Source organism: Chenopodium quinoa, unplaced genomic scaffold (assembly GCF_001683475.1).
Source record: "Chenopodium quinoa cultivar QQ74 unplaced genomic scaffold, ASM168347v1, whole genome shotgun sequence".
NCBI classification, from domain to species: Eukaryota; Viridiplantae; Streptophyta; class Magnoliopsida; order Caryophyllales; family Amaranthaceae; genus Chenopodium; species Chenopodium quinoa.
Window position 1 is genome coordinate 478163 of NW_018745687.1, and position 144179 is coordinate 622341.

General features: G+C 36.9%; 3 protein-coding genes, 1 long non-coding RNA gene and 1 pseudogene across 5 annotated transcripts; 2 read left to right on the top strand and 3 right to left on the bottom strand.

Moving 5' to 3' along the window:
- Positions 1-7921: 7921 nt before the first annotated feature.
- On the top strand, positions 7922-10963 carry LOC110718341. The gene is made up of 3 exons (XM_021897173.1): positions 7922-8531; positions 8651-9941; positions 10018-10963. Exons 1-3 carry the CDS (start codon positions 7922-7924, stop codon positions 10961-10963), a joined length of 2847 nt encoding a protein of 948 aa, XP_021752865.1.
- A 7799-nt stretch (positions 10964-18762) lies between these two features.
- LOC110718344 lies at positions 18763-20535 on the bottom strand. Of its 2 annotated transcripts, none has more exons than XR_002510895.1 (2): positions 20099-20535; positions 18763-19285 (listed from the first exon to the last, which is right to left on the bottom strand). It is a non-coding gene; the product is annotated as an uncharacterized LOC110718344 (long non-coding RNA). The 2 variants fall into 2 exon arrangements; XR_002510894.1 differs by lacking the exon at positions 20099-20535 and adding an exon at positions 19375-19732.
- Positions 20536-33524: 12989 nt separating this feature from the next.
- Positions 33525-34325, bottom strand: LOC110718342. The gene has a single exon (XM_021897174.1). The coding sequence runs from the start codon at positions 34323-34325 to the stop codon at positions 33525-33527; it is 801 nt and encodes a 266-aa protein (XP_021752866.1).
- Positions 34326-39715: 5390 nt separating this feature from the next.
- On the top strand, positions 39716-59030 carry LOC110718343 (annotated as a pseudogene).
- An 18292-nt stretch (positions 59031-77322) lies between these two features.
- On the bottom strand, positions 77323-92398 carry LOC110718345 (galactan beta-1,4-galactosyltransferase GALS3-like). Its single transcript, XM_021897175.1, has 2 exons — positions 90989-92398; positions 77323-79115 (listed from the first exon to the last, which is right to left on the bottom strand). Exons 1-2 carry the CDS (start codon positions 92059-92061, stop codon positions 78773-78775), a joined length of 1416 nt encoding a protein of 471 aa, XP_021752867.1. The 5' UTR covers positions 92062-92398; the 3' UTR covers positions 77323-78772.
- Between the last annotated feature and the right edge of the window lie 51781 nt (positions 92399-144179).

Below are 144179 nucleotides of genomic sequence, written 5' to 3' on the forward strand. Positions count from 1 at the left end.
GGACTCACCTTTACAGATAGCGATTTACCTCCTAATCACTATCATAATGAACCACTGCATATTACTCTTCGACATGGTGCAAGTTATATTAATCACATTTTGGTTGACACCGGATCTGATGTTAATCTTTGTTCCCAAGAATATTTGTACGAGATAGGGTACAACGATTTACATATCACTTACCGCTCCATTCTTCTCAGAGGTTTTGACCAATTACCCAGGGAAGTGACGGGCTCTATAGTCTTACCTTTGGTACATGAGAATGCTCTGTTCTGCATAGAGTTTATGGTAGTCTATTTTCGACTCTCATGCAACTTGTTACTAGGGAGACCATGGTTGCACGGGTGTAAAGCAGTCTCATCTAGCTTACATCAAAAATTAAGAATGAGAGCGTTGTGGGGCATCATCACTATATGTGGTGACTATAGCAGGGGAGCCTATGAAGGAGAAAGCTCGTCACAGTATGATGGTTGGATAAACACCATAAGCACAGCAGGTTATGGCATAGAAAATAATGAAGCTGTTGAAGTAATAAGGCGTCCACCCTTTGCAAAAAGAACAGTATATTTTCCTATTCCGGAGAATGAACAGGACAAGCCAAATTGGATGCCTAATAAGGCAAAGGCCGATGATATCCGAAGAAGGTTTAATTGGCTTTACGATCAAGATATAGCAGTTCCTTGTGAGGGGGTTGAAACATCTGCAAATAAAGTGGTATCTCTTCGAGAAATCATGGAATCCTACATCTTCCTCGACAACATCGACCTTTTTACAACGGAATCGTGCACAGTAGTATGTAAAGCATGGGCATAATGGATCTTGGACAAAGAAGATAACCCTTTCTATGTTGCTAAACGGAAAGCTGCTTGGGAGAAGTGACTTTTGACCGGGGAAATAGATGCATGGTAGTGTCATTTTCATTAAATAATTATTTTTGTAAAAGTTTTTTTTTTTGTTGCGAACTACGAGCGACTTGATTCCTAAAAAAGAAATGAAAAATTAAAAAAAAAAATGAAAAAAAATCTTGTAACAGGGTACGCAGGCAGCTCGCTTTGAGTGCAGTCGCAAAAATTTAAAAGTTGGCTTCCTTATTGTGTCGAACTACGATAGGCCTGATTTCCTTAATCACATTACACTCAGCACATTTCCGCACTCAGGAATACGTAGGCAGCCTTCGGGCCCGGCCACTATCAGTTTGTTATTGCTATAGGATTCACTTATTTATTTATTGATTTATTTATTTATTTTGCTTTCTTTCATCATGAGGTGGAAAATAGACGAAAAAGAACATTAATTCATATTTACATAGTTATATAACCATAACAGTAAATAACAGTAATACAGAAGTCAAAAAGGCCCTAACTGAATCTCAGGAGACGGTGGAGCTTCGAACACCTCTATTTGACCTCAAGTAAACCCTTGGCAATGATCAACCATAAGGCAGACTCCTCGAAGCATGTCTTGAGGGGAATGTCGAATACTAACTTCCCAACCACGAGAGCGCATTAGGAGTAGTATGTCGCATAACTTTTGCTCGGTATTTGTTGGGTAGACATCAAGCCTAGACAGAGATGAGATGAAGCGGTTAACGTCCATCACTACTTCTAATTGTTTCACCTCTAGAGAGCGAGCCTTTTGCAATCCATTTTGAAGTAAACAAAGCGAGAAAAAGGAAAATCTAGGTCCTCTAAGCCTTGAACCAAAACCAAACTTCCAAACATGCCCGAGCTCTCGCAATATATACCCACCTCTACGTCCATCTCAGCCATCCGATAAGGCTGCTAGAGATAGAGTATGAGGATCTTCTTGTGACCAAGGAGTAGTCGACAATGCCTTAGTTAATCTATCTATTATTATGAAGAGACTCCTTTGACCTATTGACCATAAAGTCTGAGGGAGACGAGACACGTAACGCCTATGACGCGGAGGTAGTTTTTGAAGAAAATTCTCCTTAGATTCTCGATAGTTTGAAGGACCACCCATCATCATTGTTAAGTGATTGTAGGTTATGAAGTCTGATACACCCAACCAGGGATGATTAACTGAGCTTTGGGGTGGGCCTCTCCCTTGGCGCGAGGAAGTCCCAGAATAAATACTGCGAGGGGTATTGTAAGCCGATATGGAGAGAATTATGCCCTGCGAGAATACAAGACCTTGTTACATCTGTGTTTTCAGAGACCTCCTTGCCAATCGACAATTAGATATGAGTAAGACCAAACAAGTAGGAATATGGGTTTTGTGTAATAGGGAGATATTATGTAATATTTGACTCGTATAGTACCCACGAGCATCCCAAAACAGTAACCTGAGAGATGAGTACATAGGAAGATTAAAAGGGAAATGTGATGGCAGGTTCGGACTCTCTACGAGTTGGCTAGAGAATGGGAGGTTTTGTTGGCTTATAGTAGCTATGATAGGGTAAAACGAGTCTTCGGAGAAACGTAGAAATAGAGACATAGCTAGAACCATTGTATCTGCCACAAATAAGGAAAGTGACTCTGGAGAGTTATTTATCTCGAGTACCTGAGGTGGACCAGTCACTAGTGCAAGTTTCACTTTAGGAACTGAAGGTGGGATAGCTGTAGAATTTTGATCATAAGGGAGAAAGAGGTTTTCCCTAGAAAATTGAGATGGATGATCTTCTGGCCATATTAAACTAAGAATCTCGTTGCGTTCTCTTTCTCGTAACTCTTGGAGGGAGGAGCGCGAAGTGTCAGAGAAGAAGTGAATTAAATCTCTAACACGTGAGGCATTAGGATCCATAACTTAAATTTAAGCAAAGTAAGCAAAATCTCAAAAGAAAACACTTGAGATTTTAGAGAGAGAAGAAGTTTGGGTGAATAATCCTTGTTCAAGTTTTAGTTTTTTTATAAGCCAATAACCAATGGTGTGTTCAACACGCAAGGAATCTTCGTAGTAGGGTCCAATATTTTTTATTTTATTTTATTTTTGGAAAAAAAACTTTTTTTTTAGAAAAAGGGGTGTTCATTTTTCTTAAAAAAAAATATTTTATTTACTTTTTTTTAGCTTGTTGAAGAAGTTTTTTTTTTTTTTTTTTTTTTTTTTTTTTTTTTTTTTTTTTTTTGTAATGTTCCCTTTCTACCTAGGAAATCCACCTGGACCTGCATAGGATCTAGGCTTGTCCGGCAAACCTCTTTTCACAGTTTACAATCCGATTCAGTAGCCTTCTCACCGGGTCATTCGACACCAAGGGAAATTCATTCTCCACCACCAAGCGAAATGTCCGAGATTCCTGGCCATGAAAGTTCGCTAAACCCTGATCCATCCAATGATCTTCGAGGAATGATGCAAGCTATGCTTGATCGTCAAGATACTATGGAACAAAAAATACAGATTTTGTTAAGACAGAGTGCAAGTGCTCCTCTTCCTCACCATGATTCAGAGGTAGCTTCACCATTGCTTTTGGATGATGGAAATGGTGATAGAGAAGCTCCTACCAAAATTGAGGAAGATATTCTCAGGCTCAAGGAAGTACTAAAGGGTATGACCAAAGCAGAACCTTGGTTAGATATTCATGGTCTCACCTTATTTCCGAAAGCACGACTGCCACCTGGGTTTAAGATGCCCAATCTCACGAGATTTGATGGTACAGGAAGTCCCACCAATTTCTTAAAATTATACGTAGGGGCTATGAGTCCTTGGGGTGTTGATGAACCTTTAATGGCACAATTGTTTCAGCAATATTTAGATGGGGCTGCCGCTCATTGGTTTCTTAATCTGGAAAATTCAAAGAAAACTTCGTGGGCCGATATTGTGCGAGAATTTTCTAGCCAATACAAATATAATGAAGAGATCGATGTGACAAGGAGGGATTTGGAGACAACTGCACAAAATCCTAATGAGACGTTTTCCGCCTTCATTACTAGATGGAGAAACAAGGCTGAAAAGATGGTGAATAGGCCGAACGAGGAAGAACAATTACAAATGATAGTGAAGAATCTTCTTCCCGTCTATCAAGGAAGAATGGCTTTCCAGTATTTTCCGTCATTTAAAGCCCTCATATCAACAGGAACTTTGGTAGAGGATGCAATAAAAAAGGGAGATATCAAAAAGGATGAAGGGAGCAGCAGTAACACCTCTTACAATCCTAAGTTTGGGGGGAATAGGAAAACCAATAACAACGAATCAATACCCTCAAAACCAACAAACTTGATACACAATATCGGTGCCGCACCAGCATTCCAACTCAGGCCGCAGATGAATTTTTCTCCTTTGAACACGACCTATGCCCAAGATTTCTCCAAACTAAAAAAGGCCAACCTTGTTCAACCTTTAAACCCAAGGCCACCCCCAAGAAACCCTCCTCCCAGTTACAACCCAAACCAACACTGTGAATTCCATCAAGGGCCTGGGCATGACATTGAAAATTGCACAGCATTCAAGCACCGTATTCAAGATCTAGTAGATGGAAAAAGGCTTTCAGTTGGGGCACCCTATGATAAATTTAAAAATACACAACCAAGCATCACTAATAATCCTCTCCCCAATCATAAGCCTCCTGTCTCTATAAACACCATATCCACTACCAATAACCAGATTGATCCAACATTACTAATGGTTCAAAATAACCCTCAAATGTATGAGATGCCATTATCCGGAAATTATGTGTGTGTTGTGTATGATCACTCCACTCAGCAAAAGGTCAAGCTTGTGCCATGCAAAGGTTTGGATGTCATCTTCAATAGAGATTTGTTCTCCAATGTCTGCGCCACTATAGGATATGATGGGGCATTTTGCCTAATAGATGATGAAGAGGATGCTCTCTCGTTGTTGTCAATGGCTGAGAAAAATGTTGGGGCACACCTTAGTACCCATAGTAATTTCCAATGTCCGATCTATCTTGATGATCTTAGTGATGATGAAGATCTACATGTGGCTCATTTGACTCGTGCAGGTCGTCATTTTAAACCTTCATATCTTGAAGATGAGAATCCTTTGGAAGCCCTGAGAAGGAAAGAAAAAGACAGGGAATTAGTAGAGGTGAATAAGGAAGAAGATGATGCTATTAAGCGCATGAAGGAGGTTAATGCAAATGTTTCTATATGGAAGTTACTGACTCATTCTCAACCTCATTGGGCCGCTGTTCTGAGACATCTCAATGAGGTTTCAATTGATGCATCCATAACACCAAATCAAATAGTAGGACTTATTCAGGGAGCCAACCGCACTTTAATGTTTACCGACGATGATCTCCCAAAAAGTGTCAACCATAACAACTCTTTGCACATAACTGTGAAATGTCATGGGTGGACAATACCCCGGGTACTTATTGACAATGGTTCTGCCATCAACGTATGTCCTTATCGAGTTATGACAAAGCTCGGTTATCAAAAAGAAGATTTGACACCTTCAAGACAGGTTGTTAGGGCTTACGACAATGCCAAAAGGGACGTTTTGGGGTCAATTGAGTTACTTTTGGAATATGGACCAGTGGTTAGAAATGTTGAATTTGTGGTAATTGATATTGAAGCGTGCTTTAACCTTTTGCTCGGTAGACCTTGGCTTCATGAGAATAGGGCGGTAGCCTCTACCTTACACCAAAAGGTGAAGTTGCTCACAGATCATGGTGCAGTGACACTTGTGGGTAATCCAGAAGTTATGAATGTTTCTACTGTTGGAAAATCAGTGCTCCATTTAGATGAAGAAGAGGGTAGTCGATTAGACGGATTCACTATTTATAATATTGGATTTGATTCAAGAAACGGAGGAAGATCCAAAAGAGGACTTAGAGGAAGACGAAGAAACTAAGGAAGATCCGAAAGAAGAAACTGAGGAAGATCCAGAAGAAGAGCTTCAAGAAAATAACAATGATTCTGAAATTAATCCCCAAGGAGCTAGAGATGGAACAAACTGGTCCAATGAAGATGGGGTAGAAGAGGAGCCTAAAACTCCAAAAGATAGCGATCCTTGTTTTAGAGGAGAATCTTGGACAAGTAATTCCTTTAAACATGATGAGGGATCTCGGAAGAGGTCTAGGGCCGAGGATTTTTATTTGGATTTTGATGTCCTGTGTTATAGAAGGTTGGTATACTTGGAGGAGTTGATTCTTTTCCCTAACTACAGGCATGTAGATCGTTATCTTAATCTTCCTCAGTTTGAGAAGTTCAATGGGTTGGGAGATCCTATTCTCCATTTATACAACTTTGTGAACACATTATACCCTTTGAATGTTCCAAATGAACATTTTCCTATGTTGTTTAATAGAAGTCTGGGTGAACCCGCGTTATCCTGGTATTATACCTCAGGGGTAACAAGTAAAGGCTCTTGGGGAGAAATAGCTCAAGCATTCAGTGACTGGGCATTTAAATTTCGACAGACTGACACCGAAAAACTGAAGCTAGTGAATATGGAGCAAAGTGACCGGGAATCATTTTCACATCTCTTTTCAAGATGTTCTTACATTCGGGCTCGACTTCGTTTTCCCATAACTGATAGGGAGTTTATGTTGATATTTCTAAGAAAGTTAAATGATTTTTATTATCAACATATGGTCTCCATCAAATACGCCGATCTCTCGCACATGGAGAGACACGGTTACGAAATTGATGCCTATCGACTACAGGAAAGAAGGCCTAAGGTGCACCCTCAAGGTGAAAGAGCTAACAGGAGGATATTCACTCGAATCGACGAACCATTGAGTGTGGTGTACGATCGTTTGAGCAAAAAGGGTATTCTTCGGGCAAAAAGCTATGTGTATTCGTTACCACCACATGGGACCGATATGAGACAATATTGCAGTTATTGTCACCTGTATGGGCATAGAACCGATACTTGTTACGACCTTAAATGCGCAATCCAGGATCTTATTGATCGTGGGATCATCACTCTGGCCCATCCTCAGTCTAGCGTACCAGAGACAAGCATGGCACAGCCACGAGCCTCTCAAGCTGATTTGTTCCTTCAACTACTCGAAGAAGGTCGTATCAAGCCACTACCTCGTCGAGCAGGAGCTGATCCTGTTGGACCAAATCTCAACAAATATTGTCACTACCATCAGTTACATGGCCATGATACTAACAAATTTCATGCCCTCCGTTGGTGTATAAAGCGCACAACTGGAATTTCCTGCCCGAATCAAGAAAGTTTCCATAAATTCCCTTTCTCTTTGAACACACAAAGATGATCCCACTCTATTGATTGCTCGTCACTACTTGGGCTACGAGAAAGACTGTTGAAAACCTTAAAGCCTAAGGAATCTATACATGGGAAAGGAAGCATCTACAACGACATGGTGACCTCTATCTTACCCTCCATCAAGAAGGATGAATAAAAGGGGTAGTATGAGCACTGTAAACCAAGCATTTTTTTTCTCCTCCTTATGTTTTCTTTTGGTACAAAGAACTACGTACAGCTTGATCCCCTAAAGCACTATTTCATGATCATACACAAAATTGTACTTGCACGCACATTGTTATTGGGGTACGTAGGCAACTCTGATCGAGTGCAGCTGTTTCAAAAAAAAAAAAACCTTCTTCTTCCGTTTTGAACTACGACGGGTCTGATTCTCCAAAAAAAAAAGAGAGAAAAAAAAATGTGAAAATACAAAAAAATCTATCTGGAGATACGTAGGCAGCCTTATGGCGCGACTCGAAATAATTAAAAAGTTTTTTTTTTTGGGAATGAACACCCCACTAACTTATCTAACTTCATAGACGTCCTTAAATTTTTACCAAAATCCTTTTTTTTTGTCGCATGCATTTTTGCATTTATCGTTTACTTTTTTTTAATTATTTTCAAAAAAAAGGAGGAAATCCTAATCTTTAGTATGTAATGTTTAGGTATCCTTTGCCAACCCATGACCAACTAAACTCGAAAATCTACTCAACCCTCGGATTCCATTCAAGAAATCCAAGATCCAATACCCCAAACACTTACTAGAGGACTTCAATTGATGTTGAAAATGGGTTATGTTCCAGGAGCTGGTTTAGGACGAAACGGTGAAGGCATGAGGCACCCAATCCTAATAATCGATAAGCGAAATTGTCATGGTTTGGGCTTTGATGAGAACATGGGTTCTAAGGTTATGAAAAAGAAGTCTCTCACTTTGAATGGGCAATTTGTGTTGCAAAATGACACTGAGCCATTTTATGAGTTTCTTGAACCTTGGTATGACTTGGATAAAGAGAAAATTCTCCCTAGGTTAGAAATTTTCTTTGCAGAAGCAAGGAATGAAGAATTTACTAAGAAATGGTTTGATAAGAAACCAGTATCTAAGAAAGATTTTGATTGGGTTGACCATCTAAAGCAAAGAGTTCTAAGAGGCTTGTTTTCATCAATTTTTGATTATGAAGTCCGATTAGATCCCATTACGCTTATTACTCCAATAAAAACAGAAGTTGGAAACAATATCCGATCCGAAAATCGAGAAAAATTCCCTTTTTTCCCTAAACTATATACTTTTCAATCCTCTATCTCTGACGGTTATGAAACCGATAGCTCATCATCTAGCCAATCATTTATCCATACACCGCCTGATATCCCATATCATGAAGATATCGATAAAATCACTTGTAAACATATTTGCGTACAAGAAATTGATCTTGATCATGAAGCATTTTCTAATAATGAACTTTTCAATGAACCTAAATCATGTGTGACACCCATGGAAGGTCTATAACTGTAAACATAGGTACAGATAATGATGTAAAAGAAGTCAAGATAGGATCCACCCTTTCCCTCGATGAACAAAATGCATTTGTTATTTTACTTAAAAAATATGTGGATGTCTTTGCATGGTCTTATGCTGATATGCCTGGTGTCGATCGTAGCATTGCTGAACATCGTATACCACTCTATCCCGATAGCAAGCCAAAGCAACAAAAGCTTCGTAGAATGAAACTGGAAGTTAGTCTCAAAGTTAAGGAGGAAATTCAAAAGCAGCTTGAAGCCAACTTCATTAAACCAATTAAGCATCCGGAATGGCTAGCGAATGTGGTGGTAGTACCCAAAAAAGATGGAAGGGTCAGAGTGTGCATTGATTTTAGGGATTTAAATTCAGCATCACCAAAAGACTATTTTCCTTTACCCCACATTGATGTTCTGGTTCATAACACTACTGGACATGCCATGTTCTCATTCATGGACGGATTCTCGGGATATAATCAGGTGCTTATGTCAGAAGAGGACATGTCCAAAACTTCTTTTATTACCCCATGGGGAACCTTTTGTTATAGAGCAATGCCCTTTGGATTAAAGAATGCCGGGGCAACCTATCAACGGGCTGCAACGACGATTTTGCATGACCTCATCCACGATATTGTGGAGGTTTATGTTGATGACATGATTGTCAAAAGTCATGATCGTGAAACGCACCTTGATGCTTTAAAATCATTCTTCGATAGAATTAGGAAATACAATCTGAGATTGAATCCTCAGAAATGTGTATTTGGAGTAACTTCGGGAAAAATTCTAGGCTTCGTTGTAAGTCAAGACGGAATTAAGGTTGATTCTGACAAGGTAAAGGCCATACAAGAGCTTCCTCCGCCAAGGACGGAAAAGGAGATTCGGGGATTTCTTGGTAGAATTCAATATATTAGTAGGTTCATATCGCAATTGACAACCCGGTGTGAACCTATATTTATGTTACTTAAGAAAAATGTTCCTACAAAATGGAATGACGAATGTCAAGCCTCATTTGATTCAATGAAAAAATACCTCTCCAATCCTCCAGTTTTAATGTTGTCGAAACCAGGGCAGCCCTTGATATTATATCTTACTATTACGGAAACAGCCATGGGAGCTCTTTTGGCACAATACCAAGAGGGTACAAGGAAGGAAATAGCTATCTACTACCTCAGTAAAAAGTTCCTTGAGTATGAAACTAGATACTCTCCTTTAGAAAGAGCTTGCATTGCCCTTATTTACGAGACAAAGAAGCTTCGACATTATTTGCAAGCACATACTACTTATCTGGTTTCGAGGTTAGATCCAATCAAGTACATTTTTGAGAAGCCAATCTTGAGTGAAATAATAGCAAGGTGGCATGCGATATGTCAGAATTGTTATTCAGTGCGTGAATCAAAAGTCTGTCAAAGGGAGGGCTATATCTGAAGCTTTGGCTGATGGACCTATATCGGGTGATGAATTTGATGATGATTTTCCAGATGAACATATTTTCTGTCTTAGTACGTCACAATGGACGATGTATTTCGACGGAGCCTCAAATAGAAGGGGAAATGGTGCAGGGGTGTTTTTGATCGATCCTTATGGAGTACATATTCCTTTTGCTGTGAAGCTTAGTTTCCCAACGACGAATAACATGGCTGAAAATGAAGCCTGCATCTATGGAATCAAAGCGGCATTAGCAGCTGGTGCAAAAAATCTCACAGTATACGATGATTCTTATCTCATAATTTCCCAGACTATTGGAGCTTGGAAAGTTCGAGACGAAAGGTTGCAAATGTACACGGAGTATCTTCAAAAATTTATCCCATTCTTTGAAGAAATAGAATTCAAACATCTCCCTCGCGAACAAAACAGTTTCACCGATGCTTTGGCAAATCTGGCGGTAAATTTAACTTGGGACGATGATGTGAAGGTACAATCGGTAACAATTGTAGAAAAAGAAATTCCAGTGGTTAATTTTAAACCAACAATTGCTTTATTAACCCAAGAAGATGATAAGGATACTTGGTATACTGACGTTAAAAAGTATTTAATCAATGGAGAATATCCTGAAGGAAGTCACAAGAAGGATCAATTGGCTATTCGAAGGCTAGCTTCTCATTTCACAATGTTAAAAGGTTTGTTGTATCATAAGATTTTTGATGGAAATTTGCAATTATGCATCGATGGGGAGCTGACACAAAGGATCATGGAAGAGGTACATGGGGGAGAATGTGGGCCTCACATGAATGGACGAATGCTTGCTCGGAAGATTCTGCGAGCAGGGTATTATTGGACCACTTTGGAAAGTGATTGCATCCATTTCGTACGAACATGAAAAAGATGTCAGCTATTTGTAAACCTTAATCATATGCCGCCAGTTAGCCTGAATAATTTTACTTCTCCATGGCCTTTTTCCAGCTGGGGCATCACTAGTAGAATAAACGTGATGGGAAGCCCCAATAGGCAAGCGGTTTTAAAAATCCTCTTGCCATTCACCCTTTTTTTTTTTTAAACCTGTAATATGAAATGGCAAGCGGTTTTGGCGCGAACCGCTTGCCAATATATATAATGACAAGCGGTTTGGGGTTGAATCGCTTGCCATTACATATTTGGCAAGCGGTTCAACCCCAAACCGCTTGCCAATTAAAAAAAAACCCTAAAAGCGCTTACCCCTCCTCTTTTATTTCTCCTCCTCTTCCTTACCCCGGGCTGCTCTCTCTCTCTCTCCTCTTTCATTTCGCCCCTTTCTTCTTTCATTTCGGCTGCTCTCTTCTATTCTCGTTTTCCCTCTCTCTCCTCTTCCCTCTAACTCGCCCTTTCTACTTTTATTTTCTCTTTTCTTTGTTCTTTCTCATCTCATCAAATTTGAACATAGTTGGGTATTTTCGAGCTAATTTCGAGTATAATTTCAACCAAATTTCGAACAATTTTGAACAATGAGAGCAAATTCGTGCATGCATCTGGGTGTATAAGTTTTTTAGGTCAAATTCGACCATGAAAACTCTAGATCTAGAGTTTTTATGGTCGAATTTGACCTTTAAAACCATAATTTGAAGCCAAAATCGGGTTAGATTGATGGTCTTTTTAATTTTTATTTCGATTTTAGTTTTATTTTTGATTTTAATTTTAATTTGATTCGTGGTGGGTGGTGGTCGTGGGTGGAGGTCGTGGTGGGTGGGGGTCTGGTTTAGGTTAGGATCGTGGGTGGGTTGGGGTCTGGTTTGGGTTAGGGTCGTGGGTGGGTGGTGGTCGTGGGTGGAGGTCGTGGGTGGGTGGGGGTCTGGTTTGGGTTAGGGTCGTGGGTGGGTGGGGGTCAGGTTTGGGTTAGGGTCGTGGGTGGGTAGTGGTCGTGGGTGGAGGTCGTAGTGGGTGGGGGTCTGGTTTCAGTTTTTAGCTTTAAAATTTTGTTGTTTATAATTTAAGATCTGAATATTTTTTTTTTTTTTACACAAAAGATCTGAAATTAAGTTACTTATTGTTGTTTATTTTTTCAATATATAATGTTTGTATTTCAATTTAACCACCACGGGTTAAGGTGGTTGGTGGTGGCGACTGGTGGCGCGTGCGGCTAGAGGTGCCCGCGGCTAGTGGTATGTGCACGGCTGGTGAACAAGAGCAGCTAGCGTCAGTTGTAATATGCTTTAATTTTTTTTTTATGAAAATGTAATATTACAACAATTAATTAATAAAAATATTAATGTTTTTTCATATATTATGTTTGTGTTTCAATTTAATTGGAAATACTGAAAAAAAAAAAAAAAAAATTTATACCCATAATGGGCAGCGGTTTGGCGCCAAAACCGCTGCCCTTTCACTACAAATGGCAAGCGGTTCAGAACCGCTTGCCATTTAAAAGGCTAATGGAAAGCCCCCTAATGGCATGCGGTTCAAAACCGCTTCCCATTAGGGGGTTTGAACCGCTTCCCATCACGTTTATTCTACTAGTGGGCATAGATATCATTGGGCAAATACATCCGAAAGCTTCGAACGGGCATCAATATATATTGGTTGCTGTCGATTATTTTTCGAAATGGGTGGAGGCATCATCATATTCGAAACTAGGGGAAAAACAAGTTTCAAAATTTGTAATCAATAACATTATATGTCGGTATGGGGTACCTTTTGAAATTATTTCCGACCATGGTTCGCAATTTGAAGGCCATCTCAAAGAAACCCTTGAGAAATACAAAACCAGACATCACCAATCATCACCATATCGTCCTCAAACCAATGGAGTTGTTGAAGCAGCTAACAAAACCATCAAGACAATAATCGCCAAGATGACAGATATGGCTCGAGAATGGCCCGATAAACTTCCCTACGCACTTTGGGGATACAGAATTTCCATTCGAACACCAACTGGGACTACTCCATATTCTTTGGTATATGGAATGGATCCACTTCTTCCAATCAAAACGGAGATTCAATCGCTTCGCGTAATGAATGAAAGCGAGATATCTGAAGAACAATGGTTTAAAGAACGATATGATGAACTTTCTTTGGCAAGTGAACGAAGGTTACAAGCCCTTCACAACATTCAAGTTTATCAAAGACGCATTGCCGAAACAAATTCAGGAATTAAAATAGAAATCCTCCCCAGTGGAGTCGCCAAAAACTGTAGGGAATAATTTCAAGCCTTTAAAATCCCACTAGCTTGAACCCCACTGTGATCATACACTAAAATATGGTGGCGTCCAAAAGGGAAGAAGATAGAGCAAAAGAGTCGCCAACAAGTTTTTAAGGAACTTGTAAACCGTTCATAGGATGAAGGTTACACCCCTTAACGATCCAAGAGACCGCCAACTCCATAAGGTCATGAACCAAATAAGGGTTCGGGGATGATGGTACAAATCCAACCTAAAAGAGATTGAACCTGCCCTAATAATAGGCCTCTACTTTATTCTGCTCGTATTCATGTGCGCTTTCTAACTAACATACAATCAATAGGTTTAACCCTAAACCTGTTTAATCTATGTTGGTTGAATTTAATACACAAATAAACTATTATTGGCGATCACTTGAATTACAATCACAATTAACCCTAAACAAGATTATTAAATATCTTATTAAGCGTGATTGCAAGTACCAATTCCCTTTAACCTGCATAAAGGTGATCAAGCAATAACAATATAAAATAATATACATATCAAGCAACATAATAAATAATCATAATCATAATCATAATATTAGGGAGAATATAGGAGGCATCATACTTTTAATCATACTTAATATTAAAAATACCCTAGACATGATACTAGGAATCAAAAATAACAATCTAAGCATGATATCTACATTATAAAATCAATTAAACCATCAAAGTACTTACTTGGATGCCTCGTACCTCTTTCTAATTACAAAATACACACGTTAGTAACTTCAAGGAAAATAATAAATCAAAGCAATTAAATTAAATAATTGAAGTAGAGATTTGGGACCAAACCCTCAGAAATTAAAACCTCTCACGCCTAAGGCGAAGGCAACTTTGAATATGGCTAGGTGTATCTAGATCTTGTGAATGCGGAATTTTGTGTGAAAAAGCAAGGTTTAGAAAAGAATGCTAAAAGATTAATGTTATTGAAAATTGATGAATGAATGATGAAGATGAAGAGAGTTGATGAATAATTTTGTAAATAGATTGTTGATGAATGATGATTGTAGATGGTGAAGATAGATGGTGAATTCGTTAAAACTTAAGAATAAAAGAAGTGGTGAATGATAGATGATAATCCGTGCCTCAAAACGGAGTTTTTGATACGATATTTATAGAGAAAATCAGCCAAAAAAGATAATTTATAACAACAGAGTCTGAAGATCGCAAAACCAACTTGGCGCCAGCCCTGGCTCATTGGCGCCAGGACCAGTGGCTAGTGCCAGGCGCCAATGGCTGGCGTCTGGCGCCAATCCTGGTTCCAGGTGCCAAGGCTTGGGGTTGGACGCCAAACCGGCTTTTAACACGTTTTCGTAAATCTGATAATTTTACCGTACTGGAAGATAAAATAATATAATTTCAGTCGAAAATGCTATTTGATCTAATTAAAACTCTAAAGAATCCTAATTGAATTAAGAATGATAAGAACCTTCTAAAATGTTCTAGAAGACCAAAACCATTCCTAATTACATTAGGAATGATAAATCATATTAAGCCCTCCCCTAGATCATTGGGCCGTACTTAAAACTCAAACCAGGCCCAGTTTGGTAAATTGGCCATAAATTCCTCAATATTCATTGGGCTTATACTATATCGTTGGAAAGGTCTTTGCAAGCCCCATCCAACTACACCACTATTGGACCCATATCATGGACCAACCAAACTTGATTGGCTGTTTTCTTAAAATAAAGTTTTCAAAAACAGAGAGAAGAGAAAAGAAAAGAAAAGAAATAAAACTTTCCGCAACACTAAACCTTTCCACACTTTCGTTTCATTCGATTATGATTCGACGTGAAAGACACTCATCCTTGGGTTTGGTTTTGAGGAGACACAAATGGGTGTCTACAGAAGCCCCCACTTTGACTAAGTTTGGAGAAACGCAAGTTTCAAAAACGAAAGTCAAAGTATCGATAGGGACGGAGAATGATTCAGAACGTTCTGCGATCCTAAATCAATCTTATAACGCCGATACCTGCAAAACTTAGCATTAGTTAAACAGATAAAAGAGTTAAGAAACGCGTATCTTGCACCGTCGAGCACACGTCTCTGAAAGTAACTGATTGTTGTTGTACTGTTGTTTTGATGACCTCCTTCAAGCTAGAGAATGCCATCCCGCTTGAAAACCGCTACGCCTTGTAACTGCTTCCAAATTAGAAGATTGCTTCGCCTGAAACTATCCTCCTCCGCAATGATAATATTCCACATCCAAGGGAATACCATCGAAGATTATTTTTCTTGAAACAATCCTCAGTTTTTTGTGACAACTCTCCACAATCTAGGGAACGCCATCTTGCTGTTTGTTTTGACGATCTTCCACAATCTAAGGAACGCCGTCGATCATTGTTGCCACATCTTGAGCCTTTTCTTGAATCATAGTGACAACCTTTCCAATCATAGCAAAAGTCTTCGAAGACCGCCCATCTCGTGCTATCTTCTCAAATCTTTGGTGACAACTTCCACAATCTTAGCGAATGCCGTCGAAGACCGCCCATCTCGTGCTATCTTCTCAAATCTTTGGTGACAACTTCCACAATCTTAGCGAATGCCGTCGAAGACCGCCCATCTCGTGCTATCTTCTCAAATCTTTGGTGACAGCTTCCACAATCTTAGCGAATGCCGTCGAAGACCGCCCATCTCGTGCTATCTTCTCAAATCTTTGGTGACAACTTCCACAATCTTAACGAATGCCGTCGAAGATAACTTTACTTGAAGTCATCCTCAATGTTGCGATAATATTCCAAAGAAAATTACCGAAGACCAACACTTGTCGATCTTTAAAGCTCGCTCGAACTTTGCTTCCGCTATGCCTGTACGTCGGCGCTTTCGTTGCTTTGAACCTATACGTCGGTGCCTTTTCTGCTTTTGAGCCAATGCCTAGGTGCTTTAAGCTAAGTGAGACGATCTTTCATCAGGTCGATCACTTATTGCAATTGTAATCAAACTGACTACTTAATCATGTCAAATCGCTTATAGGGGCTAACTGGCGTACCAGGGAACCCAAAAAAATATATTGCAAAAGGCTAGCACAACCCCAACAGGTGGCTGGCTGCTTTGGCGTCGCTGAAAATCAATCAGCGCCAAACATATGGCATTAGCGCCAGGCGCTGGAATTGGCGTCTGGCGCCAAGCACAAAAAGTGACGCCAATGCCTAGGGACTGGCGCCAGCACATATTCCCCTTTAAATTCAATTTTCCGTTTTATTTCTTGCTCTGTTCGTCGCGGACGCTGCGATAGGGTCTTCCCTGTTCTGCTGCACCTGTATTTATTTTGACTATAGAACTTTGCTAATTTCTTTAATCATCTTAGGGTTGACCTAAGGTTTAGCGTTGATTGACTCAACTCATTGACTTGACACGACTCAAGGTATAAACTTGATTCATGTGGTTGACTGACTCGAGGTTGACTCGACTCAAAGTGAAATGACACGTGTGACTCAAATTAAAGTGATATGGCACGACATGAATCAATGTGTACATGACTCGTGTGTGCATTGTAATGTGATCGTGCGACTCGAAAATGCAAAAAAGCAAAAATTTTCCGTCAATTGTGTTGAGGGTACCGACTTTCTCCCGAAAAAGAAAGACGCGAAGAAAGAATTGAAGTTTTCGAATGTATGTTGAATGAGCTTAGTCAAATGTTTTTTGATACTATCTCTCAAGGTTCAAGGATTAATTCATCCTAGGCTATCTCAACTGTTGACTCCATGATGAAAGCATTTGGGTAACTTAGGCACGGAGGCTAAGCACTTCATACTTCGTGATGTAATGACAATTGTGATTGATAAGTGATTTTGATATGATAAGGCATGCTTCAGCGTTGTGTTAAGATTTCATGACAAAGGGTTCCTAAGGGAAGCATATTTGGTCATGTATGTGTGCAGTGTGTGATAGTGACACTAAAGCTAGGCCGCAAGAGCTAAGTATGTGGGAAAATATTATTGTTAGAAGAGCCAAATAATGGTGACTCTTAGGCTAGGTAAGCTAATAATGTACGGATCAAGCCCCCAAGTCTAGCTCTAAGTGAATAGGGATGAGCATAGGGAATTCCTTGATATTATCATGGTGTAAGTGTGTGAATGTGAATATGAATGCATGTTTATTATGGCTGCACCTCGATGTGAGGTTGCCTACGTATCCATTAGGAATTAGGCCGAACGTAGCTCTAGCCAAACCTCGCACAAGTGTGTGTATACCTCAAAAAGGTCTTTTAAGGGTTGTAACGTGGTTAGGCTAAAGGCTGAAGAAGAAGGGGATAAAGGCTCAAGACCCTAGATAAGCCCCCAAGGTGTGCAACTTCGCTTTTGAATCTTTGTATTTTCATGCTTGAGTTTCTACTCTTTTTTAGCTCTCTTTGCTTTAGCATTTATTTTACTTTTATAAGTGTGGACAATCCCGATCATGCGGTCTATCACTCACTCGGCATTCATGTTTCTCAGGCACGGTACCGAGCACTCGATAAGAGACGCAATCTGAGACGTGTTCTTATCGAAGATATTTTCATATCAAAGACATTGGAACACTTCCCCTTTTGTACACTTATTTTCGTTTTTTTTTTATTATTGCTTATTTTTTGCTATTGTTTTCTTTTGAATTTGCTAAAGCTTTCTTTAGAATTGCATAAGTTGCACACTATCCCATCCCAAGGTAAATGTAGGTTGAAAAAAGAAAGGTCTATCGTTAGACGAGGCTCAAAGTGGTTTATGAAGAAAGGATTTGTAAATTAGCAAGGCGAAAGGAGATAAGTTGCTACAAGGGGTGCCTCAAATCATTGGTATACCTTGTGCTTAATTCGACATGATGTTTTTTTTTTGAAGGCAATATTAATGCAATGATCATATGCAAGAAAATAAATGCCCTTTTTATTAAAAGAAAAAGGAAAAATCTACAAAATGAATCTAAAGGAAAAGAAAAGGTGCCTATGCTAGACTTATTGGGGAAAGCAAAGATGAAAAAGAAATAGAAAAAGAGGGCATGAAATCTTGTCATTGAAGCTCGCCTCTTGTCTTGTGTTGTTTCCTTTATCATCACTCGCTCTTCTTGTTAACTGGAGGCATGAGAAGCTTGTTATTATCAATCAAATGTTGGATAGCCTCCTTTAGCTTCCAACAACTCTCAGTAGTATGACCCCTACCTTGATGGTACTTACAGTGTTCGTCTGGATTCCAACTAGGCAATCTCTTTTAAGGTGCGGGATCTTGAATAGGTCCAATTAGGGTTGTACACCGGTCCAAAACCGTACCGGACCTGGACCGGACCTGTTAGGACCGGGACCTAAATCAGCCAATTCTGAGGACCGGGGACCGGACCTGATTCAGCAGGTCCGGGTCAGGTCCAGACCTGAGCAATCAGGTCCGGGTCAGGTCCAGACCTGAACAGACCTGTTTTGTGTGTTTTTTTTTTTTGTTTTTTTTAAAGAAAATAAATAACCTGTTGGACCTGATTATAGACCTGTTTACATAAAATCTGAAAATATCAATGACAAAAACTACATAAAATCTATAAGTCTCAAATATAACAAATAATTCATTAAATTACATAAATTCTCTAAGTCTCAAATACTAGAAATACATAAATTATCCAAAGACAACTTGAATTTTGGCGAGTTGCTTTCCCTTTGATTGCGTGATTCACACTAATGAGTCAACGAAAACAACTTCATCGTCTCCATCATTAGATACATCATGTTGCACCTCTAAATAAAAAAACATTATAGAATATATTAATGAATGATAACAATGAAATAATAAATTTGGTGTAACAAAATTACAAGTACATAAAATTAATACTACCTTTCTCCATTTCTTGTAACTCTTTCAAATTTTCTTCCATATCCTCTTACTTTTTCTGTTCCATATATATTCCCGCCCCGCTTTTAACTTCTTATCTGGAAGCAAAGTAGATTGCAATTCTTCCATATCCTTTTCAGAAAGTGGCTGTGACATTTCTTGAGAAAAAGCAGCAGATCTTTTTGATTGAGAGCTCTCCATCTTCAATATAATTATACACAATCTTCAATATAATTATACACAATATAAGTAATTTTTAAGTAACAATTATAAACATATAACATTTTATAAAAAAATGTGAGAACAACTTACATTGCAAGAGTAAGAATCCGTGGTTCTTATTGATCCTAAACATATAAAACGATAGAATTCAATTACAATTCAAATAGAATTCACAAAATAAACAGAATACATACAAATATACAATACACCAGCAAGGCAGCAAATTCTACAATATGAACTAAATTCGAAAGAAACAGATTTTAAACATATTTATCAATCTACTTTAAACAGATTTATCAATCTTTTCTGATTTATCAATCTACTCCCAACAAATTCACAGAATAAACAGATTTTAAACACACAAATTGAAGGAAACCAAAATTCAACATGCATTCGAAACAAATGAACTAAAATAATTAAAAAACAGTTACTTAAAATAAATAAAAAACCTCAAAAAAAATCATGAATTCAAAAAAATGAACTAAAAAACAGAACTTGCAAACATCAAACAATTATAATAAGCAATTGAAATACAAAATACCCAATTCAAATATAATTAGATTTAATTTTTTTTTTTTTAAAAAGAACTTACAGGATACCAAAATTCAACATGCATTCGAAACAAATGAACTAAAATAATTCAAAAACAGTTACTTAAAATAAATAAAAAAAACCTCAAAAAAAAATCATGAATTCGAAAAAAAATTAACTAAAAATCAGAACTTACAAACATGCAAACAATCATTATAAGCAATTGAAATACAAAATACCCAATTCAAATATAATTAGATTTAATTAAAAAAAAAGAACTTACAGTGAGATGCAGATGCAGGGTGTAGTCGTCTACTCGTCACTACAGGATGTACAGCGTGTAGTCGCTGCTGGTCTGGATGTCTGGTGGGCAGTGGCGACTTCCGACTTGTGTCTGGGCGCCTGTGCGGTGGTCAGGAGGGAGTGGGTGTTGCTGTGTGTGCTTGTCGGCTGAGAGAGAGAGAGAGAGTGAGTGAGGAGTGAGTTAGGGTTAGTGTGTTAACAAAAATGAAACTGACTTCTTTTGAAATTTGGGAATTTTTTTTTTATATAAAAAACGCATTTTTAACAGGTTTCAGGTCCAGACCTGAAAACCCCGAGTTTGGACCTGATCCGGACCGGGACCGGAAACCTTGATTTTCAAGGACCGGGACTGGACCTTAATCTACAGGTCCGGGTTAGGTCCGGTCCCAACAGGTCCGGGTCAGGTCGGTTTTCAGGTCCGGTACTGTTCATGTACACCCCTAGGTCCAATGGGAGTGATGAGTCCTTTGGCATGGAGTCGATCGAAGGCAGTATCGTAACTCATCCCAATGGGGGTGAAGTCTTTCCTTAGTTGCTTCTTAGATCCTTGGTTATCTATGGCTAAAACTTCACTAAGATCAAAGATACTAACATTGTTACTAGAGTGGGCGCTTTCGGAAGAAGAAGGATTGTCGTTCTTCTTTCCTTTACAGCCACCATGGTTACTATTACCAGTAGCTTTTTGCTTTGCAAGGTCATCTTTGATTTCTATTCGATGTCATAAACGGCCTTGAAAGTATTCAAATTGTGTTGATATTTTAGGTGCTTCGAATACTTTTCTTGGAGATTCTTGATAAACATCCTCACAGATTCTTTTTCGATGGGGACCTCAATCATCTTAGCGGAAGTTTCCCTCCATTTATTAAAGAAAGAAGTAAAGCCTTCATTTTCTTTTTGTCTTAGCATCTCAAGTTGTCTATGATCGGTTTCAACTTGGATATTGCACTTGTACCTATCAACGAACGCGTTTACTATCGATTCCCAGGTAGAGGTTTTCTCCTTGTCAAGGGAGAAGAACCATTGTTGGAAAACGGTTTCAAGAGATAGTGGGAACAGAGAGGGGAAAACCTTCTTATCGATACCCTTAATGGTCATTATAGTTTCAAAAGCTCTTAGATGGAAGTAAGGGTTATTTGTTGCCTTGAATTTAGGGATGTCAGTGGCGTTGAACTTATGCGGAAGAAGTTCCTTGTCCAGCGAGACCCCTTGCGAGCTCATGCCCAGAAATTTATAGTCACTAGATAGCTTGCTTAGACTCTCTTGCATGAGATACATCCGTTGTTGCTTCACGGGATCATCAACCTTAAGTGTGAGGAGCTTCAGTGTTTCAGTCATGGTAACCAATTGGTTCCTGAGCTCATTGACTTCTTCTTGAGTTGCCATTATCTTCTTAGCCTTCCTCTTTTGACGAATCAGTTTATCAAAAAGCTAGACTTGAATAAAGAGGTTGTCCTTGATTAATCGCCCTTCTCTCCTCAACCAAGTACTGTGGAAAAGGAATTTGGGGATACTTATTGTTAATTATTTGACTCAAACTTTATTCAACATGCAATGGATGGAGGAGGTGAAGAAAGATCGGAATAGAATGTGAAAGAAGATTTAGATGGAGGGATATGAAGAATTAGGGATAGAATGTACCCCTTGACTCAAATGACGGAAAAGACCGACTTATGCATGAACCTAAGACATGGCCATGGTGATGTGTACTCAAAGTGTGTGCTAAGACTAGTGAGTGTAAATAGTGCGTTAAGACTTGTATCATGACCATGTGGCTAGACTATGTGACCAAGACTCGATTAATGACTTGACAAGGTGTTGTTGACAGCAAAAATTAACCGAATTAATTAGTAAACTGGTTAATTAGACCCTAGGTGATGACTCGACAAATAATCCGAACTGTCGGCTAAGCGACAGGACTGGCGTCACAATATGGTGATTGGCGCCAGACATTTTAGTAAATGTCTGGCGCTACACACCATACAGTGGCGCTACAACTCAAATTTTGGCACCAATGTTGGAGCCTCGGTCTGGGACTGTTTTCGGAATTATTAGTCAACTTGGGTATGCCTAAAGTCGTACTAGGTCGATTCCGATTAAAAGAAGAAAAAACTTTTATTGAATCAAATTAATTAATTAATTAATTAATTAGGCAAAGTTCTTTAAGTCATTAATTATAATCTCAACACAAATCAACAAACGGTTAGGAGGAGCATAAAATATATATGCACAACAAATAATGCACAATTAGGCAAGTAAGCACAACAAGATGCAATGAGTTCGCAACCTAACCATGGCTCTAGTTCTCTAAAGTTCGGGATATGGTTTAGTCAAATAGAGTCCATGGTTAATTGTCCAAATGCACTGCGTAGAAGCCTAACCGTGAAGGGTTAACGCGTGTGGATAGAACACCGCAAGTTTTTAGAAAAAACTCACTTCCATGGTTTGGTGAATTCAACATCTCAGATGTACCCTTTGTTGCCAGGAGCGTTCAATCGGGTAGATAGAGCATGAATTCCCAGAGGGTTATGTCCATATGTAGAACACATATGGGTTTCAGAAAAGTGAGAAAAAATTCAATTAGGAAGCAGGATCGAGCAAACAATAAGAAAAAGCGGTCGAAATTAGAACGCATATTTTTGGCTCGGTATTGGGGGAAATTGGCGCCAGCAAACAGAGACTGGCGCCAACTTTTAACTGTAGCGCCTGGCGCCAATACTGGCGTCTGGCGCTACGGCTAAAAGTTTGGCGCCAAGCTCTGGCCCCTGACGCTACTTCCCACATGCCTCAGCAGCTTTCTGTGCTCAATAAAATCATCCAGTTTCGCGCGGTGTTATTTCAGTCCTAGTTGTGAAAGACATTTCTCCAATTTCCTACGTGTAAAATCCTATGTTTTTTACTCATTACGGATGGTCTTTCCAATGAGAACCTTTTTATGCATATGACAATAATGTTAATCAAAATTACGCACATGAAACACTTAGAACTTTTCGAGTCTCATCCACTCATTCTAGATCATTGCCGAAACAAATTCAGGAATTAAAATAGAAATCCTCCCCAGTGGAGTCGCCAAAAACTGTAGGGAATAATTTCAAGCCTTTAAAATCCCACTAGCTTGAACCCCACTGTGATCATACACTAAAGTATGGTGGCGTCCAAAAGGGAAGAAGATAGAGCAAAAGAGTCGCCAACAAGTTTTTAAGGAACTTGTAAACCGTTCATAGGATGAAGGTTACACCCCTTAACGATCCAAGAGACCGCCAACTCCATAAGGTCATGAACCAAATAAGGGTTCGGGGATGATGGTACAAATCCAACCTAAAAGAGATTGAACCTGCCCTAATAATAGGCCTCTACTTTATTCTGCTCGTATTCATGTGCGCTTTCTAACTAACATACAATCAATAGGTTTAACCCTAAACCTGTTTAATCTATGTTGGTTGAATTTAATACACAAATAAACTATTATTGGCGATCACTTGAATTATAATCACAATTAACCCTAAACAAGATTATTAAATATCTTATTAAGCGTGATTGCAAGTACCAATTCCCTTTAACCTGCATAAAGGTGATCAAGCAATAACAATATAAAATAATATACATATCAAGCAACATAATAAATAATCATAATCATAATCATAATATTAGGGAGAATATAGGAGGCATCATACTTTTAATCATACTTAATATTAAAAATACCCTAGACATGATACTAGGAATCAAAAATAACAATCTAAGCATGATATCTACATTATAAAATCAATTAAACCATCAAAGTACTTACTTGGATGCCTCGTACCTCTTTCTAATTACAAAATACACACGTTAGTAATTCAAGGAAAATAATAAATCAAAGCAATTAAATTAAATAATTGAAGTAGAGATTTGGGACCAAACCCTCAGAAATTAAAACCTTTCACGCCTAAGGCGAAGGCAACTTTGAATATTGCTAGGTGTATCTAGATCTTGTGAATGCGGAATTTTGTGTGAAAAAGCAAGGTTTAGAAAAGAATGCTAAAAGATTAATGTTATTGAAAATTGATGAATGAATGATGAAGATGAAGAGAGTTGATGAATAATTTTGTAAATAGATTGTTGATGAATGATGATTGTAGATGGTGAAGATAGATGGTGAATTCGTTAAAACTTAAGAATAAAAGAAGTGGTGAATGATAGATGATAATCCGTGCCTCAAAACGGAGTTTTTGATACGATATTTATAGAGAAAATCAACCAAAAAAGATAATTTATAACAACAGAGTCTGAAGATCGCAAAACCAACTTGGCGCCAGGACCAGTGGCTAGCGCCATGCGCCAATGGCTGGCGTCTGGCGCCAAGGCTTGGGGTTGGACGCCAAACCGACTTTTAACACGTTTTCGAAAATCTGATAATTTTACCGTACTGGAAGATAAAATAATATAATTTCAGTCGAAAATGCTATTTGATCTAATTAAAACTCTAAAGAATCCTAATTGAATTAAGAATGATAAGAAACTTCTAGAATGTTCTAGAAGACCAAAGCCATTCCTAATTACATTAGGAATGATAAATCATATTAGGCCCTCCCCTAGATCATTGGGCCGTACTTAAAACTCAAACCAGGCCTAGTTTAGTAAATTGGCCATAAATTCCTCAATATTCATTGGGCTTATAATATATCGTTGGAAAGGTCTTTGCAAGCCCCATCCAACTACACCACTATTGGACCCATATCATGGACCAACCAAACTGGATTGGCTGTTTTCTTAAAATAAAGTTTTCAAAAACAGAGAGAAGAGAAAAGAAAAGAAAAGAAATAAAACTTTCCGCAACACTAAACCTTTCCACACTTTCGTTTCATTCGATTATGATTCGACGTGAAAGGCACTCATCACTGGGTTTGGTTTTGGGGAGACACAAATGGGTGTCTACATGGCCTCATTTCCAAACATGAGGTTAAGATTAATTATTTAGTTGTATAAGGTTGTAACAATTATCCATCTCCATAAAAATAAACTTACATTCCATTATAAATACCCGAAGGATTAATTGACAATCAGAAATAAGAGTCCACTAAAAACCAGGTACCACACTTTGTTCAGAGACGTGTGGACATATCATCAAGCTCTTTTGCTCAGAGACACGTGGGTATATCAATCAAAGCTCTTTGTTCGGAGGCGCGTGAACATATCCTAAAAAAATAGCTTTTTGTTCAAAGACGAGTGAACATCGAAACAGCAAGATGGCGTTCCATAGATTGTGGAAAGTTTTTAAAAAGCAACTGAAGGTGATTTGAGGGGAAGTTATCTTCGATAGTATTCCCTTGGACGTGGTGTATTATCAAAGCGGAAGAGGATTGTTTCAAGCGAAGCAATCTTCGATGGTATTCCCTTGGACGTGGAATATTATCAAAGCGGAGGAGGATCGTTTCAAGCGAAGCAATCTTCTATATTGGAAGCAGTTACAAGCGTAGCGGTTATCAAGCGGGATGGCGTTCTCTTGGCAGCAGGTCATCAAAACAACAGTAAAGCATCAGTAACTCAGTTACCTTCAGAGACGTATGCTCGACGGTGCAAGACACGCGTTTCTTAACTCTTTTATCTGTTTGACTAACGCTAGTTTTTAGGTATCGGCGTTACAAGAGTGACTTAGAATCGCAGAACGTTCTGAATCATTCTCCGTCCCTATCGATACTTTAACTTTTGTTTTCGAAACTTGCGTTTCTCCAAACTCAGTCAAAGTGGGGGCTTCTATAGACACCCATTTGTGTCTCCCCAAAACTAAACCCAGTGATGAGTACCTTTCAAGTCAAATCATAATCGACTGAAGTGAAAGTGTGGAAAGTTTAGTGTTGCGGATAGTTTTAATTTCTTTTCTCTTATCTCTGTTTTTGAAAACTTATTTGAAGAAAACAGCCAATCCACTTTGGTTGGTCCATTATATGGGTCCAATATAGTGTAGTTGGATGAGGCTTGACAAGAGCTTTCCAACGATATATTATAAGCCAAATTCAGATGAATATTGAGGAACTTATGGCCAAATTACTGAACTAGGTCATGTTTGAGCCTTATCTGCGGCCCAATGATCTAGAGGAGGGCCTAATATAGATTTATCATTCCTAATGCAATTAGGAATGGTTTTAAAATTCTAGATTCTTTTAGAAGGTTCTTTTCATTCCTAATTCAATTAGCATTAATAAATTGACTTTTGTTGACTTTTTAGAGTTTTAATTAAAATCAAAGAACATTTTTTGAGGAAAATACGATTTTATCTTCCTGTACGGCAATTTTTATCAGATTTTAAGAAAACGCTTGAATTTCTGAATCAGCGCCAAACGCCAGCTGTAGCGCCTGGCGCTAGCATTGGCGCCTGGCGCTAATGTTGGCGTCTGGCGCCAATAGCCAGCGTTGGCGCTAATTCAATTTTATCTGCGCCAAAACTCTGTTTTGATATTTTATCTTTTGGCTGATTTTCTTTATAAATAACGTCGTAAAAACTCCGTTTTCATTCATCAACATTCATCAATTTTTCATCAGTTTTCATCCACAATCACCGACAATCATCAATTCTCATCAATTCTTATTCTTTCTAATTTTTACCAATTCTCATCAAGATTCTCTTGATTACTCTCTCTCTCTGTCTTTTCTAAACTAGCTTCTCTCAAATACAAAATTCCGCATTCATTAGATCTAGAAACACCTAGCCATATTCGAAGTTGCCTTCGCCCTAGACGTGAAAGGTTTAATTGTTGTGGGTTTGGTCCCAAATCTCTCTTTCAATTATTTAATTTAATTGTTAATTTGTTTATTATTTTCCTTGAAGTTACTAACGTGTGTATTTTGTCATTAGAAAGAGGTACGAGGCATCAAAGTAAGTGCTTTAATGGTTTTTATTGATATTATGATGTTATTATGATATTCCTAGTATCATGTCTAGGGTAATTTTAATATCAAGTACGATTGTTACGATGCTTCCTATGTTCTTTCTAATATTTATTCATGTTAGTATCGTTTTAGGGTTAAAGCTTTTGATTTTTTTATTGCTTAGTGACATGCTAGGGTTTGTTATTAATCTTGTTAGTATCATGCCTAGGATCTTGCTATTATTTTGCTTTAACATGGTTATTATGATGATTATTTTTTATGATTTTGATGATTATTATGTTGCTTGATTTTTTTTTATTGCTTGATCATACCTTTTTATGCATGTTTAAAGGGAATTTGTACTTGTAATCACGGTTAATAAGATAATTAATAATCTTGTTTAGGGTTAATTCGATTACAATTCAAGTGATCGCCAATAATAGTTTTATTTGTGCATTAATATTAAACCAACATAGATAAACAGGTTTAGGGTTAATCCTATTGATTGCATGTTAGTTAGAAAGCGCACATGAATACGATCAGAATAAAGTAGAGGCCTATTATTAGGGCAGGTTCAATCTCTTTTAGGTTGGATTTGTACCTTCATTCCCGAACCCTATTTGGTTCAAGATCTTATGGAGTTGACGATCGCTTGGATTGTTAAGGGGTGTAACCTTCACCTCATGAACGGTTTACAAGTTCCTTAAAAAACTTGTTGGCGACTCTTTTGCTCTATCTTCTTTCCCTTTGGACGCCACCGTACTTTAGTGTATGATCACAGTGGGGTTCAAGCTAGGAGGTTAACGCTTGAAATATTCCCTACAACTGTAAAGGAATTTCTCCAGATGTGATTACCCATAAGTTGAACGTAGACCCAACACACACACCAGTGAAGCAGAAAGAAGAAAGTTTGCACCAGAAAGAAATAAAGTTATCAATGAAGAGGTCTAGAACTTACTGAAGACAGGAAACATTAGAGAAGTAAAGTACCCAGAATGGCTTGCTAACGTGGTAGTGGTCAAAAAGAAGAACGGGAAGTGGAGGATATGCATCGACTTCACAAATATCAACAAGGCCTGCCCAAAAGATCCATTCCCGTTGCCTCATATTGATGCCATGGTAGATGCAACAGCATGGCACGAGCTACTCTCTTTCATGGACGCTTACAGTGGTTATAATCGAATCCTCATGAACAAGGACGACCAGGAGAAAACAGCTTTCATTACAAGCCAAGGGATCTACTGCTACAAGGTAATGTCTTTCGAACTAAAGAACGCATGAGCAACATACTAGAGATTGGTAAACAAGATGTTTGTAGAACAAATTGGAAGCACAATGGAAGTCTACATAGACGACATGGTGGTGAAATCCAAGAAGGTAGTTGAGATGTCAAGGATCTTAAATAAGCCTTTCCCATCTTAAAGCAGTACGACATGAAATTAAACCCCAAAGTGCACATTAGGCGAACACGTCCTTTTCTGCTTCTAGAAATTATGAAATTTGTTGACGAAGTTCTGGACTCAACTCTGATCCTATTCTTACTTTCTGGTCTGGATGATTTGGGTTCAGCTGGACCTCTGTTTTCTTATTCTTATGCTATGCTGAGCTTCTCTTGGACCAACTGTCCCTCTGATTGCTATGATGAACTCTTCTCTATAGACGTTACTTTTAGGGAAATCTTGTAACATTCTTTGGCTTCTTTAGGATCCCTTTTAATTTCTTGGATACTTGTAGGGAACTTGATGACTTGATGATAAGTTGATGGGATAGCTTTCATTTCATGTATCCATGGTTTGCCCAGAATCATATTGGAGGATGACAAAGTGTCAATTACTAGGAACTTGACTTGCAGATTAATTCCTTTTGCATAGGTTGCCAATGTAATTTCTCCACTTGTCTTCTTGGTCTCTCCACTGAAAACCCACTAAAACTGTTGACCTGTGGACAACATTCTTCTCGTCGATGTTCATATTTTTCAGGGTGTCGAGCATAATGATATTTGCTGAACTTCCGTTATCAACAAGGATTCTCTTTATCATGCAATTTCCTACTAGGAGCGATATCACTAGGCCATCATGATGGCCTTCCACTACATCACTTTCCTCAAACATGATTGGGATGTCCATCTTTGACCTTGCTTTCCTATCGGGCTGATCCATATGGCTTTCTTTGGCATGGCGCTTTGCTACTGAATATGTTAACCCCCACACTTCTGACTCTCCTGATATGAAGCAGATTGTCCTTGACTATTAGAGGAGGAGGCGGGGGTCTACCTTGCTGGGACTCTTTCTCCTTTCTTGAGATTTTGGACCTATTCGTCAAGAGTTCTTTAAGATAGCCTTTCTTCAACAGGTATGCAACTTTCTTTCTGAGCGCGACACATTCATTAGTTGTATGGCCAATATCTGAATGAAAATCACACTATCTTGAGGGATCTTTCTTCTCTCTTGGCCTTCACTCTTCCTGGGCCACTACACGGTATCTCCCATCTTGTTTAAGGTTCTTATTACACCTGCAGGGTTAACATTGAAACAATATTCATGCAATTTAGGTGGGAGTTAAGGATCTTTCTTCCAATATGAGAATTCTTCTTCGACATCATTAACGATCATACATGTCCGGGTCTGTTGTTCCATCATACATGTCCATATTGGGTGTGCTTAACTCTTTGGCAATCCCATCATGGCGATCTCTTCTAAGAAGGGTGACTCTATGTAGCCGTCTGTCGCCTCTTCCTCCACGGGCTTTGGCACTCCAAGGATCTTTGCAATCTTGGCCTCAAACGCCTTGAGGTATTCCTTGACTACATTTTCTATCTTTCCCTCTTTAGTTCCTTCCTGTTGCTTTTCTTGAATTTTCCTGCAGCAATGAAATCTAAATCCGGGTTGTCTTCCCTACTGCTAGAACCTTTTTTTCCGTTATTAGGGGTATGGAAAGTTCTAGACATAGCAAGTTGCATGGCTATTCTTTCAATGCTCTTTCGGGTGTTAACAGTCTTGGATGCAACTTCTTGTATTTGGCTACGGAGAGCTTCATTTTGTCTAGTTAGGCTACTAAGCTTGGCTTTAGTTTGGACTTTCTGGGCTAACAATGTTTCGATTTGGCTTTTATGTTGGTCTAGGGTTTGACAGAATGCGTTCATTCCTTCATTGATTTTAGATATGGTGAAGGGTACTGGTTGTCCAGTCATGGTGATTGTCTTGGTTTTGATGGGTTAGGCAGGTTAATTGATTATCAGCCCCACGGTGGGCGCCAAGTTGTTTAGGCAAATTTTAGTAAGGTTATTTAGGAATTTGCTTAGGGATTTAGGAGTAATAACAATCAAGCTACAAATATCAAATACAATAACCAAGAACAACAATAAAGCATTAGGTAAATAATTTAATTAAAAGAGATTAAGTTTAGAGATATAATACTGAGAAAGGGCAAGCTTCCTTATTCAGCAAGGACATAGTTCCGAGAGAATAAGTAGAGTAATCAATTTATATTGATGTATGAGTGCGCGTACCTGAGTTTTATAATGTCTAGCTATACTATTTATACCTAGGAACAACTAGGGTTACAAAGATATCAAATATATTCAAGCGTGGGAGATTCTCTTGATTTTATCTTGTTTCCCTGTTCAACAGGTGTATTCTTGGCAAGTATTTTCGTGATTGATATTCTGATCTTGTTTGCTATACTTGTTCCATTCAGGCCGTTTTGCTTAATTTGGTGTATTCTTTGATAAGAGGATGATGCCCTAATTATATTGGGTTGCTTGATAACACGGGCCCAACAACCTGTTAACTAGTGATAAATCAAAAACATGTAGCAAATGTTAGGTGGTAAATAATAGCTTATGATCGATTATCAAATGAGCTCTTAGTATTACTTCTTCACTAAGAGTGTCAAAAACAAACCTGACCAACGTGATTAATCCGAATAAAACTCGATCCAAAAAATTAACTTAATAATTTAGCATTCACCCAACCAGATATTTCTGAGCTCGACCTAAATACCCGAATTAACGCCTTACCCCAAAAGTACAAATCAACACCCCAAAACAGAGAAAAAGAGCCATAGATAGTGACATAGTGTCCTACAAACCCCACGTAAAAAAGTTCACTACTTTTCTCAACACTTTGAAAATCACAACAATAAAAAAGAAAAAAAAAACTTACATCTTTTATTACTTCTTCCAGTTCATTTTAGTTGCAACAATTTCCTTTTTGGGGTGGTTCACTTTACTTGCAACAAATTTTTTTTTCCTTTTTTGGTAAGTTTTTGGGTGTAAATTTACATATTTGCCCTTACTTTTTTACTAGGATTTTTTGACTTTTACCACAAAAAAAAATCTCGAAATTGTTTTTTACTACCAAAAATTTTAAAAGTTTTATTTTACCACCAAAAAAAAATTAAAAATTGTTTTTTACCACCTGCCGTCAAAAACCTAACGGAATATTTTAAATTCTTTGATTTTTGTGTCAAACACATCATATTTGAGGGTCTTGGGGGGCATTTTGTCCCTATGGATCTAATTTGAGGTCGGAATCGACAAAAAATGATCGGAAATGCTTCTTGTTGTCCATTTAAAAATACATCGGTTTGCGTGAAACACGCAAAACGAGGCATTCTCGATTATTTTTTTGTCAATTCCGACTTCAAATTGAATTCAAAGGGCCAAGATGCCCCCCTAAACCTATGAACAACATATTTTGCGCAAGAAAATCGAAGAGTTTTTTCTTAAAACCGTTAAATTTAACGGTTTTCTTGACGGTAGGTGGTAAAAAAACAATATTTAGAAATTTTTTTTGGTGGTAAAATACAACTTTTAAAATTTTTGGTAGTAAAAAACAATTTCGTAATTTTTTTTGGTGGTAAAAATAAAAAAATCCTTTTTACTAACCTATTATATTAACACTCCTAATTTGTTTTACTTAGTTTGATGATTTTATTAATTAATCTAACTACTCCCACCAAATTTATCCCCTCCTCCTTTAAATTGCTTCATCTCCCAACCACCTTCATTGAATCTACATTCAATACTGGAAAATGGTTGGGAGAAATAAATTCTGGAAAATGTTTCTCCTTTCTCTCTCATCATCCTCTGTATTCTCACACCGATTCACCCCATTTCACTCTTCAAATGTCTTCTTCTCAACCAAAAATCATTGATCTCGAAAGCCATGAGTCCCTATCTTCTGGATCTACTCGAACTCCAAAAAAATCTGAGCGAACCACGAACATACCTCGTCGTGGTTCTAGGGTGATGAAGCCGCTCCGTCGCGCTTCTGTAATTGCAAGGAGGAACATTCACGGTGTGAATCTTGCTGAATACATTTCAAGCGACGAGGATGAGAAGCCCATTAAGGTTTCTGGGTCCAAAAGGGCGGTTCCGCCACCTCACATCGCAGATCTGGAGGTAGTGTCCACCAAAGAAGGTGGATCTGCTGCTGTGGTGGTTGTTCTAACTGCTTCACCAGCACCAGACGCCAAATCTGAGACGGGGTCTTCGTTGTTCCAGGAGCTCACTGCTGGAGAAGTTCTCCAGCCACCCTCTTCCCATCCCATGATGGGTGGGAGTGCTTCTAGGTCTGGCGCTGGTAGTAAGCGCTTAAGGGGCTTACCTCCTGGGGGCCAGGAGCCTGATGATGTACTGGAGGCTTACATCCAGATCTACTACCCCCAGTAGTCCCTTCCCCCATACTAATTGGGCAGCGTAATTTCTAAAACTCTAATCTTCTTCTTCAGTTCCAATTTATGCTTGATTATGGTATTCATGAGTCCCCTGTTGGTTGTTATGCCTAATCTGATATTGTTTGTTGGTTGGCTTTGATTTGATGTGTTTCCTTTTATTATTGCATATATTGTTGGTGTACCAGTTGTTGGTTGTTTGGGTTTGAATTGTTGTTTTATAAACGAATTATAGACTCCCCTGATATGTTTTGATATGTTGTTGTGGTATGAGTTGTTGGTTGTTTGGATATGAATTGTTGTTTTGGATTAAAATTGATGAGTCCCCTGTTTTTTTGGATTTGAGATGTTGGTTGTGTGCTTCAGTAACTATGGTTGGAGTATGAAATGGGTTGTGTATGATTTTGTTCCTTGAGTTTCCTGTGTATGATGCATTGAGTCCCCTCTCCCAACTGATTGCATCAAATTGAATCCCATCCAAATGATGAAGGGACTCATCTGATAGCTATTTGAGTGTCATGGCTGCTCTAGTTACCTCTGATTGAGGTACCATAACTCATTGATGCCTTGAAAGAGAAATGTAACCCTATCTGATGGATTATTAGTGACCAAAATAAATTGAGTTTCCATTAATAACAAAAGGTTGTGATTTGTCTCAAACCAAATTATAGTACCATACAAGACTGCCTAACAATGTTTACATTAAGTATGTACCAAAATACACCTAACCAATACCAACAAAAACTACAAAAAACATGTTTAGCTTTTACTGGTTAGATGTGACAGTCTTTGGCTCTGTTGGTTTGAATGTGCTTTCTTATAGTCTTCAATCTGCATCCACTTCCATTTGAAATTCAGTTGCATTTGAACTTGGAATTGTGATTGAATCAAGATAGGAAACAACCTCTGCAATTAATTCCTTGTCTACTTGAAGCAATTCTAGTAGAACACCTTGCCTGTCTAGACTTCTTTTTTTTCATGTGTGGTATTGTGTAGTTGTTTCCTCCTTTTCTTCTTAAGACCTCAACCATGCATGACTGAAGTGTAATCCAACTGTATTTGTTCAACTCTAGATCAAATCCTTTGAATGCTATTTCAACTTCTTTGATTAGATCATCTAAAGTTTGAGGAAATGACTGATATTGCAGTGATTGAATGACATTGAAAAGTCCTAAGTCTAGAACATTCATGTCTAGTGATTGTGCTTGTTGAAAAACAAATTGTATGTTGAATCCATATGCTTGACATGCTTCTTGAAATTCTGCATCTTGTGGTATTTGGTGAGGCCTAGCATTATCCCATTGAATAGTTATGTTTTTGGGAAGTTGGGGTGGCCATTGTTCATGTATTTTTGGCAACACATAATTAAGTAGCATGTCCCTTATTGCTTCCTTGTTAATACTCTGGATTGCCTTAGCCTCAATGGTTCCCTTGTCTCTGTTTTTACTCTTTTTCTTTGCTTCCTCATACTTCACAAAAGGGAAAAGACCATACTTCCCATCATGTAATAATTGTTTGTTTGCATCATATAATGGTTTCCCAATCATGCCCATAAACATAACCTTTATCTTGAACCTTTTGGACTGTTGGGCTTTGTATGGATTGTCTTCAGCTGGGAGGAGGTAGAATGTCCTTGTTTCTGGGTTTATAAAAAACCACTTTTCATCAATGTGTATCCATTGTTGCATGTCTTCAAATGGGGTCCCCTTCTGCTAGAATTGGGGTTATGTGACTTAGAACCCATTTCATTCTTGTTATTTTATGCTGGTCAGTGAGTGCTGGTTTGTTTGTGCTTGTGTGTGTTCTCAATCTACCCCTTTTCCTTAATTTGTGAATAGCTGACTTTGACACATTAAGTGCTGCAGCATATCCTCTTTCAGTTTGTCTTTTGTACAAAGGCACTGATGTTAAGAATTCATCACTGTACTCCTTTTGTTTTCTGCCAACGGTGCCTATTTTTTTGGTCCTTACATCTACAACATTTCCTTGTAACATGTGTTGCTTAATTACCTTAAACCGTCTTGTTGTTGTTGATCTATGCACATGATGCTTTCTTGCCAAACTGGATAAAAATCCCCTTGGCAATAAGTCCCCCTCCATATTGAGCATGATCTCATCAACTAGTTGGCGCTTTTCTTCTACTGTCATTTCTCTGCTTTGTCTGCCATACATATGTAGTGGACTATGTACTTCACCATCATCATCTCCATCATAACCACCTTCTTGTTCTGAGTTGCTGTTTCCATCTTGAGTCTCTTCATCTGTGAAATGATGCCATGCTTCCATTGTTTGCTCCTCATTGTACAATTGATTTTCATTAAAAAAAGAGTTCTTCCAAGAACTCTGCCATGAGTAGCTATATTTTTTTTTCAGGCTGACTGTAGGTGATGAAGTGGTGGCTGGATTTTTTTGGAATGGTCTTCAACGGAGCCAAGAAGAATGGAACATAGATGCTGCTTTTGTCTTTTTAGCACTGTAAATTTTAGGCTAACTATGAACTAATTTTAGGATTATGTAATTTGTAGGATGGTGTTTTGTAAACAATTAACTACTCACCCTTAACCCCCCAACCCCTTCCTGCTATCTCTTTTGCTTGAAAAACAAACTGAAATGTGGTTTGGAAAGTCCTCTTTTTATAAGGGGATATGATTTGAATGTGAAAAAGTTTAGGTTTTGGGGTATTTGGCAAATTTTTTGAATTTTCCTTGAAAAATTGGGAGGGAATTTTGTGGGAACTCAAAAAATTAAAGGGGATTCCCTCCTCAATTTGGCTGAAAAAAGGGAGGGAATCCCCACCCATGTGCAAAGTCAGGGAGTATTTGGGTGGGAAAAGTACACCTCACCATTTTTTCCCACTACTTTTACTTTATTAAAAAAGACCCCATATGCTTTCCCTCCTATTTTACTCCCTTAATTACTTAATCTCCACATGCTTAAAGGCCCTTAAAAGTTTTGCCTAGGTATGCGTAAAATGGTCCTTTGTTGCAACTAAAATGAACCGGAGGTAGTATGTAAATAGAGTTAAGACTTCTAGAGGGCCTTAAACTTTGAAGAAATGTAAAAGTAGGGGACTGCAGTTTCGAAAGTTAATTTTAAGGGACTCAAATCGGTTGTGCAAGAGCACTTACATTAGTGAGCAAAAAGAAAATGCTCATTCTCTCTCTAGCCACTTTCTCTCTCTTCCCAACCAATTTGCTCATGAGCATTTTTGGTGAGGAAATTTTATCCCACTAGTGAAAATACTTGAATTGCTCATGAGCATATTTTATTTTGCTAATTGATGTAGTAACATTTCTACCATTTTTGCTCATCAATTTTGGATGAATGTTGGGGCCCACGAGATTACTGCTCATCATGAAATTTGCTCATCCTATGAGCAAATTCTGAAATGCTCATGAGCAATTTTCATTTTCCTCATTGATGTGGTACCATTTGTACTAAATTTGCTCACCATTTTTGCTCATGAGCAAAAAAATGCTCACTAATGTGAGTGCTCTAAGTGAACTCCATTTTGCTTTACCCTCAATAACCAGATACCCAAATTTTCAATTTTTTTAAAAAAATATACATTCCAGATTACAACCTTCGTCTCAATCCCACACCGCCTCTTACCTCGCGCCACTACCGCCACCGCCCCTGCCCCGCTCGGCCTCACACTTACCGCCTTTGTCATTATCATCACATTCTTTATCTTCCTTTTTTTTTGTTTCAATTCATAATCACCATTAAAAGCTTTAAATTTCGAGGTTTTGATGGTTAAAAATTTAACCTTGAAAACTCTAGATTTTTTCAGGGTTAAATTTAACCAAATACATCTTCGATAAGAAAGAACTCGAACTCATAATGCGGACCCATTATTTGGTGGGTTGACTTCATGTGGGGTTGCGGTGGTTGTGGCGGCGACGGTAGTTGTGTCAGCGGCGGTAATTGCTCATCCGTTATGGGATTCATGCCCGAATTAAATCCCCCTTTGTGATTCCCACTATTGCATTTTTCAGAGAAAATCAAAGAAAACCATGAATGAAGTTTGGGGTTCTAAATTTGTGCGTCGTTCGGGGTGGTGATGGTGTGTGGTGTTGACAGTTTTTGATGGTAGGGTGGTATCAACTGTATTATGTTTCTGTTGCTAGAAAATCTTCTTTTAAATACTTGGATAACGGCTACTTTTGTTTACAAAACTTTTTCTGTTTTTCAATAAAATTAAAAGCTTGTCAGTGATTCAGACCAAAAAAAAAATAATTAAATCAGTTAATATATGGTAACCGGTGGTGGAAGGTTGACGAGGGGAAAACTAGGTCGTTAACTAATCTTCCCTCGGTCAAACTAAATTTATAAACACTTAACAAACCCTAATACGAGTATAGAGGCAAGTCAAGGGTCGAACCCAAAGGAACGGCAATGTTCAAGCACTTTCAATTATGCGCCTAAGCTAGGTCGAAGACGAAGGTAAGAGAGAATACTGACAACTAAAAAAACAAGTAACCAAGGAAATAAAACACTAGGAACGGGGATCAACAAGTAATCATGTCAATTGCAACAACTTGGGAAGAGCATGCCAATCAAAGGTTGTGAGGACTAATGATAAGAGCAATCAATAGGAATCAAAGAGCTATCTCCTAATTGTTATCTAGGGTTCACTATGAATAACAAACTAAGAGAATCACAATCAAAACCAATTGATAATTGCAATTCCTAAATCAATTGTTCATGTCATTAGCAATTACAATGCAATCTAGCATAATTCTCAAGGCCAAATTGAATTACACACATGCAAACCTTCACTAATCACTTTAATCTCAACAATCAATCAACACAATTCCCAAATTAATCACAATTAATCAATCATACAAGTTTCACCCAATTCCTAGCCAAACAACTATTCAAGAATCGTCATCTATCACCTATCAACTATAGAGAACAAGAATCAACAAAATATCAAGAACAATTACTCTAATCAAACATCAAATATCAAAATCAAACCAAACAAACATCAAATTAAACAATGCAATTGAATGTGATAGAGTTTAGAAATTCTCATTGATAATTAAGAAGATCTCCAACACAATTGTCACACTTGCATCTTCAATCTCTCAATCACTATTGAAATTCCTCACTTCCTCTCTCTAAAACTACTCCTAATCTAGCCTAATCTAGAGAGAGAAGCTCTCAACCTAAGAGAGAGAAAACTATTCTAAAACTAAAGAATTACATGAATAAAGAATAAAGGAAACCAAAAACTATAAAAACAAAAGGAGAAAAGAAGCTTAAAATCGTAAAAGACCCAGAAACCCGCGCCCGCGGAGAAATCGGGCGCGCCCGTGGAGGGGAACGGACACCCCGATAGCTGCGCCCGCGGGGCCAAGGCCCGCGCCCTCGGGGAGCCCTCGGGACAACCGCGGGTGCTTACTGCCCAAATACGGCAGTTTTGGAGCTGCAGCAACCCCGCGCCCGCGGGTACTGTAGCCCGCGCCCGCGGCAGTTTTCCAGGGCCAACTTCAGAAGGCTGTAACTTCCGATATAAGAATTGTATGATGGCGTGCTACCTATCATTGGAAAGCTCTTCAAGTCTAGTTTCCAACACAATTTGAATCACCCTAATACGATCTATAGAACTTTAGATATGACTAAAACAATGCACAAAGGTCCTATTTGATACTTTGCAATCCTTCGTTTTCCTTTGTTTCAAACTCAAATTCAATTCCGAAAAGTGCATGTTGATCCTAGTGGGTGCTCTTTTCAATTCCCATGCATATAGCCCGCGACGTACCTACAAAACAAGACAAAGAAACGGAGAAGCAAGAGAAATAACCAAGAAATGAATAAAATGATAAGAAAGCCATTAAAAGCATGCATTTCTCTAAACTAACACAAAAACACGCAAATCGAGCATCTCTAACAACACGACATAAATAACTAAAAAGAAGTATAGAAATATAAAGAAAACATAGCCTAAAGGTGCCATAAATGGCACGGATCAAAGGTCACCTTGGCCGGAGTTATAGGCATAGTCCCCTACTTTTAACTTTCCAAACTACAGTCCCCTCTTTTTACATTTCCTGGAAGTTTAGTCCCTTGTAACATTCTTAACTCTATGTAAATATGTAAAAATTGTAAACGTGCCAGTTTGAATTTGCTGACTTGATTGGTAATTCAAACCCAAAGAGGGAAGCCCTGTTCCTATCCCTTTCTCTCTCTAACCCTCGTTCCTATCCCTTCACCGCCCCCGCCGTTCGCCGTTTTCCCAGCCACTGCTCGCCGGCGACTGGTGCGGCTCGCCTAGCCGTCGCCGGCGAGCTCAATCACTTCTTCTATCTCCCTTTTTGCCTTTTAGTTTTTGTATTTTTTTTTGGTCTGCCGGTGAAATAAGCAGAGTTCCTCTTTGGTGGTTCAGCCCTGCCTATATTTTCACTTATTGCTGTTTTTTTTTTTGTTGCTTGTGTTAGTTATTATATCCGTCTCGTGGCTCACCCGTCACTGCTCTCCGGTGCCCTTCAATTGGTAGCAATAAGATTGGGGTTTTCTTTGGTCGCTGGATTTCTCATCTTTCTGGTATGTTTGTGTAATTAAAGGGAAGCCTAGAGGTTTAGTTTTCTGCCTTCCTTTAGTGTTTTATTCTACTAGTACTTTGTTTCAGTTTTATGGCTAGTTTTGAAGAACTAAGGGGTATGTTGTGTATTTCACATGTTGAAGAGAATGATATCTCTTCTCATGGGTTAGAGTTTTTTGTTGGGCAGTTGGAGAATCCTTTTGGGATTCTCAATTTTGTTAAGAGTTTAAAAGATAAGGGAAATATGTTTTACAAGCAAAATCAAATGGGATCCGCTATTGCAAAATACTCCCTTGCGCTTAAATTGTTATCCTTTGCTTCAGTCTGTAGTGAAGAGGATAAAAATTGATGTTTTCGGGCACTGCTGTGTCCCTTAATCTAAACTTGGGTGCTTGCTTCATCAAGGTAAAAGACTATGATAGAGTGGGTCAATTATGTTCAGCGGTTTTGTGCTTTGATACTACTAATGTGACAACTTACTATAGAAGGGCGATTGCCGCATTAGGACTCAATAAACCAACCTGAGTTTTCATGGACCTTGCACAAGCCCTTAAATTAAATCCCAATAATAGTGAGTCACAACAAAAACTAAAGGAGGTGATATCCTTATTGGGTTGGTCTCCGGATTTTGTTGATGAGGCACTAGCAGTAACAAGGAAAGATGAGAAGTTTAGAGATTATGTTCGCTGTGGGAAGGAAGATAATGGTAGGAAGTTAGGAAAAAAAAAGGGAAACGAAAGGAAAGAGATGGTCGTGAAGATGGTTATGTTCGTAGGTGTTCAGGTGTGAAAGACAACACCAAAATGGAAAAGGACGTTAGTGGAAATTCTTTGGATTTGGAGGGTAAAGTCAACCCTACCAACCAAGATCTTAGGCCCAACGTTATTGATAACAATTGTGTTTTGAAGGGCACTACTAAAACAAAAAACCCAAATCTCACAGGGTCAAGTTTTCGGTTTTCAAGTCGGAAGCGAAATGATTCCTATTTGTGTCTCACTCCAACGATGTATGGAGTGATTTCCAGAGGGCGAAGAGTACAATAATTATGTTCTCGCCAAAAGAATTTCATTAACATCCGAGTAGCCAATGCTTTGAAAAAGATGGATAGTGGTGAAACTCAAGAAGTTTCTCCACCAATGGAGTTTAGTCACCCCCCTGTGGAAGGGTGCGATAGGTGTGACACAACTCCGGATTTGATGCAAGATTATCCATCCACAGGTATGGCAGGTCACGAGTCATCATGTGAAGCTGCGTCAATGCTCCTACCAGTTTCGCCTGTTTCTTCCCCTCTGCAGATTCCCGTTCACCCAAGACCTTCCTCCTTTGAAAGATTGTTGGGTTTAGTCTCGTCTTCCTGTCCCAAATTAAAAGGAAATATGCCACTATGCAAAGTAGGTCTCCAACATGTTTTACTAACTTTTTGTTTTGCAGGTTAAGTGGCTTTAAAAGAATAGCTTCTTGTCTCACTGAGTACACTTGGTTTCCTAAACGTAAAGAAGTTGTATGGTCCGACTCCTAATGTTCTATCGTGTATTTCTGTTTTCTGTACTTAGTTTAGGTTGTAATAATGCTTTTCATTAATAGTACTCTTTGTCCAAAAAAAAAAAAAAAATGAATTTGCTGACTTGGGGCCCACTTTCCCATAGCAAAAACCGAACTTTACACCTAGCCGTTAAAAGTTGCAACTTTGAAACTCCCCCCTTCTCTGTATCTCATCATTCTTAAAACGCTCACTAAAAGTAAAACTACCTACATCAACTCACTAACACAATTAATTCTACAGTTTTCCCCAATACTCTTTTCAAATTTACTCCAATTTGATTAATTTGATAATCCAGCTTCTCATAAATTTGTTTACTTTATTTTGTTTTCTCAATTAGGAATAAACCCAAAAAAAAATTGGTGTCAATGACACCTGATCAGTTTAAAAAATTGAGTTTATGGATGATTCCATCTGCATCTCCGTCTCCGTTCTTTACACCTCGGCCCGAACCGCACCGGATGGATTATTCTAGAGTTAGTGATGTTAAGTCGTCCTCGAGTTTTCATCGCCATGATAAAGATCGGGAGGTTAATATGCAGGTTATTCTAAGATGCAGGTAACAAATTTAGCTTGTTTGCATATTGTTACGAGTTATAATCATATGTCTCAATTGGTATCTCAAATCATGTCTTATCGTTTTATACGGTGTTGTTATGAAAGTGTGTGACTAATTTAAATTAGATTAATTTATAATTCACTATGTCACTTACAATATATACGAAGTATGGCATTGTTTTGTAATAACTTGTATTTATTTAGGTACTTTTTTTTTCCAGAGATAAAAATAGAAAACATAATCACCCATCTCTCTGGCAATTCACTGCTAGGAGATGGGCTTTAGTCACAAGAGCTCTAGCAACTTTGATACAAAAGACAAAGTCTCTCTGCTTAGCTTCTCTAATTATGTCCTTGGTTATTTAAGTACTTGAACTACTTCTTTGTACCTTAATTAAAAGGCCACATTTAAAACTCTAAAACAAAGATTTTACAAACTTTACATTAAATTATGATGCAAGAAACAGTAGTTTTGATTTATTTTGAAACAAGTATTGGTTTGGTGTACCGTTTAATTGAGATAAAAATTGATGGTAATGTTAATGTAGTTTGACCACAAAAGTAAAATTTGAATAATTTTGTATGATGAAAACAAAACATAGATTTCATAGGCATTCGAAATGTGAGATGTTATTTAGCAAAAAAACGGTATGAGAAAGAATCTGTATAATCTAATGTATTTTAGAAAGATGGTAATAATGATTTTTGACTTTTCATGAACTATTAATTTGCATAATCTAATTGAATGTATTCTCTTGTTTATATTCATTGAAATCAGTAATATCACAATCATTTAGTGCTTAAAATATCAGGGATGGAAATTTATGCACGCTTTGTATAAATTTTATGTCATTAGGAAGTGTATAATTTATGTCACTCAATTATGGTGGCTAAATTTTGACTATTGTGATTTGCGAGTGACTGGATGGGTGGTAGAGTGGTGGTTTTGTGCTTGTAGTGAGCACGATAGCTATTATATACAAAAGTGCTCATTGGGCTCAAAGCTTTCGAGCAAATACTAGCTCTTCATGTCAGTAAAACTATATGTTATATGTGCACAACGTGATTTGTTGGGGGCAAAGCATTGATATACCTTTTGGTACAGGCCATTGAGCGAAGATGAGCAAAGCAGTAACCCATCAAGAGTGGTAACATGTAATGAGCTTAAACGAGAAGTCAGTATTTCACAAAGTGTAGCTAATAAGCAAATGGATAGACTTTTCACATTTGATAAGGTGAGCGATATGCATCTTATTGAATTATGATTATTTGGTTTATAAACTTGTATAGGTTCTTACTTTCTTACTATATTATGTAATTCATCAAGGTTTTTGGACCCAAAGCAAAACAAAGAACCATTTATGACCAAGCTATCGCGCCCATTGTTAGAGAAGTCCTTGATGGTTACAATTGCACAGTATTTGCATATGGTCAAACTGGGACAGGCAAAACTTATACCATGGAAGGATCAATGAAATCAAAGGTAAAATATTGAACTACACCTAATAATCTGAGGTAGAGAAGATAGTTTATAGCTATGTTACTGGGACTCTTAGTTTTACCTCAAGTACGAATGTCGGACCCTCGACACTCGGACATGGGTTTGGCACTTGGACAAGAGCCTATAAATTTTTTACATGCTGAAACCTTGAATGATACATTTTTAGGGCACTGAAGTGTGTGCGGAGGCTGGTGTCATCCCACGAGCAGTTCCACAACTATTTGACATACTAGAAGCTCAGAATGCTGACTACAGTATGAATGTGTCATTTTTAGAACTGTATAATGAAGAATTAACAGATTTACTAACTCATGAAGATAACTCAAGGTTCTCAGAAGATAAGCAAAAGAAATCTGTCTCCTTGATGGAAGACGGAAGGGGTTGTGTGATCATTAGAGGCCTTGAAGAAGAAGTCGTGTACAGTGCTAACGACATTTATAACCTTATGGAACGAGGAGCTGCTAAAAGACGAACAGCAGACACATTACTGAACAAGCGTAGCAGGTGATTATTTTCCCATTAGTTACCTTCATGCATTTGAAGTAGTAAACATTGTGGTAACTAAAACTCCTTTTGCAGTCGCTCTCATTCTGTCTTCACCATAACAGTACATGTAAAGGACATAAGTATTGGAGAGGAGGAGCTCATAAAATGTGGGAAGCTAAACCTTGTTGATCTTGCAGGATCTGAGAATATCTCTCGTTTTGGTGTAAGAGAGGTATTTATTAGTAATTTTCCCTGGGTAGAAAAGAAGATAACGATTTGGATCTTTGTTTAGCCCTTAATTACTAACACATGACGGAGATATAAATCGTTCAAACCTCTTTTGGTTTCTTGTTGTTGGTTATTCATTGATCATAAATTCTAGTCTTACAAAATGGAGATCATATATGAATGCTGATTGTAACGAAAATGTAGGGGCGTGCAAGGGAAGCTGGGGAGATTAACAAGAGCTTACTCACCCTCGGAAGAGTTATTAATGCACTAGTAGAACATTCAGCTCATATACCTTACAGGTTCGGACTTTACTCACCCTTGGAAGAGTTATTAATGCACTAGTAGAACATTCAGCTCATATACCTTACAGGTTCGGACTGGTGTACTTGCAGCAGAAACTCAGATAAGCACTTTTTCTTACAATTGTTCATTGTTTTTCTAACTTTTTTCGGGGACAGTAAGCTGACAAGGTTATTGAGAGACTCACTCGGAGGAAAAACAAAGACCTGCATCATAGCAACAATCTCACCATCTACAAACTGTTTGGAAGAAACCCTTAGTACTCTTGATTATGCTTATCGTGCTAAAAATATTAAAAACAAACCTGAGGTTATATGGCTTTATTACCTCAGAATTGATACTAGTATAGTTTTATTATGTGAGATCTAAAAATTTTGCTAACATGTAATGATTTTGAACCAACCAGGCAAACAAAAAGCTGTCCAAGACAGTTTTGCTGAAAGATTTATACATGGAACTTGAGAGGATGAAACAAGGTGTTATTTTAGATGAACTACTACAAGAGGGGGGGTGAATGGTAGTAGGTTCCAATCGCGAAACTTATGCGGAAATTAAAAACAAAACGTAAAGGAACTTAAAGCACAAAGCAAGTTTTACGAGGAAACCATCCAGTGCCTAACTGGAAGTAAAACCTCGGCCCTATTGGGACTTATAAACAAATTCCACTATAATAGGCAACTCTCCTAGTACAACCTATTACACAGACCTTTGCTTTGCAAGTTCCGCCACGGACACTTGACTCTATGATAGGACACTTCCTACCAGACCTAAGACACTTCTCAGGACCCTTTTTCTCCCTTTACACAGGAAACTTCCTAGGTGACCCAAGACACTTCTCAGGTTCCTTTCACTCACTGTGCACTCACAGCTACCACTCGAATTTTACCAGATTTCAAACTCATACACAAGCGTGAATTTAAGAGAATTCACAATCTCACCCCAAAATACAAAACACTCAAAACCCTTTTTCCCATTACAAGATCTCATCGAATATCCCTAAATACATATCTATGAATAAAGAGATAAAACTAATATGTTGAACACTCAAGATCTGTCTGGAACTCACTAGACGTACTGTAACCAAAAACCTGATAGGAACTTTGACCAGGAGGACTGACTTAGCTTCGTGGTGAAGGATAAAACCATTAAGCACGACCACTACACTTCGTCAGCCTCAACTTTGAATGAATGCATATGAGCATATTTATAGTACACTCGAATTATTCATTTCATCTTGAAAAAGATAGATTTTCTGAAAAGATAAGTTTAAAAGATATTTTCTAAAAATCAGTTTTCCGAAAATATATCTTTTTGTTAAGAATAAAAACTGTCAATAATAATAAGATAAACTTAGCATAAAATCAGATTTTATTCAAAACTTATCTTTTTGTTTAAAATACTTTTTAAACAATCTTATCTTTTTCCAAAAGGGATTTATTAGAAGATAAATATCTTTATTCAGTAAAACCAAATCCCTAAAAGATATGCACGTATAAGGTAAATATATATATCATTAAAACCGACTTTTAACGACGTTCATACTTAAGTTCCTATTAGGTTCCTGAACTCTGACAGTCTCTGAGTTCCTGACAAGTCAGTTACTCTAATTTCATTGACTGTTTGGAATTCACCTTGGTTCTATATAGACTTGTTCCAGACCGACTTTTATGTCCAACATACTTACATGAATCCTAGAGCAATATACTTCTATTTCTCTGTCTTCATGTTGCTTCTCTGAAACTCTTGTTCTGGAATCCTGTAGTCTTGATATATTCTGGATCTTAGGGTTTTCCCCAGCATTACACCGAAACCAGGTCGTTACAACCCGTTTTGAAGTTCCTGTTAAGAAACTTCTGGAAGTTCCATTTCTGGAACTCTTCTTCTAAATTTACTTGTATCCTCATGGATCCTCTAAAGTTCCTCTGTTTCAATTCCTACTTCAGCCCTCAACGCTTACTGAACCTGCAAACATCACAACACTAGAAAATCCTTATTAAATGGAAGTTTGCTCAATTCTTAACATCATCATCAAAACCTCATAAGGATCAACAAGTTGTCCCTTTTTGATGATGACGAACTGAGCAAACTTCTGAGAATAACAAAGTAAAACAGAAGGTTAGTTTTTTATTTATAAAAACAATAAAGAAAACTAAACTAAATTAAAAGACTCCTACACATACATAACCTATATATGTATAGGATACTTACCTTATGAAGCTAACATATGTAAACACATGTTTACATAGTTACCTTCATGGTCCCTTAGCCATCATCATGCTTATCAACCATAACACTTATCGTTGTTCTTGTTCCTCTATTGCTTATCCTATATTGCTCAAGTTCCTTACATATATACCTGTCATTACTCAGGTTCCTTGTATCCTGTTCCAAGCATAATTTGCTTTTTCTATGCACAACTTAACATACACGTTAGATAGATAATCATCATTAGTTTATAATCATCAAAACCTAATTGCTCAACAATTTCCCCCTTTTTGATGATGACAAACTATTGATGCTCATCACATATTAAAGGATAATCGTTGTACATTTATTCCCCCTTAGTTTTTCAAGGAAATAACATTTAAACAAGTTAAGAACATACACAAGAACTTAATAGTTAGGAACTTAGCAATACACATCATTTATCAATATATAAATACTTTCAACAATCATGATGTAATAACTTTAGACTTAATTACTGCATACCATAAGCATCATACATATTCTTCCCCCTTTTGTCATTATCAAAAAGGGTATTGTTCCACACGTTTGTTTTTCGTAAATTATATGCACTTAAAGTCATATGTCACACCTACCACCATATAATAAGTAAGTATATACTAGTTAAACACTTGTTGTTCCTAAAAGCCTCAAGGTACTCACTTTTCAAACACGGATACCATTTCCACACTAACTTCCAACTCACAATCCAAAGGCCCAACTTCAAAACCCTTAATTGAACTTGACAAATAAGAAGTTAAAATTCAAGTAAAGATCAGAGCTAAAAAGTTAGAAATGGATTGCATGAATAGACCAATTAAAGCGCAAGCTTAAAGGATATATAAAGAAGCATATGGAACAAAATAAGTAGAGGGAACGTGAAGTGGAATTTGTGCTCTTCGTTTAAACCTTTTGAGATGAGAACCGCCACATTGTACTTTATCTCAAACTCTTGAATCTCCTATTGAACACAACACATATTCATCTTGCCAATTGATAACCAAGTTCCCTTACCTTAACCACCAACTTCTTTGAGGAACATTCTCCATACTGGAACTTAAATAGATTTCAGTTTCATCATAATCAAGTTCCTTCGTCGTTTATTATTGTTCCTTCACTAGCTCACCAAGTATACGAGTACACGACATCAACATAGTCAACATTCTTCATATATAGATACCCAGGAAATTAAATATTTGATCACCCTTTTTCCTTTTCTTTCTCTTTTTTTTTTTTATTTTTTTTAAAGGGTGTCATTATACAAATTTTGCATGCTTTCCTGGAATAACACATTTTAAATCAATGAAGATATTACTCACTCATACACTTGAGTTCCACAACCAGATCTGAACCATTTTGATTTCTTGGTTCCTACCTTATTCCCCCTGAGTCCCTTACCATTCTTCTTCCTTTATCTTCAACTTCCTCCTCAACATATAATCACCATTTTTTATGTTTCATCAAATCATTAAAAATCATAAAAAGATGATCAACAAACTTAGAGCACATGGGAATTAAGAATAAGAAGTAAAAGTGTGTGAACGGAAAGAGGAAATTGAATTGGGTGAATAAGAATCTTCAATTTTCTAAATATAAGACAATTAGAGTATATGCAACACAGACACACAACTTAGAGTTGTAGAATAATGTTGCGATCGAAGATATATGGTGTGGATGCTTGAAAGTTGACTAAAAGATAGGTTAGTTCCCTCTGAAATTTAAACAAGTGAGTTACAAACGGTCTGGGAACTTACCTGTCTTGTTCCACCAAAGTTTCTTCCATTGTTCCTTTGGCAACTTAGGAACTTCGTGTTTGACAGCACCCATAGTTCTATTAAGAGACCTCTAATACTATTAGGCAAGTGAGTATGTCTTTTACAACACAAGAACTAAGTGTGACACATAAACAATAAGCGCACATTCTTTACTTTATGTTTAACATGCATAGGAACCCCAACTTGACATAACTTAAGGGAAAAATACTTTATACTCATGTTATATTTCATCGAGTCTTGTTCCATTAAGCAATAAACAAGAATATGATAAGTCAAGACACAACCATAAGAGAATCAATTCACAAATTCACATATTGCATCCATACCAAAGATATATCAATCCAATTCATCTAATGCCGACATGTGAAAGGAACTTATATCTTATATAGTCTCATATCAATAAAGATGTAACTATTAATACATAGGTTGATATGATGGCTTACCTTGGAGTTCTTGAAGTGGTTATTCTGTTCCTTGATGATTTCGAATCTAATATGAACTTCCACTTCTAACACAAGTTCCATTGTCAGTGGTTAATGCTTAAAAATATATTTTCTTATCATAGATTAGCAAAAATCAATGCACAATGTCTCGTTAGTTGTACCAAAAATATAATTAATGTAAGTAAGTACAACTAATAACTCAATCCATCTTGAAAACAAAAATTGATAATTTTAAAGCTCAATTTTCAAGAAGGAACTTGGATAGCAATCTATCCTAGAGTATGTTCCACATAGACATCTATAACAAAATGTTATACAAAAGACATCCAAGACATCCATGTGGTACAACTCTAATCCCATATAAACAACAAGATAAAATAATGTTCAATTACCTTCAAGTCTAGCTACACGAGCAATAAGTTCCTTAAAAACAATACATACCTTTGTATTGGTTGTTTCCTTTAAGAACCAACCTAGCTTTGTTCCATTCACGTGCCTTACTCAACAAGCTTTTTCCAGAACACCCTTTTTGATCTCCGACCCTTTTTAGGTGTTCTAGAATAGGTTTAGAATGTAATACACACCTTCTTCCTTTTAAGCTCATCGAGTTCCTGTTGCACATCTAATCTTCAAGCTACATCCTCAAATCCTTCAATGTCGTGAGGCTCGGCCTTGGTTACATATGCATATAAGACACTTTAGTTCCATAGTTTGTTGAGATATTGCTGGTCAGAACAAATATTATCTCAGCTCTGGAACTTCGTTGGAACTTGCTTTCTTATATTGAGTTCATTGAACTTTGCTGCATGAGTTGGAACTTAACATCTAAAAGTTCCTCAACATATTTAGCTATCCCTTGCTGTTATTCTTAGTGACATATTTCTTTACTAGGAACTCAGTTAGTTCTACAGTAACTTGTGAGTTCATCTTTATAACCTGTTTGATGGGAACAAACCTGTTAGTCTCAAAATATGTTCACTTATGGCACATTAAACATGATAGTGTCAACTCTATATGTTTTACTAGTCTAGGCGTTTATGGATAAATCGCCTTGGTACTTCTATCATCAAACATCCCTAAGTAGAACATAGGGTGTCTTGTTCATCAAAGATCTATTGCTTCAGTGTTGATGATGTAGCCAGAGACATTGAAAACTATTCTAAAGAACCTGAAAAGACCATTAGTATATAATTTTGTTCTCTTCTTGTCTTTCATGATTCAAAATTGGAAACTTGTTGACAATCCTGTGTTCCTGCAACAAACACTAAACATGACTGGAACTAGGTTCCATTGTTAGATCTATAATCTCATAAGTGATGAATACTTAGCCACATACCCTGTGATAGAAAAGACTTTCAATAAACAGTTCATCATCTCTTCTATTAAGAAAAGAAACCAAGTATTCATTTGCTTTCATTACTTATAAACAAGACATCTCTTTCAATTAGTCTCTACATATCACATGGTAAACATATCCATATCACTAAGATCCAATGGATTAGTGTTGCTTACCATCTACCTGATGTTGAAAGAGAATGTAACATGTGTTTCATTCTCATGCTTCTCGATCTTAACCTGTTTGGAACTTACATGTACATATACCTATTATCGAGTTCCTACTAGGTTTATCAAGCATGAAAAGATTAACATGTTCACAGTTTGAAGCATAGAGGTATCTCATCTTCAATAAAACCTAGAAATGTCAGGTTGTTGTTAGGAATCACCTTGAGATCCACAAATGATGTGTTCCCTTTTTGACTCCCTTCATATGTGACATTTCCACTCTTTATTGATGATGTCATTTTGAAGCCATAAAACAACTAGAGTTACAAGCAATTGAAAACCAGAATGTGCATTAAAAACTTGACAAGAAAAATATTCACAATGGGATAGGAACTTGACTTACTAACTTCCTGTTATGTAGAAATTTTACCTTTCGTGTTAGTATTATAAGTCAAAGTTCTTCCATTGCAGGTTTATAGCAAGAGATACCTTGATTTGGCTATCATCATCTCTTTTGGATCCTCGCTGTCGAGATAATGCAAGTTCCCTCCTATTATAAACCTTCAACTCTTCCATGTTCCTTTTGACATAAAGTTGGAACATGTCCTTCTGGTCCTTTAGACCGTTGTATCTTGGGTAGAGGAACGTGTTGATTTAATCTCAAATTCTTCAACACCTTGTCAAAGTCCCTCATATTATCATTCAAAAGATATAACCTGAAAGTTCACAACCCAAGAGATTCCTTTGTGCCTTTAAAATGTCAGTAGGTTAGTCAAAAGAGGTAGATAAAACCTAAAGCATAAAAGTGTTAAAACATAAAGTTCCTGTAAGAATACTCCCTTTTAGATGTCGTTCCATCAACAAAATGATGAATCTCCAACACGCAGTCAAAGATAATCATCTTAACTCATTATCCTTCATAAGAGTCTGCTACAGGAATTAATGCTTTGTTCCAAATAAGAACTTAACTGGAACTTGAACAAGAATCTTTACAGGAACGTATACGCTAACTCCTATAGCACCTTGATATAGAAGCTTTGTTATTCCTGTATCCCTAATTCGTTTTATCATTCCAAGTTCACCAAGTTCCAACCAATTTAAGCACTGAGCTCCTAATGGAACAAACTTTTACGCACCAATTTGTCTCAATGGACAAACCTACAAAACAATGATTAATAACTTGCACAAAGCTAGAAGAGAAGTTAGTTTGTCATGATATACATTATAAACATCCAAACAACTTCTCTTTTCATCCATTCACAAATAACCTTCATAAGATTAGGGAATTGAATTTCAATTGGAATTTGTGAAGGATTAATACATACCAAAAGAACATGACCAATATTTACAGAGAGATGTATAGGCAACTTACACACTTATTCATGTTGTCGATTCACCTACTACAAACCTCTTATAAAGGCTTTCTAGTGAGAGGAATTTGCACATAATTGCTTATATACAAACAACCAAAGTTCATCATTATTAATAAGTTGTCTCCACTCACTTAGCCTGCAAAATCAGTCATCTTTTGGCTTTGGTTACCCAATTTATATTGGGTACTTTCATGTTAGTAATAGACATTAATAATCCATAATTAAAACAACTACGGTTAAACCAACTATCTTTACTAACAATAAACATCATGTGTCTACATAATAAATATTCAGAAAAACACATACACATGATAAGGTCATTCTTTGGAAAATATTCAAAATATACGTTCATTACCTTGCCCAAAGAATTAAGTTTCCATACAGGGATAATCCAGGTTCCAAGAGACCAAATATGCATAATTCTACATAATACGTTCCTTGAACTATTTCCAGTAAACCGATTCTTTAAAAATAAATCAATTTGTAAATCTGACAAATACTTTTCACTCTATAAATCAAATTTGAGGTTACACAAAATTGATTTGCAAACTTTCAAAACAAAATCCAAAATTTAACTAGAAATACTACAAGGAACTTGTACACATAATGTCATGCATATAATCAAGACTTCAAAGACGAGACACTTACCTCAAAGATGTTCATCTTTGAATCACATCTGCTTCACAAGCAGACTTTGGTCTTCACGTGGTATTCGGAACGTTCTAGGGTTGAGTTCCATTCACTGCATTCCTTGTAGATATCCATCCTAGCCTGGAACTTGCTCCTCGGGGTTACCCGGTTTATCAAGAGCACCTGCTCTGATACCAATTGTTATTTTAGATGAACTACTACAAGAGGGGGGGTGAATGGTAGTAGGTTCCAATCGCGAAACTTATGCGGAAATTAAAAACAAAACGTAAAGGAACTTAAAGCACAAAGCAAGTTTTACGAGGAAACCATCCAGTGCCTAACTGGAAGTAAAACCTCGGCCCTATTGGGACTTATAAACAAATTCCACTATAATAGGCAACTCTCCTAGTACAACCTATTACACAGACCTTTGCTTTGCAAGTTCCGCCACGGACACTTGACTCTATGATAGGACACTTCCTACCAGACCTAAGACACTTCTCAGGACCCTTTTTCTCCCTTTACACAGGAAACTTCCTAGGTGACCCAAGACACTTCTCAGGTTCCTTTCACTCACTGTGCACTCACAGCTACCACTCGAATTTTACCAGATTTCAAACTCATACACAAGCGTGAATTTAAGAGAATTCACAATCTCACCCCAAAATACAAAACACTCAAAACCCTTTTTCCCATTACAAGATCTCATCGAATATCCCTAAATACATATCTATGAATAAAGAGATAAAACTAATATGTTGAACACTCAAGATCTGTCTGGAACTCACTAGACGTACTGTAACCAAAAACCTGATAGGAACTTTGACCAGGAGGACTGACTTAGCTTCGTGGTGAAGGATAAAACCATTAAGCACGACCACTACACTTCGTCAGCCTCAACTTTGAATGAATGCATATGAGCATATTTATAGTACACTCGAATTATTCATTTCATCTTGAAAAAGATAGATTTTCTGAAAAGATAAGTTTAAAAGATATTTTCTAAAAATCAGTTTTCCGAAAATATATCTTTTTGTTAAGAATAAAAACTGTCAATAATAATAAGATAAACTTAGCATAAAATCAGATTTTATTCAAAACTTATCTTTTTGTTTAAAATACTTTTTAAACAATCTTATCTTTTTCCAAAAGGGATTTATTAGAAGATAAATATCTTTATTCAGTAAAACCAAATCCCTAAAAGATATGCACGTATAAGGTAAATATATATATCATTAAAACCGACTTTTAACGACGTTCATACTTAAGTTCCTATTAGGTTCCTGAACTCTGACAGTCTCTGAGTTCCTGACAAGTCAGTTACTCTAATTTCATTGACTGTTTGGAATTCACCTTGGTTCTATATAGACTTGTTCCAGACCGACTTTTATGTCCAACATACTTACATGAATCCTAGAGCAATATACTTCTATTTCTCTGTCTTCATGTTGCTTCTCTGAAACTCTTGTTCTGGAATCCTGTAGTCTTGATATATTCTGGATCTTAGGGTTTTCCCCAGCATTACACCGAAACCAGGTCGTTACAACCCGTTTTGAAGTTCCTGTTAAGAAACTTCTGGAAGTTCCATTTCTGGAACTCTTCTTCTAAATTTACTTGTATCCTCATGGATCCTCTAAAGTTCCTCTGTTTCAATTCCTACTTCAGCCCTCAACGCTTACTGAACCTGCAAACATCACAACACTAGAAAATCCTTATTAAATGGAAGTTTGCTCAATTCTTAACATCATCATCAAAACCTCATAAGGATCAACAAGTTGTCCCTTTTTGATGATGACGAACTGAGCAAACTTCTGAGAATAACAAAGTAAAACAGAAGGTTAGTTTTTTATTTATAAAAACAATAAAGAAAACTAAACTAAATTAAAAGACTCCTACACATACATAACCTATATATGTATAGGATACTTACCTTATGAAGCTAACATATGTAAACACATGTTTACATAGTTACCTTCATGGTCCCTTAGCCATCATCATGCTTATCAACCATAACACTTATCGTTGTTCTTGTTCCTCTATTGCTTATCCTATATTGCTCAAGTTCCTTACATATATACCTGTCATTACTCAGGTTCCTTGTATCCTGTTCCAAGCATAATTTGCTTTTTCTATGCACAACTTAACATACACGTTAGATAGATAATCATCATTAGTTTATAATCATCAAAACCTAATTGCTCAACACAAGGTTTCTGAAATGTATTTATGTGCTTTTAATGTCTTGAGGAGAAAATAAAAAAGCAACAAAATGCTTTCGTTTACAGACTAATTTTATAATTTTTTTCAATGAATTTGTCAGATATTCGGGCTGCTAGAGATAAAAATGGTGTTTATATACAGCACGAAAGATTTGTCCAAGATGAAGCAGAAAAGAAGGTCGATACTTTTTTCACTCAGTAGAATGCCTAAATCACCTTGTTGAATAACAGAACAAGTGATAAAAAAAAATCTTTGAATTAAAAACAAAATGATAAGACCACTTGCATTTGGTGTATATATGTATAAGCTGGAATTTTTACATCGTAATTACTAGACTATTCAAGCTGTCAACTCAGGGATTAATCTCTCTAAATTGATTAGTCATAACTTAGTTATCGATCTTAGTGATTGGGATATAATTAATATCTCTGCTTAATATTTCTTGGGGCTTGCATTAATTTCATTAGGGAAGGATTGCGAAGATAAAGCAGTTGGAGATGGAGATCGAACAAAGTAGAAAGGTAAAGTTTTGTTTTCTGTTCTTCCTTACTGGAATGACATGACATATAATTCATCTATTTGTATCTTTTACTCTTCCAGGAAGTTCAAAAGTACCATGACCTGTATGTTTCTGAGCAAGAAGAGAAATTGGATTTAGATGTTGAGCTCCGAGATTGCAAGGTATCATATCACTGCCCTGAAAAGCTTTGAGGAAAGGAAATGATGTTGGTCAAAATCTCTTACTCATGCACTAAACTTTAGCACCAATTATAAACTAGGTTTGCCCAATGAAGCCTGTTCTTCTCAGCACTAAGAAAAATAATCAAAAAATGAACCGAAGAAGATTGAATGAGTCCTGAAGCGAAGTAAAATATAAAGATATCAATCTAACTATCTAAGCTTAGGGATTACACTGGTGAAAGATATAATCAAGCTTAACTGAATACAGAAACAAATGCAACTTGAATGAAAAAATTGTTTGTATTGAATAATGATTTATTAGGTTATACAGACAGCACCAAATATTCTTTTCATTAGGCATAATTCCACATTCTACCACATTAACCACCCCTAGTTAGCGAAACAGGAAACTAAGAACTCTAAAATTACTCTGCCAATACATCTGAAAATGAACCAATTCCTTAAGTTCCTAAGTAACATATCAAGGAAACACATGAAAATTGCAACGAAAATGCGGTACAGGTACATTAAAATAGTCAAACAACTTGCTGTTAACAACACTGCTTTGCTCCTGTGAATTACCAGCTTTTTTCATATATAATCCTTTTCGAATTCCATCTAAGCCACTCCTAGGGGATTTGTTACAGGAAATATTTGATCAGCCTCTTCAAAAATTTTTAATTTTTATTTATTTATTTATTTATTTTTTGTGAAGAACGCTCTTCAGATTTTCTGATTTTATGCATTACATTTTAATTTTTTTCTGCACATGAATTTTCAAGCCAGCATTTATCACAGCTACTTAATTCCTAGCTGACATCATCAAAGCTTTTTTGACTATCAAGCAACTATGTAGCTAATTATGAACTGAAACTATATGAGGTAACCGCAACTGTCGTTGGTCATGGTCTTCAAATTTATATCAGAAAGAAACTCAGGTTATGGATTGTACAGTATGCGCACATAGGATTTAGGGAGTATCAGAATATGAAATATTCAAGTGCAACAAGCATTCTCAGTTACTAACATTAATGTTATTTGTATGGATAACAGTTTCTCTATCAAAGAAGAGCTAATGGTAGTGCATACGCTTTTCATAGAAGGGGAATTTTTCATCAATAAATTTTGAACTTGTTTTAATTTTAGAGCTATTTTAATTTGAGTGCAGAAAAATCTAGAGAGTATCTGTAAGGTCTTGAACGAACTTCAAGAGAAACAGAAGTTATCCATCATCCAGTTACAGGATAAAGACTCAATGATATCCAAACTTATGTACTCAGGTAAATTAATGCAGATGTTTTCAGTTTATTTCTTGAAAGATATGCTCATTCGCCATCATACAATACTCTCATCAATTTGAAAAACCAGAAAATGCTCTAATTCAACGCGCAAAGGAGCTGTGTTGCACTTTGGGAAATGCATCTGAAGACATCAATATTGCACAAAAAAATAGGTTTGAGCTAGTTGTTTTTCTATCAGACCAAATTGCAGAAGTGCAGCAATGTTTTTTGTATTTTTGTTGAAGGCAGATAGGTATTTTATTGGTGCAGTAAACTAAGAAGGTCATTTTTTGGGTTTGATTTACCGATGACAAAAGCAAATTGGATAATCAAAATCATAAGCTAGTTCTCATATTTGGTTCTCAGCTTGATAAATACTTAAAAAACCTGCACCAAATGATATCAGGATCAATTTCACTGCAGCAGGATCAACTGCGATGCACGGAAGACAACTTGTGCTTATTTCTTGCCAGCAAAGATGATGTGAGAATTCAATTCGGGATATAATGTTTCTTATTTGGATAAGGTTTGACCGAGTTTCTTCATATAATCTTGGCAACAAAGAACTTGCAATCAACTGTTCAGAAAATAGTAGATGTACATACTTCTACAATGACAGCTTTGAGGGAGTTAAACAGACACAACAAAGAACAGCTATGGCAGATATGGAGTATGTAAATTCCAGTATATCTAGTCAAGCTGTAGATATGGAAGGTATGGCTTCAAGCTCAAAATCAAAGGATAGAAGAGCCTTTAAAGTGATTACAATTTTAATCAATTTTCGGATCATATTGTTTATGTATGTTTTAAAATTGCAGTTATTCAATTCATTGATTGTCGAGGCCAAGGATGTAATTTACAATATTGAGTGTTCCCTTTCTAAGCAAAAGGAGCTGTTGCTTTATTCTTCTCAGCAACAAGAACAGGTAATGTATATAAATCAAAATCTGTCCTCTAATTTTTGGAAGAGGGTGCTCCAGTTTCTCATGGTGAGAAACAAATTTTGTTTCTCACATGACATTTTTGTAAATAAATCAACAACTTTATTCAACTGTGAAGCCCACAATAATGAAAAAGTTGTTGATTTATTCACAAAAATGCGCCGATGAGAAAAAAATCCGCTTCTCACCATGAGAAACAGGGAATATCCCTTTTTGGAAATGCATCATGTATTTTCTTATTCACATGGTTGTCCTATTATAATTTCAGGGACTTCAAAAGACTTTAGTTTCAGCTCAAGAGATCAACAAAGCAACTGTAGCATTTTTTTATGAGATCTGCAGCCATGCATCCGAACTCATAAGTAGTCTTGAAGAAAGCCAAGCCAAAAATCATAACTATCTCAAAAAGTTCGAAAGAGTCTTTGAGGTAGACTTATTGGAACCTTTATATATTCTGGTGAAGTTATTCCAATGCTTCACTAATGTGGTTGTTAATCAGGAACAATCAGCAAAAGAGGAGCAGCAGGCAATTGAACAAATTGTATCTGCACTGGCGACATTAAGAACTAACAAAGCAGCTTTGGTGAGTGTGGCCTATACCTTCTCATAATCTCATCGTTTACCTAGTATAGTTCTATTGACAGTTAATAAATTGTTACTTTGGTAAGGTTTCACAAGAGTTGAGAAACATTTATGAGGCTAGACTAGAAGATAGTATGGCAAGCCAGAAAAAGTTGTCCAGAATTCAGCAAGCTTCTGTAGCTGCTAAAAATGCTTTGAATGGACATGTGGAAAATGTTGAAGGCCATGTATTGACAGACTTGTACTTGTTAACGGAGATTAATGAGTCTATGAAGGAACAGATAGAGCAGTGGTACATATCTAATTCTCATTCTCATGGCTGCTATGCCTTTTCATGTCATCTTGTCCCCCACTGTTAGGTTCTACCATGGTGTTTCCAGCTCAATGTGGCGTATGGTATACTGTAACTATTGATCTATCACCCTCTTGATCGCTTATCCCGGTTTTGCAGCTCATACCAGTTTAGTAACTCAAGAGATCAGTGGAAAGGAGCTGCACATTCTGTCAAAAAACTTAATGATGACGCAAAATTAAGAATACAATCTACCATAAAGTAAGCATATCTCAATCATTACTCTCTCTATTTGACAAGGCATTAATCTTCCTTGTAGGCATCTAACAAGCATTTGTTACAGCGAAAGGATCTGTCAAAATGAAATCGCACAGAACAGGTATATCACTACATCATCTGCGAAGAATGCTGAATTTGATGCTTCAGTTTCTAGCCTGCTTTTCAAACTTAAGGGTATTCCTTTCTAAATGCAATTCAATTTTTGTATATGCATTTATTTTTTTTCTCTGATCAATGCTTGAAACATAAGCTAAAAAATATTATTCTTGCAGATACTCATATGTTAGACAGTGAAATGAAGGGCAAGATGGATTCCTTATCAGATCAGTGCATCAATCAGCTTGTTTCTGTTCAAACTGAGCACAACAAAAGTCTCTCAACTATTCAGAACAAATTGGAATTGAGCCTTTTTAAGGATTACACGGTACACTCCCTTATCTTATATCAACACTACAACAACACACTATATAAATAGATGGGATGCACAAAAAAATCATTGTTTTGTTTCTGCTATGAACAGGTCGATGAGGAGTCATCTTTCGAGAAAAGAGTCGTAGAAGTGCCAAGTTTGGCATCCATAGAGGGACTGAGAGCTCCAGCAATCGCTAAATTACATGCAGACATCAATGCAGGGGAAAGATCAGAAATATGTGTGGTCGAGACAAAGACCCAACAACATCTTACATGACTATATTGACTTTCATATAATAGCTAAAAAAAATGGTCAAAGTGAGATGTGTGAATAGTGCAAAATGTCAAATCGTTAAGAGTAATTTGGGACGGAGGGGGTATAAGAATAATTCAAAGAAATTATTACAACCATGACAATGATAAAAAGAGTACGTATTAAAACTAAGATCAATAAGAGAGTGAGGTATAACTCAATTAGTTAGAGCATCTCTCTTAGTTTCAGGAGATCCTGAAAGTGATTCTCAGTCTAAAATTCTAAACACAAAAAAAAAGGTTAATAAAAGTCAAACAATTACTATAATCCATGAAAAAAATAGTCTTAATAAATATAGTGAGTTTTTTGTATATATATATATATATATATACATATATATATATATATATATATATATATATATATATATATACAGAGTTGAATTTAACTCAAATCACCCAAATATCACTCGACTAGAAGTTGACCCGAAAATTGACCTGACTCGAAATGACCCGACCCTAAATTGACCCGACCCAAACTCGACCTGACCCGGACTCGACCCGAAGTGTTGACCCGATACCCGACCCGACCCGATTATCGGCCGACCTGAAATGAACCCGAAACTCAAAATGACCCCACCCGACCTGAACTTGACCCGATAATCTTTTGACCAGAACCGAAGTGACCCGAGCCATACCCGACCCAGATGATAGTATTTTCTGCATATGATAGGATTAATAAATAATAAAAAAAAATGTATCACTAGTTAACTAAAAATTCATCATATGATAGTATTTTCCGCATGCAATAGTAATTGTTTTTAATCAAAGCGTAATTTATGAATACCTTAACTGCATTTAAAGCTTATCCCCTCTCCCACCCCTACATTTAGGGTAGAAAGTACAATGACTCGGATACTTAATGGTGAAACTCTGAGTCTATACTATCACGATGATATATTCTTTGACCATCATCCATTGGTTCTATTGTAATTATGAAATAGTAAATAGCTTTTATATATATATATATATATATATATATATATATATATATATATATATATATATATATATATATAGATATATATATTTTGAAAAAACCCAACCTGGGTGATTAGTTCTCATTCATAAGTCCAAGAGAGGAACAATACAATCTGGAAAATTCGACAGCCATACTCTACTACCTATTACTCATGGCAAGCAGTGAGCAAGTTCATGGGCAACTTTATTACCCTGTCATACTCTACTACCTATTATCCGTGGCAAGCAATGAGCAAGTTCATGGGATACTTTATTACCCTCTCTACGGACGAAACTCCAAGACACCCAACTAAGAGTACTACTAGCATGATAAATATCATCTAAGATTAAATGAAAGTTACTCCCCCCCCCCCCCTTTCTTATGGCTTTACAACATTGATCAATCTAAGACAATCACTTTCTATCACTAGCCTCTGAAACCCGTACTCTACAGCATGCTGAATCCCAATTAACAGAGCCATAGCTTCATCTATGTGTGGCTGACATCTGTTCGCTGTCCTCCAAGCCATCGCCCATAGGGTAGCCCCATCAGAGTTCCTGACGACAGCTCCCACAGAGGAGCCTATCCCCTCTATCACCCCCCATCAACATTGAGCTTTAGCACAGCACCCTCGGGGGGTTATCATCTCACACGAGCTGAGGCACTCACTCTTGGACCCTCCTCTTCACAAGGCAGATCCTTCATGAGTTTCCACACATATTCCATTGAAGTCTTTGACGAGCGGAATACTAGGTCGTTATCTAATCCTCCCTAAGTCAAACTAAATTTATAAACACTTAAAAAACCTAAATACAAGTATAAAGGCAAGTCAAGGGTTGAACCCAAAGGAACGGTAATGTTCAAGCACTCTCAATTATGCGCCTAAGCTAGGTCAAAATCGAAAGAAAGAGGTAGCACTAACAACTAACAAAACAAGCAACCAAACAAATAAAACACTAGGAACGGGGATCAACAAGTAATCATGTCAACTGCAACAACTTTGGAAGATCATGCCAATCAAAGGTTGTGAAGACTAATGATAAGAGCAATCAATTGGAATCAAAGAGATATCTCCTAATTGTTAAGCTAGGGTTCACTATGAATAACTAACTAAGAGAATCACAATCCAAACCAATCAGTAATTGCAATTCAATTCTTAAATCAATTGGTAGTGTCATTACCAATTACAATGCAATCTAGCATAATTCTCAAGGCCTAATCGAATTACACACATGCAAACCTTCATTAATCACTTTAATCTCAACAATCAATCAACACAATTCCCAAATTAATCACAATCAATCAATCATACAAGTTTCACCCAATTCCTAGTCAAACAACTATTCAAGAATCATCATCTATCAACTAACAACTAAGGAAATCAAGAATCAACAATATACCAAGAACAACTACATTAATCAAGCATCAAATATCAAAATCAAATCAAACAAACATAAAATTAAACAAAGCAATTAGGTGAGATAGGGTGAGAAAGGCTCATTGATTGATTAAGATGATCTTCAATACAACTGCCATCATTGAATTTTCAACCTCTCAAACCACCATTGAAATTCCTCACTTTATCTCTCTAAAACTACTCCTAAACAAGAGAGAAGAACTTCTAATATAACCTAATCCTCCTTAGAGGAGAGAGAAAACTATTTTAAACTAAAGAATTACTTGAATGAAGACTAAAGAAAGTCGTACAATATATAAACAAATGGAGAAAATAAACAAAATTGCAAATAAAACCCAGAAAGTCGCGTCCGCGGAGGAGAAAAGCTGGAATAGAGCAGCCCGCGGGGTGCTCGCGGTCAGACCGCGGCTACAAACTGCCTGAAAATGGTGGTTTCGGTGCAGCCACCACGCGCCCGCGCTGGCAGACTCCGCGCCTGCGGCTGCTAGGCTAGGCTGCTGCGTTGTGTGGTGTATGGCTGCTGCGGGGAAGCGGCCTTGGTGCTCAGGGCTGCTGCCTTGATGCTCATACTTGCGATGTTTGGCTACGCTTGCTTGGTTAGGCTTGACTTGCATGGTTGGCTTCAACTTTCGAACTTGGCTCCGTTAACTTCCTTGAATGCGCTTGAGCTCCCTCGTTGATGATTAAATCTCGGAGAACTCGACACACCTACAAAACAAGTCAAATAAACGGAGAAGCGAGAAAAATAGCCAAGAAATGAATAAAATAATAAGAAAACCAATAAAAGCACGCATTTCTCTAAACTTACACGTTAACACTCAAATCAAGCATTATTTCCTAAAAACATGACTTAAAAGACTAAAATTAAGCACAAAAATACGAAGAAAACCTACCCTAGTAGTGCCATAAATGGCAAGCATCAAATTCCCCGAAGCTAAACTTTAATTTTCCTCGTCCTCGAGCAAAACAAAATCCATCCCAAGGGAAAAATGATGAAATTATTCAAGCAAAGAAGGAAACAAGAAAACTAGAGAGGATGAGGATAAGCACTAACTCACTTTTGTAGGAATCACGGTCAATTTTAGCAACGAAAGAAAAGCCATTTAAACCCCTAGATCGCCCTAGAGGACGAGTGATGCTCTCATAAAGGTTTCCTAAGATATTAACCTATAACTCTAGTAATAATACAAACAAGGCAAAGCATGAAAAAGAAACCAAAATATAAGAAAAGCAAACAAATGTTCATGAAAGGACTTTTCCAAATGTACAAGCACAAGTGAATGCAAATCTTTTTAAACAAGTAAGGGAGTCCACGTTCTAAGATATATAAGGTTGATTGAAACATAGGACATGCTAAGAATAGAGAACTAAAGAAACGCAATTCACTTTCATCTCAAAACATTTTAGCACATTCTCCCAATTAGCTTCAAATCTACTTTTAGTGAGCGTCTGTATAGTTCCTCGAAGGAACTGAAAAACAAATAGATTTGTTGTTTTTCGACATCTTGACTTTTCATCCCCTTTTCTTAGGCTTTAACTCATAATACCCTCCCCCGATATGTGACTCAACCTCTAGGTCAAAAGGGCTTTCCTAAAGGTTGTAACGTAAGGGCAAAAGGGTGGGGGTAGGCTTAAAATTTAGAATTTGGTGGTATTCCTAATTAGTGAAGCAAAAGGGTGATCAAACCTTCTCCTCATAACCAAGTAATCACCAAAAAAAAAAAAAAAAAACTAACACCTTGTAGGCGTCATTCGAAGTGCGCCTACGTTAAAGCATGTTATGATTATGCTTGACACTTATAGGAAGTGGGAATTGACATAATACGATTAGGGACAAGGAAAGTAGGGAGCCGCCAACAAGTTTTAAGGAACTTGTAAACAGTTCACGGATCATTTAAGGCAACCATGATAAAGGGACAATGAAAGGCAACAAAGATTGACCCGTGAAGGTTACACCCCATTCATAATCCATGAGATTACTAACTCTATATGGTTTGGAACCATGAAAGGGGGATCGGGGATGATGGTACGAAGTGAGTCATAGAGTCACATTCACCCGTATTGGCCTCTACTCGATTCTTATAGTAAAAAGTTATTCCTGCGATCTCAAAGGCATGCAAACAAAATATTCAATTCGCTCCAACCTATTATTATACTAAATTGGTTGAATATTAATGCAACATATAATTCTAAAACATTAGTGATCACTTGATTTAATAACAAGATTAAAAAGGAACCTAATCCGGTCTTCCAAATTATTTTATTAGGCGTGATTTTAAATTACATATTCCCTTTAAACATGCAATATGGTGTTCAATAAATAATAATAGAATAAACTTTAATATTGGAAGCAATTCAAAAATATTAGCGTTAGTCAAATAAAATATAAATAAACATAATCATGATACTAGCAATATTAAAATAAAATAAGAGTAATTAAATTAATTAATTACTCACATTCCGCGGGTTCCTTAAAATTGATACATCATGAAAATTAAATTAAATAAAAAGTAGAGTTGATTTAGTCCAAACCCTCAGTCAATTATACCTTTCACGCCTTGGTTTAAGGACGGAACCTTGGGTGTCGTATGGACTCCTTTGAGTGTTTGACATGATAAAGTTGTATCACCAAATCAAAAGTAATTCCTAAATCCTCTAACTAATGTAGATAGGGAAGTAGGGTCGAATTCACAGGAAACTGGTCTTTCTTTTCCTAATTAATTAAAACAATCTAAATAATAAGGTAACCAATATATTGTAATAAAAGGAATACTAAACTACTAAGAGTAAAAGTAGGGAAGAATAAAAATATAGGAAATCAATGAATAAAAGATCTAGGGCATAGGTTCACCAATAAATAACATCCCAGGTGTAGACACCTAAAAATGTATCCCCAAAACCAAACCCGATGATGAACAACCTTTCATCGTCATTATTGGTCGGGTTGAGTATTTAATCTTGAAGTGCTTAAATCCATATTTCCATTTCATAAACCACCCAACTTCTAGCCCATTTTCCCAAACCATAACTTATTTTCTTCTTTTCGTGCCTTTAAACCCAAAATAATTCATTTCGTGTCCTTTAAAATCATTCATTTCATTTCCTTTTTATAAAAATGTAAAATTCAGTTTATTTTTGTCCATAATCTAGGTCCAATGATTAAATATTTGGATGGGGATTTAAAATTTCTTTCCAAAGATATATTATAAGCCCAAATCCGAGTTGTAACGAATAAGTTATGGTCAAAATATTAAACTGAGCCCAAACCGAACCTAAGCCCACCTTACCTACAACCCAATGATCATGTGGAGGATCCAAATTATTTAATCCCATTCCTAAACCAATTAGGATTAATTATAAACTTCTATAAGTTTCTAAAAGATCCTAATTATCCTTTTTGAAAAGATAAGATTAAAGAGTTTGAAATTAAATAAAACTCTTTTTTTAAAGTCCTATTTCTATCCGAATTGAAAGACGTTCAAAGATAGACAGATATTATTTTTTTGCCTCATAGTTTTTATAAAACTTTTATATGGTTGGATAGCCCTGGAAATTATCTTTCCAATAATATTTTATAATATCAATTCCGAGCTATAACGGAAAAGATATGAATAAAATATCAAACTCTATCCAAAACTGTCACTGTCTCACTATTTCGGCCATATATTTTATTCTATAAAATATTTTAATCTGATTTTAATTGGGTTATAAAATAGACTTCAAGATCTTTCCAACTATATTTTATTTATCTTATTCCGATTTCTGGATCAAAAGATATGATAAAAACAAAAACCGCAAAAAAATGTTGTCTATCGCAAGAGTTTTATCCGATTCGAATTCTTATCTTGTCTTGATTCTTTGACCCTCTTTTTTTCCGTATAAATAGAGGTCAAATCTCGTCTTTTTCAATCATCAACAAGCTTGAACACAAAATAATTCTCTTCTCCTTCTTTAGCCTAAACATTAGCCTCCCTATTCTTTCATTCCTTCCTTAAGCACTCCAAGGAGTTCATACAATACCCAAAGTTCTATACTTTAACCAAGGCGTGAATGGTAGAATTAACTTAGGGTTTGGTCCAAATAAACTCTACCTTTAATTTAATGTAATTGTTTCAATTTGATTTATAATTTATTGAAGTTACTAACAGTTTATTCATGATGTAGCAATTCAAGGAAACGCGGAAAGTGAGTAACTAATCACTTAATTACTCTTTTTTTTATTCTTATTGCTAGTATCATGATTAGGGTTATTTTATATTTGATTTGACTAACGCTATTATTGTTAAATAGCTTCCAATATTAATGTTTATTCTATTATTGTTATGATCACCATATTGCATGTTTAAAGGGAATATGTAATTGAAAATCACGCCTAATAAGATAATTTGGACAACCGGTTTAGGTTCCTTTTTAATCTTGTTATATAATTCAAGTGATCACAAATATTTTAGAATTATATGTTGCATTAATATTAAACCAATTTAGCATAATAATAGATTGGAGGGAATTGAATATTTGTTTGCATGCCTTTGATATCGCAGGAATCACTTTTCACTATAAGAATCGAGTAGAGGCCAATACAGGCGAATGTGACTCCATGAATCACTTTGTACCATCATCCCCGATCCTCCTTTCGTGGTTTCGAACCATATGGAGTTAGTAATCTCATGGATTATGAATGGGGTGTAACCTTCACAGGTCAATCGTTGTTGCCTATCATTGTCCCTTAATCGCGATTGCCTTTTATGATCCGTGAACGGTTTACAAGTTCCTTAAAAACTTGTTGGCGGCTCCTTACTTTCCTTGTCCCTAATCGTATACGTCAAATCCCGCTTCCTATGAGTGTCAAGCATATTCACACATGCTTTAACGTAGGTGCACTTCGAGCGACGCCTACAATATGGCGACTCCACTGGGGAGGATTCTTGGTTATTTATCGATTTAAGTGATCGGTATTTAATTGAGATGAGTCATGAGACTTGAAAGATTCTTGAATTGTATTCCTGCGATTTAATTGGCATTTTCACATATGCATATGCATTTTAGCTTACCTATTTTTCCACAATAGTACGTGTTCTATGTATGTGGCTAGCCCGGGGGATTTAAGCTCTATCAACCCGAAAACGCTCATGGCAATAAGGGTTCATCCGAGTTTTTAAATCCACCCAAACCATGGAGTCGAGTTCGATTTCATCACGAACTCGCGGAGCCGCCCATTGGCATACACCCTCAAGGGAGGCTGCCTTGCTAACGTTCCAAACTCTTAACCATGGTACTCTTTGACACCCAAAAGCTTGACCATAGTCGAACATAGAACTTGACTTTAGGTTGCGAAGTTCATTGCATCATGCATGACGATATGCTTATATGTGCATTTTTTTATTGACTTTTTTAATTAGTTTTTTTCTCTTATCAAACTTTTTTTTTTTTTTTTATAATTAGAGTCGAGTCATTTTTTTTTTTTAAATTTTTGAGTCACCCGGATTTTTATTCCCGTATACTATACAAGAGTCAACTTGTTTTGGTCATAGCCGGAGTTCTAGAAAGAATTACGGGTTGTGCCACCTATGGATCTGTAGCCCCGAGTTTTATCTTTCATTTGAAATTAGTTTCGTCTCAATAAGAGTCACAGATCAAAAGTTATAACGGATATACTGCAGCCTATCCAGTTTAGGTGTATTTTTAGCGTCAACTTTCTTTCTTTTTTTTTTTTTAATTTTTTAATTTTTTTTGTATATCTTTTCTCGTCAAGCTAGTCTTAGCCAATTCCTTTAATCTGTGTCAACTCGAATAACATAGGATTATAGATTTTTATTTATTTATTTAATTTTTATATCCATGAGTCCTAACTCTTCTAGAATTCTAGTCCTCTTCCTAGTTTCTTGTGATTTTTTGTGCTAACCTTAACATGTGTTCTTTGTCTTTGATTGTGGTTGATCTTATTTATGACTAACGATTGCCAATGGATCGTTTTCACCTTGTAAATAGCATAAACATTAAAATTGGACAAAATTAATCAAGTTAGTTTGTCTTTTAGTCTTCTGTGCTATTTGGTCATTGGGTCCTTTGTTTTTATACCGTTTACATGTCTAGCCATGCGATCATACCATGAGTCTTAATAAACTCACCTAATCACACATGTTGAGTCATTGCACACACTTTGTCTTCGAGTAATGCACTACATTGTTATGATCGTATACTAGGACCATGCATGCATCGTTTTTCGTCGTAGTAGGAATGAGTGGAGTATTTCCCATCAGTTTTCAAAATTGTTTCATACACTCTTCCTTTCCAATCCAATTATTGAGTGAATGCATTAAGTCATTAAGTGAGTTCATCCTTACACAGTACTTGAGTCTAAAATCACTAGGCAATAGTTGGAAGAATAAGGGGAACGTCACTCCTTCCTTCTTTCCTTCCTATCAAAGCATCAACAACAATAAACTTTATTTCTCACCAGGCGGCAATAAGTTACTCATAAACAGCCATGAAGACAATGCACGATGCATGCTTCTCATCAAGATTTCATGTTTTCTTCTTCTTTTGTTTCAAACCCTTCCCCCTAAAAAGTCTAGCATAGGTTCTCCTTATCCATGTGTCTATGTGTCACATCTCTTACCTTCTTCATAAATGAGCATATCTTTCTTACATTCGATCATGTGATTAGCAAAAAAAAAAATCAATTACCGAACTAAACACAAGGTACACCAATGATTTGAGGCACCTTTGCAACCCTGTCATTCCCTGTTACCCGTTCAATCACATTCCATTTCTTCATCAACCACTTTGAGCCTCGTTTAACGTTTGGCCTTCATTTCTTAAACCCACATTCACTTAACCCTGGGATTGGAAGATGTGTAATTGTATAAAATTCAAAAAGCAAGTAAAAAAAAAAGTAGCATAGCAACAATAAAACAATGTCTAAAGGCAAGTGTTCCAATGTCTTTGATATGAACACGTCTCAAATTGCGTCTCTCATCGAGTGCTTGGTACCGTGCCTGAGAAACATGAATGCTAAGTGAGTGATGGACCGCATGATCTGAGATTGCCTACATTGATTAAAAAGAATAAAAAAAAGAAGGAAAGAAATTCATACAAAAAATAATAATAATCTTGCAAAATTCAAAATTTTCAAATTCACAATTACACATCTTGGGGATTCTCTTGGGTCTTGATCCTTGTACGCTTTTCTTCTTTAAACCATCAACTTAAACATATTACAACCCTTGAAAGACCTCTTTGAGGTGTACATACACTTGTGCAAAGTTCGGTTAGAGCTACGTTCGGCCTGATTCCTAACGGATACGTAGGCAACCTCACATTGAGGTGCAGCCACATTCATATTCATATCCATGCATGATCGAGTCAAAGAATATCCAATGCTTACCCTTAACCATCTAGAGCTAGACTTGGGGGCTTGAACCCACATCATTTAGCCTACCTAGCCTAAAGAGTCATCATCTTTGACTCTTCTCACATCTCTTTCCATCGCCATAACCCTTGCAGCCAGCCTTAGTATCACATTCACACACTTCACTCACACATCCATATCCATATCAATCATCCTTCCCTTTAAGAGCCCTTTATCGTGAAATCTTGTTTCAACACTGTGCATGTTTCATCATTTTTAAAGACAACATTCATTAAAAGAAACATTGTATACTTGCTTAGCTTCCTGACCCAAGCAATGTTCATTGTTTCATTCATCACATAATATGCTGAGCAACATTTATATATCAATGTTTTTAATCATACAAAGCATATCATTCTTAGCTCTTTGACCTAAGCAACGTTCATTAAGCAATAATCACTTCATCTATATACGTGCTTAGCTTCCTGAACTAAGTGACGTTCAAGATCGTTTCTTTACACCATATATGATGCTTGGCTCCATGACTTAAGTTCATTAATCTATCGTGTCACATGATGTAATTGTCCTTAGCTTCCTGGCCTAAGAATATGCATCATGCATACAATCCATGCGATTCATTTCGTCTTGCTCAACAAGGAAATTCAAAATTTCTTCTCTTTTTCATGTCTTTTCTTTTGGGGAAGTTCAAAAACTTTTTCAATTTTTTTTTTGGGAAGTTCAAAAACAAAACTTCATTTTTCACGTCTTTCTTTCTTGGGAGAAAGTCGGTACCCTCCACTCATGACAAAAATGACGGAAAATTTTTGCTTTTTCATTTTTAATTGCTTGTGTCAGTGCACTCACTCACTCAAGACACACACAATAACAAGTCATACACATGTCATGTCATGTCAAGTCAAACTTGGTCAAGTCAGTTGGTCAAGTCAATCATAGTCTGTACGAGTCCCTTGGCAAATTTTATTTTGCAGGTCTCAATTACACCCCACGTCCAGGGACAAGCGGACCATCTATAGCCCACGTCCGGGGATAAGAGGACCATCTATAGCCCACGTACGGGGACAAGCGGACTATCTACAGCCCACGTCCGGGGACAAGCAAACCATCTACAGCCTACGTACAGGGACAAACGAACCATTTATAGCCCACGTCCGGGGACAAGCGGACCATCTACAGCCCACGTCCGGGGACAAGCAGACCATCTACAGCCAACGTCCGGGGATAAGCGAACCATCTACAACCCACGTCCGGGGACAAGCGGCCCATCTACAGCCCACGTTCGGGGACAAGCGAACCAACTACAGCCCATGTCTAGGGACTAGCGGAGCATCTACAGCCCACGTTCGGGGACAATCGAACCACTATCATTTCATGACGCAAGGTTCCACGATACACAGAGACTTGCAATCTCATCATCTGTCGACTTTTATCAAGCATGGAAAGTACTATCCGATAGATTTCTTCAAGCATAGAAAAATGACAAATTCCTTTGTCGGCTTTCCTCAAGCATGGAAAGCATTATCAGTGGATTTCTTCAAGCATAGGAAAACGCCAAAATCATATGTCGACTTTCCTCAAGCATGAAAAGCATTATCGGTGGATTTCTTCAAGCATAGGAAAACGCCATTATTGGTCGGGTTAAGTATTTAATCTTGAAGTGCTTAAATCCATATTTCCATTTCATAAACCAACCCAACTTCTAGCCCATTTCCCCAAACCATAACTTATTCTCCTCTTTTCGTTCCTTTAAACCCAAAATAATTCATTTCGTGTCCTTTTTATACGTTTAATCCAGTTTATTTTGGTCCATAATCTAGGTCCAATTATTAAAAAGTTGGATGGGGCTTTTAAAGATCTTTCCAAAGATATATATATTATAAGCCCAAATCCGAGTTGTAACGAATAAGTTATGGCCAAAATATTAAACTGAGCCCAAACCGAACCTAAGCCCACCTTACCTACAACCCAATGATCATATGGAGGGTCCAAATTATTTAATCCCATTCCTAAACCAATTATGATTAATTAGAAACTTCTATAAGTTTCTAAAATATCCTAATTATCCTTTTTGAAAAGATAAGATTAAAGAGTTTGAAATTAAATAAAACTCTTTTTTTAAAGTCCTATTTCTATCTGAATTGAAAGACGTTCAAAGATAGACAGATATTATTTTTTTGCGTCATAGTTTTTATCCAAATTTTATATGGTTGGAAAGCCCTGGAAATTATCTTTCTAATAATATATTATAATATCAATTCCGAGCTATAACGAAAAAGATATGAATAAAATATAAAACTCTATTCAAAACTGACACCGTCTCACAATTTCGGCCATATCTTTTATTCTATAAAATATTTTAATCTTATTTTAATTGGTTAGAAAATAGACTTTAAGATATTTCCAACTATATTTTATTTATCTTATTCCGATTTCTGTATTAAAAGATATGATAAAAACAAAAACCGTAAAAACTGCTGTTTGTCGCAAGAGTTTTATCCGATTCGAATTCTTATCTTTTCTTCATTCTTCGACCCTCTTTTTTCCTTAAAAATAGAGGTCAAATCTCCCCTTTTTCAATCATCAACAAGCTTGATCACAAAATAATTCTCTTCTCCCTCTTTAGCCTAAACACTAGCCTCCCTATTCTTTCATTCCTTCCTTAAGCACTCCAAGGAGTTCGTACAATACCAAAAGTTCTATACTTTAACCAAGGCGTGAAAGGTAGAATTAACTTAGGGTTTGGGCCAAATTAACTCTACCTTTAATTTAATTTAATTTTTTCAATTTAATTTATATTATTATTGAAGTTACTAACAGTTTATTCATGATGTAGCAATTCAAGGAAACGCGGAAAGTGAGTAACTAATCACTTAATTACTCTTATTTTTATTCTTATTGCTAGTATCATGATTAGGGTTATTTTATATTTTATTTGACTAACGCTATTATTGTTAAATTTCTTCCAACATTAATGTTTATTCTATTATTGTTATGATCACCATATTGCATGTTTGAAGGGAATATGTAATTGAAAATCACGCCTAATAAGATAATTTGGACAACCGGTTTAGGTTCCGTTTTAATCTTGTTATTTAATTCAAGTGATCACAAATATTTTAGAATTATATGTTGCATTAATATTAAACCAATTTAGCATAATAATAGATTGGAGCGAATTGAATATTTGTTTGCATGACTTTGAGATCGCAGGAATCACTTTTCACTATAAGAATCGAGTAGAGGCCAACACGGGCGAATGTGATTCCATGACTCACTTCGTACCATCATCCCCGATCCTCCTTTCGTGGTTCCGAACCATATGGAGTTAGTAATCTCATGGATTATGAATGGGGTGTGACCTTCACAGGTTAATCGTTGTTGCCTATCGTTGTCTCTTAATTGTGGTTGCCTTTTATGAACCGTGAACGGTTTACAAGTTCCTTAAAAACTAGTTGGCGGCTCCCTACTTTCCTTGTCCCTAATCATATACGTTAATTTCCGCTTCCTATGAGTGCTAAGAATATTCACACATGCTTTAACGTAGGCGCACTTCGAGCGACGCCTACACCAGGTTAAAGCATAATAATCAAACATCAATGCATCAATTAATCAGATCATAAAGGGCTTTCGCTACGTATTACAATCACAGAATTAACCTACCGGTATTAAATCTCATCTCTCGAATCTCGACTTAACCATTTATAAATTAACCTGTCTATTGAAATTAGACCTAAACGTCAATTCTCATCTCTTGAATCTCGAATCAATATTGTCAAACTCATGCATAAAAGATCAGGCCTAATCTTGTCACAAAGCATTAAATCAATCACTAGGAAAATAATTTAGTATTGACAATCAACAATAATAAGTCATCCCTTCATATTATTTATGGATCCCCACAAACCCTAGAAAATAAAACTACTCACACATAATTAAATCTAAACTAATCAAAGCAATAAAATAAGACATGATGAAAGAATTAAAATAAATAACTGAGATTAAAGTTGAAGAAATCATTACCAAAATAATCAGAATTAAGGAGTTGAATTAAGAACAAAGTTGTAGAGAGAGAAACTAATCTAAAATCTAAGTAGAGAGAGAAAATCTAAGAGAAGAATTAAGGAAGAGTAAAAAGAGAGTGCTAAACTTGCTTAACGGAAAAATATTTATGTTATACAAGAATCCTAAACTAAAACAAACTTAAACGACGCTAATCATCTCATAATGCTGACACGCGCCCGATCGGGCGAGGCATTGCCCGATCGGGCCGGCTTCTCACTCTCAGGTGCGTCTCTCGCGCCCGGTCGGGCGCGAGTTCGGGCACCAGCTTCTCTTCCCCGCCCGGCCGGGCGCGCCTTCGGGCGGGACCTCTAATGGCCGGGCGGCACACTTGGGCTACTCTTTGGACTTCGATTGGGCTCCAATTCTTCGGGCCAATTCGGATTTCCTTTTCGGGTCTTGAATACTCGGTCCCAATGCCCCGGTATCACATATACCAAGCCCTTAATCACCGGTTCGATGGCTCTAACCGGCCCTGGGCTATGAAGGATGGTCGTGCATCTCCAATGCTCGTAGATACTCCATAATATCTCGGGAAAATGCTCCAAAAGTGAAAATCCCTACAAAAATCAACCAAATCTACGAAAACAATAGAAAACACCAATTAGTAATAAAAGTGGCTCTAAAGAGCCAAAAACACTACTTATTATGACCAAGGGACGGGGGTAAAATACTATATAAAATGGACATATCAAACTCCCCCAAGCCAAACCTTTACTTGTCCCTAAGCAAAGATCTCATCAATGAATAAATAAATATGCTTTACCCCAAAAAGTAAAAATCAAGCACAAACAATTCAAGGTAAATCTAATAAACATGCTTCAACATCAACCAATCTCATCCATCCAATTACTCTTCCTTCCTAACAATTGTCAAACAGAGCAAACCACAAGAGCATATAGAATTCAAGACTAGTGCTCACACACTCAACTCTCATTTATGTGGCGAGTAAAAGATGTACTCGATCGCTCTTCAACCAACCCCTTTAATGTGAACAATGCCCTCCCAACTCACACTCTCGTGTGTTTAAAAAGATGTACACTCAACCTACTAGTCAACTCGAAATATGTCAAATCATAACTTGCATTGACAAACAACACTTTCACATTCATACAACTCTATACACACGGCCGGAAAGTCTTTTAAGCTTGTAATGTAAGGCTAGGGTAAAGGGTAGGAAATATTTGGGAAAATGTGATAGTAAAGCCATGCTTAAGGGAGCCGAATCCTAATAAAACCAAGGTAAAAAATAAATAATGACCAACAAATCTCCAACATACTCAACTCCACCAAAAATTCACCAAATACAACTCCAAACATAAACAACAATCCCAACACTTACAGATTTCACTCATAAAGATATAATAATGAAGAACTAGAGGGAATAAACAAACTTTATTTCCCAAACTTGAATTTTTTCATTGAAACTCATCATATTTTCTTTTTTTTTTTTATCAACCTCCAACTAGAACATTTGAACATTGAACAATTTTTTCCTTTTTGCTCTTTTATTTTTTTATTTTTTTTTTATTTTTTTTATTGAAGTTCACTTCTTTTTTTTCACTTTTTTTTTTCTTGAACTTCTCTTTTTTTTTCATAGCATCATACTTTATTTTTTTCAAGAAGATTAAACTTTCAAACTCATCAAAAATAAACATGATCAATAACAAAATAACTTCTCAAAACCCACCCAAATTGTGCAAATAATAAGCACACTACAAACTCCCTAGCCTCACTCCCTAACAGCTCCCTCAAGCCAAGCTTGGGCTAGTAACCAATGGGGCAAAATAGGCTTGTAATGTGGCTAATAAACAATAAAAATTCAAGGCAACAACATGGGTAGCAAGAAGGGAACAAATGTACGTATCAAGAATCATCTGAAGGCTACCTAAAAGAATTGAACAAATGCCTTCGTCCTCCACAATGTGCATAATAATGAGTCATATAAATATTACTTATAGTTGCAAACCAATACTCAAATTCATTGACATACCAGGAACTATCACACATTCCTAACCAAATCAACTAGTCAAGCACTATATTCACATGAAGTTGGACAAAATTGACGCATGTTAGGACATCTAAGCAATCAAACTTCATATCACGATAAATAAATCCACAATGCTTATCATCATATACCAAGAATCAAATCAATATTTTCCGAGTATGGGGTACAGGGAAGCATGATTTATAATTCATTGTAACGTATTTTTGTATTTTTTTTTATTTTTCAATTTTTTTGTATTTTTCATATAAGAAAGCAATAAAACTAACCTAGAAAGCAATAAATCTAATCTAAGAAAACACACCAAAAATAAAAGAAAAGAGAAAAAGAAAGATACCAAACCCAAAATCTCCCCCAAGCCAGAATCAGACAATGTCCCCATTGGCTCGGGAACTAGCCCAGCATGGCTAGTCCTCATCATCCTTATCCATGGAGCCGAATCCTCCACCTCCGCTGCCACCTGCACCACCTTCACCAGAAGAGCTACCACCAAAATAATCAGCGTGAAAACTCCTCCCCCCCCCCCCCCCGCCGGCGGTCCCCCGAAAGGAATGTCCTGGCCATACCCATGGAAGACAGAATAGTCAGTATAAATACCATGGGCAATGGGATTCCTATCGTATCCCTGGGGTGGAGGCTAAAATCAGTGGATGATGTATCTACCTATGTTTAGTGTACCAAACCCATACACATAGTGTCCAATAACATCTAGTGCGTTGGTTTGGGCATTATATATGAGGCTCGTATCTACCAAGAAAACACAATAATGCAAAACTTTGCCAGATTTTTGGGATAGGGTGATGGATAGGTTTCGTACTAGCATGTTGGGGGTCGGGGGTCGGTAAACCAGTTAAAGCATGATAAATATCACCCATTTTATAATCAGCATGCCATTGATAAGGTAATTCAGAATTTAATTCAAATAATTTACAAAATTCAACATATGTCAAACTAATATTCCTATTGTTCAACCTAAGAAATAAGTTCGGTCCATTTCTACTATTTACAACTTTCAAAGAGGACAAAAATTCACACGTTAATTCACATTATGTAGGATAATGCATGTCAACGAATTTTCTCATTCCTATATCGTTCAAAAAACGTTTAACAAAATCATACAAACCATAAGATTCAAGGGTAGGGCGGTGTAACCACCGTGAAGGAATTACCTCCTGCCCAGCAAGGTGCTCCAGCCGTTCTTTTTGCTTCTTGCTAGAAATTCGAATTGTTGGCCAATAACGGAGTTGCAAATCCGGATCGTACTCCTCCCTTGAACTAGAACTCCTCCCAAAAATTGATCGGGCCCTCTTTGAAGCCATAATAGAGAAATGGGTATGAAATTATTTGATTGAAACTTGAAAATTTTAATGTAGGAATGTAGAGGATGAAGAAAGGATTAAGAATATGTAAAACTTATTGGATTTGGGTAAGAGATGGAGAGGGAAACTTAGAGAGAAGTTAGAGAAAAATGGAAGTTCGGTGAGAGAAAGTATGGAGGAAAGAGAAAGAAATGGGGAAAGGAAGAAGGAAGAAGAAGAAGAAGGACGGTGAGTGTTGTCGCGCCCGATCGGGCGGGCTGTCGCCCGGTCGAGCGATCTAACACTCTAATTTACGTTTCTTTCGCGCCCGATAGGGCGATCTGTTACCCCGATATTCTTCTACTCTCGCGCCCGGTTGGGCGTCCTTCGCCCGATAGGGCGATCTTAATTTCCGTATTTCGTCAAAACTCGCGCCTGATCAGGCGTCATTTGCCCGATCGGGCGAAAAATCATGAATTCGAACCCTTAGTCTCGTGCCCGATCGGGCGAGCTTCGCCTGGTCGGGCCCGAGACAACTTAGTACGGGAGTATTTTTCCTCTTTTCTTCAAATTTTAACCAATTCTTTTCCTTAAAACTGTACAAAAACTCAATAAACTCATTACACTCCCTCCTCTCTCCTGTCACAAGAAAAAGAAAGATAAACTAGTCTAAAAAGCAAGAAAATACGGGTTGCCTCCCGCAAAGCGCTGGTTTATCTAGGTCCCGCACGACCTTTTTACCAAGTATAAAAACTAGGACCCTTGGCCTAATGCTTGGTCTGGTGGTTTCTCACCCGGTCGAGCGATGTTTAGGCCACGACGCGGCTTCCTGACATACCCTGTGGGACGCCAATTCATCTTGTTTGGTGGATCCTCATTGACTTGGACTGGGGACTCTTTAATACTACACACTAGATACCCCTTTTCGATCGATGGTTGCTTCAAATTGTCACTAGATTTAGCAATTGCAACTTGATCTGGCGGAACACTTACTGTAGGCTCAATTTCCATAGCTTTATTGTTTAATTCCACCTTCTCATCTTCAAAGCCAATACCGACAGTGTAGAGGGCTCTTTCTATTGCATCAACTTCCTTTTGCCATTTGTCTATTTCATCTGTAGAAGATGCAACACAATATACCGCCTCCAAGGGATCTTTTACAAGAGCTTGGGGCTTGTTAGAATAATTATGAACCACATAAAAACACTAAAACACTTCTCCTCTGTCATGGGGCTTTTAGGGGTATTATTTAGATTAAAAATAATTTTATCGTCCCCTACTGATAGTGTCAATTTTCCACATCTCACATATATAATTGCTCCTGCAGTGTTAAGGAATGGTCTACCCCAAATAATTGGGGTTTGCATATCCTTAGCCATATCGAGAACAACAAAAACAACAGGTATATAAAATTTACCTACTCTAATAGGAACATATTCTAAAACACATAAGGGGTATTTAAAAGAACGGTCGGCCATTTGTAGAGTAATATTAGTAGCTTTTAATTTACCCATATTTAGCTTGGAACACACAGACAATGGCATAACACTAATGCTAGCCCCCAAAATAAATAACATTCCATAACATGTTTGGCTCTAGCTTTTAATAACAATCAATGTAATTTTCAATGTCCATCATCTTTAGAAACCCGTTAGGAAACTGTTTTGAAATATTGTGTTATTTTCTGCCTTGATGCTCGTACTTGCGGTGTTTGGCTACACTTGCTTGGTTAGGCTTGACTTGCATGCTCGGCTTCAATTCCCGAACTTGGCTCCGTTAATTTCCTTGAATGCGTTGAGCTCCCTCCTTGATTAAACCCCGAGGAACTCGACACACCTACAAAACAAGTCAAATAAACGGAGAAGCGAGAAAAATAGCCGAGAAATGAATACAATAATATGAAAACCATTAAAAGCTTGCATTTCTCTACACTTACACGCTAACACGCAAATCACGCATTATTCTCTAAAAATACGACATAAAAGAATAAAATCGAGCATAAAAATATGAATAAAACCTACCCTAAGAGTGCCATAAATAACGGAAGCTAAGTGGGATACTTAGAATACGCTCCTTCTCAAAAAGCAAGAAAAGTGTGTCAATTAAAGAAGCATTCCAACGAGCTGCTGCAACGTGAATTAAATCACAAACACGTAGGTTCTCTGGCGCCTCACCTCGAGGTGAAATGATCTTCCGAGTTTGAGTACTCGGAATCCACGCATCCTTCCAAACTGATATGTTCAAGCCATCACCAACACGCCAACAGAGACCACGCTGCAACACCCACTTCACTCGCCAAATTCCCCTCCAAGTGTAACTTGGGCTAGTTCCTAGCTCCAAAGTTAAATAATCCCCATTCGAAAAATATCGAGCTTTCAAAATTTTTTCCATTAAACTATCCTGATTCTGCAATAATCTCAAACCTTGTTTAGCTAAAAAGGCTACATTAAAATATTTGTAATCACATAATCCCAAACCGCCCTTAGCCTTAGGTTCACATAATTTTTTTTCATGCTATCCAGTGGACTTTCCTCTCACCCTTTTTTTTAACCCCACCAAAAGTTCGCCACCAAAGATCTCATTTCGTTACAAAAAGAAGAAGGGAATTTAAACACACTCATCGCGTAGGTTGGGATAGATTTGGCCACTGCCTAACCTCTTGACCCGCCTTAGAGATAAAAAAAAAAAAAAAAAAAAAAAAAAAAAAAAAAAAAAAAAAAAACCTTCCACCCTTGAAGTCTCTTCCATAACTTTTCTCTAATACCCTTAGTAAGCACCCTCTTCGATCTTCCAATCACCGTTGGAAGGCCAAGGTACTTATCATGCACATCATGCCTTAAAGAAATAAATAAATAAGGGTTACAAATTAAAATTTTCTATAGTAAACTTGTCATTATGAAACACTAGCAAGCGATTTATCAAAGCCTAGTTGATATAAGCCTAGAACCAATGGCGTCAAGCTCAAACTTCTTAATCAAAGGGGCAATCAATCTCATGGCAGTGTCACTAACATATGGGGTGTCTTCAATGGTTGTAGAATTGTCTTTAATGAGTTGTCGGCACGGTTCACGTCGTTCAGCAACCGTGCCATGGTAGTGGAAATACTTCATCATCTCGCTGGGCAACCAAGTGAAGCTGCCATCAAAGTTTTCTGACCTGTGAACCCCTGTTGCATATACATTCTTTGGTTGTATTGCGTACTTTTGGTCTCTCCTCATTTCTTTCACATTTTTGTACACCAACTTCTCAAAACCCCATCTCCTGATAATTATGAAAATGGACAAGACATAAATAATAATAACATATACGCTTAACAACTCATTTCAATATAATTTTGTACTACATTACAAACCATATATCCATGGTCAATTTTTATTAGAGAAAATTAAATAAACAAAACACATATCATCAAATTCCCTTATGTATGTACACCAATTTTCATTGTTGTCTTTCATTGTCCACCACGTATATTTATCAACTAAAAAAACTAAGTCAAAGTTGAAACGCTAACCTTTTATTATTATTTCTTTATATATTAATTTTTGACATAGACTAACCTTTTATTAACATCATGTAATGCATGATTTCATATTTTCATTGTGTGTTTCCAATTTAACGCAAACTATGCTAAATTTGTCCATTTCATAATCCTATTGAGTTAGTATCACTAAATATTTAAGTCCAACACGTTGCTTAATCAGTATAATGAATTATTTGCTGCTTTAAAAGTTTTTTACATTCAAACAAATGAGTCCTAAATTCTTGTATATACAGGATTTTCCTTACAACTTTACAAGTGATGGGTTGCTAAGCCTAAAATAACCTACACCCACTTTTATTAATTTATTATTATATATTTATTTTTTATTATTTTAAAAGATATAGAGGATCATTATTTTCAAAAAAGAAAGTACTTTAATTATTGCATGCTCTTATTCTACACGGTTCTTTACCATGTGTTCGGTGTTCCCAATATAAGGTTCGTTTAGCAATCATGTAATCATGTTTGTGGTATGATTGAATAGCATATTTGATTTGAATAATCGCACACGTCAATTTCAAATTAGTTATCACCAGCTCAACCTAAATACGAAGTATCAACATCAAACAACAAATTTAAAACGTGCATGTATGTCACGCACCACATATAATATATACTTGCATCATCACCTATTTTGTTGTATTATAAAAACTACCAACCAATAATGCAATCAATGCTGTGTTTGGATAGAATTTTTGGAAGGAAATGGAGGGGAAGGAAGATGAAGGAAGGGGAGGGGTGAAGAAAACAAAATCCTTCATTTGGATAATAGAGAAAATGAAGGAAGAGAGAGTGAAGGGATTTGCTTGTTCTTCTGGTGGGAAATCCCTCAAATTTTCTTGTCGATTTCCAAATGAAAAATTGTTGAAAATTGATTTTTCAAAATTTAAACAGAAATTTATGAAAATTAATTTTCGAAAATCAATACAAAAATTTCTGAATGTTGGTTTTAGAAAAAGAAGAACATATTTTCTAAAATTTTAACCGAAATCAAAACTTTTTTTTTTTTCCAGAAAATCCATTTGTTGAAGATCATAACTCAGTTTTATGATACTTGATTCATGAAAATAAAAATTAAATTTCATGAAAAATTGATTTTTGAAAATCAAAACTAGAAATTTGTATCTCATCATCTGAAATTTTAAGATCGAATTTATAAAAAAGAAGAAGAAAAGCTTGAATACCATAGCAAATGATGCGGCGGACATGGCGTTGGAAGATGACGTGCGAGGCCTGTGGTGGAGGTGACAAACAGTTGGGGTTAGAGATCAAGAGATTTGTTTTTGTAGAATCAAAGTTTCTTCCAAATCTTCTATAATTTGGAAAGATTTGTTTCTTAATTGTGGAAGGAAATAATTTTCTTTCATTTCTCTTCCTCCCAATTCCCTCACCTCCAATATTTGTTATCCAAATGGAGGAAAACTCATCTCATCCTTTCCCTCCCCTCTATTTCTTTCCATCGAAACAAGCTGTAAGAGTTGAATTAAGTATATGCTTCGTAAATTCAATGATAGGAGATTAGGAGTGATAAGTAAATCAGGACTAAATGTGTCAAAATTGCACCCAACCAGTCAAAAATATATTCGATTCAGATGTTCACTCGCATAATGGATATAAAAAGTTAGTAAGACTCAAATTAAAAATTAGACACGACTTGATTCGACCCCACCGAATCCAAACAGAATACCCGAATCGACACCTCTAATCAAGACTACAACTCTAGTTCGATTTCGATCAAAGACAAAAAAAATCATGTACCTTGGCGCCCGTGCTAATTGGAAGGAAAAATCTTTATACAAAGTATTACGAAAAACATATTTCAAAAGAGCTATTAAATGAACATATTTCACTAAAAAATGCCACTGACAAATTTAAAAATTCATCAAATGCCATCGCACTTTTCTGAATTCGCCAAATGTCACTCACAAACAGTAAAATGTCATGATCATGCTAATTCATTACCAAATTAACGACACCTCCAAATTTAAAATGACTTGATCGACATAATGGTCAAATGAATATCATGATCATGCTAATTCAATTCAATCCAATCCAAATCCGAATAACTAGACTTATCAAGGCTCATATACCTTTTTCTATAACTCTAATAAAGTTTTACAAATCAAATCCTACATACTCCCCTTGTATTATTTTAAAATTTTTTATAGCCCTTTTTAGTTATGCATCTTTTTCAATGCACATTTTAACAAAATTTATGCTCTTTACTCTATTATCACTTAATACTGAGTAATTTTGTTTATAAAAAATATCAATGAAACATCCATTAAGATAAATCAAATAAGACCTCGCACGCTTGACTGTATTTTTTTCTTCATTGAGAAAAAAAATTCAGAAAGATCCATAAGTTGTGAATAATTGCAAGATTTTAAATTATGGTCATTGAAAAGAAACTGATGGAATATAGATTTACTAATGCTTTTGGTCCCTTACACAGAGTAAGAACATCGTACTTCCATAAGATCAGGCAATCTGGCATAATGATTTCTTGCTTCCCACGCTTTCAATTGTAGCTTACGCTAAACCAATTAGTTAAATTAATCCTAATTAATATGCCACGTTACCCTTGTAAAATATTGTCCAATTGCTTATCATAGTTCACTATTAAAAGCAATCTATTCCTATTTGATCTGTTTACATTTTTTAATACTCCATCCGTGTTTTTTTAGTGTTTCACTTACCAAATTCGGCCGTGTTTTAATAAGTATTACACTTCTTATTTTGGCAAAAAACTATATTAAAATATAATATCTCTCTCCTCTCATGGTCCCTACCCAAACCCACTACTATTTTTTTTCTTTTTTTTTTTAATTATATCTTTCCTCTCACATTCATTATTTTTCAATAAACTATTAACCCTACTATCTTTCTTTAACAATTTTTTAAGGGGGGAGTTAAATACCGTCAATAGTTTTTATCAACAACACCAACATTTAAGGTGATTGGACATCAATGTCCTTACTATACCCCCACCTTTCTTCCTCTGTCTCTATTTTTTCTCTCTCATCACCCACAACCACCACTTCTCTCACCTGTCCTTTTCTCTCATCACCTATTTCCCAACCACCTATCACTACAACAGTGATTGTACACTGGAGTTGAAGGTTAGTGGCGACTTGCACATTTAAGGTGGAAGGGCAGCGGTGGCGGATGAAGGTGTCGCACTGGTATTGCGGTGGTCGGCAAAACCAGTTTGTCTTCCCTTTTTTTTATCTCCTCCAACTTTCACTATTGGCGCTCAACGCCGGTTGACATTGTCAGTAACCGACGCTCAAAACCGTTGGTTACCCCACCCAACCGGTTTTGGGCTCCGATTGTTGGTCATGGTCGATCGATTTTGGGCGTCATTCGATTGGCATTGGTTTTCATTGCTTGATTTTTTTTTATTTATTAGCATTAAAATTATTTATTTGTAAAAAAAGTACTCTGCATTATAATTACTCCTGTTTCGGGTTTTCTGATGTCCTGCGGGAGAGTTACAATTCCGAGACTGGAACCGGACGCCTGTACCTGCAAAACAAACGGATGCTCCGGATGGTTGGAGATCCGCCTCCGACGGTTAAGTTAGCACTTGATTAAGGAGTAATTAATGCGGAAATTAAAGTGGTTGGGTCTCTCTAGGTGAGAGTGTTTAATGTGTGTAATTTGCGTTGTTGGCATCCTCTCCCTTAATGAGGATTAATGGAGGTATTTATAACCTCGGGAAACGTGCCAATCTAGGTTTAGGTTAACCTTGGGCTGATTGGGCTTCCCTCGGAAGTTGGGCCTAGGTGACCGGCTTCTCCATTAGGCATGGAGTATGCCACGTGTCATGACATAATAACTCCAGGGTGGACGAATAAGCGTGTGCCACGTGGCAAGCCCTGAGATGTCCAACTGGGGGACACTTGGCAGGACATGATTGGCCCACGTGGCACATTCCGATTGGTGGGAGCAAAATGCCCTAATCATTTGCCCCTCACAGGTGGCACGTGACTGGTCACGTGTTACCTGTGACAGGTATCGCCCTGTAACAGGCGATGGCCTGCTACAGGTGTCACTCGGCGAGAGGCCGAGAGATTCTCCCGCCAAAATTTTGAATTTTGGAAGTGACCCTTCGCCTTCTCACTTCGCCTATATAAAGGAGTGTTGACTTAGGTCATTTTCACACTTGAAAACTTTGTGAGAGAACATTCGGACCCCTGAACTTGCTCTTACATTTTGGACCCTTTCTGCCTACCGCCTGCTCTGACAAGCCGACTGCAAAGGATTTTCAGAACTTCATCAATCGTCACTCGTTCAGGTAACCGTCGGTTCTCTTACTCTTAATTTTCTCTTTACTTTATTCTTTTTTGAAATGGCACCACGGAAGCACACGACACGACCTAGGTTAGTGATCAGCCGGTCACTGGGGACGGCTGAATCTAGGACTAGGAGTGCCGCCGTCCCTTTTCTGGACCCATCTTTGCCCTTTATACAAAGTCCGACTGTATCTGTGTCTATGCAGAGCATGATGGCCAGAACAAAAAAGACTGCCAGGATCTCAAACTCAGACGGCTCCTCCCACAGGGTGCCGATTAGTGAAACATCTGACCAGGCGCCAGATGTGGAAGTGAAACAAAGCGGCTTGAAAGCCGGCAGTTCTGAGGGAGGAGTCAAAGTGACCCCTTCCCATTTTACAGTTGACAATTCTACATTCTCTCCTGCTCCTTTTAAAGGAGAGGAGGCGGGCCTCTCCGGGAGAGGGGAGAAGTCGTCCTCTTCGGACTCGTCAGAGGACGATTCCGAGTCTAGCTCTCCTGGCCATGCTTCTCTGGACACAGAAGAGAAAAACAGTCGCCTACAAGAGGCGAGGCTTTCTCACGCAGTTGAGAAGGGGGACGATTGGGCGGAGCCATCCGCCTCTCACCGAGAGCAAAATACCCCCTACTACTGCACAGTATCTCGGGGCCGGATCACGGCCATGCAAGAGAAAGTGGAGAGCTTTATCGCAAACCACACAATGGGCCCCGACTTTTTAGTGTTCGTGCCGGATCCAGAAGACACAGTCGTCTGGCCGGCTGGTACCAGTTATGATGGCGCCTGCTTTGGCTGCTACGAGGCGGCCATCAAGGCTGGGCTGCGCTTCCCACTACATCCGGCTGTTCAGCGGATCTTGGATGGGTATGAGTTGGGGTTATGGCAGTTAGCCCCGAACTCCTGGGTCAACGTACTCAGCTATGTGGCCGGGTGCGAACGGCACGGGGTGGAGCCGAACTTCGAGGCTTTCGCCCACATGAAGTACCTCAGCCGGACCCCTAAGGCAGGCGGTACCGGTTGGTATCAATTGACGAGCCACAGGGGCTACCTCATGACGAGAGGTAAAGCAAACAAATGGAAGGACTGGCGGAGCACCTTCCTTATCATTGAGAGTTTAGACACAGAGCTGAACAAGCGCTTCAACAGGTGGAACAGGAATCCGCCCCTTCTTGCAGGCGGCCGCAGCATGCCGCCTGTTCCCCCCAAGGCTAAGAAAGAGATCCTAGATAAAGGACTCTTCAAAGTAGAGTCGAAGGTGAACTCTACTTCATGGGTACGAGAGCAAGTACCCCTGCACTGCGTCCCGAGCTTCAAATGGCTCTACGACGAGTACTTTTTGGCCGCCTGTGGCCTCAGCAGTCGGTGCTCAAGAGGTAGCCGGCCTGTCGAATACTCTGTTGTTCCATGCATTTCTTGTTATGACTTTTATTAACTTTGCTTTTTGTTTTTGAAGCGGACGCCATGAGCAAAATTACCGCCTCCAAGACTGCGGCGGCCATGTTGCGGGCCTCCATCATGCAACAGTCTTCAACCGACTCCCCCAACAAGGGGGCACCCTTGGTGGGCTTCGAACCTTTCACCCTCTTTTTGGAGTTGTGTTTATGCATATACTGACTCTTTTCTTCTTTTTTAGACGGGCGCTCCAAGAGCTTCTTCTTCCCAACAGCCGGACCCCAAGGCCCGGAGGACGACTGTTGCGAGCTCTCCTGGTTCTGCCAGGAAACATGTGGCGGCTGAGAAACAGCCGGCCACTTCTTGTAAAACTCCAGCTGGGCCACCTAGAAGTATGAAATTTTCCTTGTAAATTTTAGACTTGCTCCCTCCTTTACTAGGTCTAATCCGTTTGTTTATGCTTGATGCAGCCGACCCTCAAGAGCCTGACTTGGTCGAATTGGCCAAGTCTATGATCAAAGTCGTTCCTCCAGCTGAAAGGGAGGCGGTCAGGGGTGTCGGCACCCTTGACCTAGACGGGATTGCAGGGGTCCTTGCTGAGGTATACTTAGCATATTTTTGAGTATTTCAATTCCAGGACGCCTGCTTTCTTTTTTGTTTGGAAACTGACGCCTGTTCCTCTTTTTACTTAGGCCCTGCTCCGAGTGAACGGCCTTCGCAAGCCGCTTGACCGGAAGAACAAAGAGGTAAAGGCTGCAAAAGCTATGGCCGCCTCTGACTGTGATAAGGCAATGTTTCAAATTGCCCAAAATGAAGTTCTGACCATTGATATTCTTTATTATCAGGCGCAGGCTACCGCCGCTATCCGGGCTCAGTTAGAGGCGGCCCAGAAGAGGAATAGCGAGCTGGAGGCGACCATCAACAACCTCAAGGCCGAGCTGAGACCTCTTCGCCAAAAGATGTCCTCATACGAAACCTTGGAGAAATCCTTGGCGAGCGTAAAGGTACGCCTGGTGACCCAGGAGAAGAGTCTTACTCAGGAGCTCTCGGAAAAGGCTGAGCAAGAAAAGAAAGAGCTGGTCCGGGAGATGATGGAAGACTCTGCTCAAATCCAGCGCATGACTTGGGGCCGCCTCTTCCCCAATGCCGACTTTGCCTCATGGGAAAAAACGTACCGCCAGTGTTCTGATAGATATAATCAAGAGATCCTGGCGGCTGCTGAGGAAGAGGCACTGGAGGAGGAGGAGCAGCCGGTGGTGGCGCTTGTGCCGCTTGGGGGTAATACATCAAAGAAGGATGCAGCTGAAGCCGAGTCCAGCAAAAAGAGTGCTGACCAGGCGACAGCTGCTAATATTGAAGATCTGCCCCCTTCATAAGCTTTATGTCTTCTTTCCCTGGCCTGCGTGCCGTTTGTTTGTATTTACCCGGCCAGGGGGCCGGGGCTCTGAATATTTTGCCGGTCTTTAATGACCGGCTTCTTTTGAATGAATATTTTTGTTTTGCTTCAAATTTGTTTAAGTATTGAATATTCTGATATCCAATTGTACACTATACCGACTGTTTTACATGGCCGATAGTTGCAGACAGGTACGGATAGTTAGTCACGCCGCTTATGCAATTTGTTTAAGTATTGAATATTCTGATATCCAATTGTACACTATACCGACTGTTTTACATGGCCGATAGTTGCAGACAGGTACGGATAGTTAGTCACGCCGCCTATGCCCCTGGACGACTAGTTGTCTGTTTCCAGGCTAGACGATCAGTCGGCCATTTATCCAATCGGTATTCGAAACATTTTAAAGACTGGATCCCCTTTAGGCAGGCGGTCTTGTCATTTGTAAAATTAACCAAGTAGGAAAGTGGTTTTAGGCCGACTAGGCCGACTAGCTTTTAGGTTAGAGACTTTAGGCCGTCTAGGCCGACTGTTCCCCTCCATATTTAATCTAGTGTGAACAGGTGCTGTATGAACACCTTTTTAGTTTCATACTAAATTTTTAAGGAGTGACCAAGTAACTGAGTAGTAGAGGTATCAAGCGGTGGGTACCGGTTGTTCCCCTTTATTCGCCAATGTTTGTTGGCTTTTAACTCATAGGTTGTTAACCTAGCAGGAGTAGTGGTTGAGAGCCCCTGTTTGCTAAAAACAGGCGGACGACTCATACCTTTTAGGCTCCATACTAAGTTTGAGAGAGTGACTATGAGTTAACTTTGGTGTTACTCAGTCGCCGTCACTCCTGCTTGAGTAGTAAAGGTACCAGGCGGCGGAGGCCGGCTGAACCTTTTGATTTGCCAATGTTTGTTGGCTATTAACTCAAGAGGTACCCCCTTCATTTATCCCAAGTAATACAAGCGGTCATCTGACTCAGATGTCAACTGCTACCACTGGTTTGGTTAGTGATAGAGTTATCCTTGTCTCAAAAACGGCTACGTGGTTGCCCTTGGGGACAGTCATATAGGTGCCGTGTAATTAGTTTATAGAGCAATGTTCCACCCAAAAGGGAGCTGCTCTCTGCGAAGAATTTCATCCGGAGGGATGCCGCCGGACGCCTGCTATGATGTTGGGACAGGTCGTATTAGTTTAAAGATTGGATCAGTTGGGTTGGCGCCTGGACTGATCATTCGGCTTGTGGCCTTTGTTAGTTCTTGGTGAACGAAGGTGCTAAGTAAGAGGAGGGTAGCCGCCTGTTTAGGCACAGGGTCGTCCAAGCCCTGATCATTTTTAGCTAAGTATAAGGGGGGTGGCTGTGTGCTTTGGAACCAGTCGGCCCTCTTCTATGGAGAGTAGCTGACTATATATCTAGACGGCATGCCCCTATGGCGATAGAGTAAAATATTCAATGGAGAGTAGCCGACTGTAAAGGTACAGGCGGCATGCCCCTCTAAAGATAGAGTAAAATACTCAATGGATAGTAGCCGACTGTAAAGGTACAGACGGCATGCTTTGAAGATAGAGTAAAATACTCAATGGAGAGTAGGCGACTGTAAATGTATAGGTGGCCTGCCCCTCTTAACTAAGAATAAAAATTAAACATGGAGAGTAGCCGACTGTTTGTCAGTAGGCATGCCCCTCTTAAGTAAAAATAAAAACTGAGTATGGAGAGTAGCCGACTGTTTGTTAGTAGGCGTGCCCCTCTTAGTACAAAATTGAATATTAAGTATGCAAACTTTTATTAAGTAGCCCTTGACTATTTATATCATTCAAAAGAAATATTTCTTAAGATTATCTTCATTCCAAGTTCGAGGCAACGGTTGGCCGTCTGGTGTTTCCAGACGGTAGGTACCGTCCCTGACCTCTTCACAGATTCGGTAGGGTCCTTCTCAGTTGGGAGTTAGTTTGCCAGACTCATTAGCCCTTCCAACTGCTTCCATTTTTCTAAGTACAAAGTCCCCCACTTTGAGTGGACGCATGTGTACTTTTTTGTTGTATGATCTAGTTATTCTCAGGCGGTAAATTTCATGGCGCAAGACAGCATTGCCCCTCCTTTCAGGAAGTGCGTCTAATGCCAGGCGCATGGCTTCCCAGTTTGCCTCTTCTTCATATAGCATTACTCGAAGAGTCGGCTCGTAGTGTTCTATTGGAAGAACAGCTTCCGCACCATAAGTTAGGAGGAATGGAGTTTCTCCAGTCGCCCCTTTTTCAGGCGTCCTAATGGCCCAGAGAACATGTGGTAATTCATCCGCCCATAGGCCGCCTGCACGTTCAATCTTTTTCTTGAGACCGTCTGAGATGATTTTATTAAAGGCTTCTACCTAGCCGTTTGCTTGTGGACGGCCGACAGATGCAAAGTAGTGTGCAATTCCTTGGTCACCCAACCAGATTTTGAGAACAGGCGTCTCAAATTGGGGACCATTATCAAAAACCATAGACATGGGAACCCCGAACCAAGTGATGACATTTTTCCAAATGAATGAAATTACATTCTTCGTCTTGATTCCCTTTACAGCCTCCGCCTCTACCCATTTAGTGAAGTAGTCAACGGCAACAAGTATGTACCTCCTTCCGCCTGTAGCAGGCGTATATGGACCCAGAATATCCATGCCCCACTTAGCAAACGGTAGTGGGCTATGAATGGTAGTGAGGTCAGTAGCCGGACGGTGAATTAGCTTGCCAAACCTTTGGCACTTGTCACATTTTTTCACCATCTCCATTGCATCTGCTTCTAAAGTAGGCCAAAAGTAGCCCTGCCGCGTTGCCCGTTGAGCAAGCGTCTTACCGCCTATATGGGAAGCACAGTAACCAGAGTGAAGATCGTCTAATATCTCTCGTCCCTTTTCTGGAGTAACACACTTTAAGAAGGGTTGAAGGTACCCCCTTTTGTGAAGTTCTCCCTTGAAGTCCCTCATGAAGGTCATGAGTTCGTTCCTTGTGATGGGAGCAGACCCATCAGTCGGCTGCTGCCGAACAGGCGGTGCGCTTGCTGGCTCGCTTCCAGTTTGAAGATGTTCCCGTTCCCTCCTTTCGGTATGACGGGTACGTCGGGCCCTTAGGGTCCCGTCTGAAGCTGTGTGAGCTTCAACTTCAAATTCATTCTCAGTATCGTGGTCCGACTGAACTAGAAGATCGTCCAGGGGACGTCTCTCTTCAGGAGCCGGTACAAACGTGGGTGCCATCTCAGAAGTACTCTCCCCACAGACGGCGCCAAAATGTTTCGGGGTTTTCTGATGTCCTGCGGGAGAGTTACAATTCCGAGACTGGAACCGGACGCCTGTACCTGCAAAACAAACGGATGCTCCGGATGGTTGGAGATCCGCCTCCGACGGTCAAGTTAGTACTTGATTAAGGAGTAATTAATGCGGAAATTAAAGTGGTTGGGTCTCTCTAGGTGAGAGTGTTTAATGTGTGTAATCTGCGTTGTTCGCGTCCTCTCCCTTAATGAGGATTAAGGGAGGTAATTATAACCTCGGGAAACGTGCCAATCTAGGTTTAGGTTAACCTTGGGCTGATTGGGCTTCCCTCGGAAGTTGGGCTTAGGTGACCGGCTTCTCCATTAGGCATGGAGTATGCCACGTGTCATGACATAATAAGTCCAGGGTGGACGAATAAGCGTGTGCCACGTGGCAAGCCCTGAGATGTCCAACTGGGGGACACTTGGCAGGACCTGATTGGCCCACGTGGCGCATTCCGATTGGTGGGAGCAAAATCCCCTAATCAACTCCAATACTTGTTATTGCATCATTGCATGGCTGGTGGCGGCTTGGGTGTTGGTGGTTGACAATTGAGTTTGAAGCTTGATGGACTTATAAATGAGTAAGGGAAATTTAGTCCCTTAATTACTTTTGTCGGCGGTTTGATAAAAAACGTTGGTGATATATAGCAATTCACTATTTAATTAAATTAAATTGCCTAAAATTATGTGTCAGTCAAACAATAACACTTGAAAAACACATAGAGGTAGTATCTATTTGTAAATCACTACCCCCTCCGTGTTTTTTTAAGTGTTATAGTTTGACCGACACATAATTTTAGGAAATTTAATTGACTTAAATAAAATAAGAAGTAAGTGGAGTAGTAGGAGTATTAAAAAATTATAAAAGAAAGATTGTGGGGTTAATAATTTATTGAAAAGTAATGAATGTGAGAGGAAAGATATAATAAAAATGTAATAGTGGGTTTGAATGGGGACCATGATAGGAGATATGATATTTTAATGTAGCTATTTGCCAAAAAAATGAAGTGTAACACCTAAAAAAACACGGCCGAAAATGAAAAGTGTAACACTTAAAAAAACATGGAGGGAGTCAATATAATTTTTTTTATCCCTATTTGATCAATAAATTAAAAAAAGTAAAACTAACATTTTCAATCCTACGTAATTGTGTAGTCAAAAGTCATTATTAAAACAAAAAATCTCAGAAATCAACCAAAATCTATAGAATAAAAAACCAGCAATTGAAATAAACATACCTATGAAATTGGCCAGCATCTTCAGTAAGGCACAGTCGATCAGACATAGAAACCTGTTCAAAATTGAACATAGTATAATCGTTGAGCAACTCCATGATCGAATCAAGAGACGAATTCCCTGATAAATAAATATACTCATCAACATCAAAGAAGAACATCCATTTCGTAGCGAAACGATGTCTATGCAAACAGTCATTCAGAACAAGAATCTGATTGTGATAAAACGTATCGAATCTCTCTTGTTCTTTAACATCGTGCACGGTAACAAACCCGAGTTCAATCCATGGTTGTAGCACGTTCATTACTTCAGGGTGGATACCCCCTGCATTATAGAACACGAAATGGGATTTCGTACCGAACAATCTCACGTGGTAAGCGATCCACTCCCGTATTCTCTGAGGACTGAGGTCGCCGAACAATGAGCTTCCGCAGTAGAGGTAGTCATATTTTGGAACAGAGGAGAATTGAGAAGGTTGCCATGAGTTAGGAGGTTCGTTTAAGGCTATGATCGTGTCGGTTGAGTTAACAACACGATCATAGCCACCGTTTGTTGAGGCATGGAAGAGAAGACGGCCACCTGTAGAAGGGTCGGTGTCTGAAGGGAATGTACAGTTCACGACTACTAGTACGTACGTTCGACCGTAACCAAAGTCATCGAGAGGAAGCTTATTACCTGGAACAATAATAACAGAGCCATCATTGTATTGGTATTCACAAGTGTATGCTGGATTACCGTATTTCTGAAGGGGTTTCGAGGAGAGTCCTAACACGACAAAGGAGTTAGGACCACCGCGGTAGGCTGACATAAAGATAAAGTTGTACGCAGCTGTACCGACAGGGTAAAATGATCGTTTTATAACACCGTTTTCGAGGACATGATCTAAGGGTTGTTGGGGTGATGGTGAAGTGGTGGCAGTGGCGACGTTGGAGGTGGTGGGGCAGAGTGTGACATAGGTGGAGAAGGGAGAAAATCGGGTGGGTAGGAATTGAAAAAGGGTGGCAACGGCGCAGAAGAAGAGGAGGGCGGTAACGATGAGCTTGAGCTCAGGTGCACAGTTGTACCTTAACAACATTTTAACGGTAATGGCTATCCTCTATGACTCTTTCCCATTTGATTTTGATGTTGAAGAAAATGTTGATCATTCAAACAAAGTGGGTAGGGAATGGAGTAAGAGTAAGGAACTTTAGTTGGTTCCCCGTCTATTTTGGAGTACAATTTTTTTATGTTTGATATTCGGACAAAGTTTGACAAACAAGAGATTTAGAGTATTCGATTATTGTCTTAGACTCTTAGCCTCTAGGTCACCTGGAAAGGGCGACATTATTATTATTATTATTATTATTATTATTATTATTATAGATTTATAGTTGCTGATATAGTGATATAGTTGTTATCATCACCATCATTTTTTTTTGTTCTAAAAATTGTTTACTACTATTATTATATTTAGATTAATTTATTTTTATTTCTTTTTTTTTTTGGTTTTTTTTTTTACAAGAGCAAAAGAACAAACAAAACTAAATATGACTAGTCGTGTTCAAGCGACAAATCCTAGCCATGTTATTTGCCTTCTTGACTTGGTCTCTAGCGACCTTTAGAATGGTACATCTTTTGAAAGAAGCACCCAATCTCTTTATCTCACTTACCGTCCACGAAATCTCTATATCCTTACCTTTTTGGTCTTGAAGGTCGTTAAGGAGGGAGATTGAATACGAGAGGACAAGGAGGCCTTGCTTGCCCATTTCACTAGCCCATTTCATGGCTTCTAAGCATGCCCAAGCTTCACAATGTAGTGCAGAGTTTGCAGTCCCATGCCTTCCTCCTTCCATGTGGTTCATCTCCTCGTCACTGCAGAGTTTGCAGTCCCATGCCATCCTTCTTCCATGTGGTTCACACTATAGGGAATTAGATTAATCTCCTGCGATGCTCGATTTGATCAAATAAAATGCTACCTCCGATAATTTTTATGTGCAACTTTGGGGCATTATTTTTGAGATATAAAATATTCTAAAGTTGAACATAACATTTAACGGAGGTCGTATTCTAATTTATTTAATTTTTATATCAAAATTAAAAACAAAAATATTTTCAAAACAAATAAAACATCAAATATTAATATAAACAAATAAATAAAGCTCATAGAAAAATTAAATGATGAAAGAGTATTCAAGGAAGACAAAATTAAATTCCCTTTAAAAAAAAGGAAAACAAAATTTTCAGAATTTGACACTAATAATAATGTAATTGACCAGAATTTTAATAAAATAAAATAAATATTACAAAACAATGACATCATTTATAGTTTCGGAAGGAAATTTTTTTAATAATAACCTGACATGTGTCTAGTTTTAAAATAGAATGATATCAGCGGTTGTTAGTTTAGTATAAGTTATAGATTACTGGATAAAGCCTGTGCGATGCACGATTTATTGTACTTTTACGAAAATATTTTTGTATTTAGGTTATCAATTTTGTTGTTTTATTTGTTGTACGTATTATATCATTTAATAATTTTATTTTAAATAAATAGGGATTTCATCGCATTCTTATATACTTAGATAAAATTCCTAATGTCAAATTATAATATTTTATATTTATTTAATTTAAACTTTAAAATTTTTCATTTGCCAATTTTCTTATGTGGCATTTGAATTATTAATTGTAAAAGAATTTACAATTCTCTTATTTAATAGGCTATAACTAAAATTTATAATCCTGCATGTGGTGCGTTAATAAAATTTAATCATACATGTCTATTAAAATACTCGGAAAAAAACTCCCTTACATATAACTAGTTTTGTGCCCGGTCGATGCCAAGATTATCGTTAATATTTCAATATAAATTTTAAAATATAGTATTACAATCTCTTTTGATATGTAGGATATTTAGACAGACAGTGTCATATCGCTTATTTAATTAAACAATAGTGTAATTTTTGTAGTTTAGTTTGTGAATATATGTGTTATTATTGACTTGAAATTATTTTTATTGTACTTAAATTGTTTTTTTTTATTCTAATTCTCTATTTAAAAATAAATAAATATATTATAAATGAATCTTACTTAAAAAACTTTTTAAAATGAATTTGATGATGGAAATAGAATAAAGTTATAAGATATTTATCAAAAGTTATGATTAATTTTGCATATATAAAATATTAGAATTCTATTGATGATAAAACTCTTTACACCAATTTTATCTTTAAAAAAAATTATCCAAACATACATCACTTATTTAGTATCTTATGTGTCACAATAATATCTATTCTTGCATATGTGGCGCGATCAGCTTTATATATTAGTGATATGATATGATATATTATTATTGTGTTATTATTATTATTATTATTATTATTATTATTATTATTATTATTATTATTATTATCTCAAAAACAAAAGTCATACAACCTACAATAAATTAGTGGAAAGCCGAGATACAATCTGAGCTCCCACTTCTTTAGATATAGGAAATCCTACCATAGTAAATATATGAGCTACAACACATGCTCCTATGTCTTGCGTCATCGAGAACCTCTAAACTTGCTTTTGCAACGCAACAACCTCCTTCTCTAATTCCCCAAGCGAAGAAAAGGAGAAGGGAATGAAACCATATCCAATTGCCTGACAATGAGCTTCACACTTAACCCGCTTCTAATGAGCTGCATCAGCCAAAACCCGTCTAGGAATAAAGTAACACATCTGCAGGTGTAAGTAGAAGATCCTGTCAAATCTACACAAACATCGCAACCACGATCCCGGGAATAAAATAAGACATCTGCAGGTCTAAGGGTCTCCTCGTTCCCTCAAGACATCAACCTCTTTCCTTGCTGGAATCCCAGAACGATAGCAAATATCAACTAGGGTATCCCGAACAACATTATTACTATTACTATTACAATTACTATTATTATTACTATTATTAATATTAAATTATTATTATTATTTTTATTATTATTATTATTATTATTATTATTGTGATATGATATGATATACTTCCTCTATTCTATTAATATTGCAACAATGGACTTTTTGCACTATTCATCACTCTTGTTTGACCTTATAATATAGATTTATACATCAAGTGAAATATAGTCATGTGGGATTTTATTGGATTCATCTCATAAAATACTTTCACAATATCAACTTTTTATAATTTTTACTCTTACACAATCATAGATATTTAGCATATAAAATGTGCTTTGGGATGCGTAATTTTCTCCTTGTTGCAATATTAATAGAACAGAAGAAGTATTAAATTATTATTATTATTATTATTATTATTATTATTATTATTATTATTATTTTTATTTTATATTCACTATTATAAAAAAGCATGTGTTTTGGACACTTTTTAGGCTTTCGACACTAAAAAGCGTCACAAAAAAAATTTCTTAACGCTTCTAAAAAGCGTCGAGAATACGTGAGTTGAGAATTTTGAGGGACCTCAAAAAGCGTCGAGAATATCGACACTTTTTTTGTGTCCAAAAAAATACATGAAGCATCGAAAACTGCTTATTTCGCGCATTATCCGAATTTTGTCTAATTTTTAAGGAGGCTTTTACATGTCCATATAATCAAATTTGGTGACACTTTTTTTTTTGTCTTGCTTTTAATTGTGTTAGCCTATGGTATGGCGTGAAACTTTTGAAAATATGAAAATGTGCAAATCATGTAGACATTAAAAAGCGTCTAGAATTTTTTTATAGCTTTTTTTCTGTTTTTTTTTTCTTTTTCAATCTAATTAAATTATTAACATCACATATACATTATAGTTATATAAATTTATCATAAATTAAATTAATTAAAAATAAAATTAAAATTAAAATTAAAATGAAGACAAAATTAAAATAAACAAATATTCTATATTAGTAGATTAAAAAAAAAATAATCAACGATAATAAGTACATAGTTAATTACCAAATATATATATATATATATAAATCAACACAATCACTAAAAAAAACTTCGCATATATATTATAGTAGCTTTTCCCTAAATGAATATATCACTAATATAAGACTAAAAACTAAAATAGATGGATGAGGGCCTTATAGACGTTAAAGTCGCTTGTTTTGATGCTCAAGTGTCCCGGCCTATTCTTTTGTTGCACTTAAATTGCCTTTTTCAATCTTAAAAAAAAGTATAAATTAGTACATGTAATAGTACAGACTCAAGATTCAAACATTCACATAATCAAGCAATACTAATGTTGATGGTGCGTCAAAGCAGCAAAGGTCGGTAATGAGACTAATGATTAATGATGGTATTCTTTTGTTATAAAATCTAAAGAGGAAATATAAATTTATCAATTTGATAAACATGACATGTTTATCAAATGGCAATTATGTAAATATTTGGTCTTGATATTTGAGCTTATATAATAAAAAACTCAGTGTAGTACTTATGTTCAATTGTCACTATTCACGACGTTATTTGACGGAAGTGAAACTCACAAACATCCACTTGTTCAGGAATAAGGTTACACCAACTTCAATGAAGATTTCAATGGGGGAAGAGAAGCTCACAAGAAATCGATAAACACCTACCCTTAAAGGTTAACCATACCCTTACTTTCTCCCTTTTATCTTAGGGATTTCGTTAAATTGTGGTCGAAAATGGAGGTACTTGAGGTCGGCGAAATCTCCATATTAGCAACTTGAAGAAGGAGGCAAAGAAGATGAAGGTGGGTGGGGAAGAGACAAAGTCTCCATTGTTGTGTAATGGCTGGAAATATACGAAGAAGATGAAGATGGAACAATAACAACAGCTAGTTAACTGTGATTATTAAATTACATAAACACCCTTCATTATCAACTGAAAATGACGCTTTTACCCCTTAATAAACTTCATTTTTTTATCAAATTGATAAACTTGGGCAGCCCCAAATCTAAAATATGATAAGCACTTGTTTAGGTAATATTGAGATTTTAAATTGCAAGTTATCAAAGTTTTATTAATTTGGTAAAAGTCCCGGTTAGTCGGTTACTAAAAAATTATCCACCTGCCATTTGACATACTTGATCCATTCTTCACAGTAAGAGAAGGGTGAAACACTAAATATCATAAAAAACACACCCAAACTAAAGTACTAAACTAAGAACACACAATTGATTAGGTGTGTCCGTTCGGTTTCGGTTTGGATTTTGTCCAAATCCGATCCAATCCGAAATATAATTCGATTTTCAATTTTTCAATCCGATCCGATCCGAATTTCTCTCTCGATCCAATCCGATCCAATCCAAATTAAAATTCGGTTATTTGGATCCGATCCGAAAATCCGAATTATAATACATTATTTTTTAGCGCCTAATACAATTACAAAAATAAAGCTTTACTATAAATAAAAGTCTTCAAAATCATGCTTAAAATAAATAGTTCAGCGTCAAGTCATTAATTAATTAATACAAAGTCTCTCTAATTTATTTTATGTAGTAGTAAGTAATAGAGCTAAACATCAAAATTTACAGAAATCCATATTTATACAAGCTTAATTTTACAATTAGGTTTTTGGTTTGGATTGAATCCAATTAGGGTAAATCCGATCCAATCCGAAAATTCGAATTTCCAAAAAATCTCAATCCGATCCGATCCGATTTAAAGTTCAGATCCGATCCGAATTGATAATTCGGTTTGGATTGAATTGGATTTCGGTTTTTATCTGAATTATGGACACCCCTACAATTGATGTATGGTAATCTAGGTCATTGAAATATAAAGCACCACCAATCAAACAATTAAGAAAGTCAAACTTATTCCTAGTATAGGAAAAGTCCGTGTCGAACCACGAGGAATGAGGGGGAGAATGCTATAGCCTATGGTCAAGCTACATTGAAGAATGGGAGGTGAATAGAGTTGTAACTAAGTTTTAATCAACTCATAAAATCAAGAAAATCAATGTGATAAACACTAGGGATTAAGGTTCTACATGCAAGCTTAATAATCATGCTTTAGACACCTAAAAATGACTCTCCAAAACAAAACCCATTGATGAACAACCTTTCACCGCCATTATAGGTCGGGTTGAGTATTTAATCTTGGAGTGCTTAAATCCATATTTCCATTTCTTAAACCATCCCAATTCCTATCCCATTTTCCCAAACCATAACTTATTTTCCTCTTTTCGTGCCTTAAAACCCAAAATAATTCATTTCGTGTCCTTTAAAATCACATATTTCGTGTCCTTTTTATAGAAACGTTTAGACCAGTTTATTTTTGTCCATAATCTGGGTCTAATGATTGAATAGTTGTATGGGTCTTGAAAAGATCTTTCTAACAATATATTATAAGCCCAAATCCGAGTTATAACGAATAAGTTATGGCCAAAATATTAAACTGAGCCCAAACCAAACCTAAGCCCACCTTGCCTACGACCCAATAATCATGTGGAAGGTCCAAATTATTTAATCCTATTCATAAACCAATTAGGATTGATTGGAAGCTTCTATAAGTTTCTAAAAGATCTTAATTATTTTTTTTGAAATGATAAGATTAAAGAATTTGAAATTGAATAAAACTTTTCTTTTCTAAAATCCTATTTCTATCCGAAATGAAAGACGTTCAAAGATAGTCAGATATGATTTTTGTGCTTCATATTTTTTATCCAAATTTTAGATGGTTGGATAACCCTTGAAATTATGTTTCCAATGATATATTATAATATCAATTAATAGCTATAACGGAAAAGATAAGAATGAAATATCAAACTCTATCAAAAAATGACACTGTACCACTATTTTGTCCATATCTTTTATTTTTCACACGATTTTAATTTGATTTTAATTGAATTAGAAACTAGACTTCAACAAATTTCTAACAACATATTATTTATATTATTCCGATTTCTAGATTAAAAGATATGATAAAAACTAAGATTGTAAAATCTGTTGTTTATCAGGTTTTATTTCGATTTAATTTGGATCTTATCTTAATTCTTCGACCCTTCTTTTTTCATTATAAATAGAGTTCATATCACCCCTTTTTTCAATCATCAACAAGCTTGATTATCAAATTATTCTCTTCTCCCTCTTTAGCCTAAACACTAGCCTCCTTATTCTCTCAAAATACTTCCCCTCAGCACTCCAAGGAGTCCATACAATACCCAAAGTTCTATACTTAAACCAATGCGTGAAAGGTATAATTGACTGAGGGTTTGGACCAAATCATCTCTGCTTTTTATTTAATTTAATTGTTTTAGTTTGATTTATATTTTTATTGAAGTTACTAACAGTTTATTCATGATGTATCAATTCAAGGAAACGCGGAAAGTGAGTAATTAATCATTTAATTACTCTTATTTTTATTCTTGTTGCTAGTATCTTGATTAGGTTTATTATTTTATTTCACTAACGCTATTATTGTTGAATTGCTTCCAGTATTAGTGTTGATTTTTATTATATTTGTTGATCACAATATACGGGCGAATGTGACTCCATGACTCACTTCGTACCATCATCCCCGATCCTCCTTTCATGGTTCCGAACCATATGGAGTTAGTAATTTCATAGATTATGAATGAGGTGTAACCTTCAGAGGTCAATCGTTGTTGCCTTCGTTGTCCCTTATTCGTGGTTGCCTTAAATGATCCGTGAACGGTTTACAAGTTCCTTAAAAACTTGTTGGCGGCTCCCTACTTTCTTTGTCCCTAAACGTATAATGTCAATTCCCACTTCCTATGAGTGACAAGCATATTCACAACATGATTTAACGTAGGTGCACTTCAAACGATGCCTACAATTTGGCTATTCCACTAGGGAGGATTCTTGGTTATTTATCGATTTGGGTGCTAGGGGGTTGACTAAGCTAGCAGCCTGCACCAAGTGTGAGTCTTGCTAGCAAGATGCGGCTAGCAGCCCGCACTTAGTGCGTGGCGTGATGTCGCGCTGCAGCTTGTAGCCCGCACTATGTGTGAGGTGTGCTAGCAGCAGCCCGCACTCATGTGCAAAGGCATGCTGGCCGAGAAGGCTAGCAGCAGCAGCCCGCACTCATGTGCAAAGGCATGCTGGCCGAGAAGGCTAGCAGCAGCAGCCCGCATTGGTGCGGGGCTTGGCTGGGCCGAGTAGCGAGCAGTGGCATTATATGGGAAGCCCACATGAGTGGGTTGGAGGGAGGTGCCAAGTGGAGCTCGGTGAGGGAGAGAGTGGGGAGCAAGTTTGGTCTTCCCCCCCCTCTCCAAGTGGTCCTTACCTACTCCCGCATATGTAGTTGACACTTGTTCATTTATTACTAGCTTGCTTAAATAATTTTATATTGCTTTTAAAATAAATGTGAAAATCCCACTATCCCACATTGGTGGGAGAGACAATCATACTCTCATCATTTCTTATAAATACCCAATTAAGGGCATTGGAAATGATGTTTGAGTAGGAGTTGTAAAGGGCATCACAAGTAAGTGAAAACCCTTGAACTCAAGAGTTGGAAAAGGTATCACATTTAGTGAAAGCCTTTGAACTCAATTACTCGGGTTTTATTGGTCGAGTCTTGATAACCCCAAGACATTGGACCTTGTCGGTATTCGTTGGTGCGGGTGGATCAACGTTGGAGGCTTCATGTTTTTGAAGCTAGCTTTCAAGTAAGAGCCCATTCGGTCAGGCGAAGCACGCTAAAAAAGGTAATCGTTTTATCTTAATCTTGTGATTAATTTAATTATGTTTATGGTTTTATTTATTGCGAGTGCGGTCTTGTTATTGGGTTTGTTTCCGCGGTGAGTCGGACTCACCAAACCCCAACAGCGGTATCGAAGCCTCACTCGTTTATTTTTAAAATCATAATATTTTTCAAGGTATTTTTATGGCTTAATTCTTCTTGTTTTAAGTTGCTAATTAGATTAGTAGCTTGCTTTATCCATTTTAACCTTGCATTAGAGCTAACTTCAGCTCCCGAACCCTTATTTCGACCCAAAAATAGTGAATTTTGGGTGGAAAAGGCGTTCTAGAAATGGTTTTATCCTTATAGGACTAAGTTTTTATCCAAAAAAGACCAAAAATGCCTTTTTCGAGGGGTTTTTCGTTTTTACGAAAACTTTTAAGTCTTTCAAACCTTGAAAATTAATTGCATATTTTGGTGGTTATGTAATTGGTTCAATACATATTTTATATGAAATTTTAAACCTCTTCAGGCATCATTACTTGGTGGTAATTTGTGTTTCAAAACTTGGTTTTATTTTTCACATAATTGCAAATTAATTGCATTAAGTGTGAAATTGTTGTTCTTTGTGGCTTCCAAGTCTAAAGATTCAATCTTTAATTATGTTAAGTGATTGAAACTTTGAGTTACTAAATTCCATGAATTTTTGTTAAACTTTGTTGATTTAATCATTTTTTAGTTGATTGGAATCATAAAGTTTGAAACTTGTGATAGAAATTTGTTTATCTTCATATTGGAAGATATAATTTTTTCAAGGATTCACAAGTATTAAAATTGGAATCTTTATTGAACTTATGTTAATTTTTCCAACTCCCTTTTATTTTGTCAAAAACTCAAGATTAATTTAAATTAATTAAATTGATAGTGAGTAATTGCCCTCTTATTTTTTGTTGCACCAAGTTAAACCAATTTTATTAAAGAATGGTTCTTAGAAATAATTTTGGTTACATGCACTTGGATGATTTTTTATTTAAGTTAGACTTGTTTAAATTTTCAATTTTGCTCATGAAAATTAGTTCTAAAATTAAATTAGAATTAATTAATTTTCACGCGAAATTTGGGATTAAAATCCCGAGGCTATGGCACGCATATCAAGGCAAAGCCTCCCTTGGCTAGCCGGGCTGCATAGCAGCCCGCATGAGGCTTCCAAGGGGCTGCTCGATGCGTGCAACCATGTGTGTGGCATGCGGGCCCAGCCACAACAGCAGCACACCAACACCAGCCATGTGCGTAGCGTGCGTGCTGCTGCCGTAGCGCAGCCCCATGGCTGCTATGGTGCGTTGGGTGTGCGAGCGTCTTAGTGCGTGTATGTGATTGGTGTTTTGGTGTAAAGGGGGCAAGCAGTCGTGGCCTTGTGTCTAGCACCTTGTAACCCTTAGCAAACGCTACTAGGGTATACCTAGCTAGTGCTACGTGGGGTAGTGAAAGCACGTGCGCCAAGCTGTATAGTACGGGGTTGTTAGACAACATTGACTTTCATTTGGCAAGTATGTAGTGCGTGAACCACTTGAGTACGGTTGGTTTCGTGTTTGCTTATTTTTGCTGTTTTAATTATTTTATTAATCTACTTTGGTTTTAATTATTTTAATAAAGTTTGGAGGCTAGGCCTTGGTTTTCAAGAGCGGCATTTGCAAATTTTATTTTGGAAAATAATTGGGTTTTACCGGCTTAATTAATTGGATTAATTAATATGGATGCAGAATTTAGTGGGAGCTTCAAATATTAATTGCGCTTATTTACATAATCGGTTAAAACAACTTTGACTAGTTTTAATTAGGCGTGTTAATTGAATTAACCACCTAGATTAGTTACTAGTTATCGCGTGTTTATGCATTTTTACTTGTTTAATGTTGTAAAGTGCATGGGCCATTCACAAATAGTGATGGATGAATGGAATGTATTTTCTCTCATAGGTTTTATAAAAATGGCAACTAGTTGGGCCCGACTAGGATAGAAAGTACGGACTGCGATCCGTGATGTATTTTTGTAAATCTAAATATGATCTGCGTACCGTTGAGTATTTTTGTACCTTAATATTTAGATTAGTCCTAATCGTAGATACTAGTATTACATAGTTATGGTCAACTCTTGAGGATGGAGGTTCTTGGAAGACAAAGCCATGAAGTTGCAAAAGAAGACCTTTTGAAGACTTGAAGAATTCAAGGGGTCATGCTAGTTGCCAATATGCATCAAAATGCTTATGCTTTACATATTTATGATTATTTATATATGAATTATATGTTAGATGCATGTTTAGGATTTTGAATGTTGTGATGATTAATTAAGTTCACTTAAATCAACCAACAGAGAAACCCTAGGTCCCTAAATATTGAGTAAAATTGTCATTCCAAAACAACACTTATCGACCTATTGAGAGTAGTGATGGGCTACGCCAAAGTGAGGCGTCACTATTACTCCCTAGACTCACAAGGCATACCGGGTATGCAAGTTATTTTTGGTTGTACTGAACGATATGAATGATGGAGTCTTAACATGTCATGGCAAAGTGGATAAATTGTTGAGAGAGCATTAGATGCCACGATTTATTCAACCAAGAGTGGCTTAGAGCCATTAGCAAAGCGTGGCTTACCTTGGGAGATTGAGTGCTAAGACAAGCCAAAGCATGCTTAGCCACTCTTTGTTTCCTTAGATCTTGGAATCGACTTATTTTCACAAAAAGGGGACAAATTTTAAGTGTGAATAGGACATTAAATAAGTCTGAAATATGCATGAATACCTTTTAATTTTCAAACTTATTATGTTATTTACTTGATAAATGGTTATACTTTGCACTTATATTTGTAGAAGTCCTAATCAAACTGTATTGTTTTCATGATTGGTAAGGGAAATCTTTGAGAATGGTTCTCAAAGAAAAGTAAAGCATTTCTAAGATACAATTCTCATAAATGACTTTTTTAACAAAGTCCGGAAGGACGGTTGGACATCATGTATTCATAATACTAGGTAGTTTTGATAGAACATGAAGTATTGATTTGCAAACTTAAATTGTCAATATTGACAACCAACATATCTTTTCGCTTAATACATAGATGAGTAGGACTTATTGATGTAGTAATTCAAGCGTTAATTAAAGGAAAAGATGGTACTTTGTTATACGGCGCATTAGATGCTTAATTATGCCTAACAAAGTATAAAAGTCAAAGACTCTTACAGAAATGGTTCTTAAAGATTATGAGATAAAGTATGATAAGAAATATAGGAAACGATGAACAAATAAAAGGAATGAGATTCCATTTTACTATAGAATTCATGTTATTGAAGTTAACATAGAAACTTATTATCTTCACAAAGTATCGGATACTGCTTGAGTGTTCCACTTTGAAAGTGACCTCAAACTATTGACGATAAGCTAAGTTATCGACTTACAAGCTTATAATGAAGCAAGTGGTGCTACATCAGTTGTAAGGTCGTATGATTTGTTTAAATATCTCTAAGCTAAGGTTGGAACAAATAAATGGTTATTGTGTTCCATAATCAGCAATTGATCCGTTTTCACACGGAAAGACTCACATTCAAAGCAATGAGAAATAGTTAAAAATTTATTTGAATGGCATGGTTATCTAAACCATGAGTCAAGAATGCTTGTATAAACAAACATTTTCTTAACATGATAAACTGGCAAAAGCTCAAAGTCATGGACATGATTTGCGTTCCAAACATCTTTAGCAATGTCACATTGACAAGAACGTACTCAAGGCTCTATTAGATAGGCTCTTGATAGTTGATTGATTCGGAATCGTTCTAAGACAAGCAAGTCTTACTTATTGAAACCAACAAATTAAAGAGCTATTGTTCTTGGCATAGAAAATTGACTCCAAAAGCTAAAGAGGATTCATTTACTTAAACGTTTCACAAAGAATTTGAAAGAATATGGCTATATTCATCAAACGTGAACAAACTTGACCTTGAATAGTTCAAGAGTTCAATGAAGTACATAATCGACTTGGCAAGATATCAAAACGTCTAGATTAGATCGAGCGGTGTTTGCTTGAGCCAAGCGTGACCATCACAAAGTTATGAAATTGAAATTTTTATAAATAACTCCACAAAGAACATAGTGTGACTTCACGGAGACCTCGATGCCATTTAAAAATGACTCGAACAATTATTGATCACATCCCTTCCTATAAAGTTCTTAAGATTTGTACGAAGGACTAATGTTACACTAAACAAAATATTGAAGATAAGAAAGGACGCCGTATTCAGTTATGGATAGAATTAACTTCTAATTGTCTTTTCAAGTATATATCTAAAAATCTTAGCCACAGTGGGAGTTCACTGGCTTAGTGGGAGCTAAGTGACTCAAGTGGGAGCTCACTGGCTTAGCAAGAGCAAGGTGGCTGAGTGGTAGCTTAATGGCTCATTAAAAGCTAAGATAACTCAAGTGGGAGCTAACTGTTTGTTTCACAACAAACTTTTACCCAAAGACAATATACATGTCTCTTTGTAAGCATTCATGTGAGACCACAACCATTAACTCCACAACCTAATTGAGAACATAATGTTTGTTGCTCTAAGTGGTGTCTTTCTGGAAAGTAACACATTTCCAAAACGACAAGTGGGAGGAAAATGAACTCGATGACAATCGAGCTTAGCAACAAACTAGAACTGAGAATCTCGGAAGACCTCAAAAGGGCTTCGTGAGAATACTTGATCAAGAATACTCAAAAGGACTTCACAAGTGCCTTAGAGGAGAATTCATTTCTCACAAAACTTTTGAAAAGTAGGAGTAAGATCAAGAAAATCAAAGGGCTTTGGAAGCGCCTTGAAACTCTGTGTTTGATGCATTAACCCCGTATAGGTATAGAATTCACCAATCCTATAAATTTTCTATTAAGTTAGAAAAAAACCTAAGACTTACAAGCATACTATTTACTATTAGATAGTAAGGGAATTATGTCTTGTAAAATAGCTACAACAAATCCATATTCCGAATAATGGTTAGAGGCCATAAAAATCTGAAATAGACTCCATGTTTTAAAACTTGATTAATTTGCATAAAGGGCGAAAGACCCATCAATTGCAAATAAGTTTTCAAGGAGAAAACTAACAAATGTGGAAATGTATATATATATAGCTAGATTGGTTGAAAAGGATACAATTAAATTTTGCGGAGTTGATTTTAATAAAAACTTATTTACCAATCGGAATGCTAAAGTCTTTTCGTGATTGTTCTAGCAAAATTGCTCATATGAAATATGACAAAATAGTTACCAAAACCGCCTTCCTAAAATAGGATTTTAGAAGTGACTATGAAAATAGTCTAAGGGTTTTGAAAATCTAAATAATGCTAGATTTGAAAGCAAGCTCAAGGAATCCATTATGGGATTTAAGAAAGCATTGCATATAGGAATTGGAACGTGTTTTCTCATGAATTTAATAAGAGGATTGACTCATGAAGATACATAGAAATTCTTATGATTAAAAAGTTTAGTGGGAGCAAAAGTAAATTATATAAAGGTCTAATAAGAAGTCTACGAACTCTGTTGTGAAATAACTATCAAATGCTAAATGCTTAGATTTGAAAGTATTTTCGACATTTGACCAAACAAAAGACGGTACTTAGTACGTATTGGTTATTAAGTTCTATTGTATAGATTTAATAAAATGTTTGAGCGTGTAAAGGAGTTTACCGTGTTAAATAAGAATTGAAGGACTTTGAAAGACTTTCGACCCGTATGTATAAAATAAGTAAATGTTTGAACTAAGTATGAGGTAGGATAAATAATATGTCAAACAAGAAAGACTCTAGTAGAGACATTCAACCATATCACATAGCAAATAATTTAGCAAGACTCAGTGAAAATTAATAAGCTAAAATGTCACATCGATGGAATAAGATTGAGAATTACTCTGCAACTTAATCCATCATGTACGCTATGATATGGAATCGTAACAGGACTTACTTGCTTAGAGCATGTGAAGTATGTATGTAGTACCTATCAACCCGAATCTATGTAATAGATAGTTAGATTATGGCCAAGAGCATCTAAGTACTTGTGAAAACAAATAAAATTTGAGAATTGATGTTGCAAGCACAAACCTTAACAAGGATTAGATCCTTAACAAGGAAGTCGTTTATAAGCACGAGCTTAAAATGAGTCGTGGCTTGAGAATGGTAACATGGACGTGCATCAATGTGTAATGTGCGGGAATTTAAAGCAAATTTCCATGATCATAAGTGATAAGGGTACCCCAAATCATTGTGAGACCCAAGAAAATCATCACTACGAGGTCTATAAAGTATATATATTGAGAATATTTTTGCCTTCAAGGCAATATTAAAGAAGATGTTCTATGGAAAGTTCGTTGTTGAACGTTAATGATTGTAGGTTGTCAAGTTGAAGATCTCAATCATGAAAATGAGTGGGAGCCATTACTTGGAAACCTAAATCACATATAATCCATGGCACTCTCAAATTTTATCATCTTATTATGAAAGTAATCATTAATGAAGATGCAAAGATTAGCAAAGTAATTATAACTAAACCTATTCAGTAAGTGAACGACAACATTCACAATTGCATGAAAGAAATCAAGCATACTAGATATGGGTGTGATTTCTATAAATGTTTATAAAGAGTGTTACTCTTAAAACATTTAGAAAAACCATTTATCATAAGATTAACCATTCAGGTTTTGGAGTAATTTAAAATTTCATGCAACTTTTATCACTCCGTTTGATATTTAATTGTGGTTTAGAATTAAATAATGAGTCCATTCGATTCTTGGAATATTCAAAATAGGGTATCAAGACCAGTCTTGGTAAGGAAACACCTATTAAGTGAACGTTGAATATTATAGTCGAAAATTATCCCTAATCGAGGTCATTTAAACAATGGGCGATCAATGACCAGTTGAGATTAGTATGTAGTATGATTTATAGAACCGTTTCATGTGCTACAAGGACATGATTGTCATAAATCATTGGCACAGGTATTGGTTTAGAACCACACTGGATCTACCTATGAAAATTCTTTAAGAGATTAAAAAAATCGTCAAAAGTATACTTCTCATTATTGCTATCGAAACCTTTTTCCTTGAACATGAGTATTGTGAACTTTCTTATTTGAGTACTAGTCCGCTTTGATGATTGTCAAACGTCTGTCGTAACAGGGGATTATAACGGCATCACTCGGGCGGCTAGTTCCTCTTAGTAAGAGAAGCTACATTACAAGACTAGAAATGTCCCCCTACTAAAAATAGGGAAGATGTCTTTGTTGTTTACAAGGCCTCTTGTAGAGCGAGACTGTAAAAATGCATGTCCGTACTCGGATGGATTTTAGAAATCATCTGTTTATTAACAGTCAGACTCGAAATTGAGAAACACTTCTGGACGTAATAAGGATGACAAAATAATCTTATCTTATAGTTCATGAAGAGGCACTAAGCGACATAAGAAAAAGGCTATACACTAAAAGCACACTTGTCCGGAAGGACAAGTGGGAGATTAAAAGGATAGTGTCCTTCAAACAAGTGTATTATTCTGATAGTGGGTTCGGAATTATTAGAAAGCTAATATATTCAGTAAGGTCAAGTGATCGGAATGCCAGGGTGGAGGTCGCTTCCGATCAGTAATATTAATGCATAATTAATATTACAACTTAATCTTGACTGAACCCTTCGGGTCACACCTATGCAGGCAATGAGCCAAAGCGACGAATTAATTCGGAAGGAATTAATGATTCGAGCAAGAAATAAATATTTAGACGTCGGAAATTCGAGCTTAGAGCGATAAAACCGAGAGTCGAAAGTCAAGTAAAAAAATAATAAAAGACGAGATGGCAAAACGGTAATAAATCAACAATGACCAAAATACCCCTAGCATCGGAACGCCGAGTGCTAGGGGGTTAGCCAATCTAGCAGCCCGCACCAAGTGCGAGGCTTGATAGCAAGCTGCGAGCGGAAGCCCGCACTTAGTGCGTGGCATGCTGGCGCACTGTAGCTAGCAGCCCTCACTCATGTGCGTAGGCATGCTGGCTGAGAAGGTTAGCAATAGCAGCTCACCTTGGTGCGGGGCTTGGCTGGGCCGAGTAGCAAGCAGCAACATCATGTGGGAAGCCCACATGTGTGGGTTGGATGGAGGTGCCTAGTGGTGCAAGGTGAGGGAGAGAGTGGGGAGCAAGTTTGGTTCCCCCCTCTCCAAGTGGTCCTCACCTACTCCCTCATATGTAGTTGACACTTGTTGATTTATTACTAGCTTGCTTAAATAATTTTATTTTTCTTTTAAAATAAAATGTGAAAATCCCACTACCCTACATTGGTGGGAGAGACAATCATACTCTCATCATTTCCTATAAATACCCAAGTAAGGGCATTAGAAATGATGCATGAGTAAGAGTTTTAAAGGGAATCACAAGTAAGTGAAATCCCTTGAACTCAAGAGTTGGAAAAGGTAGCACATTTAATGAAAGCCTTTGAACTCAATTACTCGGGTTTTATTGGTCGGGTCTTGCTAACCCCAAGACATTGGACCTTGTCGGTACTCATTGGTGCGGATGGATAAAAGTTGGAGGCTTCGTGTTTTCGAAGCTATCTTTCAAGTAAGAGCCCAAGCGGTCGGGCGAATCACGCTCCAAAAAGTAATCGTTTTATTCTAATCTTGTGATTAATTTAATTATGTTTATGGTTTTATTTATTGCGAGTGCGGTCTTATTTTTGGGTTCGTTTCTGCGGTGAGTCGGACTCACCAAACCCAACAAAGTCTATACGAGTCCCTTGGCAAATTTTATTTTGCAGGTCTCAATTACAGCCCACGTCCGGGGACAAGCGAAATATCTACAACCTACTTTTGGGGATAAGCGAACCATTTATAGCCCACGTTCGGGGATAAGCGAACCATTTAAAGCCGACGTTCGGGGACAAGCGGACCATCGACAGCCCACGTTCGGGGATAAGTGAACCAACAACAGTCCACGTTCGAGGACAAGCGAACCAACTATAGACCACGTTCGGGAACAATCAAACCACCATCATTTCATGGCACAAGGTTCTCGATACAAAGAGACTTGCAATATTATTAGACAAGTTTTCCTCAAGCATAGAAAGTTACCAAAATCATTTGTCGACTTTCCTCAAGCATGGAAAGTATGATTCGGCGGATTTCTCAAGCATAAAAAACCGCCAAATTCATGTCGACTTTCCTCAGGCATGGAAAGTATCATTCGGTAGATTTCTTCAAGCATAGAAAGTTACCAAACTCATCTGTCGACTTTCCTCAGGCGTAGAAAGTATTTCAAGAAAACATCATTCGGTGGATTCCTTCAAGCATAGGAAGCTACCAAGCTCATTTGTCACCGATGCACTGGTGTTAGATATGTATTCTATCCCTTTACTCTTTTATCTGTGGAACTAACATTTTTCTACAGGTATCCGCGTATACAGAGTGATTTAGGATCGCAGAATGTCTTAAATCTCTCTCCGTCCCTTTCAACTAATTTGACTATCGTTTTAAAAACTGACATTTCTACAAACTTAGTCAAAGTGGGGGCTTCTGTAGACACCTAAAAATGTCTCCCCAAAACCAAACACGATGTTGAAATACCTTTCATCGCCATTATTGGTTAGGTTGAGTATTTAATCTTGGAGTGCTTAAATCAATATTTCCATTTCATAAAACAACAAAATTCCTAGCCATTTTCCCCAAACCATAAATTATTTATCTCTGTTCGTTCCTTGAAACCCAAAATAATTCATTTCGTGTTCTTTAAAATCATTCATTTCATGTCCTATTTATAGAAACGTTTATACCAATTTTTTGGTCAATAATCTGGGTCCAATGATTTAATATTTGTATGAGGATTCAAAAGAGCTTTCCAACAATATATTATAACCCCAAAACCGAGTTATAACGAATAAGTTATGTCTAAAATATTACTCTGAGCCTAAACCAAACCTAAGCCCACCTTGCCTACGACCCAATGATCATGTGGAGGGTCCAAATTATTTCATCCCATTCCTAAAAAAATTAGGATTAATTGGAAGCTTCTATAAGTTTCTAAAAGATATTAATTAATTTTTTTGAAAATATAAGATTAAAGAGTTTGAAATTGAATAAAACTTTTCTTTTTGAAAATCCTATTTCTATCCGAATTGAAAGACGTTCAAAGATAGTCAGATATGATTTTCGTGCCTCATATTTTTTATCCAAATCTTAAAGGTTGGATAGCCCGTGAAATTACCTTTACAATGATTTATTATAATATCAATTCCGAGCTATAACGAAAAATATATGAATGAAATATCAAACTTTATCCAAAACTACCACCGTCGCACTATTTCATCCATAGCTTTTATTCTACACACGATTTTAATTGGGTTATAAACTAGACTTCAACAGCTTTCTAATGACATATTATTTATATTATTCAAAATTTTGGATCAAAATATATGATAAAAACAAAATTTGTAAAAATTGTTGTCTATCGGGTTTTATTCCGATTTAATTCGGATCTTATCTTAATTATTCGACCCTTCTTTTTTCATTATCAATAGAGGTCATATCACCCCTTTTTCCAATTATCAATAAGCTTGATCATCAAATCATTCTCTTCTCCCTCTTTAGCTTAAACACTAGCCTCCCTATTCTCTCAAAATACTTCCCCTGAGTACTCCAAGGAGTCCATACAATACCTAAAGTTATATATTAAACCAAGGTGTGAAAGGTATAATTGACTGAGGGTTTGGACCAAATCATCTATACTTTTTATTTAATTTAATTATTTCAATTTGATTTATATTTAACTTGAATTTACTAACAGTTTATTCATGATGTAGCAATTCAAGGAAACGCGGAAAGTGATTAATTAATCACTTAATTACTCTTATTTTTATTCTTGTTGCTAGTATCATGATTAGGTTTATTATTTTCTTTGACTAATGCTATTATTGTTCAATTGATTCCAGTATTAATGTTGATTTTTATTATATTTTCTATTACCATATTGCATGTTTAAAGGGAATATGTAATTGAAAATCACGCCTAATAAGATAATTTGAACGACCGGTTTAGGTTCCTTTTTAATCTTATTATTAATTCAAGTGATCACAAATATTTTAGAATTATGTGTTGCATTAATTTTAAACAAATTTAGCCTAATGATAGTTTGGAGCAAATTGAATCTTTGTTTGTATGCCTTTGAGATCGAAGGAATGTTTTTCACTATAAGAATCGAGTAGAGGCCGATACGGGCGAATATGAATCCATGACTCACTTCTTACCATCATCCCCGATCCTCCTTTCGTGGTTCTGAACCATATGGAGTTAGTAATCTCATAGATTATGAACGAGGTGTAACCTTCACGGGTCAATCATTGTTGCCTTCGTTGTCCCCTATTCGTGGTTGCCTTAAATGAACCGTGAACGGTTTACAAGTTCCTTAAAAACTTGTTGGCGGCTCCATATTTTATTTGTCCCTAATCATATAATGTCAATTCCCACTTCCTATGAGTGCCAAGCATATTCACAACATGCTTTAACGTAGGTGCACTTCGAACGACACCTACAATTTGGCGACTCAAATGGGGATGATTCTTTGTTATTTATCGATTTGAGTGATTGGTATTTAATTAAGATAAGTGGATCAGACTTGAAAGATTCTTAAATTATATTCTTGCAATTTAATTTGCATTATCACATATGCATATGCATTTTAGCTTACCTATATTGCAACAATAGTACGTTTTCTACGTATATGGCTAGCCTGGGGGATTTTTTCTCTATCAACCCGAAAACGCTCATGGGAATAAGGGTTCATCTAAGTTTTTAAATCCACCCAATCCATGGAGTCGAGTTTGATTTCATCACGAACTTGTAGAGCCGCCCGTTGGCATAAACCCTCAAAGGGGGTTGTCTTACTAACACGTCAAACTCTAAACCGTGCTACCCTTTGACACCCAAAAGCTTGACTATAGAGGAACACGAACTTGTAGAGCCGCTCGTTGGCATAGAGCTTGACACCCAATCCATGCTTGACGATGTGCTTACATGTTCATTTTTGTATTGAATTTTTTTTAATTATTTTTTTTCTCTTATTAAACCCTTTTTAATTTTATTTATGTTAGAGTTGAGTCATAGATTTTTTTTTTTTAATTCGAGTCAATCCGGATTTTTATTCTTGTATTCTGCACAAGAGTCAACTTTTTTTGGTCGTCATAGCCGGAGTTCTAAAAAGAGTTACGTGTTGTGCCACCTATGGATATGTAGTCCCAAGTTTTATTTTTCTGTTGGAGTTGGTTTCGTCCCAATCAGAGTCATAGATCAAAATTTATCACTGATATACTACAGTCTGTCCAGTTTAGGTGTTTTTTTGCGTAAACTTTCTTTCTTTTATTTTTTTTTATCTTTCCGTGTCCAGCTAGTGTTAGCCAAGTCATTTAATCCGTGTCAACTCATATAACATAGGATTATAGATTTTTATTTATTTTTTATATCCATGAGTCCTAACTCTCCTAGAATTCTACTTTTCTTCCTAGTTTCGTGTGATCGATTTTTTTACTAACGATTGCCAATGGACTGTTTTCACCTAGTAAATAGCATAAACATTAAAATTGGACAAAATTAATCAAGTTATTTTGTCTTTTTATTCTTCCGTGCTATTTTTGTCCTTGCGTCAATCGTTTTTATACCGTTTACATGTCTAGGCATGCGATCATACCATGAATCTTAGTAAACTCACCTAATAACACATGTTAAGTCATTGCACACACTTTGTCTTTGAGTAATGCACTATATTGTTTATGATAGTATACGAGGACCATGCATGCATCGTTTTATGTCGTAATAGGAATGAGTGGAGTATTTCCCATTAGTTTTCAAAATTGTTTCATACACTCTTCCTTTCCAATCCGAGTATTGAGTGAATGAATTAAGTGAGTTCATCCTTACACAGTACTTGAGTCTAAAACCATTAAGCAATAGTTGGAAGAATAAGGGGAACGTCACTCCTTCCTACTTTCCTTCCAATCAAATCATCAACAACAATAAAATTTTTTCCTCACCAAAAAGCCATGAAGACAAAGCAGGATGCAAGCTTCTCACCAAGATTTCATGTTTTTTTCCTCTTTTGTTTTCAAACTCTCCCCCCTAAAAAGTCTAGCATAGGTTCTCCTTAATTATCCAGTGTCTATGCGTCACATTTCTTACCTTCTTCATAAATGAGCATCTCTTTTTTACATTCAATCATGTGATTAGCAAAAAATATAAAAAAAATAAAAAATGCCGAAGTAAAACAAGGTACACCAATGATTTGAGGCACCTTTGCAACCTTGTCATTCCCTATTAACCATTTTCAATCACATATCCATTTCTTCATCAATCACTTTGAGCCTCGTCTAACGATTGACCTTATTTTTTCAACCCACATTCACTTAACCCTGGGATGGGAAGGTGTGCAAATTGTGTAACATTAAAAAAGCAAGTAAAAAAAAAACAAAAAAGAAAAGCAAAGCAACAATAAAACAATGTCTAAGGGCAAGTGTTCCAGTGTCTTTGATACGAATACGTCTTGAATTGCGTCTCTCATCGAGTGCTTATTGGTACCGTGTCTGAGAAACATGAATGCTAAGTGACTGATGGACCGCATGATCTGAGATACCCACATTAATTCAAAAGAATGAAAAAAAAGAAATAAAAAAAAAAGCAAAAAAAAAAATGTTGAAAATAAACTTGCAAAATTCAAAATTTTCAAATACACAATTACATATTTTAGGGATTCTATCGGGTCTTGATCCTTGTACCCTTTTCTTCCTTAAACATTCAGCTTAACCACATTACAACCCTTGATTGACCTCTTTGAGGTTTACATAAACTTGTGCAAAGTTCGGTTAGAGATATGTTCGGCCTGATTCCTAACAGATATGTAAGCAACCTCACATTGAGGTGCGGCCATATTCATATGCATGACCGGTTCAAAGAATATCTAATGCTTATCCCTATGACCCTATCAATACAGAGCTAGACTTGGGGGCTAGAACCCACATCATTTAGCAAGCTACCTAGCCTAAATAGTCCTCATCTTTGACTCTTCTCACATATATTTCCATCACCATAACCTTTGCAGCTAGCCTTAATATCACATTCACACACTTTACTCACACATCCATTTCAATATCATCCTTCCCTTTAAGGTCCTTTTTTCATGAAATCTTATTTCAACACTGTGCATGCTTCATCTTCTTTAAAGACAACATTTATTAAAAGAAACATTGTATACTTGCTTAGCTTCCTAACCTGAGCAATGTTCATTTTTTCATGCATCGCATAATGTGCTGAACAACATTTATATATCAATGATTTGTAATAATAAAAATCATATCGTGCTTAGCTTCTTGACCTAAGCAACGTTCATTATGCAATAATCACTTCATCTATATACGTGCTTAGCTTCTAGACCTAAGTGATGTTCAAGATCGCTTCTTTACACCATATATGACACTTAGCTCCATGACCTAAGTTCACTCATCTATCGTGTCACATGATGTAATCGTCCTTAGCCTCCTGGCCTAAGAACATGCATCATGCATACATTATTTTCAAAATAAGAAATTCAATCCATGCGATTCATTTTGTCTTGGTCAACTGATGAGTGACATTTATGTCACTCTTAGGGAGTAGTTTTAGAGTTATTTCCGTGTTTATTTTCCCTTATTTTCCTTTTATTCTCTTGTTTTCTCTTTAATAAAGTTTCTAGTTTATTTTGATAATTTTGGAGCATTTTAGTTTATTTTCTTTATTTTATTAATTTTAGTTTATTTTCGTCTTTTATTTTACTTTATTTGCTTGTATAGTTTTTGTTTTATTTTGATTAGTTTAGTTTTATGTCTCTTATTTTCTATTTCATTTTATTTATTTCTATTTTATTTATTTTATTTTATTTGTCTTGGTTTTGTTTTATTTCGTCCTTTATTTATTTTCATCTTATTTTATTCTTTTTTTCTTTGTCCCAATCCTTTCTCGGTTTTGTGTGTAGGTGTTCGGGTTTCGTGTCAAGTGAGTTCGGGTTTCAATTTGAGTTAAATGCCCAAGCCCAATTTTATGAGCATGCTGCCAGCTTCACTACCACCATCACAGCCACCACTACCCCTGTTCTCACAACAACGTGCAACCCTACAACCACCAACAACAGCAACTACAACTCCACCACAGCCACTTCCTCACTATCCCTTAACCATCACCACAATACCCCAATTATCCCCTGCTCCAATTCACCTCGCAACAGCCCCTGCTCACCCTCACCAACACCAACAGCCACCCAAACCAAACCATAGCAACCACAACACTTTTCTTCACCAGCAACCGCATCACCCACCTGCACCCACAACTCCAACCAGCCACGATCTCCCCTGCTGCCACCAACGCCACCGCAACTCACAGCCACGCATCCCCAAAAATCCCTCACCTCTATTTCAACACCAATCAACCACCACCTCTCCGCCGCAACCAATACACCAACCACAGCAGCCGCACCTAAACAACCTTTAGCCATCCAAATTGGCACATACATCAGCCCACCAAAACCAATCAACAGCCCCTGCTCCATCTCCACCCAATTCACGCACCACCGTCAACAACTAGCAACAATTAAGCAGCAAATCGCAAATTCCTACAGCTAGAAGCTACCCAGACCACAGCGGACGCGACCTTGGGTCCTTCCATCCTTCTCCAACTTTCAGTAGATGCCAAGGAGATGCCTAGCCGCGGCCGCTCCTTCGGATCATTAAAAATCACATGATTTTCTCGTGAAGTGGGGCTCTTATTAAATTTGGACGTCCACGATTGAAGGTGATCGTTGGTGATGGCTTGAAGGGTCTGCGTGAATAGTGGAGATGATAATTGAAGCAACCAAAGAATCGAAGAAGAAGAAAAAAAATCTGATTGTTTGGTGGGATTTGTGTGTTTATTTTATTTTATTTTTATTTTTCTTTTATTTTTCTTTCTTTGTTTTCTTTTCCCTTTTTCTTATTTCTTTCTTTTATTTTTATATCTAGTTTTCTTATTTTATTTTTCCTTTTTACTTTCTTTTCTTTTTTTTTTTTTCTATTTTTCCTAGCATAGTATATATATATACCCATTTTTGGGGTAATTAGGGAATATTGAATTACCATCTATTTTACTCTCTAATTAGTTTTAGGAGAGCTTCTCTCTCTAGGTTTAGGTTAGGATTAGAGTAGTTTAGAGAGAGAAAGTGAGGGTTTCACCATTGTTGAGCTTGGATATTGAAGAAGAAGATTGATCATCTTGTTTATAGATTTTCACATTCAATCAATGAGAATCTCTAACTCTCTCTCCTCTATTTTTATTTGCTTTATTTTGATTATTATTATAGTTCTTGGTATTGCTTGTTAATCATGGTTATTCTTGATTATTTGTTAATTAATCTTGTTATTAGCATGATTAGTGAGTAATTTCCCCATTAAGGGGATGGTTGTGGTGTAGTTGGATCTTGAGCATGTTCTAGGGTATAGAATTGATTTATTTGTGATTAAGTCTTTATATGCTTGATATTCTTTAATCTTCTTGCAAGTGCACATTGTTGGTTGATTAAAGGTGAATCTTTGCTAACAAGGAACGGAAGTTGACTTAGTTAAGGTTCATTACTATCGATTGTTATTTAATAGTACCTCCTAATATATGGTTCTAATGTGGAAACATAGAGGCTATGTTAGGAGAAGCCAATTGACCCCGGAAGGCGGCTAGATTGGATCCTTTATTTCGATATTCGAGCATGTTTAGTTCATAATTAATTCAATTTCTATGCCTTTGTTTTTGTTCAAGTGAATCCTATACCTAAACCATTTTCCTTAGTGTTTTATTTCTTGTTTTAGCATCTTTAGACTTTATTTTATTTACCTCCTATTCCGGACTAGCTTAATTGTCGATAACATTTGGTGGTGTTTATCCGTTCTTTGTGGTTCAACCCCTATGCTTGCCTTATAGACAATTGACGACGCATTTATTCTCTTGTCAAATTGGCGCCGTTGTCGGGGAACGACTTCCATTACCGTTATGTTATCTTATTGAGACTAGTCCATTGTTTATAATTTTCTTTTGATTTGTTGTTTTTTATTTGTGTTTCTTTATTGAAAAAATGGCTTATATTTCTATTTCTCAATTTGATAATGAACCGTTTTGGGTGTATTTCAATAGACTTGAGGATTTCCTAGATGGTGTTAAAGGTTTAACCAAGGGTGATTATTGTGAAATCATCAATTTGGGATTAAATGAGCGATTTAGAAGAGTAGTTGATAATATGTTAAATAGTAAATTTCAAGACATGTCTTCGGATGAAGCTTGGGATTTCTATTCATGGTTAACTAGGGATAATTATGATTGGGAGAGGGCCAATCATGAGACTTATGTTCGGGATTCTCATGCTTTTAATGTTGATGCTAATTGTCATGATTTGTCTAGTATGAATTCCAATGATGTGCTTGATGCTCCCCATAGTGACCATGTAATGCATGATTTCAACTCCCCTCCCTCTATAGCTCAATGTAATGAGGTACATTCTAATGATGATGAAGTGCATGTTCTTTCTCATATTGCATCCGATTTTTGCATGATTCTAAAGGTGTTCCCCATAGTCCCCTAGATGATTCCAATGAGAAAGCTTTTGACTCGTCTATCCATGATGATTTGGACTCATTTGAGATTATGGCCCAAATATTTCTTGAGTTTCAACCGGTAGCCCATAACCTTATGAGTGAGTTCATTGATAAGGCTTCATTAGAAAGAGATGAGTTTGAGAGAAATTTGCCCCCATTCACTCTTGATTTTGAGATGGTAGGCCTTGAGAAATTTAAGGGAGATGTTTTTCAAATGGTGAAGAGGAGGTTGAGGTTAAATTATTTGGAGTTTTTGAGCTTGAGGGAGATGTAGAACATGAGGGTTCTTCATTTGAGGATTCCATGATTGATTTTCATTCCCTCATTAGTGATGCGAGATCTTGTGATGAGGGATTAGCTACCCCTTTTTCCCTTTCTCATACACCTTTCTCTCAAAGGTTTAACCATATCTCCTACTATCCTATGTTCCTCCCTTATTTTTCTCAAAGGACCTCTTAGGGATCCTCTTCCTATTCATGCTTCCGAAGCCCCCAACTCTTTCATTGTTGATGAGGAAAAGAGTTATAATGCCAACCAAAAAGATTTTTGTGAGGAGAGTTTTCCTCCCTATTTTTCTTTTTATTCTTCTACTTTTTCTTCTTATTTTCTTGATTTTTCTTTTGATTCTTTTACTTTTACTTTTCTCCCTTCTCTCACGCATAAAGTCTCCTTGTACTTTATGTTTGCTTGTCATATGAGCATCGCGTATGCTCTATTTCTTGATATGTTTGCCGGTGCATATGACAAGCTTTTGCGTTCGTTGGCGGGTTATTTACTAGATTGGTCATGCTTGGACGTTAAGCAAGCCTTTCTCGGGATGTAACCCGTGTTTTATTGCTTTCATTTTCTTTTCTTTTTAGATAAGATTTTCTTTTATGCTTCTCATTTTTGTTTACTCTCTTGTCTATGTGTATAAGTACTCTATGCATATACTCATGTGCAAGGATTTTGGATTGAGCTCCTTGATAAGAGGCACACCAATGATTGCTTGCATTTAGAAAAGCGACAAAGAGGAGGAATTAGATGAAATTGTGGACAATGTGCTCAATTGCGGGTTTCAACACCCACCTCACATTTGGTTTACTCTTTCCTTCTTCCCTCATCTTTGCTTTCTTATATGCATTTGGATTGAATGAATATGATTTGTTGTGTGGATGTGTTTTCTTTCTTCCCCTCCCTCCCACCCTGTGTGCCTTTATTTTGAGCATTGAGGACAATGCTCCATTCTATCTTGGGGGAGTAGCTATTCGCTAGCTTGGGGGGTTATCTATATCTCTTGGTGGTTTCTTAATCCATAGTCTCATGATTGCTTGATTTATTTCTCTCATACTTGCCAAAGTCTATTATTGAGATTGGTTTTCTATGTTTGGATGGCCATGAGCGCCTTATTGAGTTGACTTTTGGTATTTGTAGCTTTGATTGATCATGCTTTCATCTTACGGCAGCCAGAAGGACAGGCCTTTGACTTTCTTACTTCGGATACCGGATACCCATTTCCCTTAACCTTGGACGAAAGCGGCACAATTTTATATGCATTCTCGAGTATTGTTGGTTTTGTGAATATTCGTGTGTATAGTGTCATTCCATGGCATTCAAGTCAAGGTTTCAAAATGTTTTGTTTTAAACTTGGACATAATTGGGCTTTAGCACCTAGAATACCCTCTTTTCTAGTTAGAGGTTTTCATGCACTTGAATGTCGAGGTTGGTTCACACATATAACATTGCCAAGGTAGTAGAACTTAAGGGCTATGAGACCTTAGCTCACTTGGTTTTTGGTAAGATGGTTGTCGCTCTCTAGCTAGTTGAAGCTTTAAAGGTGATTTTTGCTATTCCACTACCGTCATTCTTGTGAGGATGTGTCTATATTGTTCTAGCCTTCTACATTTCTTGCATTTGTGGCGTTTGGATCCTTGGCATTGCTAGCTTATATCGAGAATTTGGCTTAATCTACCCAAGATCGAGACCGAACCAACCTAGGGGAAGACGAAGGCAATTAGGATTTTTGTTTCGTTTTATTATTTTCTATTCTTTTATTTTTCTTTTGAATTTGCTCATTTAGTAACCCAATTTGAGCCATTTTCCCTTCTTTGGCATAGCCACATTACAAACCAATGGACCTTTGCTTTATTTTCACCTTTTTTTAGTTTTTGTGAAGCATTCTTGGGACTTGATTTGTATTTTTGGTTAATGAAAGTGAGAAAAAGAATGAAAAAGAAGTGAAAAACTCAAATTTTGGTACTTTTGATTATATTTTTTATGTTGAATGGTTTGAGCAAATGAGAAGAAAATAAAGGAAATGAAAGAAAAAGCTGCTCAATGTTAAAAGAGGCGAGAGCAAAGAATAAAAAGAACAAAGAAAAAAAAAGAAAATATTGAGAAAATACAAAAATATTAATTTTTTTTTTGTTGAAAAAGAATAAGCTTGGGGAAGGAGTGGCTAGAATTTTTGATTTGAAAGTTGGTAGTTTATTGAGTTTGAATTGAGGAATGATCAACCTTGCTTCACTTCTAAGTTTATCACCAATTCCCAAATTTATTTCCACGGCCTTTACCCTAGCCTAAACGTTTCAACTCTTTTAACACATTTTGACCTTAGTGAGGTTTAGTTACTACCGATAAAGGGTAATCAAGCCAAGCCTATTGAGCGAGCTATCAATGCCAAGATGTCGGGTAGCCTAAATGTTTTTCATTGATTATTTCTTCCGGTTCCTTCGAGGAATCTCGAGATATCACCTTAATAGTGGATGCAAAATTAATGAGGACGCGAAAGTTTGGGTGGAGATAAGGAGGAGTGTATGTCCCTCTAAGTTCTATACCCTTTGCATGCTTTATGTGTGTACCAACCTTAGCTATTCTTTTGCTTGGCTAGCTTTAATGTCTGGAAAGGATTGTATTCTTGTGCACTTAGCCCGTTGTTTGTGTTTGGTTTGAAATGTCAAAACTCTAGTTTTCTTGATTTCACCTTTTCCTTGAATGTTATGTGTTGCCAAGAGTTGTGGGTTAAACCTCTTAGGAAACCCTCACGAGAGCTTACTCATCCTCTTTGGTGACATAGGGGATTAAAGGGCTTGATGCATACGCTAAATGCATCCGTGTTTCCTATGGCAGTGAGACAGTGTACATTCTTTCTCCTTGTTTCTATTTTGTTCCATTTGCCTTCAACAATTCCATCTTGTTCTCTTTTTCCTTAGCTTTGCTCGAGGACGAGCAAAGGTTTAGCTTGGGGGAATTTGATGAGTGACATTTATGTCACTCTTAGGGAGTAGTTTTAGAGTTATTTTCGTGTTTATTTTCCCTTATTTTCCTTTTATTCTCTTGTTTTCTCTTTAATAAAGTTTCTAGTTTATTTTGGTAATTTTGGAGCATTTTAGATTATTTTCTTTATTTTATTAATTTTAGTTTATTTTCGTATTGTATTTTCTTTTATTTGCTTGTATAGTTTTTGTTTTATTTTTATTAGTTTAGTTTTATGTCTCTTATTTTCTACTTCATTTTATTTATTTTTATTTTATTTATTTTATTTTATTTGTCTTGGTTTTTTTTTTTATTTCGTCCTTTATTTATTTTCATCTTATTTTATTCTTTTTTTCTTTGTCCCAATCCTTTCTCGGTTTTGTGTGTAGGTGTTCGGGTTTCGTGTCAAGTGAGTTCGGGTTTCAATTTGAGTCAAATACCCAAGCCCCATTTCATGAGCATGCTGCCAGCTCCACTACCACGCATCAAAGCCACCACTACCCCCTGTTCTCACACCAACGCGCAACCACACAACCACCAACAACAGCAACAACAACTCCACCACAGCCACTTCCTCACTATATTTTAACCATCACCACAACACCCCAATTACCCCCTTCTCCAATTCACCTCGTAACAGCCCCTACTCACCCTCACCAACACCAGCAGCCACCAAAACCAAACCATAGCAACCACAGCACTTTCCTTCACCAGCAGCCGCATCACCCACCTGCACCCACAACTCCAACCAGCTACGATCTCCCCTGCTGCCACCAACGCCACCGCAACTCACAGCCACGCATCCCCAAAAATCCCTCACCTCTATTTCAACACCAATCAACCACCACCTCTCCGCCGCAACCAATACACCAACCACAACAGCCGCACCTGAACCACCTTTTGCCACCCTAATCGGTACACACATCAGCCCACCAAAACCAATCAACAGCCCCTGCTCCATCTCCACCCAATTCACGCACCACCGACAACAACCATCAATAATTAAGCAGCAAATCGCAAATTCCCGTAGCTAGAAGCTACCCAGACCACCGCGGGCGCGGCTGCTGCTGCCGCGGGCGGCCTTGGGTCCTTCCATCCTTCTCCAAGTTTCGGTAGATGCCAAGGAGATTCCTAGTCGCAACTGCTTCTTCGGGTCATTAAATATCACGTAATTTTCTCGTGAATGGGGGCTCTTATTGAATTTGGACGGCCACGATTGTAGGTAATCGATGGTGATGGCTTGAAGGGTCATGCGTGAATGGTGGAGATGACAATTGAAGCAGCCAAAGAATCGAAGAAGAAGAAAAAAATCTGATTGTTTGGTGGGATTTGTGGGTTTATTTTATTTTATTTTTATTTTTCTTTCTTTGTTTTCTTTTCCCTTTTTCTTATTTCTTTCTTTTATTTTTATATCTAGTTTTCTTATTTTATTTTTCCTTTTTACTTTCTTTTCTTTTCTTTTATTTTTCGATTTTTCCTAGCTTAGTATATATACCCATTTTTGGGGTAATTAGGGAATATTGAATTACCATCAATTCTACTCTTTAATTAGTTTTAGCAGAGCTTCTCTCTCTAGGTTTAGATTAGGATTAGAGTAGTTTAGAGAGAGAAAGTGAGGGTTTCACATTGTTGAGCTTGGATATTGAAGAAGAAGATTGATCATGTTGTTTGTAGATTTTCACATTCAATCAATGAGAATCTCTAACTCTCTCTCCTCTATTTTTATTTTCTTTATTTTGATTCTTATTTTAGTTGTTGGTATTGCTTGTTAATCATGTTTATCCTTGATTATTTGTTAATTAATCTTGATATTAGCATGGTTAGTGAGTAATTTCCCCATTAAGGGGATGGTTGTGGTGTAGTTGGATCTTGAGCATGTTCTAGGGTTTAGAATAGATTTACTTGTGATTAAAGTCTTTATATGCTTGATATTTTTTAATGTTCTTGCAAGTGCACATTGTTGGTTGATTAAAGGTGAATCTTTGCTAACAAGGAACGGAAGTTGACTTAGTTAAGGTTCATTACTATCGATTGTTATTTAATAGTACCTCCTAGTATATGGTTCTAATGTGGAAACATAGAGGCTATGTTAGGAGAAGCCAATTGACCCCGGAAGGCGGCTAGATTGGATCCTTTATTTTGATATTCGAGTATGTTTAGTTCATAATTAATTCAATTTTTTATGCCTTTGTTTATGTTCAAGTGAATGCTATACCTAAACCATTTCCCTTCGTGTTTTATTTCTTGTTTTAGCATCTTTAGTTTATTTACCTCTTATTCCGGACTAGCTTAATTGTTGATAACATTTGGTGGTTTTTATCCGTTCTCTGTGGTTCGACCCCTATGCTTGCCTTATACTCGTATTAAGTTTGTTTAGGTTGTATAAATTGTATTTGATCTAGGGATAGACAATTGACGACGCGTTTATTCCATTGTCATCAACGAGGAAGTTCAAAACTTCTTTCCTTTTCTTTTGGAGAAGTTCAAAAACTTTTTCAAATTTTTCTTATCGAGGGAAGTTCGAAAATAAAAATGTAGTTTTTGGGAGAAAGTCAATACTCCACTCGTCTCATGACAAAAATGACGGAAAATTTTTGCTTTTGCATTTTCGGTTTCTTGTGTCTGCACACACACACCATATACACACACAACCACAAGTAATACACATGTCATGTCAAGTCAAGCTTGCTCAAGTAAGTTGATCAAGTCAGTCATAGTCTATATGAGTCCCTTGGCAAATTTATTTTGTAGGTCTCAATTACAGCCCACGTCCGGGGACAAGCGGACCATCTACAACCCACGTTCGGGGATAAGCAAACCATTTACAGCCTACATTCGGGGACAAGAGAACCATTTAAAGCCCACGTTCGGGGACAAGCGGACCATCTACAGCCCAAGTTCGGGGACAAGCGGACAATCTATAGCCCATGTTCGGGGAACAGTGAACCAACTACAATCCACGTTCGGGGACAAGCGAACCAACTACAACCCACGTCCGGGGACAATCGAACCACCATCATTTCATGGCGCAAGGTTCTTGATACACAGAGACTTGAAATATTATTAGACAAGTTTTTCCTCGAGCATGGAAAATTGGCGGTCGTTGTCATCTCTCAAAGTGAAGAAGTCAGTGATTACATCATATGTCGACTTTCCTCGAGCATGGAAAGTATCTCAACCGGTGGGTTTCTTCAAGCAAAGAAAGCTACCAAAATCATCTGTCGACTTTCCTCATGTTGGAAAGCATGATTCGGTGGATTTCTCCAAGAATAGAAAACTACCAAATTCATGCCGACTTTCCTTAGGCATGGAAAGTATCATTCGGTAGATTTCTTCAAGCATAGAAAGCTACCAAACTCACCTGTTGACTTGCCTCAGGCATGGAAAATATCTCAACAAAACATCATTCAGTATATTCCTTCAAGCATAGGAAGCTACCAAGCTCATTTGTCACCAATACACTAGTGTCAGATACGTATTCTATCCCTTTACTCTTTTATCTCTGAAACTAACATTTTTCTACAGGTATCAGCGTATACATAGTGATTTAGGATTGTAGAATGTCTTAAATCATTCTCCGTCCCTGTAAACTATTTGAATTTTTTTAAAAACTAGGGTTTCTACAAACTCAATCAAAGTGGGGGTTCTGTAGATACCTAAAAATGTCTCCACAAAACAGAACCCGATGATGAACAACCTTTCACTGCCATTATTGGTCGGGTTGAGTATTTAATATTGGAGTGCTTAAATCCATATTTCCATTTCATAAACCAACCCAATTCCTAGCCACTTTCCCCAAACCATAACTTATTTTCCTCTTTTCGTGCCTTTAAACCCAAAATAATTCATTTAGTGTCCTTTAAAATCATTCATTTCGTGTCCTTTTTATAGAAACGTTTAGACTAGTTTATTATGGTCCATAATATGGGTGAAATGATTTAATATTTTTAGGGGCTTGAAAAGAGCTTTCCAACGATATATTATTAGCCCAAATTCGAGTTATAACGAATAAGTTATGGCCAAAATATTACTCTAAGCCCAAACCGAACCTAAGCCCACCTTGCCTACGACCCAATTATCGTGTGAAGGGTCCAAATTATTTAATCCCATTACTAAACAAATTAGAATTAATTGGAAGCTTATATAAGTTTCTAAAAGATCTTAATTAATTTTTTTGAAATGATAAAATTAAATAGTTTGAAATTGAATAAAACTTTTCTTTTTGATAATCCTTTTTATATCTGACTTGAATGACGTTCAAAGATAGTCATATATGATTTTTGTGACTCAAATTTTTTCTCCAAGTCTTAAATGGTTGGATAGCCCTTGAAATTATCTATACAATGATATATTAAAATATCAATTCAGAGCTATAACGGTAAAGATATGAATGAAATAACAAACTCTATTAAAAACTGACACCGTCCAACTATTTCGTCAATATCTTTTAAAATATTTTAATCTGAATCCAACCGGATTAGAATGTAGATTTCAAGAGCTTTCCATCGATATCTTATTCATCTTATTCCGATTTCTAGATCAAAAGATATTATAAAAATAAAAACCACGAAAACTGCAGTCTATCGAGTTATATTAAGATTTAATTCGGATCTTATCTTATTTCTTCGACCCATCTTTTTTTCTCTATGAATAGAGGTCATATCACCCTTTTTCCAATCATTAACAAGCTTGATCATCAAATCATTCTCTTCTCTCTCTCTCCCATATTCTAAGCCTTAAACATATATTCTTAACAACATTATTACTTCACTTAAGCACTCCAAGGAGTCCATACTTTACCTGAAGTTTTATACTTAAAACCAAGGAGTGAAAAGGTAGAATTAAATGAGGGTTTGGAACAAACCAACTCTACTTTTTATTGAATTTAATTGTTTCAATTTGATTTATAGTTTTATTGAAGTTACAAACAGTTTATTCATGATGTAGAAATTCAAGGAAGTGCGAAAAGTGAGTAATTAATCACTTGATTACTCTTATTTTTATTCTTGTTGCTAGTATAATGATTAGGTTTATTTATTATTTTATTTGACTAACTCTATTATTGTTTAATTGCTTCCAATATTAATGTTAATTCTATTATTTTTATTTATTGATCACAACATTGCATGTTAAAGGGAATATGTAATTGAAAATCAGGCCTAATAAGATAATTTGGACAATCGGTTTAGGTTTCTTTTTAATCTTATTATTTAATTCAAGTGATCACTAATATTTTAGAATTATATGTTGCATTAATATTCAACTAATTTAGCTTAATAATAGATTACAGAGAATTGAATCTTTGTTTGTATGCCTTTGAGATCGCAGGAATTCTTTTCACTATAAGAATCGAGTAGAGGCCAATACGGGCGAATCTGATTCCATGACTCACTTCGTACCATCATCCTCGATCCTCCTTTCGTGGTTCCGAACCATATGGAGTTAGTAATTTCATGGATTATGAATAGGGTGTAACCTTCACGGGTCAATCGTTGTTGCCTATCGTGTGTCCCTTTATCGTGGTTGCCTTTTATGATCCGTGAACGGTTTACAAGTTCCTTAAAAACTTGTTAGTGGCTCCCTACTTTCCATGTCCTTAATCGTATATGTCAATTCCCACTTCCTATGAGTGCCAAGAATATTCACACATGCTTAACGTAGGCGCACTTCGAATGACGCCTACAACTTGGCAACTCCAGTGGGGGCTTCTGTAGACACCTAAAAATGTCTCCCCAAAACCAAACCTGATGATGAACACCTTTCACCGCCATTATTGGTCGGGTTGAGTATTTAATCTTGGAGTGCTTAAATACATATTTCCATTTCATAAACTAACCCAATTCCTAGCCAATTTCCCCAAACCATAACTTATTTTCCTCTTTTCGTGCCTTTAAACCAAAAATAATTCATTTCGTGTCTTTTGAAATCATTCATTTCGGGTCCTTTTTATAAAAACATTTAATCCAGTTTATTTTGGTCCATAATCAGGGTCCATTGATTTAAAAATAGAATGGGGCTTGAAAAGTGTTTTCGAACGATATATTATAAGCCCAAATCCAAGTTACAACGAATAAGTTATGGCCAAAATATTAAACTGAGTCCAAACCGAACCTAAGCCCACCTTACCTACGACCCAATGATCGTGTGAAGGGTCCAAATTATTTAATCCCATTCCTAAAAAAATTAGGATTAATTGGAAGCTTATATAAGTTTCTAAAAGATGTTAATTAATTTTTTTGAAATGATAAGATTAAAGAGTTTGAAATTGAATAAAACTTTTCATTTTGATAATCCTATTTATATCCGACTTGAAAGACGTTCAAAGATAGTCAGATATGATTTTTGTGCCTCAAATTTTTTATCCAAGTCTTAAATGATTGGATAGCCCTTGAAATTATCTATACAATGATATATTAAAATATCAATTCCGAGCTATAACGGTACATATATGAATTAAATATCAAACTCTATTCAAAACTAACACCGTCCAACTATTTCATCAATATCTTTAAAAATATTTTAATCTGAATCCAACTAGGTTAGAAAGTATACTTCAAGAGCTTTCCAACGATATCTTATTCATCTTATTCCGATTTCTAGATCAAAAGATATTATAAAAACAAAAACCGCAAAAACTGTTGTCTTTCGAGTTTTATTCCGATTTATTTCGGATCATATCTTATTTCTTCGATCCTTCCTTTTTTACTCTTATAAATAGAGGTCATGTCACCGCTTTTCCAATCATTAACAAGCTTGATCATCAAATCATTCTCTCTTCCTCTCTTTTATACCAAAAATCATTCTCTTCGCTCTCTCTCCCATATTCTAAGCCTTAAACATATATTCTTAACTACATTATTACTTCACTTAAGCACTCCAAGGAGTCCATACTTTAGCTGAAGTTCTATACTTAAAACAAAGGAGTGAAAAGGTAGAATTAAATGAGGGTTTGGACTAAATCAACTCTACTTTTTATTTAAGTAATTGTTTCAATTTTATTTATAATTTTATTGAAGTTACTAACAGTTTATTCATGATGTAGCAATTCAAGGAAGCGCGGAAAGTGAGTAATTAATCACTTGATTACTCTTTTTTTTTTTTTTTTGTTGCTAGTATCATGATTAGGTTTATTTATTATTTTATTTGAATAACGCTATTATTGTTTAATTTCTTCCAATATTAATGATAATTCTATTATTTTTATTTATTGATCACAACATTGCATGTTAAAGGGAATATTTAATTGAAAATCACGCCTAATAAGATAATTTGGACAATCGGTTTAGGTTTCTTTTTATTCTTGTTATTTAATTCAAGTGATCACTAATGTTTTAGAATTATATGTTTCATTAATATTCAACTAATTTAGCTTAATAATAGATTACAGAGAATTGAATCTTTGTTTGTATGCCTTTGAGATCGCAGGAATTCTTTTCACTATAAGAATCGAGTAGAGGCCAATACGGGCGAATGTGATTCCATGACTCACTTCGTACCATCATCCCTGATCCTCCTTTCGTGGGTCCGAACCATATGGAGTTAGTAATCTCATGGATTATGAATGCGGTGTAATCTTCACGGGTCAATCGTTGTTGCCTATCGTGTGTCCCTTTATCGTGGTTGCCTTTTATGATCCGTGAACGGTTTACTAGTTCTTTAAAAAACTTGTTATGGCCAAAATATTAAACTGAGCCCAAACCGAACCTAAGCCCACCTTACCTATGACCCAATGATCATGTGGAGGGTCCAAATGATTTAATCAAATTCCTAAACCAATTAGGATAAATTAGAAACTTCTATAAGTTTCTAAAATATTCTAATTAAATTTTTAGAAAAGTTAAGATTATAGAGTTTGAAAATAAATAAAACTCCTATTTTTGAAAGTCCTAATTTTATTCGAATTGAAAGACATTCAAAGATAGACAGATATTATTTTCGTGCCTCATAGTTATTATCTAAATTTTATATGGTTGGATAGCCCTTAAAATTATCTTTCCAATGATATATGATAATATCAATTCGAGCTATCACAGAAAAGATTTGAATAATATCAAACTCTATCCAAAACTGACACCGTCTCACTATTTCGGCCATATCTTTTATAATATTTTAATCTGATTTCAATTGGGTTAGAAAGTAGACTTCAAGAGCATTCCAACGATATCCTATTCATCTTATTCTGATTTTTGGATATAAAGATATGATAAAAACAAAAATCGCAAAAACTGCAGTCTATCGAGTTTTATTCCGATTTAATTCGGATCATATCTTAATTCTTCGACCCTTCTTTTTCTCTCTATAAATAGAGGTCATATCACCCCTTTTCCAATCATCAACAATCTTGATCATCAAATCATTCTCTCTTCCTCTCTTTTACACAAAAAATCATTCTCTTCTCTTTCTCTCTCCCATACTCTAAGCCTTAAACATATATTTTTAACTACATTATTACTTCACTTAAGCACTCCAAGGAGTCCATACTTTACCTGAACTTCTATAATTAAAACCAAGGCGTGAAAAGGTAGAATTAAATGAGGGTTTGGACCAAATCAACTCTAGTTTTTATTTAATTTAATTCTTTCAATTTGATTTATATTTTTATTGAAGTTACTAACAGTTTATTCATGATGTACCAATTAAAGGAAGTGTGGAAAGGAAGTAATGAATCACTTGATTACTCTTATTTTTATTCTTGTTGCTAGTATCATGATTAGTTTTATTTATTATTTGATTTGACTAACGCTATTATTGTTAAATTGCTTCCAATCTTAATGTTAATTATATTATTTTTATTAAATAGATCACAACATTCCATGTTAAAGGGAATATGTAATTGAAAATCACGCCTAATTAGATAATTTGGACAATAGGTTTAGGTTCCTTTTTAATCTTGTTATTTAATTCAAGTGATCACTAATATTTTAGAATTATATGTTGCATTAATATTCAACCAATTTATCTTAATAATATATTGGAGCGAATTGAATCTTTGTTTGTATGCCTTTGAGATCGCAGGAATGCTTTTAACTATAAGAATCGAGTAGAGGCCAATATGGGCGAATGTGACTCCATGACTCTCTTCGTACCATAATCCCCGATCCTCCTTTCGTGGTTCCGAACCATATGGAGTTAGTAATCTCATGGATTATGAATGGGGTGTAACCTTCACGGGTCAATCGTTGTCCCCTTATCGTGGTTGCCTTTTATGATCCGTGAACGGTTTACAAGTTCCTTAAAAACTTGTTGGCGGCTCCCTACTTTCCTTGCCCTAATCGTATATGTCAATTCCCACTTCCTATGAGTGCCAAGCATATTCACGCATGCTTAACGTAGGCGCACTTTGAACGACGCCTACAATTTGGCGACTCCACTGGGAAGGATTCTTGGTTATTTATGGATTTGAGTGATCGGTATTTAATTGAGATGAGTGGATGAGACTTGAAAGATTCTTGAATTTTATTCCTGCAATTTAATTGGCATTGTCACATATGCATATGCATTTTTGCTGACCTATTTTGCCACAATAGTACGTGTTCTACGTATGTTGCTAGCCCGGGGGATTTATGCTCTATCAACTCGAAAACGCTCAAGGAAATAAGGGTTTATCCGAATTTTTTAATCCATCCAAACCATGGAGTCGAGTTCGATTTCATCACGAACTCGTGGAGCCGCCCGTTGGCATACACCCTCAAGGGAGGCTGCCTGGCTAACGCGTCCAAACTATTAACCATGGTACCCTTTGACATCCAAAAGCTTGACCATAGTCGAACTTAGAACTTGACTTTAGGTTGCGAACTTCATTGCATCATTCGTGACAATGTGCTTATATTTGCATTTTTTGACTTTTTATTTATTTATTTTATTTTTCTCTTATCAAACCCTATTTTTTATTATAAGAGTCGAGCCATAAATTTATTTTTAAAATTTTTGAGTCACCCGGATTTTTATTCCCGTATACTGCCCAAGAGTCAACTTATTTTGGTCATATCTGGAGTTCTATAAAGAGTTACGTGTTGTGCCACCTATGGATCTGTAGCCCCAAGTTTTATCTTTCATTTGGAATTGGTTTAGTCCAATCAGAGTCACAGATCAAAATATATAACCGATATATTACAGCCTGTCCAGTTTAGGTGTCTTTTTAGCGTCAACTTTCTTCTTTTTTTTTTACTGTTTTTTTATATCTTCTCGTGTCTGATCGATTTTTGTGCTAACCTTAACATGTGTTATTTGTCTTTGATTGTGGTTGATCTTATTTATGACTAATGATTGCCAATGGACCGTTTTCACCTAGTAAATAGCATAAACATTAAAATTGGACAAAATTAATCAAGTTAGTTTGTCTTTTAGTCTTCCGTGCTATTTGGTCATTGGGTCCTTTGTTTTTCACAACGTCCTCGTGTCTAGCCATGCGATCAGACCATGAATCTTAATATACTCACCTAATCACACATGTTGAGTCATTGCACACACTTTGTCTTCGAGTAACGCACTATATTGTTTATGATTGTATACTAGGACCATGCATGCATCGTTTTCCGTCGTAATAGGAATGAGAGGAGTATTTTCCATTAGTTTTCAAAATCGTTTCATACACTCTTCCTTTTCAATCCGAGTATTGAGTGAATGCATTAAGTGAGTTCATCCTTACACAGTACTTGACTCTAAAATCACTAGGCAATAGTTGGAAGAAAAAGGGGAATGTCACTCCTTCCTTCTTTCCTTCCAATCAAAGCATCAACAACAAGAAATTTTTTTCCTTAGCAGGCGGCAAGAAGTAACTCATAAATAGCCATGAAGATAAAGCACGATGCAAGCTTCTCACCAAGATTTCAAGTTTTCTTCTTCTTTTGTTTCAAACCCTTCCCCCTAAAAGTCTAGCATAGGTTCTCCTTATCCATGTGTCTATGTGTCTTAGACACCCATTTGTGTCTCACCAAAACCAAACCCAGTGATGAGTACCTTTCACGTCATTTGATTTTCGAACAAAGCAAAAGTGTGAAAAGTCTAGTGATGAGGACGTTTTTATTAAAATATTTCTTCTTTCTTTTTTGAAAATATTTCTTTTCTTACCTTATTTTTGAAAAAATTGCATTCTATTTTAGTTTGGTCCATGATAAAGGTCCAATAATGGTGTAGTTGGATGGGGTTTGAAAAGACCTTTCCAACGATATATTATAAGCCCAATTCCGATGGATATTGAGGAAGTTATGACCAATTTACTGAACTCGGCCCGGTTTGAGCCTTTTATGCGGCCCAATGATCTAGAGAAGGGCCTAATATGGATTTATCATTCCTAATGCAATTAGGAATGGTTTTAGTCTTCAAGATTCTTCTAGAAGTTTCTTTTCATTCTTAATTCAATTAGCATTGATAAATTGACTTTTGTTGACTTTTTAGAGTTTAAATCAGAATAAAAGAATGTTTTTGAGGAAAATACGATTTTATCCTCCTGTACGGTTAAATTATATCTGATTTAGAAAACGCGTTAAAAAAGGGATTAGCGCTTAACACCAACATTAGCGCCTGGCGCTAATGTTAGCCTCTGGCGCCAATTGACGGCGTCAGCGCTAATCAAATTTTATCCGCGTCAGAACTCTGTTTTGATGTTTTATCTTTTTGGCTGATTTTCTCTATAAATAACATGCTAAAAAATCCGTTTCCAATCATCAATTATCACCTATTCTCTCTTTCACCAACTCTCATCAAGATTTTCTTGATTATTCTCTCTCTCTTTTCTAAACTAGCCTTTTCTCAAATACAAAATTCCGCATTCATTAGATTTAGAAACACCTAGCATAATTCGAAGTTGTCTTCTTCCTAGACGTGAAAGGTTTAATTTCTGAGAGTTTGGTCCCAAATCTCTCTTTCTATTATTTGATTTAATTTAATTATTGATTATTATTAGAAAGAGGTACGAGGCATCAAAGTAAGTTCTTTAATGGTTTTTATTATGATGTAGGAATTATGCTTAGATTGTTATTATAATATTCCTAGTATCATGTCTAGGGTAACTTTAATATTAAGTATGATTGTTATGATGCCTTTTATGTTCTTCCTAATATTTATTCATGTTAGTATCATGTTAGGGTTAAAGCTTTGATCTTTATTGCTTAGTGACATGCTAGGGTTTGTTATTAATCTTGTTAGTATCATGCCTAGGATCTTGCTATTAATATTATGCTTTATTGTTAACATGATTATTATTTTAATTATTATTATTGATATTGATTATTTATTTTTTATGATAATTATTATGTTGCTTGATTATATTTATTGTTATTGCTTGATCACGCCTTTTATGCATGTTTAAAGGGAATTTTGGTACTTGTAATCACTCTTAATAAGATAATTAATAATCTTGTTTAGGGTTTATTTGATTATAATTCAAGTGATCGCCAATAATAGATTTATTTGTACATTAATATTCAACCACCATAGATAAACAGGTTTAGGGTTAATCCTATTGTTTGTATGTTAGTCAGAAGCGCACATGAATACGATCAGAATAAAGTAGAGGCCTATTATTAGGGCAGGTTCAATCTCTTTTAGGTTGGATTTGCACCTTCATCCCCGAACCCTATTTGGTTCAAGACCTCATGGAGTTGACGATCTCTTGGATCGTTAAGGGGTGTAACCTTCACCTCGTGAACGATTTACAAGTTCCTTAAAAACTTGTTGGCGACTCTTTTTCTCTATCTTCTATCCGTTTGGACGCCATCGTACTTTAGTGTACGATCACAGTGGGGTTCTAGCTAGGGGATTAACGCTTAAAATATTCCCTACAGTGTCACATTTCTTACCTTCTTCATAAATGAGCATCTCTTTCTTACATTCGATCACGTAATTAGCAAAAATAAAAAAAAAAATTGCCGAACTAAACACAAGGTACACCAAAGACTTGAGGCACCTTTGGAACCCTGTCATTCCTTGTTAGCCGTTCAATCACATATCCATTTTTTCGTCAACCACTTTAAGCTTTGTCTAACGATTGATCTTATTTATTCAACCCACATTCACTTAACCCTGGGATTGGAAGATGTGTAATTGTATAACATTTTAAAAAAAAGTAAAAAAAAAGCAGAAAAACAACAATAAAACATTGTCTAAAGGCAAGTGTTCCAATGTCTTTGATATGAACATGTCTCAAATTGCGTCTCTCATCGAGTGCTTGGTACCGTACCTGAGAAACATGAATGCTAAGTGAGTGATGGACCGCATGATTTGAGATTGCCTACATTGATTCACAAGAATGGAAAAAAGAAAAAAAAATTATGAAAAATAAAACTTGCAAAATTCAAAATTTTCAAATACATAATTACACATATTGTGGATTCTCTCGGGTCTTGTGCCTTGAAACCTTTCTTCCTTAAACCATCATCTTAACCACATTAAAACTCTTGAAAGACCTCTTTGAGGTGTACATACCCTTGTTCAAAGTTCGGTGAGAGCTACGTTCGGCCTGATTCCTAACGGATACGTAGGCTACCTTACATCTAGGTGCAACCACATTCATATGCATGATCGAGTCAAAGAATATCCAATGCTTATATCTATGACCCTACCCATTTAGAGCTAGACTTGGGGGCTTGAACCCACATCATTTAGCCTACCTAGCCTAAAGAGTTCAGTAAAACTAATTTCAGTTTAGTAAAAATAATTTCAGTTCAGTAAAATTAATTTCAGTTCAGACAAAATCAGTAACTTTAAAGAAGAAATATAATAGAACTTTTTAAAAATAATTTCAGTTCAACAAAAATAATTTCAGTTTAATAAAAATAATTTTTTGTTCAGCAAAATTAATTTTAGTCTAGTAAAAATAAATCCAGTTTAACAAAAATAAGGGGAAGACTAGAGAACGAGACCTAACATGATTAATAATAAATCCTAGCATGTCACTAAACAATAGAAAATCAAAGCTTTATCTCTAACATGATATTAGAAAGCAACAAAAACATCTTAACATGATACTAGGAATTAAAATAATAATAATCTAAGCATGATTTCTAAAGAAATATAGCAATTGAATTACTCACTTTGAAGCCTCATATATCTTTCTATCAAAACAATACACACATTAGTAACTTTAATAAAAATATTAAACAATAATAAAACTAATCAAAGAATTAAAATAGAGATTCTGGACCAAATCCTTAGAACTATAAACCTTTCACGTCGAGGTCTAAGGCAACATCGAGCTTGGTTAGGTTTATTTGAGTCTCGTGAAGGACGTATGGTGTATATGTATGGAAATGTTTTGAAAAGGTTTGGAAAATCTAGAAAGAGATGAAGAATAAGCTTTAGCTAATTGAGAGAAAGAATAAATGATTGTTGATGATTGAAAACTAGGAAAATCGATCTTATTTATAGAGAAAAATCAACCGAAACGATTAGAAAAGAATCAGAACTTGACTCGGTGTAAAACCAGCACAATCGTGGCGCGATAGGGTTATCGCGATGCGACGGCTCTATCACATGGCGATAGGCTTATGGCAGCGCGATAGTAGCTGTATGATAAAATTATATACGGAGTCCTTATTCCAATTGAATTGGATTACTTAGAGTCCGTACTTATATTTTATTAAACCATATTTAATACTTGTAAACACTTGTTTATTCAAAATAGAATTTTTTATCTTTTCAAAATCAATCATAATCATAATTACTAATCCTAATCCCTTTAGAACTCAAAAGAACCTTTTAGATGATTCTATAAGATTAAAAATAAATCTTAATAATGACTTTAGGAATACAATTATAATTATTGGACCCTCCACATGATCATTGGGCTTTTCATAAAACACATTTCAAACCCAGTTTTGTATTTTCGCTATAACTTTTTTATTATAACTTATAATTGGGATTATAATATTGTTGGAATGCTGTTTTCAATCCCCATCCAACTACACAATTATTGGACCTTGATTATGGACCAAAATAATCTAGATTGGACGTTTCTTGTAAATAAACCTAACTGCTCCTGCCACCTATATGGGAGGCGTAGTATCTTGAATGTAAGTCCTCTAGAATCACTTGACCTTTTTTAAAGGGTGATACACTTCAATAGAGGCTTCAGGAATCCCTTCTTAAGGAGTTCTCCATTTTAGAGTTCAAAGTTGGTCGCACATATATTCATCATGACAAATTTTGGATACGTATCCGACAGGGTGCTGTCTAGCATGTAGGTAGGCCCGCATAATATCCATCCAGGTTGAGATTTAGTCTAGTACTCCAACGACATCCTCTTTAATACTTTGTTTTCCCATTACCTTACAGAATACTGATTGAGGCGTATCAGAGGAGACAGATGATGCTAGCTTTGATAGTGTACCGCCTGATTGTTCTCAAATTTGGGCACTTAACTAAAGTGAAACTCATCAAGTGTCCAAGCTTCAGCTTTGACCTCCTGGAAATGTTTTATCATATCCGGATGGGTGGCCTCATAGTTACCATGATACTAGCTAATGACCAATTGTGTATCAAAGCAGGTGCCAATTTTTCTTGGACCTACCGCCTTGCACATGCGGATGCCGGCTAGCAAGTTTTGATACTCTACCTCATTATTTGAGGCTTGAAACTTGAACCGTAGTGTGTATTCGTACTTGTCCCCTTCAGCATATTGACATAAAATCCCTACACCACAGTCGTTCATGGAAAAGCATCCGTCTACATACACTATCCAAACCGAGTCAAGATTCTCAAGCACAGCCAGCATTCTCATTTTGACAATGAAGTCTTCAAACGCTTGACCCTTCACTGCTTTCCTTGGTTAAATTTTTTTTTCAAGACTTTGCATTTCAATAGCCCATATGAGTATCCTACCAAATGACTCCAAAGTTGTCATTGACCGCTTGAGAAGTTGGTTTGTGTAGAAAACAACTGGATGTGCCAAGAAGTATGGTTTCAGCTTCTTGACTGCCATAAAAAGAGCAAGGAAAATTTTTCAATTGTTGGGTACTAGAGTTAAGCATTTCAATGTACATTATTGATGAAATACCCCAGAAGCTGGATGTCGTCTCTCTCAGCAAGGAGAACATCACTGAGGGCATGATATGACCGGCCAAGTACATATAGAGTGTCTCCTTTAGTACGGGGTTAACCAGCCTCGACAATGAGTTCAAGTGTTGTTTAAATTTTTGGACGGCTGCCTTAGCATCATCACGTATTCAAACATAGTCTTATTTCTAATAGCTTGAAAGAAATAGAGGCTCTTGTCACCTGACTTATTGAGGAATCTCCCCAATGCCGCCAAACAATCTGTTAACTTCTAAACTTCCTTGATAGTGCAGGGTAACTTCATGTCAATGACCTCTTGTGTTTTATCAGGGTTGGACTCTATCCTCCTTTGATCACATAAAAATCCGAGAAACTTCCAAGACTTAACACCAAAGACGACAAACTTCTTGGGATTGAGCATGACCTTGTGTCGCCTAAATGTGGTGAAGGTCTCTTGGAGGTTAGCAAGATGATCAATCTGTTGCATGGATTTGACTATCATATCATCAATGTACGTCTTTATATTCCTCCCTATTTGATTAATCAAGACTGTATCAATCATTTGTTGGAAAATGGTATGCACAATTTTGAAGCCAAACGACATCCTAATACTGATCAGTGATGAATGCCATCTTCTCTTGATCTTTTTTCGACAGGGGTACCTGATGAAAGCTAGAATAGGCGTACATAAAGCTCATCAAAGCATGTCCGACTGTAGAGTCGACCAAGCTGTTGATCGTTGGAAGTAGATAATTGTAACACCCCATATTTTTGAACTAGTAAATTTCGAATAATTATGTGTATAATGTTGTTTTTCAATTCAAATCATAATACTTTTAATTTATGATTGATAAGTGTGTAAAAAAAAATTAAAATTTTACTTGTTAATTATTTTCTTACGGTCTTTAGTTTAGTGGGTTGGAGCAAATTACGCCGTGGTTACTTTTATGGACCAAACCAAATTTTTTGTTTAGGTTGATTTTGCGTGGGATTGGAGTAGTATATAAGAATTTTAGTTGGTTTTTGAAAGAGAAATATAGGATTCTTTCATTGAATCTTTAGTTGCCAAGTTAATGCTCCCCTTGATTTTTGCCTCCAATTCGTATTCTTTTGCCTCTTATAACTCCCAAACCCATCATATTTTCTGCCCTCATTAACTAAATAATCATCAATTTTCTTTTCTCCTTTGACCGTGGGAATTATTTCTCTAAAGTATTCCATTGGAGCTTGCACTCTTCCTTCTTTCCCCTCCATATTACTTCTCTTTCTTCCTCATACCTTGTGAGATCGTGGCTGGGGTATTACAAGAATCATCTCAATTTACCTCTTAATTTGGCTATGAAAATAAGTAAGTTTGATGGGTTAAACCTTTTCCTTTTTTGTCCCCTCATGTATGGTTTTATACATACATCTTATTTCAATCTTGTTTGTTTGTTTTTTTATTTTTTAAGGTCATCAAATAGGACTAGTTCTTTTGGGTTCTTCTAGTTTCTAGGGTTTTTTATTGGACGTTTATCGAGGTAACTAGCATTATATTGGGGTTTGGTGAGTCTGACTTGCCTCGGAAATAAACCCAAAAACAAGACCACATTTGCAATAAATAAAACCATAAACATAATTAAATTAACAACAAGATTAAGATAAAAAAATTAACTTTGAAGCGTGCTTTGCCTGACCGCTTAGGCTCTAACTTGAAAGCTAGCTTCGAAATTACGAAGCCTCCAACGATGATCCACCCGCAACAACGATCACCGACTAGGTCCAATGTCTTGGGGTTAGCAAGACCCGACCGATAAACTCGAGTAATTGAGTTCAAAGGCTTTCAAAAAATGTGATACCTTTTCCCACTCTTAAGTTCAAAGGTTTTCACTACTAGTGATCCCTTTTCCAACTCTTACTCAAGCATCATTTCCAATGCCCTTACTTGGGTATTTATAGGAAATGATCAGAGTATGTTTGTCTCTCCCATCAATGTGTGATAGTGAGATTTTCACATTTTATTTTAAAGGTAAAACAAAATTATTTAAGCGTGCTAGTAATAAATCAACAAGTGTAAATTATACATGAGAGAGCAAGTGAGGACAACATGGAGAGGGGGGACCAAACTTGCTCCCCAATCTCTCCCTCACCTTGCGCCATATATCTTCTCCCACGTGGGCATCATGGCACCCAAGTGGGCTCCCTTCTGTTCCTCCCTTAGTCTTGGCCCAGCCACCCGCACCCATTAGTTGCGGGTTGTTGCTACTCTCGGCCACCATGCCGCATACTCCAAGTGCGGGCTGTATTTGCTCTTGGCTGGCATGCTGCACACTCTAAGTGCGGGCTTCTGCTGCTGCTTGTTGCCGAGGCTTGCCTTGGCTGCTAGCATTGGTGCGCTAGCATGCACCAGAATAATACACTTGTTCGAAGGACACTGTTCCTTTCAATCTCCCACTTGTCCTTCCGGACAAGTGTGCTTTTAGTGTATAGGCCTTTTCCTATGTCGCTTAATGCCTCTTCATGAACTTTAAGGTAAGATTTATTTTTCATCCTTATTACGTCTAGAAGTGTTTCTCGTTTCCGAGTCTAACTGTCAATAAACAGATTATTTCTAAAATCCATCCGTGCACGACCATGCATTTTTACAGTCTCGCTCTACGAGAGGCCTTGTAAAAAACAAAGACATCCTCCCTATTTTAGTAGGGGGACATTTCCAGTCTTGTAATATAGCTTCTCTTACTAAGAGGACTTATCCGCCCGAGTGATGCCGTTATAATCTCCTATTGAGGTGGATGTTTGACAATCTTCAAAGCGGACTAGTACTCAAACAAGAAAGCTCACATTACTCATGGTCGAGGAAAAAGGTTCCGATAGCAATAATGAGAAGTATACTTATGACGATTTTTAATCTCTTAAAGTATTCTTGTAGGCCGATCCTGTATAGTTCTAAACCAATACCTGTGCAAATGATTCATGATGATCATGTCCTTGAAGCATAAGAAACGGTGTTATGAATCAAACTACACACTAATCTCAACTGGTTATTAATCGTCCATCGTTTAATGACCTTGATTAGGGATTATTTTCAATAATATTATTCAACGTTCACTAAGTAGGTGTTTACTTACCAAGACTGGTCTTGATACCCTATTTTGAATATTCAAAAAATCGAATGGACTCATTCTTTAATTTTAAACCATAATTAAATAGTCAACGGAGTGGTTTAAATTGCATGAAAAATTTAATTACTCCAAAACTGAATGGCTCATTATAGTGCTTTACATAAAAATTGTCCAAAATTAATTTAAAACACTAAAATAAGGAAATCAAAGCCAATCTCCGATGTTCCTGATTCCCATTGCCTCAACTTGCTTGTTGTGCTTCACTTGAGGCAAAGGTTTAGTCGGTAGATTGGCTACATTGTCATCCGTTCCAACTTTACAAATTCTGATTTACCTTCTGATTTCCATTTTCAAATCATGTAAAATCGACGCTTGACATGTTTGACCTTTTGATGCTCTCTTGGCTCTCTGGCCTGAGCAATAGTTCCATTATTGTCACAATAGGGATCTATTGGTCCCTCGATGGAGGTTACAACATCAAGTTCATCAACGAACTTGCGAATCCAAACTGCCTCCTTAGCTGCCTCACATGTTGCCAAGTATTCGTCTTCAGTTGTAGAATCTGTAGTTGTGCTTTGCTTAGCACTCTTCCAAGTAAACGCTCCTCCGTTGAGACAAAAGATGTACCCAAATATTGACTTGAAGTCGTCTTTGTTTGTCTGGAAGCTTGCGTCGGTATAACCCTCAAAAACTGATTCATCTCTGCCACCATAGACAAGGAATTTATCCTTGTTCCTTTTTAGGTACTTTAGGATATTCAGTAAGGTCAAGTGATCGGAATGCCTGGGTGGAGGCCGCTTCCGATCAGTAATATTAATGCATAATTAATATTACATCTTAATCCTGACTGAACCCTTCGGTTCACACCCAAGCAACTAACGAGCCAAAGCGACGAATTAATTCGAAAGGAATTAATGAGTCGATCGAGTAATTTATATTTACACGTCGGAAATTTAAGCTTAGAGCGTCGAAACCGAGCGTCGGAGAATCTCAAATGTCGAGCCAAAATTTAGGAATTGGCAAGACGGGAAAATAATACAAGTAACAAGCAAAAACCCTAGCCACGCAAAAATAAGGGAAGCGCGCCAAATAGGAGTGTGCCACGTGGCAGTACGCCATGTGGCAGCGCATATGATAGCCACGTTGGCAGACACCAAGTGGCAACACGCCACATTAGCAGCGCGACATGTGGCAGCGTGCCATGTTGGCAACGTGCTATGGTGGCAACGCATGTGGCAAGGGGGCCGTGGACCCGAGTGATGGGTCATGGACACGGGCCAAAAGAAAGTGGCCCAACCAAACCCAACTTGTGGCTCAAGGTTGGGTGACACATGGTTAGCTCACAATGCATGTGAGTTGCCTTGGGGACCAAGTGAGAAAGTGGTCCTCACCTAACCATGTTACACTTGTTACTTGGTTTATTTAACTAAGGGTTGAATTCATCAATCTTTCCATGTGGGATCTTTCTGTGAAAAAGTCCTACATTGAAAGATGAGTGGAATTCACAAGAAAGCTTTCCTTATAAATAGCCAAGGCATGGCATGGGATTGTTCACTTGAGTAAGAGTTGGATAAGGCATCATTAGTAGTGAAAACCTTTGAACTAAAGATTTGAAAAAGGCATCACCATTGTGAAAACTTTTGAACTCAACTACTCGGGTTTTGGTCGGGCCTTGCTAACTACTAGGCATTGGACCTAGTCGGTGTTCGAGTTGTGGGTGGATCATCGTTGGAGGCCTTCATAATTTCGAGGCTATCTTTCAAGTAAGAGCCCTAGTGGTCGGGCGAAGCACGCTTAAAAGGTAATTTTATTATTTTAATCTTGTCATTAAGTAAATTATGTTTATGGTAATATTTGCAAATATTTTATTTTGGCAAATAATTAGGTTTTACCGGCTTAATTAATTGAGTTGGATACGAAATTTAGTGGTAGCTTCAAATATTAATTGCGCATATTTACATAATCGGTTAAAACAAATTTGACTACTTTTAATTAGGCGTGTTTATTGGATTAACCACCTAGATTAGTTACTAGTTATCGCGTGTTTACGCATTGTTACTTGTTTATCATTGTAAAATGCACGGGCCATTCATAAATAGTGAATGGATGAATGGAATGTATATTCTCTCACAGGTTTTATAAAAATGGCAACTAGTGGGGCCCGATTAGGATAAAAAATATGGACTGCAATCCGTGATGTGTTTTTGTAAATCTAAATACGGTCTGCATACCATTGAGTATTTTTATACCTTAATAATTAGATTAGTCCTAATCGTAGATTCTAGTAGTTGCATAATTTTGGTAAAGTCTATGAAGATAGAGATTCTTGGAAGAAGAAGCCATGAAGTGGCAAAGAAGACCTTTTAAAGACTTGAAGAATTCAAGGGGTCATGCTAGTTGCCAATATGCATCAAAATGCTTACGCTTTACCTATTTGTGATCATTTATATATGAAATATATGTTAGATGCATGTTAAGGATTTCGAATGTTGTGATGATTAATTAAGTTCACTTAAATCAACCAAAATAGAAACCCTAGGTCCCCAAATATTGAGTAAAACTACCATTCCAAAACAACACTTATCGACCTATTGATATTAGTTATGGGCTACGCCAAAGCGAGGCATCACTATTGTTTAGGGTAAAAATATCCTACACACGTGGACCAATGAGAGGAGGCCACGTGTCGAGTTCAGGATCGCCCACGTGGCTTAATATGCTCTTGACACATGTCCCCCTTGGATACATCTCAGAAATGACGGTCTTCAAGGGCCCAAATCTCAAGAAGCGGCGTAAAACGGCGCAGCCCACTAAAATCTAGGTCAAGTGACCTAGATGGGGGCACATTCTCCAATGACCTTATACATAGGGAGATATTTCCCCATTTTGGGGGCACATTCAATCATTTATTACACCCATATTCTCTCTCATAAGTGAAACACCTGAGCTTGGAATCCAAGAAAATCCCCACCTAAATTTCCGCATTCTTTACTCTCTTTCAAGTTACTGACTTGATCGTCGGAGGCGGAGCTCCAACCACCAGAGTCTCCGTTGTTTTGCAGGTACAACTCATCCGGATCGGACTTCTTGACGTAACTCTCCCGAGGGACAAAAACACCTAAAACATTTGGCGCCGTCTGTGGGGAGAGTACCTCGAAGATGGTTCAAGAGTCTGTACCACCCCCTAAGCATCTGGGCGATGACCCGGAAGTTTTCACAGACCAAGAGGATGAAGATCCTCAGGTCGAAACTTATACAGCCACTGATGGCTCTCTGATAACCAAGCGCATCCGGCCCAGAGACACTCTGGAGCGGGGTGCCACCCAGGCGGGTACACGTCGACCTCCTGGGCAGCCACACGGCGGCTGGATCAGCACCTGTCACCCGAGACGAACTCATGAGGTTCATGACAAGTTTCAAGGGTGAAATTAAAGAACTGATCACTAAGAGCCGGGCTGTCCCAAGTAGGGGTCAGTCAGCCAAGATAACTCCTTTGGAAAAGGGGAAGTCAGTCAGAGATCGGCAGCAAACTCTTCATCCAAAAGAGAAGGCAGCCGAGACCATTGATTGGTCTAAAATTCTTCTTCCTAAGAGG

What these genes read in the sequence shown, in the direction of transcription:
- LOC110718341 (XM_021897173.1), top strand. Translation starts at nt 7,922, where the DNA reads ATGGGTTATGTTCCAGGAGCTGGTTTAGGACGAAACGGTGAAGGCATG. An exon ending in AGATATCGATAAAATCACTT is followed by an intron (nt 8,532 to 8,650) that starts GTAAACATATTT and finishes CTGTAAACATAG; the next exon opens with GTACAGATAATGATGTAAAA. An exon ending in ACTACTTATCTGGTTTCGAG is followed by an intron (nt 9,942 to 10,017) that starts GTTAGATCCAAT and finishes GCGATATGTCAG; the next exon opens with AATTGTTATTCAGTGCGTGA.
- LOC110718342 (XM_021897174.1), bottom strand. Translation starts at nt 34,325, where the DNA reads ATGCAACAATGGATACACATTGATGAAAAGTGGTTTTTTATAAACCCA.
- LOC110718345 (XM_021897175.1), bottom strand. Translation starts at nt 92,061, where the DNA reads ATGTTGTTAAGGTACAACTGTGCACCTGAGCTCAAGCTCATCGTTACC. An exon ending in GATGCTGGCCAATTTCATAG is followed by an intron (nt 79,116 to 90,988) that starts GTATGTTTATTT and finishes CATAATTATCAG; the next exon opens with GAGATGGGGTTTTGAGAAGT.